Source organism: Brassica rapa, chromosome A06 (assembly GCF_000309985.2).
Source record: "Brassica rapa cultivar Chiifu-401-42 chromosome A06, CAAS_Brap_v3.01, whole genome shotgun sequence".
Classification (NCBI taxonomy): Eukaryota; Viridiplantae; Streptophyta; class Magnoliopsida; order Brassicales; family Brassicaceae; genus Brassica; species Brassica rapa.
The window spans coordinates 20663100-20806298 of NC_024800.2; the positions used below are offsets into that span (position 1 = coordinate 20663100).

At 32.5% G+C, this 143199-nt stretch overlaps 17 protein-coding genes, 3 long non-coding RNA genes, 2 other non-coding genes and 1 pseudogene across 28 annotated transcripts in view; 14 read left to right on the plus strand and 9 right to left on the minus strand.

Annotated features, from left to right (window-relative positions):
• Positions 1–8970: 8970 nt before the first annotated feature.
• On the plus strand, positions 8971–10942 carry LOC103874079 (transcription factor HBI1). Of its 3 annotated transcripts, XM_009152490.3 has the most exons (6): positions 9204–9593; positions 9678–9899; positions 9983–10117; positions 10191–10253; positions 10326–10469; positions 10566–10942. In XM_009152490.3, exons 1-6 carry the CDS (start codon positions 9204–9206, stop codon positions 10632–10634), a joined length of 1023 nt encoding a protein of 340 aa, XP_009150738.2. In that variant the 3' UTR covers positions 10635–10942. The 3 variants fall into 3 exon arrangements, with proteins under 3 accessions (XP_009150737.2, XP_009150739.2, XP_009150738.2); XM_009152489.3 differs by having other exon boundaries at positions 8971–9593; positions 10191–10469; XM_009152491.3 differs by lacking the exon at positions 10191–10253 and having other exon boundaries at positions 8972–9593.
• A 3142-nt stretch (positions 10943–14084) lies between these two features.
• LOC103874080 (anaphase-promoting complex subunit 10) lies at positions 14085–16021 on the plus strand. Its single transcript, XM_009152492.3, has 6 exons — positions 14085–14391; positions 14475–14535; positions 14621–14713; positions 14797–14867; positions 15550–15654; positions 15762–16021. The coding sequence occupies exons 1-6, from the start codon at positions 14213–14215 to the stop codon at positions 15829–15831; spliced, it is 579 nt and encodes a 192-aa protein (XP_009150740.1). The 5' UTR covers positions 14085–14212; the 3' UTR covers positions 15832–16021.
• Positions 15926–18556, minus strand: LOC103874081 (syntaxin-112). 4 transcript variants are annotated; one of them, XM_033273645.1, is made up of 3 exons: positions 18177–18556; positions 18072–18094; positions 15926–17926 (listed from the first exon to the last, which is right to left on the minus strand). In XM_033273645.1, exon 3 carries the CDS (start codon positions 17919–17921, stop codon positions 17061–17063), a length of 861 nt encoding a protein of 286 aa, XP_033129536.1. In that variant the 5' UTR covers positions 17922–17926; positions 18072–18094; positions 18177–18556; the 3' UTR covers positions 15926–17060. The 4 variants fall into 4 exon arrangements, with proteins under 4 accessions (XP_033129536.1, XP_033129535.1, XP_009150744.1 ...); XM_033273644.1 differs by having other exon boundaries at positions 18173–18555; XM_009152496.3 differs by having other exon boundaries at positions 15926–17948; positions 18034–18094; positions 18177–18545.
• Positions 18557–20155: 1599 nt separating this feature from the next.
• Positions 20156–23125, minus strand: LOC103874083. 2 transcript variants are annotated; one of them, XM_033273649.1, is made up of 3 exons: positions 22539–23125; positions 21168–22464; positions 20156–21039 (listed from the first exon to the last, which is right to left on the minus strand). In XM_033273649.1, the coding sequence occupies exons 2-3, from the start codon at positions 21837–21839 to the stop codon at positions 20920–20922; spliced, it is 792 nt and encodes a 263-aa protein (XP_033129540.1). In that variant the 5' UTR covers positions 21840–22464; positions 22539–23125; the 3' UTR covers positions 20156–20919. The 2 variants fall into 2 exon arrangements, with proteins under 2 accessions (XP_033129540.1, XP_033129539.1); XM_033273648.1 differs by having other exon boundaries at positions 21168–23125.
• A 270-nt stretch (positions 23126–23395) lies between these two features.
• Positions 23396–25646, plus strand: LOC103874084 (AAA-ATPase At2g18193). Its single transcript, XM_009152499.2, has one exon. The coding sequence runs from the start codon at positions 23999–24001 to the stop codon at positions 25508–25510; it is 1512 nt and encodes a 503-aa protein (XP_009150747.1). The 5' UTR covers positions 23396–23998; the 3' UTR covers positions 25511–25646.
• A 14655-nt stretch (positions 25647–40301) lies between these two features.
• Positions 40302–41569, plus strand: LOC103874086 (bZIP transcription factor 2). Its single transcript, XM_009152501.3, has one exon. It carries the CDS (start codon positions 40879–40881, stop codon positions 41344–41346), a length of 468 nt encoding a protein of 155 aa, XP_009150749.1. The 5' UTR covers positions 40302–40878; the 3' UTR covers positions 41347–41569.
• A 6342-nt stretch (positions 41570–47911) lies between these two features.
• On the minus strand, positions 47912–49319 carry LOC108872266. Its single transcript, XR_001959006.2, has 2 exons — positions 48545–49319; positions 47912–48444 (listed from the first exon to the last, which is right to left on the minus strand). It is a non-coding gene; the product is annotated as an uncharacterized LOC108872266 (long non-coding RNA).
• A 1244-nt stretch (positions 49320–50563) lies between these two features.
• LOC117126132 lies at positions 50564–54758 on the plus strand. The gene is made up of 7 exons (XM_033273544.1): positions 50564–50588; positions 50671–50784; positions 50873–50998; positions 51141–51189; positions 51391–51514; positions 51627–51828; positions 51936–54758. The coding sequence occupies exons 1-7, from the start codon at positions 50564–50566 to the stop codon at positions 51980–51982; spliced, it is 687 nt and encodes a 228-aa protein (XP_033129435.1). The 3' UTR covers positions 51983–54758.
• A 4598-nt stretch (positions 54759–59356) lies between these two features.
• LOC103874168 (glycine-rich cell wall structural protein 2-like) lies at positions 59357–61453 on the minus strand. The gene is made up of 2 exons (XM_033273646.1): positions 60247–61453; positions 59357–59415 (listed from the first exon to the last, which is right to left on the minus strand). The coding sequence occupies exon 1, from the start codon at positions 61176–61178 to the stop codon at positions 60348–60350; it is 831 nt and encodes a 276-aa protein (XP_033129537.1). The 5' UTR covers positions 61179–61453; the 3' UTR covers positions 59357–59415; positions 60247–60347.
• Positions 61454–61737: 284 nt separating this feature from the next.
• On the plus strand, positions 61738–65791 carry LOC103874087 (cytochrome P450 84A1). The gene is made up of 2 exons (XM_009152502.2): positions 61738–64445; positions 64954–65791. The coding sequence occupies exons 1-2, from the start codon at positions 63528–63530 to the stop codon at positions 65578–65580; spliced, it is 1545 nt and encodes a 514-aa protein (XP_009150750.1). The 5' UTR covers positions 61738–63527; the 3' UTR covers positions 65581–65791.
• A 5960-nt stretch (positions 65792–71751) lies between these two features.
• TRNAK-UUU lies at positions 71752–71823 on the plus strand. The gene has a single exon. It is a non-coding gene; the product is annotated as a tRNA-Lys (tRNA).
• A 411-nt stretch (positions 71824–72234) lies between these two features.
• LOC103874088 (peptidyl-prolyl cis-trans isomerase Pin1) lies at positions 72235–73119 on the minus strand. The gene is made up of 2 exons (XM_009152503.3): positions 72832–73119; positions 72235–72603 (listed from the first exon to the last, which is right to left on the minus strand). The coding sequence occupies exons 1-2, from the start codon at positions 73064–73066 to the stop codon at positions 72479–72481; spliced, it is 360 nt and encodes a 119-aa protein (XP_009150751.1). The 5' UTR covers positions 73067–73119; the 3' UTR covers positions 72235–72478.
• A 544-nt stretch (positions 73120–73663) lies between these two features.
• On the plus strand, positions 73664–73847 carry LOC117126356 (annotated as a pseudogene).
• Positions 73848–78750: 4903 nt separating this feature from the next.
• LOC117126181 lies at positions 78751–80585 on the plus strand. Its single transcript, XR_004448639.1, has 2 exons — positions 78751–80009; positions 80138–80585. It is a non-coding gene; the product is annotated as an uncharacterized LOC117126181 (long non-coding RNA).
• Positions 80586–89236: 8651 nt separating this feature from the next.
• Positions 89237–89432, plus strand: LOC117126355. Its single transcript, XR_004448925.1, has one exon. It is a non-coding gene; the product is annotated as a U2 spliceosomal RNA (small nuclear RNA).
• An 840-nt stretch (positions 89433–90272) lies between these two features.
• Positions 90273–91906, minus strand: LOC103874169 (60S ribosomal protein L8-1). The gene is made up of 3 exons (XM_033273641.1): positions 91807–91906; positions 90841–91250; positions 90273–90764 (listed from the first exon to the last, which is right to left on the minus strand). Exons 1-3 carry the CDS (start codon positions 91834–91836, stop codon positions 90428–90430), a joined length of 777 nt encoding a protein of 258 aa, XP_033129532.1. The 5' UTR covers positions 91837–91906; the 3' UTR covers positions 90273–90427.
• Positions 91907–93794: 1888 nt separating this feature from the next.
• On the minus strand, positions 93795–96581 carry LOC103874091 (protein SMALL AUXIN UP-REGULATED RNA 10). The gene has a single exon (XM_033273675.1). The coding sequence runs from the start codon at positions 94686–94688 to the stop codon at positions 94362–94364; it is 327 nt and encodes a 108-aa protein (XP_033129566.1). The 5' UTR covers positions 94689–96581; the 3' UTR covers positions 93795–94361.
• Positions 96582–105201: 8620 nt separating this feature from the next.
• LOC103874092 (tropomyosin alpha-1 chain) lies at positions 105202–106894 on the minus strand. Its single transcript, XM_009152505.3, has 3 exons — positions 106658–106894; positions 105635–106366; positions 105202–105559 (listed from the first exon to the last, which is right to left on the minus strand). The coding sequence occupies exons 2-3, from the start codon at positions 106348–106350 to the stop codon at positions 105385–105387; spliced, it is 891 nt and encodes a 296-aa protein (XP_009150753.1). The 5' UTR covers positions 106351–106366; positions 106658–106894; the 3' UTR covers positions 105202–105384.
• A 195-nt stretch (positions 106895–107089) lies between these two features.
• Positions 107090–109568, minus strand: LOC103874093 (SEC1 family transport protein SLY1). Its single transcript, XM_009152507.2, has 2 exons — positions 109327–109568; positions 107090–109093 (listed from the first exon to the last, which is right to left on the minus strand). The coding sequence occupies exons 1-2, from the start codon at positions 109355–109357 to the stop codon at positions 107250–107252; spliced, it is 1875 nt and encodes a 624-aa protein (XP_009150755.2). The 5' UTR covers positions 109358–109568; the 3' UTR covers positions 107090–107249.
• Positions 109569–109795: 227 nt separating this feature from the next.
• On the plus strand, positions 109796–119011 carry LOC117126187. The gene is made up of 2 exons (XR_004448646.1): positions 109796–110474; positions 110840–119011. It is a non-coding gene; the product is annotated as an uncharacterized LOC117126187 (long non-coding RNA).
• A 1653-nt stretch (positions 119012–120664) lies between these two features.
• Positions 120665–134505, plus strand: LOC103874095 (protein WUSCHEL). The gene is made up of 3 exons (XM_009152508.3): positions 120665–130616; positions 131301–131389; positions 131493–134505. Exons 1-3 carry the CDS (start codon positions 130142–130144, stop codon positions 131811–131813), a joined length of 885 nt encoding a protein of 294 aa, XP_009150756.2. The 5' UTR covers positions 120665–130141; the 3' UTR covers positions 131814–134505.
• Positions 134506–136041: 1536 nt separating this feature from the next.
• LOC108872236 lies at positions 136042–137375 on the plus strand. Its single transcript, XM_033273636.1, has one exon. The coding sequence runs from the start codon at positions 136073–136075 to the stop codon at positions 137096–137098; it is 1026 nt and encodes a 341-aa protein (XP_033129527.1). The 5' UTR covers positions 136042–136072; the 3' UTR covers positions 137099–137375.
• Positions 137376–141433: 4058 nt separating this feature from the next.
• The window catches only part of LOC103874096 (transformation/transcription domain-associated protein), a 16429-nt gene continuing 14663 nt past the window's right edge, over positions 141434–143199 (plus strand). Inside the window, exons 1-4 of the mRNA XM_009152509.3 lie at positions 141434–141961; positions 142023–142747; positions 142877–143002; positions 143092–143177. Of these exons, the coding sequence (XP_009150757.2) occupies positions 141904–141961; positions 142023–142747; positions 142877–143002; positions 143092–143177 (995 nt within the window). The 5' untranslated portion in view covers positions 141434–141903. The remainder of the gene's footprint in view (positions 141962–142022; positions 142748–142876; positions 143003–143091; positions 143178–143199) is intronic.

The following is a 143199-nucleotide window of genomic DNA, read 5'->3' on the forward strand; positions in this document are numbered from 1 at the left end:
TTGTTTGATCGGCCAGGCTTTAGTGACTGCAATTTCAATAACCAGACGGATTGTAGTAGATTTGATGACAGGGCTGAAGGTTTCTGAGTAGTCAACTCCATACTGTTGTGTGTAACCCTTAGCAACCAATCTACCTTTAGGACGTTCTTCACGGCCATCAGAGAGATATTTGGTCGTAAAAAGCCAGCGACAGCCGATGACGTTCTGTCCTTGTTGTGGCGGTTCTAAGTCCCATGTATGATTAACAATATGCGCATCAAACTCAGCCATTGCAGCAGCTCTCCACTTGTCATCTTTGAGAGCTTGAATGATGGTCGTTGGTTCTTTGTTAAGTTTGTTACCACCTGCAACTGTAAGAGTCAATTTCTGGATGGGTTTTGATATTCTATTTTTGGCTCTAGTTTGCATTTTGTGGACATTTTGAGGTAGTTCAGTATTTGGATTTTCTGGTTCAGTGGGTTGAGTAGGCACGGTAGGTAGGGTAGTGGTTACTGTTTCATTGGTTTGTTGCTGAGTCTGGGGTTGAGACTCATTTTGTGCTTGAGCAGTGGGCTCAGGGGAAGACGGTTGAGGCTGAGTCATTGGAGTTGACTCATTTTGAGAAGGAGCAGTGGGCTCAGAGGTTGCAGAAGAGAGAGAGTTTTGAGAGTTAGAAGGTAATACCTGAGAGGTGGAGTGAAGGTTCATGCTCGGGGATCCCATTGATTGTAGTGGTATAAAGGAGACAGGCGGTTCATTTGGAGGTGCAGCAGGAGATGCATCCGGAGATGACGATGTCTTTTGTTGCGGTTCTGTTTTGAATGGAAACTCTGTCTCAATAAATTGGACATGGCGTGAAGTATAAAGACGACTTGTGTTCATATCAAGACAGAAGTAGGCACTTTGAGTTGACGAATAGCCAAGAAAGGCACATCTTGTGGATCTATCTTGCAACTTGTTTGTGTTATACGGTCTTAACCAGGGAAAACACAAGCATCCAAACACCTTTAGTTTCTCATAGTTGGGGTTGTCGCCAAAGAGCTTGTAGTATGGTGACTGCATTGAGATTGAGATTGTCAGAGCTTTAGCTCCTAAAACCTAAATTTTCTACGCTCTGATACCATATAGGATTATGAAAAGTGTAAATATTATTAGAACATATGAAGAGTATATATACATGTACACGAGAGTATTCTAGGGTAATGTATTTACAAAGTAGTCCATAACTTTATACTATTTATATATGTTCTATAGTAAAGCCGTATGAATCTTTGTCTGAACTTTTTGTAAGCCGTGGGTACTTAATGAATCCAACCTTTTATAAGCCGTGGGTTATTATAAATTGTTTTTCAACTCATAGTCTTTGCCTTGAATGTTTTCTGAGAAGTTGGTCGTTTTTCCATCCAACATAAGTTTTCCAAGCCGTGGTTACTGGTAAAGCTGTGTTCACTCAGTATTTGTCTAAAGACTTTCTTGCAAAGTCGTGGGTACAAATGTGATGAAAGACGTTTTCATTAACAGTCTATGTCTTTTTTGGCAAGCCGTGGGCACTAATGTGACGAAGACGAATTCAAGCACAGTCTTTGTGTAAGAACCTTTTTGAAAGCCGTGGGTACAAATGTGATCAAAACATATTCAATCACAGGCGTTGTCAAAAGACTTTCTTGCAAGCCGTGGGTACTATTAATGTGATGAAAACAGTCACTGTCTAAAGACTTGTTTGTAAGCCGTGGGTATACTTCTCATGACTTGTGATCGTTATTACACGCAACGGGACTTGGGACTAATGTGATGAAAAACTCATTTGCTTCATAGAGACTTCGTTTGAAGACTTCTCTCAAGCAATGAATCCGTTTTCAGTTACCATCCAACTAGCCTTTGTTTGTCTAGAGGATCTTTTTAAGTTGTGGTTGCTTGATCCCACGCAACACATTCAGTCTTAAGACTTTTTTTTCCGAAGCCGTGGGTAGAAATGTGATGAAGATGTTTTCAATCACAGTCTTTTATGTCTGAAGACCTTTCTTGCAAGTCGTGGGTGCAAATGTGATGAATAATAAATTTTCAATCACATTCTTTTATATCTGAAGACCTTTCTTGTAAGCCGCAGATACTAACGCAATCTACGTTTACAATCACAGTCTCTGTCTAAAGACTTGTTTTCCTTTAAGCCGTTGGTACTAAATTTTGTCACACTTTTCATCCTCAAACATCCTTTGCATCATAGAGCTGTGGGTAAGCAAAGGATCTGGTTCAGATTTAGATTCTTTGCCTACACTTTTTATAAGCCGTGAGTACTTAATGAATCCAACCTTTTATAAGCCGTGCACAGTCTCTGTCTGAAGGTTTGTTTGGTAGTAAAGCAATAAAGACTTTTCTGTAAGCCATGGGTACTAGTGTGATGAAGACGTTTTCAATCACAGTCTCTGCCTAAAGACCTTTTTTGGCAAGCCGTGGGTACTAATGTGATGAAGACGTTTTCAATCACAGTTGCAAGCAGTGTGTACTAGTGTGATGCAGACGTGTTCACTCAGTATTTGTCTAAAGACTTCCTTGCAAAGCCGTGGGTACAAATGTGATGAATATGTTTTCAATCACAGTCTTTGTCTAAAGACCCTTTTTGGCAAGTCTTTCTCTTAATACTTTTCATAAGCCGTGGGTACAGATGTGATGAAGATATTTTAATCAAAGTCTCTGTCTGAAGACCTTTTTGCAATGCCGTGGGTACAAATGCGCTGAAAACGTTAATAATCACAGGCTTTGTCTAAAAACCTTTTGCAAGCCGTGAGGTACTAATTTTATGATTCACAGTCCTTGTCTCAGGACTTTATTGCAAGCCGTGGGTACTCACATAGTGAATACTTTTTTTTCAATCACAGTCTCTGTCTAAAGACTTGTTTTTAAGCCGTGGGTACTAAATTTTGTCACACTTTGCATCCTTAAACATAGAGCTGTGGGTAAGCAAGGGATCTGATTTAGATTTAGAGTCTTTGTCTGAAGACTTCTTTCAAACGGTACATACCAATGTTGTCTAAACCCCCTTAATAAAGCCGTGGGTAAAACAAGATTTTCCAATCACTTTGAGGAACTTGTGATCGTTACTTCACACAATGGGACTGGGGACAATTAGTTTTCATGACTTGTGATCGTTATTTCCATTCAACAAGTTCAAAAACAATTCATATCCTTTGTGTTAATGTATCCTTCCAATGATCTTATAGTCTTTAGACATAGTCATTTTCTGTCTAAAGACATTTTGTAAGCCGATGGTTATTTTTGTAAAGCCGTGGGTACTAAAGCATATTTCACTTTACCATCCCCCAAATGTTTCTTGCTTAGACATGCACTACCAACCAATAGTGGTTTAGAGCCATTGGGACGATCTCATAGCCTTTGTCTAATTTTTTTTTGCAAAGCCGTTGGTCTTTTCTAAGTCGTGTAATGCAATGAATACATTTTCATCACAGTCTTTGTCAAAAGACATTCTTGCAAGCCGTGGGTAAAGACTTTTTTTAAGCCTCTGTCTAAAGACTTTTAAAGCCATTGGTAGTTAAAGGTCTTTGTCTAAAGACCTTTTTTGGCAAGCCGTGGGTACTAATGTGATGGAAACATATTCAATCACAGTCTTTGTCAAAAGACTTTCTTGTGAAAGCCGTGGGTACTAATGTGATGAAGACGTTTTCAATCACAGTCTCTGTCTAAAGACTTATTTTTAAGCCGCTGGTACTAAAACCCCTTAGTAAAGCCGTGGGTAGCAAGATTTTCCAATCACTTTGAGTAACTTGTGATTGTTATTTCACGCAACGGGACTGGGACAATTAGTTTTCATGACTTGTGATCGTTATTTCCATTCAACAAGTTCAAAACCAATGCATAGCCTGTGGTAATGAATCCTTCGAATGATATCATAGCCTTAGACATAGTCATTTTCTGTCAAAAGACTTTCTTGTAAGCAGTGGGTAAAGACTTTTTTTAAGCCTCTGTCTAAAGATTTCTTTTTAAGCCGTTGGTACTAAAAGGTCTTTGTCTAAAGACCTTTTTTTGACAAGCCGTGGGTACTACTAATGTGATGAAAACATATTCAATCACAATCTTTGTCAAAAGACTTTCTTGCAAGCCGTGTGTTGTGATGAAGGCGTTTTCAATCACAGTCTCTGTCTAAAGACTTCTTTTTAAGCCGTTGGTACTAAACTTTGTCACCCTTTATCCATCTCTCAATTTCATAGCCTTAGACATAGTCATTTTCTGTCAAAAAGACTATTTTTAAGGCGACGGTTATTTTTGTAAAGCCGTGGGTACTAAAGTGTGTTTTACTTTCCATCCCCCAAACATCTCCTTGCACTACCAACCAATAGTTTCTAGGGTCATGGTGTAAATTTCCTCTGGGTCTATGCTTCACGCAACAGGGACTCGGGACATTGTCTCCAAATAAGATTCTGGCAGAACACTATTAGATTAGTGCCTGCCTATGAACTTTTTGGAGTTTCATAAAACTTAATCAAAAGTAAGAATCGGCAGTAAAAAGACATAAAGAAGTAAAACAACTTACATGTTTTATGTTGCTACTTCTTTAGCCGTTCAAGTCAGAGACTCACACTTATCTTCAATCTGTAAAAAAAAAACAGAGAGAGGCTAAAGTGATCGGTAATTCTACAATATACAAGCAATCGACACAAGAAAGAAACATATGTATATAAGCATCGCTTTATATAACCAATTTCAAGTCAAAGATATTAGATAAACATCCATAACAGAACAGCAAGTAGCACAAATCTAAAGCACGATCAAGTTCTAAGTAAAACTGTAAATCAAAATATAATTGTTCTCATGTTAATTGCTAAAATACATACAGTAATCTCAACGCAAACTGGTCAGATATGTTCGTCTATGAAACTCAAAGATTAGAAGAACAAAAACAATTTGCGTAGACAGAGACGTTACCTCAACAATGATTCCATACGGGTTCAAGCGCTTTCCAGGATCACTACAACAATAAATAAATGAACGATTAAGGAAAAAAAATCGTAAAAACCCAATCGATCGCATCAAATCCCTAATTAAATAAGATATGAACAAAATCCAACAAAACAGATTCACGATCAAGAGAAATCGAAGAGAAAGAACGTACTCTTTCAAGACTCGTGAACTTCTCTGCTTCTTTGAAAAGGAGTTATCTCCAGAAAATTTGAGAAAAAAACTTTTGGGAGAAAACCCTAAGAGAAGTGAAAGAACCGAGGAATCATCTCCTTCTGATATATACGCTTTTATATTTGTGTCGTTGCATCTTTAAAGAGCAACGGATACATTTTTAAACGGACAGTGCTTATTGCTCCACGTGTTATGTTTATAGTGCACCTTCCTCCTCAAGCTTAAGTTGATTTTGCAGATTAAACTGGTTTCAAATGTAGCCTTAACAGACTTTTAAACTAGGCCCAGTAAAACACATTGTTTCAAATACTCCCTCTAGATTCACGTTATAGAAAAAAAATTATTTCAAAAAAATTCATTTTATACTTTTTCAATGTATTATTTAATGAAAAATTGTACAACTAATTATAAGTATATGTTTAAAATAGCTAAACGATATTTATAATACCTAAAATACTTAAAATATCTATTGATTTCATATCCAAATATTTAAGCTAAACCAATTTTTATGTTAAGTTTAAGTATTTTGGCATACATTATTAAAATTTATATGTTATATATTACTTTTATTTTTAGATTTTGAAAAATTTAAAGTATATCGGAACTTTAATTTTTAAAAGAAATTAAAATAGGTTATCCGAACCTAAACCCGAACCAAACCCGCAAAAATCCGAACTGAACCCTCAAGAATCCGAAACGAATCAAATGGTATTCGAATGTCTACCTCTAATCAAATGTAAAAAAGGATACTGATAACAAAATGTATATTGTTTTTATTATTTAAGTACAATTTTTATTTTTAAATTCACTCCGCATAAGGCACAGATTATCATTTAATTTTATATATGTGGATATCATTCAGTAATAAATAAGTTCATGAATAAAATATTTCAAATAGAAAAACACTGAAATATTAATGTCTGCTCGATTTAATTTGATATATCTTAACTCGTGAGGTCTATTTCATCGTTTATTTTCCTAATTAGGCCTACTCTCATCAACTTGAAAGGAAAAAAAAGAAGAAGAAAATAGAAGCCATATTCACATAAGAAAGGTGAAACCACTTTTTTTTACCAAAAAAAGGGGACATTGTTTTTTAGGCCAAAAAATGATAACTATATCATATTAGGCTAATATCCTTTTTGTACCTTCTTTTCTTCTAATACCCTTTAGTATTTTCTAAAATAAATCAAATAAATAGTTTTATAAACAAAAAAATTCAAAAAATAGTAACTACCGATGAAATACCTATATCAACTTATTGATATTTTTTCCAGTTCTAAAAATGTTTAAATCATAATTTCATATTTTGTTCTATAAAAAGTAGAATTGACATTCTATACAATAGAAATTGTAATCCATTTTTTTCATTGAATCTAATAAGTTTAGAATATGTGATCTACGTAAATAATAGTAATCTAAAAATATCTGGAATACACATTACACGCTTAACCTATCGTTTTAAAATCTGTAGAATCCGGAATCTACACATTACTATAAATCTAAAATCTTTAGAAATCAGAATCCACACATTACTATAAATCTAAAACTAGTAGAAATCATTTTCAAACATATTTACTGTGTTATACATATAGTAGAATACATATTCTACGGATAAGGATAGTCAGTTCCAAAAATATGAGAATAAAATATTAAACAATTAATGCTTCTACACTTCAAGTCCTGGAGAAAACGATTTATTAAACAAGTATGAAGCCTACGTAGGAAAGACTTACAAGAGATCTTCAACATGGTGCAAGTAAACTCGGTCATGCATGATCTTCGTAGGACAGCTCAGGTAATGCAGTTAGGCGTAGATCCTTATAAGACAGGTAGTATTGTCGATTGTCGGATCGTCTATGTAATCTTTCTCTTAATTGTAATATCATAATAAATCAGCGTTAAAAAAATATGGGAATAGAATATTTGGAAATATTCAGTTTCCTTATATTTATTAAATCATTTAAATAAATTCGTGATTTATAAAATCAATTTTTAAACTAAAAAAATTAAAACATCTATTTGGAAACTTCTTCTCACACCATCTTCTTCTCCCCTTTGTTCTTCAATGAAAAGAGAAAAATGGGTTTGATTGATTAGAAATCGAGTTTTAAGAGTTCATAGCTCATGTTTGTTCGGTTCAAATCAAGTGAGAATCCAACCAGATTTAACCGTCGAAAACCAGGAAATCAATTTGGAAGATTTACCTGGGCACGGAATCGATCAATCCCGAAGACGCGACCGATCGATGGAAGTGGGATCGAGCTTTTGCGATCCACTGACCTGGGCTTGGTCGATCAGCATATGTTCCGCATATTTTCGTTGTTCTGGATATGTTTATCAGGATCGACCGGTTCAGATCAAATGGTTTTTTAGGGGATCGATTGATCCCTTTGAGGGAAAAAAATTCGAACGCTAATTTGTTTTGGGATTTTTAATATTTTTTAATTATTTTAGTTAAAATTATATTTTAATATTTAATAATTGTTTTATTAATTGTAATTTTGAATTGAAATTAAGGGCAATATTGCCGTTTTGAAAATATTTAGCCTAATAGAACATAAAGTATATGAGATTAGTCTAATATGACATAATTTTCATTTTTTTGGTATAAAAAAACAATTTTCCCAAAAAACAGAAAGGATAAAGAACCTCTAAATTTAGTGTTCATAAGGACATGCCCACATGGTGTGGGTTATGTCACTTATAGACCCTACACCTTCTCCTCCCATCTTCTTTCGTTCGCTACTTTTATCAATCTATGTCCCAATCGCCCTTTGATACGGAATCTTTATTACTATTTTATGCAAATTGTTCTTGAGCCTTTTTTCTTGTAGTCATAGTCGAATACACACTGGACCCGGTTTATCCACCAAACGCTAATTCAAAATATGTTTAACTGCCAGCATTCATTTAAGATAACGACATAGTATATTATAACTATCATCTTAAATTTTGTTTACAAACTTTTCCATCTATTTTCTTTGTTCTTAAAACCATATTTATTTGGACCTCCTCTATCCGAGGCTATAGATTCAGAATATCCTTGCATAACAGACCTTATTTTCTTTGCTTATAATAAGTTTGCGATCTTAATGTAAATTTTGAATATAAAATATCGAAACTTGCATGTGTTTTCATTAAGAGAAATTGATGAGGAAGAAGAGGAAAAAAAGAGAAAAATATACTTGCATGTGTTTTCATTTATATAATTGAAATATTAATTATAGAAACCCTATCGATTGATCCGGTCATTTAAAAGTTTATATCTTTTGATTTTTATAACTTTAAACACGGCGTACTATACTAAACCTGATGCAAATATCATGAATCATATAATATACAATCAGTTAGCAAAATCATTACATTACAAATTTACTGTATTATGTTAAACAACTAAAAAGAATAAAAGTTATTATTTCTCAATATAATTGTATTGTTCGTATTAAAATTGGGGTAACATGCAATACGAACAATACAATTATAGACCAAAGCTTGTCTACTACTAGACCTCCATCCAGTGCCGACTCTTGACCATGGCAGTAGGGGCAATGGCCATGGGTCCTTGGGTCCAATATTTTATTTAGTGTGATTTTAGTAGTAATAAAAAGTCCACATTAATTTGTTAAAGAGCAAATAGCTAGTAACTTTATAAAAAAAAAATGCTCATTTAAAGAACTAATACCTATTTTTATTTGTTGTAAGTTATTGAAATTCTTTAGTTGAACTTAAAAAATACAATGAAAAAAATGTTTAAAATATGACCCATTTTTTTATGTTTGTCCAAGGACCAAGGCTATTAGATTGTCTAAGACGGACCTGCCTCCATCGCATGGCTATCAATGGATTAGTTTCTCCCACATATTTCACCTTTTCTAAGCAACTTGCCCAAACAACATTAAATAAACCTAAATATCCCCTTCATACATTTATAACATCTTCTTTTGCTTTTATCAGCACAAAAAAAATCAGAGCTTTAAAGCTTTAATCCACATTCTCTATTATGTTTGTGCTTTTGGTCTCACTTTAAAAATCATTTACATAAATACCCAAGTTGAGAGTTTTCTCCTGAGAACAATATGTTGGAAGGTCTTGTCTCTCCAGAAAACTTGTCCTTAAGCTCCATGGACATGAGTGTACTTGAAAGGCTTAAATGGCTGCGACAGCAACAACAAAAACAAGTTGTGTCTCAGAGCAGTGACAATTCACCTGAACTTCTTCAGATACTTCAGTTCCATGAAAGTAACAATGATGAGTTGCTGCAGAGTACCTTCAGCCATTTCCAAATGCTTGGATCTGGTTTTGGACCAAACCCTAACATGGGTTTTGGTCCTTCACGTGAAGCTATGGATGGCTGCATTTCAAGAACAAGTAGCCTTCAGATGGATCCAGTGGATACAATGGGGGTTATGTTGAAGAACAGTGAAGAAAACAGAACTATTTCCTCGAAAAACAAGAGAAAATCAGAGGTTTGTTAGATCAAATTTTGGTTTTAAAAAATGTTTTAAGACATGGGTTTTGAGATTTTTTTTATAAATATAATGATGTCTCAGGTTAAGAGAAGGGAGGAGGAAAAGACAGAGAAGAAGATCAAAGTAGCGGCTGAGACAGAGTCAAACATGAAAGGAAAATCAAGCATGAGTAACAACACGGAAGCATCTTCAGACACTTCAAAAGAGACATCAAAGGGAGCTTCAGAGATCCAGAAGTTGGATTATATCCACGTCAGATCTCGTCGAGGCCAAGCCACAGACAGACACAGTTTAGCAGAACGGGTAATAAAAAGTGTTTATAATATGTTTCTTGTGTTACAAGGAAGAAGATACTTCTAGGGTTTTGAATGGATTTGTATCTGCAGGCAAGAAGAGAAAAGATCAGCAAGAAGATGAAATATCTGCAAGATATTGTCCCTGGATGCAAAAAAGTCACTGGACAAGCTGGTATGCTTGATGAGATCATCAATTATGTTCAATCTCTCCAGACCCAAGTTGAGGTAAGTAATGAACCATGATTCACCATTAACCAAAATTACAAGTCAGAATCTTTAAACTGACAAACTTTTGCAGTTCTTGTCAATGAAACTCGCTGTCCTAAACTCAGAACTGGAGCTTGCGGTTGAAGATTTATATGTAAAACAAGATCAAACTGTTATTATTCAAAAACTTCTCATAATATTCTTTTTGTTTTATTATGAATTTCAGTTGCATGCTTACTTTACAAATCTTCCAGTAGTAAATGCTTCAAAGCCATCAATAATGGTGGATGTGCCATTGTTTCCGCTAGATCAACAAGGATCTCTAGATTTATCGGTGATAAACCTGAGCCAAACAACATCTATTGAAGCTGTAAGAATATTTATCTATCTGAAAACTTATTTGATTATTCTGAGTTATTGTTACTTTGTCTGGAAAGTAACTGTGTCGTGTATATCTCTGTTTCAGCCATCGGCAAGCTGGGAAACTCAATCACGGAGTCTCTTCAACACATCTAGCCTCGGATTTCACTACTAAGAAAAGATTCACTGAAGCGACAAAGTTGACATCATCAGAATCAGAATCATATTCTATTATATATGCTGATCAAAGTGATAATTTCGCAATTTGGTTCAGCTTTTACATTATCATTTGATCCTTTTTTCTGATATATAAACCTGAATAACTGGAGAGAGCAATTTAGTGGTCTTGACTCCATCAATCTTTGTATAAATTTTGTTAAATAAAGTAATATATATAGAGAGAAAGTGAGTAAGTAAAAACTTTGACTTCCCGATTGCTGGGTGTTTTTGTTGTGGTTCTTCATTCCCGCAGAGTTTAAGTTATATGTTTAAAAGCATCTCCTTAAAATAAAGGTGGGAAGGTTCGCCTCCAAAATGTTTCTATATAATAAAGAAAATTATAAAATTTCTCTATTGTAAAAGAAAACAGTGAAGTAAAGTCTATATCTTTGTGTTTTGAATTATGCTTGGATTTTCTTCTTGAGTGAATTAGTGGAATAACCACTATAACTGAAAAAAATACAAAATAATCGGGAATTTGAAATCTGTTGCACACATAGACAGACCCTTTTCTCCTTTACCGAATGTGAGTGTGTTTTACATTCGATCTAAGCAAATGGTATAAAAGTCATAGAAGCAAATTATTAATCCTTTTTTTTTGTTTCTTTTCTGCAACTTGTAAAATTCCGATCTTTCCAAGATCGCATGTCAAGTAAATGTATACATCATTCTGTTGTTGGCCATTAGGTGGCCGTCAAGTCAATTGTTATAGAATTCATTGTTGAATAATCAAATTTATATTGGAAAAAAAAATGGATAATCGAGTAAACATTTTTTATCTAAAAACAAAGATAATCGAGTAAACAGTGTCTAGACGGCCAATTATTCAGGTATGTTATATATAATAAACTAATAATTGATATAAACGAATGAAATCGGCGATTAACAAACATTAAATATCAGACAATCAACATAGCGCTAAGCGATTTTGAGTGTGATTAGCTATAGTTGTAGATGCCTTCTGCAGCTACAATTATGCCTACGGTCCTAAATTTACATTAATCTTGATTTGTATATTTTTTTTTCAATTCACAGCTTTTTTTAAAGTTCACAACAATATTTTAAATTCATGTCTTTATAATTACTATGCAGAGACAAATACTTACAGCCTAAATGTAAAAGCTTTAAAAATTAAAAATCTAAAAAATACTTTTACAGCCAAAAAATAAAATCACAGTTCTTACTAATCAAACCCTTTGATTAGGGATCCTTACTTACACATGCAGTGGTAGATCCAAAAAAAGATTTATACCAGACAAAATATGAAAGTCAGATTTAGAGTAGCATACACATACACATCTTAGCTTACCACAAAATAGTTTTCTCATTGCCTTTCCCAACTTCTTCATGAATTCAAGGAGATAAATAGTAATTAACTGGGGCCAATGCATGCACGAAGGTATGGGTCACATGTTCTCTACTAATTTTTGTTTTCTCTCAAAAATATAAGTTAATTCTCTTTAATTAAATATATTTGATTAAGTGAATGAAAATGCAAAAGGCCTCCAGCTTAAATCCGTCATTGGTTATATGTATAGTGCTATACTGATGCTGTCACAATTTCTTCCTATAAATTTTGATAGTGTTAATAAGTAGCTTTCAAGCTTACTAGTGGATCAATGTACTTTTCTCATATCAAAATTTCCAACCAATGATCTAATCCATGAACGGTCTAACTTTGACAAGATCGATGACAAGATATTATCCATAACCAGAGAAGAAATTTGGGGTAGAAATGAGAGTAGTTAAGAGACTTGAGACGGTCGAAGGATGAAGGATGAGAACCACAAAGAGTGGGCATCATTCTGGTTGCTAAGATTTTTAACCAAAGTGGACCATCTTTGTTCTTTCGATTTCAATGGGATTTTATTTTTCAATCATTCTCTTCGTTCATTTATTGAAAATCCCTTACATCTTATCCATGGCATATTAATGTTATCTATAACTCTAAATATTAAATTATTGAGGTGTTCCTATCAGAAGAATTGAAAGGATTTTTTTCTATGCTTTTTAAAATACATAAAAATAATAATAAAGTAATTATTAATTGTACATATAGCCATATTTTACAAAGTTCTTAACTTCTTTGAGATTTTATATAGCAAACATATGTTATACTATTTACATTATATATTTACAGTGAGATTTCTTTTTAATTGTTTATTTGACAATTTATATTACTTGACATGAAGTTTAAAATTTAGTGTTATAAATTATTTATTTGACAATTCTACGTGTTTCATGAAAATTCACATTTGATTGAAATACACTGAACCATTTTATGAAATTCATGTCTGATGTTAGTTCTTAAATCAGGCTAAAGATATCATCTATCTAGTATAGAAAAATTAATGAATTCTATTTGAACCACTGAATTAAAGGATTGATTAGAACGACCTATAGCTTTATATTTTTTTTGTTGTAGAATTAAAAGTATATAATATTTTTTTGCTGTGGCGGTAAATAACTTTGCTGTAAAATTTTGACTGTAGGTGAAAAGATTTAGTGACTTACATATAAAATTTTAATCCAAAAATAAGTACTCTAGGTTGATTGCTTTCTAAAGGAAAAGTAAACAAAAAAGAAAGAAAATATTTAGCTTTAAAAAAAATTACAAATCATGATTGGAAATAATTTATGCTTTAAAATAATTTGGGCTATAGAAAAATCTTATGACATTTTTAAAACACTTTCCAATCGACCTCTAAAACTAGATACAATGGAACTATGGAATAATTTATTCAACAGTTGAACTATTACAATGTATGATGGAGGTCTTAAAAAAGGAAAATATTACATGGTTTAAACTGAAGTAATTTTTTCAACATGTTGAATGAAAATAAGTGGTTGATCAAAAAAAGAATGAAAATAAGTGAGACCACTAATATATGACATTTTACTATTAGTTATGGTAATTTTGGGTATTTTAATTTCTCTTAGTTAATTAAAATCTTTGTCTATAATAACTTAATTTATTTTATATATTTAAAATATTTATTTTTCTAATCTATAAGTAAAGATTTGCTTTATTTGATTTGGGCATATAATGAAATGATATAAAATAGTAGAATAAAGTGTTTTGATTTTTTCCACAAAACTATTATAAAATGTAAAACTTAAATATGTTAAATATGATTTGAAAGAAAGAGAATGACGTGGAATATTAAAAAAAAAAAGAGTAAAAAGTTAGATGTTGAAAACAAAAACTGTTGTACAGAAGGTGTGATTGACAACTGCTTTAGAAGTACCGTAAAGTTTTTCCAATTATCATCCTTTATAATTTTTTTAAAAAATTGCAAATTTTTCATTCCAATCAAACCCAATAGTCTGAGGGCTTACCCAATCTAAATATAAACTCTAATAAATAGATGTTGTTTCCTGTTAACAAACAAGAACTTTATGTCGTTTTAGTGATTATTAACGACACGACGTTTTTCGTTTTTCCTATGAGCGAGGCCACTTGAGCCATAAAGACGAATTCAAACCCTCGGTGGGAGGGTTTTAGCAAAAAAGTGTTGAAATCGGAGATTAGACATGGCGACGGAATCATCGGAATCGGAGGAAGAAGGGAAAATCAGAGGCGGAAACGATAAGCTAATCGTGGACGACGATCTGAGAGAGATGGGCAAAAACGCAGCTTGGAGCGTCAGCTCTTGCAAGCCCGGCAATGGCGTCAACACTCTCCGCGACGACAATCTCGAGACCTATTGGCAGTTAGACCCTAAATGCCCATCTCTTCCTCTAATCATTTCTCTGTCTCGCTGAATCGAAAGTTTCCACCTTTTTTTTTTTGCAGATCAGATGGTTTGCAACCACATTTGATCAACATTCAGTTCCAGAAGAAAGTGAGATTACAGGTATGGTTATGATCTAGTTTTTTTAATGGGGGGGAGAGAGGGATTCAGATCTTGAGGTTTTGACCCTTTTTTGTGATTTGAAAAGTTAGTGGCTTTGTACGTTGACTTTAAGCTTGACGAGAGCTATACGCCTAGTAAGATCTCTGTTCGTGCTGGTGATGGCTTTCATAACTTAAAGGTGATCTTTTTATTCTTAAGAAAGTGTTTTTTTTTTCCTAACTTGTGATGTGGATTGATGTTTTATGTTGTTGTCTCCTTTAGGAGGTAAAAAGTGTTGAGCTTGTAAAGCCATCTGGTTGGGTTAGCATATCTCTCTCTGGGACCGATCCACGGTATGTGCGTGCTGCACTGTCAAAATATGGTTTCTTAGTTACTAGTAGTCTCTTTGGGAAACAGTCTAGCGAGCTGCTGATAAAGATGAACAGAGTGTGGGCTACTTTTTATAATCAGCTTTAAGACTCTTTATTCAGAGAAGCTCTTGCAGCGGTTATTAATATTGCGTAGATATGTGTTTTAGCTAGCGAGTGTCTCCACTGAGATATGTTGAGATTCCTATATCAGTCAGCTTTTGAGCCATTTGCCTTTGGGGCTTTGCTTACTAGATGTCTAAACGAACTTGTTTCGGTAGGTTACTAAGCAATGAACTTGTTTGGGTTTGCCTATCTCTGACTGGAACCGGTCCATGATATGTGCTGCACTGTTGAAACTATGGTTTCTTACTAGTAATCCGTTTCTTTCCGGTTTTGGGAAGCAAGTTAGCAAGCTGTTCTGATAAGATGAACATAATTATGTTAGCGCTATGATAAGCAGCTTTAAGACTGTCTTTCGTCAGAGAAGCTCTTGCAGAAGTTTATTAATGTCGCTTAGACGTTGTCTTTAGCTAGCGAGTTTCCACTCTGAGATGGGTTGAGATTCCAGTGTCAGTAAAATTTTGAGCCGTTTGCCTAAGTTGTTTCGTTGGTTACTAAGGAGTGAGGTGATCAGTTTAACCATTGTGTGTTCTCTTCTTCACAGGGAAACATTTGTGAATACATTCATGTTGCAAATAGCCATGTTGTCAAATCACCTCAACGGGAGAGATACTCATATCCGTCAGATCAAAGTTTATGGCCCTAGACCGTACGTATCTTTATCTATGCTTACACCAGACTTAAACTGCACAATTGTATACTGTTAATTGAAGGTTATGGTTGCCTTTGCTTGACTCTTAATCCATATGATTGCAGGAATCCTATTCCGCGCCAACCATTTCAGTTTACTTCAACGGAGTTTATCACTTATTCCACACTGAGATGAGAGAGCTTTGGGCAGGACAAGTTTGAGACTGTTGAAGGTCACTGCCATTGGATCCCCGGGAAGACACTCTACTGTCACATTAGGTTTTAAAAACTATTATATGTTGTTGTGTTATGGCCTCTGTTGATATATTACGTTGGATATAACTTCATTAAGCTTTTCCACCAAGAGCCCCATCAAGTTTTTTTTTTGTCAGAGTGAATTAGGAGAAGCAGGTTTAAAGTATAGTTCAAAGAGCTACATACGAAAAGCTTCTTCATTGGCTTGATATCTAGAGATGTATTTTACTATGGAGTTAACTTACCCTCCACACGCCTGTTTGGTGTCCAAACTGTAAGATCACTCTATCATGTTCTTGAGGCAGCGCATCTAGAGAAGGGTGAATGTCTGCCACAAGCTGCTGGAAGTTTTTAACTGAAGCAACGGTCACTCTGCTAGTGCCACCTTGGAGATTTGTTCTTGAGAACCAGCGCCTGATCCAACATGCTTGGAGAACGATAGAACTCTGCGTCTGTTGAGCTGGTTTCTTCTTTCGGTGAAGACGAGGAAGAAACTTCCTCTTTAATGCCTTTAACTACTGTTGGCTCAGCGACTCATCGTCCATAACAGAAGAGAGTGGTATAGGGTCCATAACACAGTGCATTCTTCTAGCTCCCCTTGTGCCAAGAACATTTAGGCTATGTTTCCTGCGGTTTAGTTAGTAGCAGGTAACTTAGAGAATGCTTTCTTAGAGTGAAGTCTGCACTTAGGTTGGGCTTGTGCTGTTTGGTTTGTCATATATTGTGAACTTGGTTCCAAGAAAACCAGACCTATCCCACAACATAAGTATAAACTGTTCAGTAAAAGGAGTTCTTGGTGGTCAAATCAAATACAAATGCTTACCTCTGCTTTTGTTCTAAATTGTTTGTATCACATATATCTACCAATTTACCAAATTTTATTTGATTCTTGTTGAATATCTTGTAGTCAATTAAATATAATTATGTCTCCACTCATACAAGTACTATTCGAATAAAAGAAAAGTCATAACACTATAGCATGTTTTCTCTTTCTAAGTTTGGTATATGACATTTCCATTTTAGTAGATTCATCAAACCAAACCTGAAGGTTACTGATACAAAATCATTGGAAGATCTATTACACTTGGGAAAAAAAAGAAGTACCAAGCTAGCTTGACTAATCAAAAGAAGCAACAAATCTCCACCAAAACAAGGAATCAGAAACACAATTCAACGAGAAGCAAGCATGGAGATCAAACACACAAGAAGAATAATCACCCCCAAAACCGAACCCCAAACAACCCATTTCTTGTTCTTCTTCCTCATCTGATTCGCATAGAACAAACTGTTGGTTCCTCCACTCACAAAGCTCCCAGCAACAGCCACGTTAGCTTCAATATCATCAACCCCATCTCCCTGCGTCTCAACAAGAACAGCCATGTCGAGAAACACTTGATGAAGCCTGTTAAGACTCCTCTTAATCTCATTCACAGCTTCATGTCTCTCTCTCGCCTCCAAATCCATCTCTGCTTTCACTTCGAACGTCTTCACAAGCCCTCCAGATATCATCTTCTCCACGTCCTCGTCACTCGGCTCTTCACCTATCGCTAGAAAGTACTTCCTCTTGAGATCTTCTCTGTAGTCAGCAAAGATCATCTCCCTCAGCCGATGAAACTCCCCCATAGTCTCTCTCAGTTTCGCCCTAACACCGTTCGTTATCGCGACACGCGTCCTGTCGGTGCAAGATCCGCTCCTGCGATTCGCGGTCTCGACGGCGTCGATTAGGGCTTTGGCCGTGTTCGCCTTGCGAGACACGGCGACGATGTTGGACTCCATCCTGTCTCTCAAACCGCGGAGGATCTTGGCGCTGTGAGTGGACTTGGTCTCTTCGTTAAGGTTCTGTAGTTCGAGCAAGAGATGAGTGATCTCTTCGATTAGGGTTTTGATAGATTCGATCTCTGCGAAGAAAGCGGAGAGGGCTTCTTCGTTGAGTTCGCCTTTCTCGACGTCGCGGTCTGATTCTGTATCGATCTTGGCTTGTTTCTTGAGTTCCACATAACTTAGAAACGATTTCGTCATCAGATCATTCATCTTTGCAGAGAAGAGAGTGATGAAACCCTAGAAACAAGATTTGGGGTTTAGGATCGTAACCAAGTGAAAGAGAAGGGTTATTTGAAGATCGTAACCGAGTGTAAGAGATTACAGTGTACGGTTTTGTGAAGATCGGAACGAAGATCTTTGTTTCTGTTCTCGGGGAAGAAGAACTACAAAAGAGATGAGAGCGAGTTCAACAATGGTGGAAACTAAAAGAAAGTCTTAAAATTACGAGAAAGAAACATCACCTACAAGTGAATGCTTGCTTCGCAAGAAACGGCTTCTCTCAATGAACTTCGATACTTTCTCTCTCCTCTTTTTCACTCTGCGATTTTTTCTTTCTGATCAGAAATAAGAATGATTCAAATTTTGAAAGAGAAGGAAGTTATAAAGAAGAAGATTTTCTAGAATCCTATCCTATTTTTCAGTTTCATTTTATTCGAACGTCCTTTTGATTTCAAAATCAGCCGTTGCTTCAAACACGTTTCCTAAAAACGCAGTCGTTTACTACTCAAAGTAGCATCAACCATAAAGCGACGCCGTTTCATCCAATTGTTCAGTTTCTTTTATATCACTACTATAAAAGTATTTTGTCATATATTTTGTATGAAATATTATTTTCGAAACTATTCATTTTTATCACTTCTTCTGATTAACTTTTTTTTTTTTGTAAATTGCTTGTTGAAATAGTTTTAATGAAGAGATGTTCCTTTATATCACTACTAGGTCAGCTCGCGTTTCGTGCATAATATTTGTATAATTTGTTAATATTTTAAAAGTATTTTGTCATATATTTTGTATGGAATATAATTTTCGAAATTATTCAATTTTATCACTTCTTATGATTTAAAATGTTTGATGTTGTGATATTAATATTTAGTTAGTTGTGATTAACTAATTTGTTTTACTGTAAATTGCTTGTTGAAATAGTTTTAATAAAGAGATGTTCCTTTCTAGAGTATATATTTTTTAATACGTTTATTTAAGGTCATTTATTTTTATTTTTATTCTTATATATTCATTGTTAGATTGTTTTTATTTTGTCTATTTTTCATATATACTGTTAAAATAAATACTTCTTATTTTCATATTTGGGATAGGTTTGTTATATTTCTTAATTTGAGATGTGATAAACGCTTGATTAGATATAAAAAACCATCTCTATAAACTTATGAAATATCACTCTACGGGAAAGACGTTAACTAATAATAGTAACTTCCGAGATAATGTCAAACTATACACTGAGATAGATGATGGCCTACCGGTTAAAATATGAGAATGGAAATTTGAATGGAAATATGAGAATGGAAATCTCGTAAAGGAATTGTGTTGTAGAAAACATATACAGGGAGAATTTCTAAATCTCTAAAAACAAAAAAAAAAAACTTAGAAACAAAACTGCAGAAGCAAAAGTGTCCACGCGACATTAACATCTGTGTAGTAGAAATGTTATGGTATCTCCGTTTACAGAAAAATCTCAGTAGCTTTGTTTGGTTCTTTGAATCTTAAATATAATCTTTTTGCTATCTCGACTTCCACAATCCTTCAATATATCTGATTTAACTACAATCTCTAAAATGTGTACATTTATAGAAATGTTTTTAACAGCATCTAAGCAGAACCATAAAAGCTTGAAATGTAACATACAGAGGTGAAAGCACTGTAAGCAACCACCACATCAACTTGAGGCTGATGAACTGAAACACTTGCAATCTGGTCCACCACATGCTTGAAATTCAAACGCTCTCGTTTCCCAGTTAGCTAATAGCTTTACCTAGAGCTTTTTGCTTCGTCAGCTTGATTTGAACCTCACAACTTCCACCTCCCCTTCAACAGTTTTCAAACCCTCTCTTTCTTCCAGAGACTTCTCTTTTGGTTCGTGCTCATGATCATCAAGATCGAACCTCACCGGCACTTTTGGCTCGGACATCTTATTATTCTTTAACTGAAACCTCACAACCTTGAATGGGTTTGACTAGAGATGTCAATTGGGCGGGCCGGGCGGGTTTGGGTGTGTCCGAATGGACTTTATTTTTTTACTGGACATTTTTGGTCAAAGTCCAAATAGAACCATGTTCAAATGAGACCATAACCAAATAAGTCCATGATTTGTTGGGTTATACATGGACGGCTCATATACCCACTTAATGTAAACAACATAATTTCAGTTTTAAAGATGTAAAGTATCTTAAATTTTCAGTTTTAAAGATGTTATAGACTTCAACTTTATGTTATCGACTTCAACGATTATAGACTTCAACGATTATAAGTTCACAAGATAGACTTCATAGACTTGAAACAAACGTTTTGGATCTCTTTGAAAACGAAATACACACTGACACAAACCCATAAAAGCAAGAGCAAGTTTGAAACAAACGATTATAAGTTCACAAGTGTATCTCATAGACTTCAACTTCACTTGGTCACCACCTTCTTCTTCTTCTTCTTCCTTCTTCTTCTTCTTCTTCTTCTTCTTCTTCTTCTTCTTCTTCTTGTCCTTCTTCAGTTTCACCTTCATTCTCTTCATCTTCCTCTTCATCCTCAGAATCACCTAGCATATCAAGAACTGATGTTAACAAACAAAATCAGTACATGATGACCATATCAGACTCGATACAAAACAGAGTCAATAAGACTTAATAGAAACAAGCAAAGATCTCATAACCTAGTCATTTCACATAATAGAAACAAGCAAAGATCTCATCACAGAAACAAGCAAAAATCTCATAACCTAGAAATTTCACATAACAGAAACAAGCAAAGATCTCATCACTGAAACAAGCAAAGACAACTTACTCATCGGTTCAAACCCACGAATCCAGTTTCTTGTACAGACGAGAGCTTGTACATTGGATGGTAGTAGTCGGCTTCTGTACCTGGTAAGGACTCGACTTCCAGCACTAAAAGAAGACTCTGAAGATACAGTTGTAATAGGGATACAAAGCACATCAAACGCCATACGAGACAACTCCTTAAACTGGGATTTGTTGTTTTTCTAGTATTTTAAGACATCTAGCTTCGGAAAGGCGGAGTAATCCATGGGCGGTTCAGCCAAGTAGACATCTAAAGCTGATTTCCCTTCTCCTGCATTTTGAGTAATGAATGCATAAAATCCCTGCAGTATAAACATTGAAAAGATGATTAAGCGCAAACCAATTAAGCTTAGAATCTACTCATGACAGAATCAACTAAGCTTAGAACTTTAAGTAATAAGAAACCATTGACTATAGCTTGACTACTTACCCCATAACCAGCAGGAAGACTATTCTCCATTGTGGTTTCTGAAGTGGTTGCAGTAGTGGCCTTAGTATTCTTCTTATACACTCCAAACAGCTTTTCCATCTTCTTACGGATGTGATCCATTTTAGCTTTGCTTGTAGACGGGTTTAAAGCGGTATAGCAGTATTCTAAGCACTTGAACTTCAACCTCGGATCCAAGACCGCCGCAATTGCTAATATTCTCACCCTTCTATACTCAACAAACTGGTACGGCAGATTATGCTCAACTATTGCCATCACCATCATTTCACGGATAACAATCATATCCAACTTCTTATTACTTCCAGGTGTACATCCAGGAGTCTTCGAACACCGTTTCGAATGTCGCAGCATAGTATTAGTTCCATTCCTATTTAGATCTAAGTTGTAGGGTTGATTGCAATGATTGCACTTAACATTATAAGTTCCATCCGGCAACCTATCTCCTACAATACTAAAATTCTTTAAACACATCGAGTGTCTACGTTTGTTACCTTTAGTCTTAGCATGACTGGTTACAGAATCACCTTGAGCATCCTGAATCTCCTGATCATCTTCATTCTCAGCCATCATGTCTTCAACACTCAAGTAGTCATCATCGTTCAGGTTCAAAGTATTTGCTTCCATATACACAAAAGAGAACAAAAGAGAAAACATCAGTTATAAGAAGTGAATGACTTAAGGATGCATTACTCAATTGTTAAAGGCAACAAAGCTCATGACAAATAAGATAAACTTAATACAGCAAAGCAGTACACAAGCAACACAAGAACACTGACAATAAAAGGACTCACAACACTGGCAACTCGTATTCTTTTACATCTCTAATTATACAGCAAAGCAGTACACAAGACAACACAAGAACACTGACAATAAGAGGACTCACAACACAAACTTAATACAAAGTTTTAATACAGAGTTCCTAGCATGATTGGCGAACAACATATCATCTCGTTCATCAACCCAAAAACCCATAAGACTCAAATCAACATAGGAAACGTCTTAAAACTGAGACCAAGCTTAAGACACAGGCCGTCAACATCAACATATCATCTCCTTTGAGACCAAGCTTAAGACATCTAGCTTCGGAAACCCATACTGCAACGCTCAAGTTTTATTCCTCAAGTGAACTAACTTAGGAAACAAACCTTACTAAAGAGAGTCTGAGCTTTAGAGGGTCTGAACTTGAGAGAGCCTGAGCTTGAGAGGGTTTGATCTCAGCAAATGGGCTTGAGAGGGTTTGATCTCAGCAAATGGATCCGAGGTTTCACGAGAAGATCATCTAAACAGCAACAAATAACATTCATGAGCTTTCACCGATCTGTTTTATAATCAAAGGAGAAGGAGAAGACTTACCATGAATCACCAACGTCCGAGAGGACCGAGACTCGACATCAACAATCCCTTTTGGCTTTCACCGATCCATTTGAGTATCTAACACAAAACACAAATCCATCGAATAAGTAGCTAATAATAAAAACCCACAACACAAATCAATGAAATCACACATTAAAAGTCGAAGAAATGAAAAAATCATGACGAAATCAAACCTTCAAAGATGACAAAATCGGAAGAATCGAAGAAGGAAGAGAAGAATCGGAGAAGGATCAACGAAGAATCGGAGAAGGACCCATGAATAATCGAAGAAGGAGGAGAAGAATCGAAGAAGGAGAACCAGAATCGAAGAAGGAAGAGAAGAATCGTGTTTCCCCCAACGAAGAACAAAAAAAATGAAAATCGTGTTTTCCCCCAAATCGCAAAACCTAAAAATTTAAATGTATTGGGCCGTCCATTGTCCAAGTGGTTAAGTCCAACTTTGGCCATTGATCTATTTGGGTTCGTCCGTTTGGACAAAATTTAATTGTGGTCCAATATGGGTCTGTCCATTTAGTTCTATATAGATTTGGACATGGGCCGCCCATTAATAGCTTGCCCAATTGACATTACTAGGTTTGACCTTCTTTCTAAGCCGGAGGGATTTATCAATCTTCTTGGCATTGTGCAAGCAATGGGAACCACAGCCATGTAACTTTCATTACAATCAAACATATACCGCCAGTCTATCATGGGTCCAAGAGTATTGTCAAAGCTTAGCATCTCAACCAATGTAGCTACTATGCCGGCTATCATCTCTATGCTTTTGTGACAGAATCTTGAATGTTTTTTTTCAAAAAAAAAAAAAATATATATATATATATATATAACATAATCTTGTAGCAGGCCTAACTTGATAAAACCAACCCAACTTACTGTATCAGATGGCTTGTTCCAGGATAAAGGCCCATGAGGCCGTTACGGAGCTTTGACTTGCAGTAATAGCCCGTAAAGCCTCTTGTGCGCCAGAGACCGACAACGTCCTTAGTCAAAAAGATCGGATCACTTTTTTTACTTCACATCAAAGCTAAAGAAAAGACCAAGTGGCGATTCATGATTTGTCGCATTAGCATTGCGTCTGACGTGTACACAGAATCGCCTTGCACCGCAAGCTTCTTTCCTCTGCAAGTTTCCTTCTTCTTGCCTCGAGAAGCCTTTTAATTTGCTTTTACTTCCTTTTCCCATTAATTAAAAACAAAAAGAAAAATTAATAAATTAATGAATGTAAAGAGAAGAGAACAATCAGAAAAGTAGAAACATCAACGATATAACTTTATTAAATTAAGGAACGTGCTTGTAAAGTCATTTTTCCTATATAAAAATCATTTAAATTAATTAAAAACAAAACCTTTTGCTCTATAAAAAGCTATACTCTTTATCACAGCTTCAACTCAACCATCGTTCTAAAAAAAATCTTTAAGGTACTTCGCCAGAGAGCAGAGATGTTTCCTTCCTCCGATAACGCTTTCTCGCCGTCGTCGCTGTTCTCAGCGTACGCATCCCTCACCGGATTCTTGATGCTCTTCAGATCGATGCTCCACGACTTCGTCCCGGAGCAGCTCCGAACCTACTTCTCAACACTCCTCGACCGCTTCTTCACTCCCAAATCAAAGACCCTCACTGTCATCATCGACGAGAACTTCGGTTCGAACCGGAACCAAGTCTTCGACGCTGCCGAGCTCTACCTCCGCTCCAAAATCGGACCGGAGACAGAGCGGTTGCGCGTCGGAAAAACCCCAAAGCAGAAACACTTCACTATCTCGATCGAGAAAGGAGAAGAGATCATCGACTCCTTCGAGGAATCCGAGGTGAAATGGAGCTACGTTCAGTCGGAGAAGGAGAAAGGCGAGCAAGTGAAACGCCACTACGAGCTCACCTTCGAGAAGAAGCTGAGAGAGAAAATCACAAGCTCTTACCTAACCCACGTCGTTGCGGAGTCTGAAGAGATCAAGAGGAGCCTGAGAGTGGTGAAGCTATACAGCAAAGACTTGTACGTGACCGAGGACGACGACGGATGCGCCGGCGGGAACTGGGGGTGTATCAGCCTCGAGCATCCTTCCACGTTCGAGACGTTAGCCATGGATCCCAACGCGAAGAAGAAGATCATCGGCGACTTGGATAGGTTCCTCAAGAGGAGAGAGTTTTACAAGAGAGTCGGTAAGGCATGGAAGCGAGGCTACTTGCTGTACGGACCTCCAGGAACAGGGAAATCAAGCTTGATTGCAGCTATGGCTAACTACTTAAAATTCGACGTGTTTGATCTGGAGCTTAGTAGTATCTACGACAACGGTGAACTGAAGAGGATTCTGTTATCCACCACCAATCGTTCGATTTTGGTGTTTGAGGATATCGACTGCAACGCCGAGGTTAGAGACAGGGAAGCTGATGACGATCAAGAAAGCAAAAATAATAATAATGGAAGGGTGACTTTATCAGGGATTCTCAACTTCATCGATGGGTTATGGTCGAGTTTCGGAGACGAGAGGATCATCGTGTTCACGACTAACCACAAAGAAAGGCTAGATCCTGCGCTGCTGCGTCCGGGGAGAATGGATATGCATATCAATATGTCTTATTGTACGGGTTTGGGGTTTAGGACATTGGTTTCTAATTACCTTGGTTTAGATGGTTTAAACCATCCTCTGTGTGAGGAGATCGAGAGGTTGGTTGATTCTACGGAGGTTACTCCTGCTGAGTTAGCTGAAGAGTTGATGCAGGATGATGATTGTGATGTTGTTCTTCGTGGAGTGGTTAGCTTTGTTGAGAAGAGGAAGGTAGAGAGGAGCAAGGCCAAGGAGAGTGTTTCTATTTGTAATGATGATGATGATGATGATGACGAAAAACAGAGTGTTTGTACTAATGGTATGAGGAATAGGAAGAAGCAAGCTGGTAGACGAAAAAGGAGGGGCGCTCGGAATGTAAATGCTAGAACTTACTTGCAAGTAGGAATGTAAATTATGTAATGAATAAACCAGTTAATGGTTCTGTTTTGTTTCTTTCAGTATCCTGTTTGAATCCTAGTAAAAATATTTGTAACTGAGTCTGGTTTTCTATTTATTGGTAATAAATTTTCTCGGAATGATTTTAGCTGTTGTTTTGTTTTACCCAAACAAAAGTTAATTATAATAAAATTTTGACTTAATTTCTATTTATAGAATTCAATGATTCTCATTACCTTGGTCTATAATGGCTTTAACCATCCTGTATCTGAAAAATATTGAGAGGTTGGTAGTACCAAAGCAAGTTGCTTGAAATAATTGATGCTAGGTGAGCTATACAAAACAATTTCTGCTTGAACTCTCAAAGGACTCTTTCTCTGCAGTATGAATATTCATAAAAAATTTGATATATGTTATAGGCTTCTGCTACATGGACTGACCTTTAATATCTCGTTGTACTAGTGAGCTGCCTGAGTTTCTGGGAGGTCCTTGTACCTACGCTGACAATGGAGTCTGCATGCGCTCAGACAAAGGGGCATATGGAACAATCCAGATGTTATGTAGGTGAATGAACGGCTCTTATGTTTGTCCACAACTGTTGTAGCAACAAGACCTTTCTCTCTGAAAATCTAGCTGTTTTCGAGATTGACTTACAGAGGGTGAAAATGCTTGCAGAGAAGACCATCTCCCAGGAAGACATTGTGCACTCCAAGTTCTTGCTTGCGTTGAGCTAATCTCTATCCATGTGCGAATTATTTTTATCCTGACAAACTGATTGCGAAAATTCTGTGTGAGACGCATTGCTTCACTCGTTCATGTTTGATCAAATACAGCTTATATAATTGATCTCCCAGGGAAATGAATTAGCAGCTGCGGCAGCTCTTGAAACTAACCACTGATAGCTCTCTCCTTGTCAAAATGTAAGAATGACCTTACATTTTTTTTTTTAATGGAATGGCATAAGAATGACCTTGCTTCCTTTGGGCTTATATGCGACACTCTATATTCTTGCTGCCAATTGACCAAAAATATTTATAGGTTTTTTATTAGGTCACTAAAGTCTCAAACAGTTATAATTTCACTACTCACTTATGTTAGTTTTTATTTGATTGAATATGATATCTATATATATATATGCATTTCAAAGAAAATTGTAGATTATTAGAAATTGCCCATAAATTGATACACAATTTGTGTCTATAAATTATGGAATCAAATTTAAAAAAGTATACACACAATACAACAAAAATCTATCCATTTTTTAAAAATAAGGTACTATTATTCATGTTTACCACTACTAAAGAGAAATTTTCAAAAATATATTCTTCATTAAGTGGCAAAATATTTGTATACGTTTGTTCTCTATATATAATAAATAATTATTTAAATAAATAAATAACGTAAATTTTTTTTATGATTTTGAATTATACTTTTTCAAATTCGAACTTTTTTATAATTTTTGTTTTGATTTTTTTTCAAAATTTATTTTTGAAAATCGAAAATAATTTTTGAAACTATTTTAAAAATATATATTTTTAAAGTATTTATTTATATATTTATTAGATTCCTAAATTTTGCATTTCAAAAACCTATCTCACCACTCAAGTCTAAGCCCTAAGTCTAGACTAAAAGTATATAGTGTAAACATAAAAATGGTACTATGAATATAGTATTTTTTTTTTGCAATTTCCCTTAATGTAATTCCATTTATGAAATTTTATAGACAACTTAGTTTCAATTAATAAAAATGATATTTTAATATTATTCTGTTATAACAGATCAATATATTTTAACGTGATAAATATAAAATACTAATTTAGTTAATATTTATATTATATAATTATCATATTTTGAAAATATTTTTAGTTTTTGTCCGCATATTTAGTTATGTGTTATATTACTGAATATAATATTGATAATTAATGAAAATATTTGAATTTATTTCTAACATGTTTCCAAAAAATACCCTAATTGAATATGTTTCTAAAAAATTAAAAATATTTGATCCCATCTTTTTAGAAATTTGCTTATTAACCTTAGCACAAGTTATTTTTTGATGAACTTTTATATTGATTAATCAAATAATAAGATGGGATTTACAAAGGGTTTGTAAGGGAGCTAGGAGCTATACACAAAACTACCTGCAACCATTTATTTCTTATCCTATCAAAGTTTCACTTCAAACTCAAAAAATTTACTTCATCCTCCATAAACCTCGAACCAACATCTTAGAAGCCCAGCAAACTTGTGATTTCCTGTGTATTTTAGGGATGAGATCATGTTGCTAATGACTTTATCAATCTGCCTAATCATTCTATCAGTGCTCATCAAGTACGATGATGTCTCTTTGTGTTCCTCTCTTTCCAAACAAAATAGATGGTGGCGTGAAAGACCAACCGCAAGAGGATGCTGTCTATCTTACTTCTGCTGCGTCTCTTCAGTGACAACAACGTGGTGGTGCAATCTGGTGACGCTGCAGACCCCAAGCAAAGTAGAGATGACCTCTGCTTTCATCCCTTTTTCCACAGAACATGCATCATTGGGTATGCAGATAAATAATTAAAACACTCAATTTTTTGGATATGAAGATAAATAATTAAAATACTCAATTTTTTGTGAAGAAAGAAACTAGAAAACAAAGCCCTTTCTCAAAAAAAAAAAAAAAAAAGAAACTAGAAAACATACATATATATATATATAACTAGTTCTTTTTGCACATATTAAAATTATTTTAAATTTTAAAATAAAGTACATTGAATTGATGGATTATCATATTTGTATTTTCATAAATATAAGATTACAATCATTTAGATTAAAATAAATATTTATAGAAAATAAAATATTGTATATAATAGAATTTTAAAATCAGCAGATTGAATGCAAATAATTTTCATAATCAAAAGTTCAACAAAATCATATATAACATAATTTTTAAATAAATTTTTTGATGCAAATAAAAATATATTACTATGTGGAATAAAATAACTTACTTCTTTTTATAAGTAATTATAGAGATTTTATTACAAACATATCAATTTAGAAGTTTGAACATTAAAGTTAAATCATTATATATATATATATATATATATATATATTACATTAAATATAAATTAAAAGTAATACAATTTTTATTTCCACAAATATATTCATGTTTCTAAACAATGTAGAACACATAAATTAAACTATATCAAATACAATTCCCTTTTAGAATAAACTACATATATATATTGTTATCACATCTCAAACTTCTAGAACTGGACTTCTTAGGTTGAGAATGGCGACATGTAGTTTGCATTTTTCAATGCGGAAGTGTCAAAACCGCCAATTGATTACCATTCATCACTATCACTCAAAAACGCACATTAATAAAAACACAAAAAAGTAAATACGCAAATTATTATTTTTGTAAGAATCCAAAAAAACACGCACTTTAAAATTACTCCCACGTAAAAGATAGCGGTTCAGTTGAAAACCGCACCTGAGTAATACTTTTTGTAAAGTCACTTGTGTTATGCATGATAAATATTTTTCTCTTAAATAATAAAATCTACGTTATGAAACATTTCTTACTAAAACATCAACACATATGCATTTTAATATTGTAAACTTTCTCACTGAAATTATAATTAATAATAATTCTAACAAAACAGTATATATTCATTTTATTTTCTAAATTTTAGGTATGTTCTTCAAATTTTAACACATATTTTATTATATTCATGTTTTAAATATATTATTTAAAATTTATATATATTTATATTTATAAACGAATTTGACAATATTATTGAAATAATATGTACTTATTGTGATGTGTTTAACCATTTTGTAATTATCTTTTTTTATTTCTTTTTCATAAATATGTATATGTAAGAAATTTTAATTTTAAAGTACATTTATTATAGAGAAAAAGACTATGATAGCACCAAACTAAATTTTTGTTTCCAAAGTAGCACTCAAGGTTCAAAGTCACAAAAATAGGTGTCATTAAAGAGGTAAATATACACTTATACCATTTGGGTTAATTAATCCAAACCTTAGAGTTTAGAGTTAAGGGGTGGAATTTTGGAATTAGGATTTAAAATTTTATAAAATACAAAATAAATAGTAGAATAAAAAATAAAAATTTTAAAAACAGTTTCAAAAAGTATTTTTAAATTATAAAAAGAAAAATAAAAAAAAATAAAAAAAATTCGAAAAAAAAAGTTTCAAAAATAAATTATAAAAAATTTCGAATCTAAAAACATATAGTCTGAAACTATAAAAAAATTTCTTTTTTTCATTTTTTTATTTTTTTTTTATTTGTTTATTTAATTTTAAACAAAAGATATTAGGGATATTTTACCTTTTAATGAATGTCATTTTGTGACTTTCTTCTTTTAGTGCCATTTTTGAGACATAAACTTCAAAAGGTGCTATTATTGACAATTGACCTTTATTATATTCATATATTATTTATATTCTTTAACTATATTATATACTATTTTATTTTATAACTTAAATAATTATTCAATACCGCAAATACATATTGTCACCAATCAAACAATATTTCGCACTGCTTTTTACATAAAACCGTAGTTGTACCGTACCACACTTTAATTTCGTACTGCTTTTTTTACCAAATCAGCCATCATCATTCGGACCCTTAGTATTAGTGGCCACGATTTAGCTGAAATATTTTTGTAATGTATATTTTTCCAATTTTAAAACAAGTTTGAACAGTCAATAAAAATAATAATTACATTATTAAATATACAAAAATATGTCATTTTTGTTCAAAATTTATTTTGTTAAATTTTAACAATTAAGTGCTATACTAAATAAATAAATTCGAATAAATATAAGGTATGAATTTTTTTTTTAACAAAAGGTATGGAGTTTTTATAGTGGTAAATAAAGAAATTTCAAGTAACATAACAAAATATTTTCTCAGCGTAACAAAATCATTTTCGTCTGCCTACGCGTAATAAAATCTTTAGACGACAACCGTGTGATTTTCCTTTTTTACTTTTAAAGATGCAGAGAATCAAATCACTTTTAACAGAAGCGTATGACCTGTTATCCTTTACCAGATCTTAAACAGAAGTAATTTAAAGCTATTTTTGCCTATTTGAAAGAGGCTTTGCTTAGTGGTGAAGTAGCCTCCTTCGTTTGTGGGGTGTTATGTTTAAGTACACTCATATTATAATAACATGCAACTCAAACAGATATTTCTATTAGAGCTAATTTGCTGAATATACTAAAAATAGTGAGATACCATAGAATGAGGGGAAAATGGTAATGATAGGGGGGAAAAATTGGAAAGATATAGTGTATGGAATGCAAATATGAGATATTTGGTGTGTAGGGAGTACAAATTCTCTTTCTATTATCCTTCAAACTTGGTTTATCTTTTAAAGAAAAGATATCTCATATATATTTATTAGAGATATTAGGATCACACACACGTGACCCGGTCCCGAGAGTTTGGAGGTCCTAGACCATTTAGTAAAGATTTCAAAAATTTATGGACTTAACTTTTTTTTTTTACAAATTTAAAGGCCTATTTACATATACAATTTTAAAAAAAAAATTAGGATATGAGAAGAATGTTTCATTAGGCTTGGCAAAGGACTGACTCCGGTCACACGAGGATTGCACCGAAATTAGATGCATGCCTTTTTCGTTGTGTCGTACACTTAATGTCAATGTTAGGCCTATCGCCATAGCTTATGAACACACATAGGAACCTAAGATTGTGTATCAAAACTGACGAATTGGCACTTTCGTTTTTCTATTAAATGAATTGGTTTATATGAACACTTTATCATCATTTCATAAAATTTATTTTTTTATCACAAAGTTTCCTTCGAAAATTGCTTACCTTCAAAACTTGTTTTTTTCTATTTTTCTTCGGAGTGACAGAGATTATTATTTCTTTTAGTAGAGATTTCTTTCAAATTTAAAGATTTCAGAATTTTTTTTTGATTTTTTTCTCGATCCCTTACAAAGTGAAAAGTATTACATGTTCAAAAAAAAATCCAGCATCCTATCTTATTTGTTAGATTTTGTTTGGTAATAATTTGTCGATTCTAAAGATGGAGTTTCACCAATTGCTTGAACATATGTTTGCAGCCGATGAAAAATCCTCTGGTGAACGAGTTAATCCCTACAAAAGAATATTAAACAAACTGAATCCATACTCGACACCCTCGACCTAAAAGAGATTGAGTATATGTGGAATTCTACATTTGATAAGATCCTGGCGATTGGCGTGAATCCCTCTATCTCTATATAATTCAATCAATTTATTACTGTCAGATTTTTGAAAGTCAATAAGAAGTATGAGATGTGGATCCTCTTTGCTGGGAAGCCCGGTCCGAATGTCACTTAGAGAGTTTGCTATCGTCATGGGTCTTAAATGTTGGAAAGTTGCTAAAGCATCAAAGTGGAAGAGACGCGATCCTTTGAACAAGAAGCTTTACTAGAATGATCTTTTCGGATTATTGAAATGTATGAAGAAGAGTAACGTGCAGAACATAAATAGCAGAATTAAGTATGCATGTCTAACTATTACCCCATCTATTATATTGCCTAAGTCTCAATGTCCCTTATACTTTATCATGAGCATGTGGTGCTGATTCGCAACACTGATGAATTTATGGCTTGTCTTTGGGTCGTGCTGCATACGAAATGTTGGTGTCATTCATGGTTGGATATGATGAAATTTCATTGTCCCAAAGCTTTGTTGCACTGAAAGGATATGTTGATGCAATTCAACTAGTGATGATTTCTGCTGTTCCACCGCTTAAAGAGGTGGTAGTTCAGAATGAACATGCGGTTGTGATTGAATCAGATAGCGAGATTGAAACAACTTCTAAAGATCACATGGATATGTATATCTATAGGTATAGGGGATATACCCTCCGCTGTTGTCAAAGTGGGGGTCATTCATGGGCATCCTAGATATCTAGACTAGGAATGTCAGGTATTAGTAGATATTCCCTTTACATGTTATAATTTGACCAATTCGAATATTTTTTATCTGCAAGTTGGTGGTTATGATTGTTTCGATTGGTGTGAAGTCTAACCGATGGATTACCAAATCATGTAATGGATTTAATGAATATGTAACCGTTATAAAGCACAATTATTGGCAACATTTCAATTATTTTGTTTATGTATTATTAACATTCTATCTATCAGACTAGCAAGTATAATATTATGTTTTAACTAACATTATTAGTGATGGTGTACTGATTTGTTAGCAGTTACGTGTCCGCTAATATTATTTATGATGAGTGTACTGATATGTTAACAGATACGAATGACAATGCAATATAATGTAATAACATTTTGAGTTTTATGCATTATGTAGGTGGATGTGAAATATATATTAGATGACCATGCAGAGGACTGTCCATTGGGTATAGATCTTGGGTGGTCTGATGAAGAGGAAGACGAGGTTATTGATAATTTGGTGCGGTTTGTCGGTGAAGATTATATTTTCCACAATGAAATATTCAAAGGTGGGTTAGACATTGCTGATTTCGTTTGGATAAGGAATGAGAGGAAGCAGAAAAAGAAAGAAGCAAAAAAAATAAAGACAAAAGGCAACGTTAACGAGACAGCTAACGTTGAGGCTTCAGATCCAACACTCACAGAGCAAGTAGAGAGCTTGTTACTACACAACTGAAAGATAAAATCAATGATGTAGCCAATGTTTTGTGGGAGGGCTTCAAAGTCATGGAGCGGAGCCGCAGAAGATGGACAAAGTTGTGGATGATAAATTGGAGAAATTGTTTTTATTGACAAAATGGCAAGGGCAAAATTGGCACTTTGAAGCCAAAATGGTAAGTGGAAATCAGTTTCTAAGCGAACATATGTAGCAACCAAATTATTATCTCTAACTTGAATATTTAACTAATTGTCTCATATTATTATCTAGAGATGCAATTGTAAAACCATCTTCAGGAAAAAGAAATAAAAAATATTCGAATTATAACAAAATTTATATTAAAAATTAAATAAATTGGCACTAATATATAAATAATTTAAGCCAATTCACTTGTTATAAATTAATTTTGAGTTGAAAATTTATTAAATTTAATTTATGATTTTTTAGTTATTCTTTAGAGAAGGACCTTTTAAAATAAATTCAGAAAAATCAAATTGCTAAATTTTACACTAAAATTTGAATAAATCTACATTAGAATATACCAAATTTATGTCAATTTACTCGTTACCAATTAATTTCTAGTTAGAAGTTTATACAACTTAATAGTTATAAGGTTTTGGTTATATTCATTATATCGAAACTGATCATAATAACCCACAGAAGGTTACTAACGATTTTAAAATAGAATTTAGTTTACCTTTATCAGATAAAAAAACATTTCAGTTGAGAATATTAAGATCCTATATTAAAACTTTGAATATACCAACATAATATATGAAAAAATATAAGTCATAACTTATTCTGAACTGGATTTGAACTCCAAACCCAAAAATGTGATATAAATTTGAATTCTAATTTGCTATATTGAGTTTATGGCTAACTTTGTAATATTATCATATTTCATAGTATTTATAATATTTTAAAATATATATATCAACAGTCAATATAAATCGGATTTGATTCATGTAAATAGAGATATACTTACCCTTCTAATCTATTAGTTCATAATCACTATATATAGATAATGATTCTTACTCTTATGTGTGATCTATGATTTATGTCATTGTAAATACTTATATTTTTAGAATTTCATTAAGTATCTTAATGTCATAGACTACTAATTAACCAAACCACAAATTAATGAATTTACAATATTTTTTAATTTAAATTATATCTATATTTTATAACAAATCTTATAGTTTTAATGTATATTTCAAATAATTTATAACATTGTAAGTACTTAAGTAATATTAAATATAATTACAAACTAATATTATGTCAGAGTTTAATTGAAAATAAGAATCTACTGATAGTTTTATATAAGTATATTATATAACAATAATAGTTACTTAAAATAAATATAATTAAACAGTTTTGTATAATATTTTTTGTATAGATTATAAAATCAAATTGAAGTATACATACAAAAACACACAATTTCTTAGAATGATATTGTTTTTTCTAAAAATATAAAATAGTTCAAATCAACTCAATACATACTAAACTTATATCACACAGTTTTACAATGACTGGTTTAATAAGAATAAAATATTATTAAAAAAATTAAAACACTTTTATGCTATAGTACGAGTCAAAACATAATATACCCGTGAACATATATACGTAATTTGTTTTAACAACTGTTTTCTTTAAACCTAGAATGATCATGAGATTTCAAATCCTATTCAAAATTGGGATCAGAAATCCAAAAAAATCTATAAAATGAGGTGCAGATTGATTGTCACTTCGTGGAATAACTTGTAAAATTTCTGATTTTTCGAGACTAAATTACAAAACACCTTGAACATTAAACTGAATAATACTGAGCATTGTACGGATAAAACTCTAGTAACTAAATTATAATTGGGTTGATGTTTGGTAAGATAAATATATATATTGAGCTTTCGAGAGTAGTAATAATTTGCCGAAAGTGCTGACTGACTTATAAGACATTTATAATTTATCAAATTCAATAATCATAAGCTAAGTGATATCATTGATATGTCCATTACATGTTTAAACTTTATTAGAGAGGTTCAATGAATATAAAACAATCGTTGTTTGGGAATATTCCCATCAATTACATCATTGGGATTTTTATATTAATTCCTCAAGTTAGAGTGAAACCAAATATCTATTTGACATCTCTTTCTTACCAATTTTAAACTAATTGAGAAAAATAAAGGAATGGTCCAAGTTAAGGGCTGACCTATGGGTTTTAGTTGCATGCAGTGGCATTATTTTTTAATTTATACACAGTTACTTTTCTCCTCATCTTTCCACTATTCTATTTTCTTGCTCAAAGTTGGAGCCAACCTCTTTATACATTAAGCATATTTTATATTCAACTATATAATAATATGAAGTTTTGTGGTATTTTGGAATAATCCTCTTAATATAAACAATTTGATTTTACATATCTTTCTAAATAAACCTATTAGATAAATACTATTAATATGGATATGTTTGGTTGTACTGACAAATAATAATTAAAAAAAAACATTAGGAAAAGAAAACAAAAAAGCTAAATAAGAGTATGCCATATTTTGATGGCCCCTTCGAACCTAACTTTGCATTTTATTTTCTAACTATCTTTAAGAAATACATTATACATATTCCTGTAGTTAATACTTGATATGTAAACCGGGACGTCATACTTAAGCAATACACTTAGTTCTAAAATTTATATTAAAATGGTGTGAAATGTATAAAATTAATAACAATATATACAGTTTTTGGCAAATAAAGATCATCAATACATGGTGAATAATTAAAGAAAGGACGTTCTGAATGATATTATCTGTATTTTCTCCTATAGATACCACAAAATATTTATACAGCTCTTAAAATATTTCAAAAAAAAATCCTTAATATGGTATCTAGAAAATAATTTCTAAAAAGTGTGCTTGTTTTAGAACATATGTAGTTATGTGACTCTAATTGGTGGTCATAAAAATAAAAATAAGAATAAATAGGAAAAATAATAAAAATGAAAAAATAATAGGAATGGAAAGGAATATATGTTACTTATGGTTCCTTCTCAAATTTGTTAAGGAATGTTTCTGTTATATATACTAGGGCCTATTGTATACTTCTTTAACAAATGAGTATATAATGAAAAGAAATCATATGAAAAATTCTTAATAAATAGTGTAATATTTAAGAAATGAAAGGATTTTGTTATTCTCATTTATTATTTTGGTCACCATTTAAAGCCTTGTAATTGACATATTGAACTAAATAAACTTGTTATATTTATAGAAGACTCCTGATAAGTCTTACTAAATAAACTTATGAGATAACTACTAGTCTACTACTAGTATGTATTTCACATAACCCTAATGCTCTAGTTGGTCGTTATTTGATCTCTGATTAAGGACCGGGTTTTAGTAGATTATTAGTCGTTTATACAAATGAAAAATGAATGAAGTTCCAGAAAAAAATGCGCTATCTCCCCATGTGAATCATGTGATTATGTCCCCTGGCTATGCTTAGAGGTTAAGTGTCAACAACTTTTATATTGTTTTCGAAGTATTACTTTTTCCTGCCAGATAATTATTCGTTTGTTCTTAATTTGAACTTTGATGTATATTAAGAGCCGTCCATTGAGAACATGGCTTGCGCAACGCACGTGGTTTCGTACGGTGCAGATCTATAAAAGAGATTCCCGTTGAAAACGTCGTCGTGAACTGTAGTAGAAGTAGGTGACGTGAATTATTAACGTATAATTACCAACTGTAACTAAAAGCCGCACGAGGTGAACTGATAAAAAGGTAACTGTTGTCAAATTGATTAGCCTCCACCTTTGATTCAATAAAATACAGTATATCAAAATATTCAACACCAAGAATGACGTATGTAGTAACAAATTTATTTAAAAATTACGTAAACTTTTTCTAAGAAGGATGCAAGACATTTGATTGTTTATTTCCTATTTTTATCTTTTAACATCTGGTCAACTTTTACAGACCTATTTGTCTAGCATGCTATACATTATTAATCCTAGTACATTATTAATCAAGCTATTACAAAACATAACAGATATACATTTACCATTTATATATTTTCCTAAAAATAGACAATTAAAATATAGTTTTTCTATAAATTACAAAACAGTTAATTTATATAAATGATGAAACAATAGATGTAGGGAGTGATTGGCTAGTATGCAGTAAGTGCCTCTAGTTTAATTTTTATTTACAACCTTAAAATTTACCATTAATAATTTATCTATTTTATTAAAACTTAATTATAAATATGAACCATCCCTTAGAATATTTTTTAATTACGTCTAATGTTATTTCTTTTACATTATTAACTATAATTACCGTTAATAGATTAACTTACAAAAACATAATAAATATATGTTTCCATAAAAATGTATATGTGTTGCAAAATTGGGTCATATTTAACTACCACATAAATGTAATAGATTCCAATATTTCATTTCGTAAAATAAAATTTAAAATATAAAAGCAAAAATCTGTATATTCATATAATAAAACCAAAACATAAGCGTGTAACATATACATTTAATTATATAATCTATAAATTTAATTATTTATTTCCATATACATTTAATTGCATAAATTCACTCAATTTTTTATTAGTTAATTTCATTTTATTATTAATGGTAAATCATAAATACACACACACACACTATATATATATATGGTAGAACATTCCATTTATTGCATTATATCTCATTATCTATTTCTTTAAATTGTGGAATATCCTTTAATTAAATTGTTAGTAATATTTGTAGTGATATAAAAGCTACAATAAAAACTTAATATTAATATTATTCTGATCAATAATTAATATATCAATACTGTAAATAAATAAATATATATATATATATGATAATATTCAACAATTTAATAATATGTTTTTCACATATATATAATTTTGTCTAACTAATCCAATACATATCTAATAAGATAAATATATAACAAACCCCCACTTACACAATATATAGTTTGAAACAATAACTTAAATTATTGCATTAGAGTTATATAATTATTGTGTGTTTAAAATGTCCATAAAACTGAATATTTAATATGGAAAAATGTTAAAAACAATAAGATATACACATATAAAATAAATATTGATGGATATCTCTATAATATTATTTGAGAAGTCAGTTTATTATGTGTCGCACACACATTAATTCTTATGACGGTTATTTACAGAGGTACCTGTAATGAAATACAAATATTAAATTTAAATACTATTGTTTTTTATTTTTTTAGTTTACTTTTTATTTTTTCCAAAACATATATAAAAAAAGAAACATTCATAAAGTTTAAAAACGAATTTAAAATCGAAAATATTAAGTTCACAAAAAGTAATATTAAGTTTAAAACATATTCTTACATAATAATAATTATTATTGGAATGTTTTTTCATAATTTTTAGCTGACTATAATATCTTACAATTACAGAAAAAAAAAACACTTATTATTAATATGATTCCACAAAATAATCACAATTTTAGTGCTCATTTTAAGAGATATTAAAAATGGAACCTAAAAATAATTGTTTATGATAAGAATATTTTGATCAAATAATTACAGATTGTTTTTTAAAAAGCATATACTTTTAATGAGGTATATATATATTATATTTTATCTTTATTAAAAAAAATCTTAATATTTAGTTCCTTTTTAATTTTATATTTTCTTTATGTTTGTGGAACTTAATATATCCATAATCAAAATACCCAACCAAATCTGAATTCTCATTTTTAAGATTATTTAAAATAATTTTCAGTTTACCTTTCAATAAATCTAAGGCATACAATTATTTAGAATATATAAAATATATAATTATTGTAAATATTGATATTCGTTTATGGTCTTACAAAACTTTATCAGTTATACTATGTATGTAATTTCCTACTGATCATCTCTTTATTTTCTAATATTTTTTTAAAAATCAACATATAATTTTGATAAATATTATGAAAATACATACACATTTAACCGAGAAATAAAACTAATTTGATTTGACTTGATTAGAATAAAAATAATTATACTTGAGTTTGAATTTGAAGAATATATGTAACTTAATATACTCACAGTCCAACTTATATCCAAAATCAAAGATTAAACTACAGTAACAGTTGACAAAAAAAAACTACCTTAACAAATAATTTTATAATAAGGATCTATTTATTTTTATACATATAAATTATAGGATAACTCAAACTCTATTAATATACAATATAATTTTATATATATGCATGAGACTTCAAAATATTATCATTATATTCATTTATGTAATTTTGAATTAAACATTTTAGTTTATTTTATTTAATTTTAAGCACAATATATATTATGTTATACATAATATTACGAAAATATATATGCATATCTAAGAAAATAACCAATCTAAATACAAATAAGAATTTAATCAAAATTAACTATATTTAGAATAAAATATTATAGTTGAATTCGAAGAAATAGATGCAATCCAATATACCAAAGTAATAAATAAATCGATTGTTGATCAAAAACAATCAAACCGACTAGATATAACGTATCCAAATCATATGTCTAATCAAAATAATATAATATTATTAACATAAATTATACATATAAATTATAAATTGATTTTAACTAAAAGTAAATATCAATTAATTATAGTATTTTAATTTTATAAAAATTTATATCCGTGCATGAACACACAAAAATCACCTAATTAAAAGTAAACAAAGATCCAGCCGCATTGATCAAACTCTAGTTTAGTTTTAAAAGTCACCGCTAAAACACTAAAGAAATGAATGTATACAAAACATTATTTAATAAGTTGTAGGAGATATATATTAGCTTTCAAAAAAAGTTGTAGCGAAAATATATTGCTATAAGAATTTTTTTCCATTTAATTCTTACAACTACAATCCTATAAACTAAATTTCCCAACAATATTTCTACCATTACAGCCTATCCAATAAACCTCCTAGTACTCTTAATAAAGACACATCCAAAATATTTTATGAATTGCTCAATACAATAAAATATTAATAATCAATTAATAGATGAGTATTTTAAGATATACATTTTAATTTAGAAAAATTATAGTCTTTGTATTTACAAATTATCATATTAGTATTTTTGTTTACTGTATTTTGAGAATTTACCATGGGGAGCTTACCGTGCTTCTTCCACCCTCCTTTATTTCCTTAAACAAAAGAAGAAAAGAAAAGTCAAGTGGATGCTTGAGATTTTGTTTCTATATAATCTACAACAAACCCTTCATCAAAAACCTCTTTCCCCTTCACTCTATCATCTTCCTAATCTCCGTCATATTCCTCTGTTTTTTGGTTCTTTATATTTATAGATCTCCTCTGTTTCTTCTCTCTCCTCTGTTTTTCTCTTCTATCATCTATAACAAAACCCAGACCGAGGAAAAACACATAAAAACTGAAACTTTGATGGTAGGAAACTAATGACTCCGGTTCTCTGCGAAATCTTGCTCTCTGGGCTCACGGTTAAATCTGCTCTCCGCCGTAGAACCCATCTCGTTCAATCATTCTCCGTCGTCTTCCTCTACTGGTTTTACAACGTTTCATGAATTGCTGAAAACCCTCAAATCTAATCCTTAAACTAAAATTAATTTACATCATATATTAATTATTTTCAGACAATTAAAAACCCCACAAACCATTTGTCTTTTTTTTTGTGTTCTTGTAATTTTCTTTGTTAACCCTTTTTGCGGCGGAGTATAAATGGCGTCATCTAGCAGCACATACCGGAGCTCTAGCTCTCCCGACGGCGGTAATCCGAACGCCGTCGCCGTTGACGAGCGAAAGCGTAAGAGAATGCTATCGAATCGCGAATCTGCTCGTAGATCAAGGATGCGTAAACAAAAACACATCGACGATCTAACGGCTCAGATCAATCAGCTTTCTAGCGACAACCGTCAGATCTTGACGAGCCTCACCGTCACATCTCAGCTTTACATGAAGATCCAAGCCGAGAACTCTATCCTAACGGCTCAGATGGCAGAGCTGAGCTCTAGACTCGAGTCTTTAAACGAGATCGTCGATCTGATCGACGGCTGTGGATTCGATGATCGTACGGTTGGGATTAACAGCGACGGATTTTACGATGATATGATGAGCGGCGTTAATCACTGGGGTGGTTCGGTTTATTCTAACCAGCCCATCATGGCTAATGATATCAACATGTATTAAATTAAAATTAATTATAAAACTAGTATTATTGCCCCCTTTTATTTAAAGTTTAGCTTTTTATCTTCTTGTGTTGGTGTGGAAATGTAATATTATTACATATGCATCCTGATTGGTTGGAAGGATAAATAAACATATATATGGGCATATATAGGCTGTCCTTTGTCATGTATTGTTGTGTGCTTTTTTTGTTAATTAATAATAAAAATTTCTAAAACTTTTTGTTTGGTATGATTATGTTATCATCATTTTGTTTTCTCCTTGTAAACCTATACATTTTTGTTGTTTGAACAACACTATACATCTTCTATTTGACGAAAAAATATTGTAATCTTTTTTTTTAAATCAACATGAATTATTCTTTCTTACTTCTTATAATACGATTTTTCAAACTGATTAGTGAGACTATGAAAATCTTTCCTCTAAAGTATATCATTTTGAAAGAAAAAACAAAGGATATGAATAATAGTACACTAAATTTGAAAGACTATTATTCACAGCCTCACTTTGATATTGAACTTTGTTTTCTAAATTGATCTTTCGATTTTTACATAATTTGTTTATATCTAAACATATTAATCTATGTGTTTTATATTTTAATAAAAGTTTTAATACTTTCATTAACTCAATTATAAATTCATATAAATCATTGTATATTCTATTTGAACTAAATTTATATATATAATAAAAATTAATTTAAAATACAATTAATTTTTGGTAAAATATGTAAATTTTCAAAATAAAAGTATTGTTTAAATATAATAATAAGTATTAATAAAAAAATATACTTAAAATATTTTTTTGAGGATAAAAATGAGGAGAACTATTGGAATAAAATTCAACTCATTTTAAATTGGGTTTTTATCAAATATGACTCAAAACAAAAAGTTAAACACAAAACTAATCCATGATTTTTTTTTGGAATTTTCATTTGCCCTATCCACCCTAAAAGTTTGGATTATTCATCAAAATGCTATTATTATTTTTTTCGAAAATGAATGTTTTACACTCTCATTTTCATCAAGTATTTACAATATTATCATTGTCATCAATACACCAACCCTCACAGATCTTAAGACTTTATTCTGTGGTATACAAAGATGAAGACTCTCTTATCAGGGTTAAAGATAGAAATAGAAGTGGAATGAAGCAATTTAACCTTCAATTATTATTATAGATGTAAAAATACCAATGGGTTAAAGATACCGGCTCCGATTTCTGTATTGCGTCATATAGTACATTATGTCATATTTACCCATAGTGCATTGAGTAATGACAGATTGTAACAAAATAGAAAACAAATTTATTAACAATCCAGTCATGTGATTCCATCATGATCATGTACAAAGTAAAAAAGTTTCAGTAAATAGATGTAAAATATAATGCACTATAGGTATATAGGACATAAGCTACTTACTTGATCTGTCATAATCATGACATGTAGGAAACGCTATGATAAACTGTTTGTGTACTCTTTTCCACATTCGAGTTTTAGAACTTTTATAATATCTTGAATGGTCGTGTTCTTTCAGATGTGAGCCTTATTGGTTATCCTAACATTCAATACTTTTCCAGTAATTGGATATACGGCATACTAATCATGTTTTTCACCACTGAAAGGCAGCCCAGACATCTGAAAAGTAAGTATTAGGAGACTTAGTATAAAAAACAAGAGACAATTGAACTACAAATGAAAACCACCACTTACAAATATAGCTTTTGAAGAATCCATTACTATCGTCAAAATACATACATATTTCATTTCTCCCCTCCAACTTCTCTCTTATCTTCAAGTTCTTCAATTAGAACTTTTGATGAACCTCTTTCTGTTGAATCGAGTTATACGTAAGTTCTTTGCTCTTGTTAACATCCATGGTTATGAATAGAAACTAGTGTAGCTTGCGTGAGAGAATAATGCAATCTATATTATATAAAAAAAATTGTAACTTAGAAAAAAAAATTCCCTATTTTTTTAATATAAATAGACCTATTAGTCAATTTTATGTTAATTTTCCAAAATTAGTATCTATATCAAATTAATTTTTATTTTTAACAAATTTCCTTTTGTTATCTTACATTATTTTTATATGGATTTCTATTTTTTTATTAAATAAACATTTTTGGAAATATTATCATTTTAAAAATAATAAATTAAAATAATGATTTACGATATTTTGATTGAAAATTTTAAAACATACGTGGATACTTTCAGTGACTTATAAACTAAAATTTAATCGGTCATATAACCTTTTTTTTTCAGCTCTGTCATATAACCTATAATTTGAAAATCACGTGTTTTAAATTTATATAGTTATAATTTTAAAAATCTTACATTTTAAAAAAATCTTACATTATGTTAACTTATATATAATGTTTTTATTTTGTAAGTTTGTCTTATTTAAAATTGATTTCTATTTTATTTTTAAATAAATAATTTTTTAAAATATTGACATTTTAGAAATAGCAAAACTGATTTGTCATATTTTGATTAGTTGTTTTAAATTATATTTGAAAATTTTCAATGACTCAAAGCATCTCTCAAAATACACTCTATTTTGAAGTTTACAAAACTTTATATTTGAAGTTTAAATGTGTTATTCTCCAAAATCAAAACTTCAAACTTAACTTCAATAATATTTATATTTTATACCATGGTCATTATATTTGTCATAATTAATTTAAATCAATTAAATTTTATATATAACTAACACATATATAAAAGGATATAAATACCTATATTTTATAAATAACTAGCACATATATTAAAGGACTGTGTATTTTGGAGATGTTTTTGTATCCTTAACTTTTATATAGTATAAATTAGTCAGTATGTTAGTTTTCTTTGAGCTTTGTTGTTTGATACCCTGCATCTCCATTTTTCTTGATTATTGGCTAATTTTTCAACTATGCGTCAGTTGTCAGGTGGCACAAAACGTTATGTGGATTTTCAAAAGACCCGAGTTCGAATCTGCTGCCAACGAGCTTTTCACATTCTCTCTCCGGAGAAAGATTCACCTTTTTTTTTTCTTTGAGCTTTGGTATGTTTTTTAGTCTCTCTCAGAATTTATTGAGAATACAATTTAAAATTTAGCGAAACAAAACCTGAACCCAAGAAGGACAAGGCCAAAGATTTCTACAACAAACTGAGCCTGATGAAGCTAAGCTCGTAGGCGTTCCGCTTATTTTTTTTTTTTGTTTTGAACTTCGTTCCACTTATTTTGACGACGACTTGATCGGTTTGAATCCATATCTGGTAGTCCGGATTTCTAGTTTGAGTCATAGACTCATTGGATCAATGTAACAGAAACAGTGAGGGTAGGCAGAGGTTAGGCTGTCACGCAGGTAACAAAAAGCCAAGAACCCTTGTCCGGAGAAAAAGGCTTTGAACGTTGAATTCCAAAGCATGTATAATTTTGTTGAATTGTTTAACAGTACTTATTTTTTTATGTTTAAAGAGTTTCATGCACTTTTTATCCATGGTTCTATCATTCTATGCCATAGACCTAAAAATAATACTTTAAGAAGAATGAAGAAGATGGTGGGAAGCTGAAAGACATTTTTGCAAATCACTTGAAGCTTTGATTTAAAGTAGACATGTATTTATACATGTGGATACTGGATAGATTAACTAGATTTTTACCAAAAGCGCGGGGTTATCAAATTTTAAATATAAATTAAGATATTTTTTATTTTTTTATATTGGTAATCAAACATTTTCATTTTAAGTTGAAGTTTATGAATTTTAAAAATGAAACACTCTCAATTTATTAAATCATATATTTTGTTACAATATTTAGTTGTTAAATTTAATAAAATGAATGTGTATATCTCATTTTAGAAAATCTTAATAAGTAATTTTACTGAATAGAGACTGGAGATTATTATTTTTCATAAATGTGTGATTTTTATTAAGAGCTATTTGGTTGGAAATACATAGAATAAAAGTTATTTAGGTAACTATACAAAGAACTTTTTAATTGGGTATGAGGATAAATCGGTGAATGAGTGACTTACCATTTTGTCCCCTATATAGATTATACATCAGTACATGTGTCAGAGATATCAGACGAAAGAGACATTTTTTCTTCAAATCTTCCCACTTGTAGTGATATATAAAACATGAGAGAAGGCGTGTGAGGAACGTGATTGAAGCAGCAATAATATATAAATAAGACAAAATCATTATTTGTACTTGTTGTTTACTAACGTACTAGGATAAGATCTGCGCCTTGCGCGGAATTAAGTTATTATTTTTATTATATTTTGGAGAATGAAACAATAGTTTGGCTTCATTTGGATTACGGGTGTTCAACCCGGATATCGGGTTGGTTGCGGTTCGGTTCGGTTTTTTTCGGTATTTAGTTAGTAAAATATAACTACTATTCTAAATCTATATTTACTTTGACTTTAGTCTTTCACATACTTTTGAAAGATTTCAACTGGACGACTAAATTGATCAGCCAATCTTGTTGCTTTAAATCATTAGTGTTTATATATATATATATATTATTTAGTTTGAATATTTATTAAATAAAAATTCATATGCGTTATATTTTATGATCATTTGTAACTTATTATAACAAAAAAATAATCTATTGATCACAAAATTTTCAGAGTGGGAATATTCAAATTTCTAATAATATATAGACGTTCTGAAAAATTCAAATATAACATATAAGAAAAAATATAAATGTTTTTATTATATATTTAATGTAATTTTTTAATATCTTTCAATAATATAAAATTAAAAAAAAGAACTAAGATACCAAAATTGTTATCAAATATTTATTATTCATAATAATTAATTTTCATATATACGTTAATCATATTAGGTAATTTCGTAGCTTCTAATTAAGGAAAGTGCAAAAAAAATTTTGGTAGATTATTTATCAATTCGATAGTTAGTTTAATAAAAAATATAATGTAAGTCAAGATGGACCAACCTATTTTTCTAAGAATAGTATATTTTATATAGTCATTTATTAAATGAGAATTTATAATCATACAGTTCTATGATCATTCATATCATTTTATAACTGAATATTTAAATCATCGATAACAAAATTTTCAATGTGAAATCTTTAATAAGTTTATAATTTATAAATGTTTTTGAAAATTCATTGAAAGTTTTAATATTAAAATATTTATGTAATCTTATGGTATATAGTATAATCTATATATATATATATATATCTTTTATTATTAAATGATATTTTTACTCATATGGTTTTAAAATAATGTGTATCTTCTTATAATATTAAATAAAAGTTCATATTAATACAATTTTATGATCATTTGTAACTTATTATGACAAAAAAAATAATCTATTGATCACAAAATTTTTAGAGTGGGGATCTTCAAATTTCTAATAATTTATAGACGTTTTGAAAAATTCAAAATATAACATATAAGAAAAATTATAAATATTTATATTATATATTTAATGTGATTTTTAAATATATTTTAATAATATAAAATTAAAAAAAGAACTAAGATACAAAAATTGTTATCAAATATTTATTATTCATTATAATTAATTTTCACATACACGTTAATCATATTAGGTAATTTCGTAGCTTTTATTTAAGGAAAGTGCAAAACATTTTTTGGTACGTTATTTATCAATTCGATAGTTAGTTTAATAAAAAGTGTAATATAAGTTAAGATGAACTAACCTATTTTTCTAGGAATAGTATATTTTGTATAGTTATTTATTAAATAAGAATTTATAATCATACGGTTCTATGATCGTTCATATCGTTTTATAACAAAATATTTAAATCATCGATAACAAAATTTTCAATCTGAAATTTTTAATAAGTTTATAATTTATAAATGTTCTTGAAAATTCATTGAAAGTTTTAATATTAAAATATTTATGTAATCTTATGGTATATAGTGTTTAATATATATATATATATATATATATATATATATTTTATTATTAAATGATATTTTTTACTCATATGGTTTTAAAATCATGTGTATCTTCTTATAATAAAAATGTTAAACCGTTGATCATTAATTTTTAACATAATAATTTTAATAGTTTTAGTCATTTATTGTCGTTTTTAAAAATTCAAAATATAACATATACGAAAAAATCTAAATTTTATTTTTATAGCTAATTTGATTGTTTAATTTATTTTAATAATATAAAATTAAACAAAAAATGATGGAGGAGATATACATTGTTATCAAATCTTTATTATTAAACTCATTAATTGTCATATATATATTAGTCATTTATGGTAATTCCGTAAGTTTTATTTAAGGAAAAAAAATATCATATCATATCATTATATCATATAGTTTGACCAACTTATGTATCTAACAACATATAAAAATCGAATGTGGACCTACTTATTTTTCAATTGAATGTAATTGACTACCTAATTGAGTGCCACCTATGCATTGGGGCCTCTTTTAATTAATACAAAATTGAGGTTACATCTTTTCAAATGTTCCTCAATTAATATATAACGGATCTGAACAAACAGTGTAAGCTACATGTGTACCACAGTCGAATAGAATAAGCATGAGTAAGCAATTAACTTGGTCATTTAAATGAATTCATAAAAATGAAACATAACATTACGATTGATATATTACAACGAACAGAGGGGGGTCATTTTAATAAAGGTAGCAAATAATAGAAGAACTTAATACAAACAAAGAACAGCAGATTAAGTAAGAGAAAGGAGTAGACATGATAGTTAACATAAAGACGAACACATAATAAACATGAGTTAAGAACAATAAAGCTTCCGAAAACATCTACTTTTTCAGACAATAGACGAACGACCGTAGCTAAGGCAAACCCCCACCAGAATAAACTACAACTTTACGGACCATCCTCTGTGTCTCATTGATATGTGCTGTAACGTGATCTTCAATAGACTTCAAAGTTTCATTAATTAAACCAGAAGACCGAGAAACCTCTAATGCAGCAATCTGAGCATTTGCTTGACGGAGAGCAGCACGCAAAGCTTCTGATTTCTTCTCTCTGGGTAAGGATCTTTTCCCTTGCCTCCAATAGATTTTTCTTCTGCCACAAAAATGATGGTGAAGAGAAATCCAAACTGAAGAAGGTAGAATGGTCTGAAGAGAATCAAAATATTCAGAGATAAAATTAGGAATTAGAAAGAGAGAGAGAGAGAGGAAGTGAATACTAGAACTTAAAGAAAAATACAAACTTTACACTTTTTCAGATCTGTTTTCAAGAAAAGTGAATCTGAGAGAGAACATGAGGAGCAAACATGAGAGGAGTTTAAGCAGCATCGGGGCTTTGAGGAGGAGATTGACCCATGACCTCAAGAGGAGGTGCGAAGAAAGAAGAAGACATGGGTTGTTGACGAGTTTTAATCTCAGCACCGTTATAATCTTCGAGGAGAGATGGGTTGTTGATAGCGGTGAGGATGTGGCAATTATGGAGGTGGGACTTGATGGTCTCTACGGTTCGGTTGATGCAGAGAGGAGACAAGGAGGAAGAAAATGAGAAAGGCAGTGAATAATGGTGATAGGCATTTTTGCCTTTTCGAAGGAAAAAAAATTCATCGTAGCTTTCAATTCGATAATTATAGTTGACTCCTCACAGCTGTTGCCTCTCGATGTGTCAGATCTAAGAGCATCCGCAATGGTGAGGCTCACAGTGGAATCCTTAGACTTATTTTACTATTTTTTTTTTTCTTAATAGTTAAGGACCCTAAACCAATATGTAAAATCCTTATTAATAAAAAAATTATATATTTTTTAAAAAGAGAAATTAATTTTTTTTATTTATACCATGATTTAATAGAAATTTTAAAAGTGGTTTCTATAAGTTTTTTTTTAATTTTTTTTCAATATTCTATAACAATTCTAATCTTTTAATGAGTTTTAAAAGTGGTTTCTATAAGTTATTTTTTTTTTCAAGTTTCTATAGCAATTCTAATCTTTTAATGAGTTTTAAAAGTGGTTTCTATAAGTTATTTTTTTGTTAATTTTTTTCAAGTTTCTATAGAAATTCTAATTTTTTAATCAATTTTAAAAGTGGTTTCTATAAGTTATTTTTTTTAGTTTTTTTCAAGTTTATATAGCAGTATTTCTAATTTTTTAATGAGTTTTAAAAGTGGTTTCTATAAGTTATTTTTTTTTAATTTTTTTTCAAGTTTCTATAGCAATTCTAATCTTTTAATCAATTTTAAAAGTGGTTTCTATAAGTTTTTTTTTATTTATTTTTCAAGTTTCTATAGCAATTCTAATCTTTTAATGAGTTTTAAAAGTGGTTTCTATAAGTGATCGGAAGACGTTAGCTCCGATGATGATCGGAAAAAAGCTTGCCACGCCACTAAGGATTTGCTCCTTAAAACCTCTTAATTTAGGACTGCTCCTTACCAAACTGAGCTTTGTTAATATTATTTTATTCTAATTAGTCTAGGATTATGTGCTAAGGACCCTCAAGATATACCATTGCGGGTGGTCTAATGCACATAGCTAAATGTAGGGGTAATGTCGGATTTACACATTAAGCACAGTGTTAAAAAACTTTGTTTTTCATATAGCTAAATAACTTTTGTTTCATAGTTATACACTGCTATTACTCTTTTATTAATTAGTTGCTATAAATATGGAATGTTGTTATTAATTAATGTAATTTTAAAAATGCTGATTGAGAATTTCATGTTTCCCTTTAAAGTTGCAAAAAATCTCATCGCATATTTTGTGGAGAATTTGAACATATGATATTTAATTAGTAATCTATAGCTGAAACATATCTTGTAGTATATTATAATAATCGTATAGTTATAATTAAATAAAGTTTATAGTCTATGCATATTTGACCTACGATCCACAATATCACATATATAGTAGGTTTGTAAGTATAAGTTATATTGTTATAATCCCACTATATAAAAGGGGCTAAATCCCTGGTTCCTAAGCCTTGTCACATGGGCAAAAAAATTGTGAGCCAATCAATATGCCATGTCACTAACGTTTTGGGCCCCATTTTCGTCCCGGTTTTGGTTTGGTCTAATATTTCGGAATTTGGTATGATTCTCTGGTTTTGTACTTAATTTGATTAGGGATTCATCGTTATTATTCTTCCACAGTTCAACCTAGCGTCACCGTTTTTCTAATCTGTAAACTAAAGTTCTTCCTCTCATCTCTTCACCTCTCCTGTCATTCAATGTATTCTTTAAATTTGGGATAATTGTTATTCATACTAAACCCAGTAACGATGTCGACCTCTCCGTTTGCTTCACGTTAAATCTATAAATAGGAGAGGGTTGAGAGTAGAATGGATCTTCATAACCTCTGTCAGTTTGTCTTCTTTATCAAGCGTAGATTCTCAAAATGTCTTCCTCCGATGCCGTTGTTGCGTAATCCGCCGTACGGATTGTTTCTGCCGGAGGAGTAAGGTGGCTGACGAGGTGGCGGTTGATTTGCACCACCGTTACTGTAACTTTTGCTCGTCTGAGGGTAGCCTGACATAGCTGGAAATGAAAAGGTAAGACACTTTGCAAAAGAGATGGAAGAAGAGAATGAGTTGACCTTAAAGATCTGTTTCTTTTAGTTTTTGATATACTTTTTTGTTTCTACATAAATCAGGAGAAAGAAGCCAATAAAAAAGCTTTGAGGAAGTATTTAGAGTTAGTGGAGTTCTTCACCAAAGGTAATGTTTCTTTTTTTTTTTATATTACACCATCACTAAAACCTATCGCAACAGTTTCTGTATCAAATAGTTTGATCGGACATAATAATTTGATTTGTACTCCTTTGTATGTTCTGGAACGCAATGTGGGTTTCGAATGTAGTTCTGGTTGCTTTGTATGAGCAGAATGACAAGCCTTCCTCTGCTTTAGAGTAAGTTCATGGACACCTACTTTGTTTCTAACCGGTGAATATTAGTTTTTAAGAGAGTACCATAACTTACTGACTTATCATCTTCTACACAGGTGATAGCTTTTATGAACTTTATCCTAATATGAGTTAGGTCAAAGAGTATAATTTCATAATTTGTTTATGCTCCCCTACTATTATATCCTTCTTTGGTTTTGCTTTCAGATTCATCCAGCAAAAGCTAGGAGGTCCTTCAGTTTCTGATTACAAGAAGCTTCAATCTGAGAAGTCTGACCTTCAAATAAAGGACAATGAGGTTTTTGCTAAACATCAAGGAACGTTGAGAGAGGTATCCCGTCCTAACTTGAATATAAAAGTTTATCAGTAAACCATATATAATTGATTAGCACATGATTACATGCTTATGTAGTTTCTTATCCATTCTTTTTAGTTGTCTTCAGAATTTCTATATGATTGGTTGGAATGGTAATGGAGTATATAGAGTACTAAAGATAGACCAGCTTGATGCGTCTGAGCTTAACCTCAGTGAGGATTTCACTGCCTATACCAAAAAAGAATGCTACGAGCTGCTTAAACGGATACACAAAGAAAACAAGGCCACAGGCGGCCTCAAATTTGTCACTCTCTGTTATGGCATCATTGGTTTGTGTTCTTTTGTTTCAAGTTATGGTCGCTGAAACATACATTATTTTACTTTTACAGCGTGTTCTCACAATTTGTTTTTTTTCTTCCCATTTTTGTGGTCTCAGGATTCATTAAGTTTTTGGGACCATACTACATGCTGGTTATCACTTAGAGAAGAGAGATAGGCCAAATTTGTGGTCACAGGGTGTATGAAGTCTCCAAGAGTGAGATCATTTCTTTGCGAAATTCTAGCGTAATTTGCAACATTTCAAATTCAAGAGATGAGAACAGGTGTTTTTATATATCTTTTACTATTTTTTTCCCTTTTTTTGTCTGTCCCAAGCTTATTGTCGAAGAAAGTTTCTGTTTTTCTTTTCTGTTTGGTGAAAAGAGAGTGAGTTACATGTGTTCATTTATTATACCCTTCCACCTTTTTATGAACTCAAGTCATTTAACCCTTGCGTTTCTTTATCTGGTGTTGATAAACAGGTACAAGAGGTTCCTGTGTAGCTCCTGTGTATGGTGGACCTTACAAAAGACTTCTTTTTCAGCTATTCTTTCAATATAATGTGTAGTTTCCAAAAGAATATATGTGTGTGATGTGACCATGAAAGTGGTGGTGCTCTCTATAAGAAAATGTTTGCTTGGAACGAGTTCTTGACTCGGGGAATTCGAAATCATCTCCGGAATACCGTGTGAACTGTAGAGCATTGATGTATGGTTTCTTTAACCAGTTAAGAATCGTATGTTTTTTCTACCCCCCACTGCCAAAGAAAAGAAAGTCTTCCCTGAATCAAATGCATATCCCTTTTCTTTTCTCACAGCAGTAGTTTTGTTATTTGTATACCATTTTCTTCTGGGCTACAATATTGCTTCCCTATATCATGTTTTGTCCACTGAAACCTGCAACCCGACCATTTTCACAAAACAGTGCAGCTGTTTTACAGATTTTGAGTGTTTTTAACTTGAGGTTTGATGTTGTTTTGATGGTAGGATGATACATCCTGGAAAAGGACTTCCTTCAGAGATACTAAGTGATATGTTTGAGACACGAGATTGATGGGTCACACCTGATGGCTTAGGACTTAAGCTTTCACGGAAACTGCTGGAGCAGATGAATGGTAGTGTGAGTTTTGTTAGAGAAGACGAACGTTGTTTCTTTCAAGTGGATCTTCAAGTTAAGACAAGGTTAGGTGTTGAGACCAGAGGAACAGAGGCTGATTCAAGCATACAATAGAGATTATGAGTCCCAAAGGCATATAGATAATAAAATTTGATGAATTGTGCTCCTTTTATGGTCTGAATGTGTTGTCATTCAAAGTTTCCATTATTTATTTATCAATAAGATGTATCTTAGTCATTTATATAGTAGGATGATTAAGTAAACCAAGAAAAAGAAAAAACAAACCATAACCCAATTTACAGTACTTTGAGTCACTGACCATCATTATCAATTTATCTATCATCATCATATCTTCCTAAACTGAATATTTACGTTTGAACAAAAGGCAGTAAAGGGTTCGTTTGCATGTCAGCTTCAATGTGTGCTTTCACCGGTAAGAGGATGAGCAACTTGTGAATGCTCCATGACCAAACCCGCTTTCCTTCATCAAAGAACATGGAACATGCCCATTTTAATTTTATTTAAAACTATGGATTTAAGTTTTACATATTTTAACGTTAAGTCCATTACAGCCAAACAAAATATTGAACATAAACTTTGTTTTTCTTTTTCCAAACAGAGTAGAATTTTATTGATCTTTAAAACACACAAATTCATGTGCCTTTTGCTGAAGTCGATAGTACAAGAAAAGTGAATTTGACAATTCTTCACAAAATGAAAATTTATTATAAACAACTCCAACAAAACAAACAAATCACTCCACAATACTTCCTATTACTTTATCAAAGTATTTCAAACACGTCTAATTGTCAATGACCCCGCGAAAGTATTACAAACACGTCTATTGTCAATAAAAGCAGCTAAATTGGAGCTTTTTTAGAGGTGTTATATAGGCAAAAAAATTGAGAACCAACTAATCTGCCATGTCATTCTGGACTGGTTTGAAAGACAAACCTTCGCAGCCCATTATTACTAAATTTCGGAGCCTATTTACACCATTCTCAGCATTTCATTTTAACAGCTTATTATTACTCAGATACTAAAGGCCCTAACCCATTATTACTCATATACTAAAGACCCTAAAACATAATCCCTAACCCATTAATACTAAAAGCCCTAAAACATATAATTCTCTAAAAACTAAAGATCACTCATCCTCACCCTAGCCCTAATCACCGACTCCATCTCATCGTGATTCTCTTCCTCTTCATCTCATCTTCAACTTAAATATTATCATTTTTGAATGAAAACATTATTATTATTGAAATATTAATTATTTATCCAAAACTCTAATAAACAAAATATACAAGTTGTTAATGCACTCTATTGTTTGCAAAGAAGCTTTTCATATTATTTCCCTTTTTCATTTAATGCACAAATACAAGTGTAGATTTTTCTTTTCTCTAGAAGATGTTTTTTAATTTAACATACAAATTATGAACCGTTTGACCATGTTTATCATAAATTTGGTTTTATATATATTTTTAGTTTTAATATATTCTTCATTATTTACATCTTATTAGTTTTAAACCATACAAAAAAACATATATTAATTGCATATTTTAAAACTTACTTTATATTTTAAAACGATTAAAGTCACAATGACCAATTATTTTCCAGCACCACCAAAAACTCAAAAAACCCTATACAACCGAAATTTTATTTTCATATATTATTAAATTTTATTTGTTTATAATATGTTTTAAAAAGAAACCAAAAAAAAATTGTGATAAAGAAGGAAAGTTTTGATAGAATAACCAAAATTTTTCATTTAATAGGTAAAATGATCCTTATACCCTAGATATATAAAATTTAATGAAAAATATTAAAAAACATTAAAAAAAAAAATAATTAAGTAATAGTCTTAGATTATACGTTTTCAAAATACAATTTTTTTAAATAAATTTTTTAGTTGATTTTTTAATTGCAATTTTTCTCTATTTTTGTTTTCAATTTATCTTTTTGTAATTCTAGCCGAAGTTCACAACAAGTGGAGCGACAACCTAGGACCGCAACCAATTATCGCTAGGATCATTAGGATGTGGCCCATCACAAATCACGCAAATAAAAATGCTTTTCTAGGAACAACTTTCATTTATCTTGACATCTAGGTTTGTCTTAAAAATACTTACTTTTAATTATTCCAACAACATTTCAAATAATTGCTTTTAACCACTCAACAGGACAAAAAATGGAAGGGCGGGTGCCTATTTTCTGACACAATGTACCAACGGTTCGAGGAAGGAAAAATTTATCACATTAGATATTTTAATCTTCTTCCCAATAACCGACGGTACATGCTTACCGTTCAACCATACTTAATCAATATTAATGAGACAACAATTATAACACTGATTCAAGAAAACATTTCACTGATTCCTTCATACATTTTCCGGCCCCAACGCTATCCCCAGTTGATCAGCTTAGCAAGTGCAACCAACTTCCTCCCAAATCAAAAAAAAAAAACCATACCTATCACACATACAAATAAATTCTCTATTTTTGTCGCTAAAAACAAATTATTCCCACAGATGTTGTTGGCCGCATATGCCTCATCCAAGGAAGTGATTTATATAACCACAACACATATACAAAAATCATCATTGGATTGCGTTAAGCAATAAATATATAATACAATAATTTTTTGTAGATCCAAATTGGTCCGTCTAACTATATGGGACAATGAGACGGCTAATTTTAGGGAATTAAATCGCATATCTACCAAGAAAAATCAAATCATAATTATCACAAGTATCATTCCAAGGTTACATGAAGGTAATCAACTAAACATAAAGTTTATGTCTAACTAAATGCTTATAAATATTTCACTTTTCAGGGAAACTATCACTCACAACCACACCAGGATCGCGCTTTTACTTTGACAACGACATAGATATCATACAACGCTTTCAAAAGAGAAATAAACTGTTATCCTAAGCCTGATGGCATACCTCCAAATGGGATCAAACCACAAGACGGAAACCGACACCAGTCAACTGTTTTAAAATTTACACTTCAATGCAAACAACCATATATTTTTCAAACTTACTATTGTTTAGAAAACAGAAACTGATCACCGCATCGCATTCAAACAAAAACTCTATGGTTAATTCTACAACGAACAAAACTTAACTTCCAATATCTGATACTTAAAACTACAAAAATATAAAAATTTACTTTAATAAAACATATTATCCGCGCGAAGCACGGACTCCGGCTCTAGTATTAGTAAAAGGTATAAGTTATTCTATCATTGGGTTTGATTATTAAGTCCAAATCATCAAATGAAATTATCTTTAATGAAATATGTTTTAAATAAATCCAAAAAGTGTAATATCCAAAAATTCCAAATCATGAAAGATCCTTCTTTCTAATGAAATGTGAATAGGTCTAAATCTTAGATGATAATTTTTTTTAATAGATAAAAACAGGATTTTAAATTAATAGAGTAGATGCCACTACGCACAATATTCTTAAATTGCAAAATATATATATTGTTTTTGCCATATATATGAAATCCCATAAAAAGGAAAAGTGTTTGTGACATTTTACAAAATTTTAAACAAACTAAGATTTACCTTGGCAAATAGAGATTTTGAGACTGTGTCACTCAACTCTCTCAATCCTACTAAACTAGGATGAGATCCACACTTTGCGTGGGGTAAGACATGCATAAAAATCATATATTCAAAGTAGAGTTGTTCAATCAAGACGATATTTTGGTTTACAAAAAAATTGGATACTGTATTAAAATCATATTTGTTTTGGTTTGGTTCAGTTTATATAATATCGGTTTTTGGCTTATTCAATTTTAGTCTAGTCTCGGTTTGGTTTTCTGATATTTTGATTTATAAAAATTAGACACCATATTAAAATCATATTTAATTTGGTTTGGTTTATATATTGTCGGTTTATGGTTTATTCAACTTTATACAAAAAAAAAACTTAAACTGTATTTATCTTTTATTACATTTTGTTAAGTTATTTTATATGATTAAAAATCAAATTTATTAAATACTACTCTAATTTTTAAATAGAATGTTTTTTTCTATTATATTTAACTATTAAAAATAATTGTTAAATAAATTATAGTTATTATATATTCATAAGATGAAAAAATGATTAATAATATATTAAATTTAAGACACATATATGTCAATTATTCAAATTAACGTCTTAAATATCAAGATCATATAAATAAAATAAACTACATGTATATAATCATATTATGTAATTTACATAAGACTATACAACTATATTTTAATTAATCAGTTTATTTGGTTTATATGGTTTGATCGGTTTATATACTGAATCATATTTACATACCACGGTTTCTAGAAATAACATCTATTCGGTTTACAGTGTTACCAAATTAAACTAATTTTTTATTTCGATTTGGTTCAGTTTTAGTTGGTCTGGTTTTTACCGAGCTGAACACCCTTAATTCAAATTATTAAATCATAGATAGTTTGCAAACGTGTACTACAATGAAAATCCTCGCTATCAAAATCAGATAATTGGTCTTATTTTTGCATCTTAAATATAATACGAAATATCATAGATAGTTGGTCCGGTTTTTGAATCTTAAATATAATTTTTTCGCATTTACCTCATACTAAAATGTGTATCAAGCAATTATATTAGATATTTATGCATACAATATTAAGTTAATCATATTTAATTCTTTCTTTTAATAAGGAAACTATCATTTATACATAACTGTCTCCATGCCCAACGAATATGGTCTCGAGTTTGGTTTATTAAAACTTCTTATCATATATTTTTATGTTTAGGTGCAAATTCCAAATTAAATTACATGGAACATTTTGCGCGGGATGAACATTTTATATACAAATAGTTTTTACGTCTTATCATATATTTTTTATCTTTGGGTGCAAATCTCAAAATTTTCAATGTGGTATTTTTGATGCAAATTTCAAAATTAACATATTTATTTATTTTAAATGGTACATAGTTTAATTTAAATGATATTAAATATATATATATATATATATATTATTTAATATGAATATCTATTAAATAAAAATTCATGTTAATACGATTTTATGATCATTTGTATCTTGCTATAACAAAAAAAAAAATTAAGTCATTGATCACAAAATTTTCAAAGGAATTTTTAACATTTTTGTAATTTAAAATCGTTTAAAAATTCAAAATATAACATATAAAAAAATCTAAATTTTTATTATATGGTTAATGTGATTGTTTAATTTTTTTTAATAATATAAAATTGAACAAAAATGAGGAAAAATCCAAAAATTTATTATCAAATCTTTATTATTCATAATCATTAATTGTCATTTATATGTTAATATATTAGATAATTTTATAGCTTTTATTTAAGGAAAATATACATGCTTCTTATATTTTGGGTTAATATAATATTTTTTTAGTAATTGGATTTTGGACCAACTTTTTTTTTCAATTGATTTTTAAGCTGTCATGTAAGCTAAATTATCATTCTAATTAAGTGACACCTAAGCAATATCTCTTTTTAATTAGTACAAACCGAAGATTACAATTTTTTAAATGATTATTAATGTATAAGGGATATTAGGACTAGATCTTAGTTTATTATAAAAAGTATGATTAACCTCTAATTAAATTGTTCCAACCAGTTTCCAACTTCTCTTTAACTTAACACAACACCAACTACTGGTTCAACCGCAGCGGTTGCGGTTGCGGTTGCGAAAGTTTGCGGATGCGGGTGGTTGCGGTTTCTAGCGGTTTTAAGAGATTTGTACGACTGGTTCTGCGGTTAGAAATTGGTGCGTTTGCGGGATACTGATGACTGGTTAACTACCAAATGCAGCAGCGGTTAAATAATAAATTAACAATATTTACATTTTATACAATTATAAAAATATCAAAATAATAATATTATAATAAATATAAAAGTTATATTTAGAAAGTTATAGTTTAAGTTTTTTTAAAATTATAGAAAATATTTTTATTTAAAAGTTTTATAATATTAATTAAAATATAATAGATATATTTTAGCATTTTTATAATTCTAATTTAATTTTTTTATTGAATATTTTTATTTTTGTATTTATATTGTTTTGGAAAAAAAAGAAATTTTTTTTATCCTCCCGCAACCGCCTGCAACCGCAAACGCTAGCTGGAACCAGCTTTTGAATTTATGAGGTTCAAAGCGATTTGGAGCGGTTTGGAGCGGTTTGAGCGATTGTTGCAAAATGCCAACAACCGCTACCAACCGCAAAAGCTGCGTTTGCGGGTGGTAGCGGGAAAACCAGTCATATCCTTAATTAACGCTACGATCGTCTCCACTCACCCTAATACGAAAATAAATAAACATCTCTTCGGTCATATAAATCAAAACATTTGATTACATATTAAAACTAAACATTGAATTTGAGGGTATATCTTTCATAACCTTTGAAGCAAATGAAAATAGTGTTATTATTCATTTATTTTGTTGAATATCCATTTATAAGCACCCAGCAGTAGGGCTGGGCAAATAAACCGAACCCGAAAATCCGAACCGAACCCGATCCGATAAAAATGAATCCGAACCAATCCGAACCCGACATAAATACCGAATGGATCCTGTTTTTTGGTATTTTGGGTTATGGGTATTATCCGAATCGAACCCGGACCTAAATGGATATCCGATAGAACCCGAAACATTTAAAATCACAAAAAGAACTTCTACCAAATATGATCTTAATTCTTAATATGTATCCAAAATACTTTAAGATATTATTGAACTTCTAAAATAATTATATGTTACATGAAGGTTGATGGTGGAATATGGCGGTTGATGCCTGAAGTTTTTAGATTTTGGTTTTGTTTTTATTGAATAATGTTTCTCATTTAATGAGAACTTATTTTTTGTTTTATGATTTCATTTATCTGGTTTTCTTTCTATCACTAACTATGTTTATCTTTCGCTTGATTTTGAATGATCACGTTTGATGTTTTTTCTTATTTTTGAATCGATTTTACTTATGTTTTGGCTATTAAAATATGTACAAATCATGTATTTTAAATCCGAAGAACCGATTTCATTTATGTTTTAGTTACAAAATAAGTACAAATCATGTATTTTTAAACCGAAAAACCGATTGGGACCCGAACCCGAAAGTACAATGGGTTATACCGGTTCTTTGAAGATTTACTAACCCCGATCCGAACCCGATAGAACCCGAACCGGTCCCGAACCGAACTTTTATATAACCCGAATGGGGTTGATTTTGATAAACCCGAAAAACCGAAACCCGAATGGATAAAACCGAAATCCGATTGGGATCCCGAATGCCCATGCCTACCCAGCAGCATCGAAGAAACTAAATAAAGAAGAATCACATATTGAAATTCAATAGTTATGTAACCCCATGACATGTAAAATATATAGTCTTAGCATGTTTAATTAGTTTTGACCTTTCGTTGACTTTTTATTACAACCGGGAAACCAACAACCACCGCTATTTCCAGGACCCCACACTCCTGCGTTCCCTCCCCATCCCCATCCTCCTCCGCCTCCCCCACCATATCCACCGCCCCATCCACGTCCTGAGCCATCTCCAACACCTCCGTCACCTCCGTCACCTCCGTCACCTCCGTCACTTCCGTCACTTCCGTCACTTCCACCACCACCTCCTCCACCTCCACCACCACCGCCACCACCACCACCGCCACCACCTCCATTTCCACCACCACCACCACCGCCACCACCTCCACTTCCACCTACTGAGGGTCCATTGCTAGGGCCATCTCCTACGCCAATGCCAATACCAATACCAACGCCAACATTGTCGTCATTTCTATCATCTCTTTTCTTCCTTTTGTGGTCATTGCATTCTTCATTTCCACCACTGCCATCTCTTTCACCTTTTCCATTTCCTTTGCCGCCGCCTCGTCCTCCACCTTTGCCTCCACGACCTCCTCTTCCCCCATTTCCTGGACTCCCATCTCTTCCGTTGCAACCACCGCAGTCTCTTTCTTTCCCTCTACAGCTTTCGCAGCCTCCTCCTTCTCCATCACTTTCTTGGACTCTTCTCTCTTTGATATGTGCACTCACCATACCATTTTTAAACGCTTTTCCGGATCCCAAATCGGAAGATTGATCAGTACCATTAAAGAATCTTCTCGGGGGTCCATAACGTAGCCCTTGAACGGAACTTAAGCTCAAAAGAAACAACACAGCACTAGAAACTAACAAGCACACCACAATGCTTGACATTCTCACCAATATCTCCATATTTCTCTCAATCAAAATCCTTCTCCATTCCCTTCGTTTTTATACTCTTCTAAACCTAAGCAAATTAGTCTATGTAATTAAAATGAGCAGCCACATGCCATGAACATGCATTACCCAAATGAAACCTACCATCTTTTATATATATTGAAGGAGCTAAACCACAAAGAGGAGATGACGTTGTAGAAAACTACATAAATATTGGTTCACGCACGCCCCAAGTCCTCGTTATAGAGAGGTCCATTTCAATATTATTGTGACCCCAAGCACCACTGTATTTTCTAGGCCTGGACGATTTATATTCGAGTCGGTTGCAATTGAATTTGGGTTCTTCTATTGAGTCTCAGAGATTTGGATCAATATAGGTTGTATTCTTTTGGATTGAATTTGGGTCCACTCTTTTCGGTTCCAAATATATTATACCTATAAAATACCCAGAAATTTTGGGTATCATTTGGTTCAGGTTTCAGTAGGTTACTTTTATCAAAATCCGTCTAAATTACCAGAAACCCATCATTTTTTGGAACACAACACATTTCATTCATGTTTTTAATTGATTACAGAGACAAAAAACAATATTGTTTTGGTTCGAACATTTTTGAATCAGTTTCGGTTTGGTTTTCCAGGACGAGTATGTTCATTTTGCCGCAAATGAATTTGCCAAAAAAAATATGTTTTATTTTCATTAAAATTTTACCCAAAAGAAAAAGAACAAAAAGAGATTAATTCAGGCGCAAACAAATAGAGAAATGCATGAAAAAACCTTGATAAACAAGTAAATGACTTCTTTTTTTGTAACATCAAGTAAATGACTATATTTCCATCAGCTGATTAGCTTGCTTAAGCCTTTCCGGCCTCTTATTTACTTAAGTTTTTTGGTGCAGATGTTAAGAGTCAATCAGTTGTTTACAATCTCAGGTTCGCTCAAGTTACGTATGTACATCTTTGTTCGAGATCTATTCAAGAAACAAGAAAAATGTGGAGTATATTTTGTTGTTGTCAATTTCTCATAATATGCTTTCTTTTGCGAAATGTCATTTTCTGTCACAAATTTCGGTAAACGTGTAGATATTATCTTCATAATCAAAGTTGGTATCACGAGAGAGAAATGTAAACAACTTTTTGGAGGAAATGAGTCATGCTCTTTGTTTAGGATCATTTTGTTAACAATTATAACCTTTTTATTACAAAAAAAATTAGCTCTTTTAAATCTTTATGTTAACCTCTACTTGTATTTAGCTCTAAAAAAACTCTTCTTGTATTCGTAGAGATTTATATAAAGAAAAATCTAAAGATTACTGTCTCTTAATTTTCGAGCAAATTCAAAGGCTTAAATCCTATGTTTGTTTAATGTGATATAGTACCAACTAATTCTTTTACAATCAGGGGCGGATCCAGGATTACATGTAGATGGGGGGCACATGAAAATTATACATTATATTGTTTTAATTGGGGGAATTCCTTATGTTTTATACTAATAATAACTATAGAAAATTAAAAGACCCTATACCCGGCCTTGGCTTTGCGTCCACCACTGTTTACAACATAGTAGAAGAGAAGAGAATGTAGTTAATCAATATTATATAAAGGAGATAACTAGATCTCTTGGTGGTTGAAAGCCAACAACAAATCATCATCATACGTACATAAAAGGGGCCTAAATCATGCCAAGGAAGTTGGTCACTCTGCCATGATATAATATATAATACTACTAAAAATTAATTATTTCATTTATAGAGCTTGTGGAATCCATATGTATGCACCCTCTTTACACTAGTCTTCTCTGTGCTTAGTTATGCCATCAATTTTTGAATGACGAATTGGATTATAGAAGCAAAATATGATGAGATAGCGCTGTACTTTCTTAAGTAACATGTATTTTCAATTTGGTACATCCTTTCAAAACGTTATTAAGTACGTAAATCGGTAAATGCACAAGTAGATAACCTTTTCACTTGTAAGATCACCTTTAGATATGGGAAATGGTAGTTATATCAATGATTATTGGCATGTCACATGAATAATAAAATAACAGTATATCATAATTAAAATTTAAACGCTAAAACTTAATAGTAATATGCCGAATAATAACAAAATGTTTCACATATGACCACAAAACAATGTCTATACATAATTTAGTGCCGTATTATTTTTGTATATATGATCTACCACAAAAAAAGTTGTTCATATTGCAAAAGTCAACTCATTCTTTTATATGAAAAGTCCACTCTTTGAAAGTTTTATATTGTTAAGATGATAAAAATTTACTCATAAATGGGGCCAAGTTATGGTTATAAAAGCTAGCGTTGGCCTTAATAATCACATCATCTCAAATTAGTTGACAAACTAACAATGGAGTCTCTGTTATCACAAACACTAAACCAAGTAATAGATCCCACACCGTCAGTTCTTCTTATCACCATCTCTCTTCTAGTTGTAGTCTACCTCATCTCACAATGGTTTAAACCGCTCTTCCCTCCCGGTCCCAAAGGCCTACCCGTAATTGGAAATATGCTAATGATGGACCAACTCACACACCATGGTCTAGCCAAGCTAGCCCATAAATACGGTGGTTTGTTCCATTTACGAATGGGATTTCGTCACGTGTTTGCCATCACATCACCTGACGTCGCCCGACAAGTCCTCCAAGTCCAAGACGTCAGCTTCTCGAACCGGCCCGTGACTGTAGCCATAAACTACTTAACCTACGATCTAGCCGACATGGCCTTCGCTCCTTACGGACCCTTTTGGAGACAAATGAGGAAAGTGTGCGTCATGAAGGTGTTCAGCCGGAAACGGACCGAGTCATGGGCCTCCGTCCGTGAAGAAGTAAACAATATGGTCCGGTCTTTGTCTAGCAACGTCGGTAAGCCCGTAAACGTTGGAGAGCTCATTTTCACATTGACACGGAACATAACGTACCGAGCGGCGTTTGGTGCGGCCTGCGAGACAGAACAAGACGAGTTCATAAGGATCTTGCAAGAGTTCTCAAAGCTATTTGGAGCATTCAACATCGCGGATTATATACCTTTCCTAGGGTGGTTTGATCTTCAAGGGATAAACAAGAGGCTTGTTAAGGCTCGTAACGATCTTGACGGGTTCATCGATGAAGTTATCGATGAGCATATGAAGAAGACGGAGACTGTAAACGTTGATGAAGATACAGATATGGTGGATGTTCTACTTGCGTTTTATAGCGAGGATTCATCAACTAATCGTAATAAGAACACCGTAAAACTCACACGTGATAATATCAAAGCCCTCGTCATGGTAAGCCAAAACGTTACCTTTTTTATTTATTGATTTTCATCTTAGTAATCATTTAATCCTTGTTCACATTTTCTATAAATGTATAAGATAATTTAGTCGTAATAATGTTTAAGCCAAATTAAAATTATTTCGACCAATTTACTAAAAAAATATTTGAAGTTGATAGTTTATAGTATATTGGGATGACTGATAGTTTCGATAATATTAATTAGTAGCAATTATGTATTACTTTTCTTGTTTGTATACAAAATACCATTTTGGTTTTGGAAGTGATATATATCTTTGTGTTACACTGTTCGGAATCATACATTTGATTTGAGATGGAATATAAAGTAGTACAGAATATAAATTATTATATTTCAGTTGATTATGAATTTGACATTCGTGATTTTTAACGGTTTTGATAACTAAAATGGTAGCTCGATTTGGTCAAAAAAAAAAATGGTAGCTCGATATATTAATTTTTTTTTTTTTTTTTTGAACTATTAATTCACTTTATTACTGGAAGGATGTTATGTTTGGAGGAACGGAGACAATGGCGTCAGGGATCGAATGGGCTTTGACAGAGCTTCTACGTAACCCAGCTGAACTCAAACGGCTCCAACAAGAACTCACCGAGGTCGTGGGTCTTGACCGGCGCGTGGATGATACTCACCTCGAGCAACTAACGTTCCTAAAATGCACACTCAAAGAAACCATGAGACTCCACCCACCGATCCCACTCATCCTCCACGAGGCTATTGAGGACACAAAGCTCCAAGGCTTCTCTGTTCCCAAAGGCTCACGCTTGATGATCAACGCCTTCGCTATCGCACGTGACCCCAAGTTGTGGGTTGACCCGGAAGCGTTTCGACCTTCTAGGTTTATGGAACCGGGTATGCCTGATTTCATGGGGACTAACTTTGAGTTTATACCCTTCGGGGCAGGTCGGAGATCGTGTCCGGGAATGCAACTTGGGCTTTATGCGATGGAGGTGGCTGTGGCTAACATCATTCACTGTTTCACGTGGAAGTTGCCTGACGGGATGAAACCTAGTGAGCTCGACATGAGCGACGTCATGGGTCTTACCGCTCCCAGAGCCACGCGATTGATCGCAGTGCCTGACACGCGCCTCATCGGTCCGGTGTATCCTTGACCATGGAGAGAGTTTCACTGTTCTATTCAGGATTAATGGTTCAAAAGTTTTGTCTTCTCTCTTAAGATCTTGCTATCTTTTCAAAAAAAAAATTAAATTATGTTTTTCCACATTGGGTATGCTTTGTTTTTCGTTCACAGGGGCTTTTTCTTCCTCAAAATGTAACTGTAAATAAATAATAAATAAAATAAATTTGACAATGGAAGGATTATAAGTACCTTGCATGGAAAGCAACCACCGAGTTGCTGAATTTGAAGCTTTAGGCCTCTACACCATTTGGCTCAGTTTCCGATCTTTTTTGTTTCGGTCCAATGTTGAGAAGCTTCTTCTCTGGTTGAGTCTTTGGCTATATAGACTACCTTTGTTCTTCACAATTGGAGCCATGATGCTTGCCTTGGATAGCTTTTGTATCGTTAACATTAAGATTCTCTACATGGTTTACAATGGTGTAAACACGGTAATTCCAATTCCTAAAAGCTTCTATAAACCGAAAGTGCGTAGCGGCTATCAACGAGAGTTTATTAACCCTACAAAGTGTAGACATATTTCTGACCATTTATGTTTCTCATACATCCTCTAGAATCTAAATATGCAACTCAAAGAACATCAGCATTAACGTACTTCTAATAAATCACACATAATGTATTCTTATAGCAAATGAATCGAGTAAACCTATCATGAAACATTATAAGTTTAAACTTGAATTTCTCAGACCTAAATCAAAGCAAACTATCACAAAGAGCTTGGATCCCTTTCTGTAAGTGATACAAACCCCCATTAGTTAATGATCTTGCTTGATATACAACTTTGGGGATGAAAGAATTCTCTTTTGCCTTTAGAATAAACGTGCCTTATAGTTATAGGCCAAGACCCAAGAGTTTCAGAGTATTCAAAGTTCTGAGATGGAAGAAGACTGACTGTGAACGTATTGTATATGCATTATTTTAGCTTAATTCATAGACTATAAAACAACTTCATCACCTCTACCATTGTTTTAATTAATGCTATCCAAACCCATATACCAAAGACTTGAAAAGAACACCGTGTCCGTACATAGTGCTTGTAGTCGGAGCTTTATGATTTATCGATGACATGTTAAACTTTTTTTTTTTGTAAAAGAAAACGAAACATGTTAAACTTTTTCGTCGCTTTCGTACATATTATGGCCCACTCTCTGATCATATATCATGATTAATTATCGTCTCTTTCTCTTCACGACATCATTTTCATTTGTTCATTTTACTAATGATTTCACACCACAATTTGGTGAAATATGTCAACCGTGTCCGTGTGCGTGTATTCGATTTGATTATTATTAACAATCTCATGCTGAAACCTAGATTAAATTCTAATGTTTGACTTCTAATGTTTGAAATGTTAAAAATATGAAAGTTTTTTCCATTTGAGAAGCTTGTGTCTCACGGCTATTACATATAAAATAATTACTAGATTTTGATCCGCGCTTTCAATTGACAAATATTTAGTAAATGTCACATTTTCATATATTTGTGCTTTATTTTATAAAAGACTTAAAATTTTTATTTTTATTTATCGTATTTTATTTTAAATGACTATTTATGTTAAAAAAAATTAAACTTTATTTTTTTAATGAATTAAGTTGGTATAACTCTGATAAATTAATTTTATTATGGGGTTAATATTTTAATTAAAAAATTATATACTTTTAATAAAGATTTATACTTTTCAATAAAAAAATTCAATTATTTTTATGAATGCTTAAATTATATTAAGAAAAGAAAAAATAATAATTAAGAATAGTTAAAAAAAAATTATTTTAATTTGGACTCAATGGCCCAAAAGAAAAAAAAATGAGTATTGAATCTGATTTTTTAATAGGCCCAAATGACCTAAGAGAGATTTGATTTGGGCTGGATCCAAAAATAATGATTCAATATAGATTTGTTATTAATATTACTTAATTGCCCTTAATGAAACATGCAATGTTAGTGAAGGAAACATGCCCCTAAGGTAATTATGACAATAGGATCCTGCTTTAATAGTATAGATTTGATGGACAACGCATTATGTTAGTGGAGGACAATAAAAAAGGAAAGAGTAAAACACAAGATTAATTGTTGTTTGATTCTAAAATACATATATAAGGTCCACATGTAAACATGTAGCATATTATTTCTAGGTAGGCTATAGGTGTAATATAAGTTTCAAAAAATTCATTTTTCTTTCTTATAACCGTCTGTAACTAACCTTACTGAGTAAGTATAGAGATGGCAAAATTTGAACCTGCCCACGGGTCCAGCCCGTTTGGACCTGTTGCGGGGCGGGATTGGTTACTAAGATCCAGGCTCGAATTTTTAGCGGGCCTCGCGGGATGAGCTTGTGCGGGATTGGGCCAGAAGCGGGATGGGTTAGGTGTATCCCGCGGGACGTGCGGGATTCCGCAAAGACTGGTCTCTATCTCCATCGATCATCTTATGATCATCATACGAGAAGCCAATTGATCTTCTGTGAGTTTCATGTTACCCTACAGCAGCACCATGTCATTGAACATTAAGCAACTTAGTGACAGTAAAAGAGAGTAAGAGATATAGAGTTAAAACGCTTGCCTGAATCTCTAGAAGCCTAACTCCATAAAACTGTCTTCCTTGTTCCTCAAATAAAGATTGGGGAATCTTTACTTCAACCATCTAAACAATAAATAAGAAGCAAATGACAATTTTTTCAATCACACAGATCAACATTGTTAATTGTGAACAGAAGCTCGTATGAACTAGGGTTGCCGGTTATCAAGAAGGCTGGTGTTGAAAACAAGATTGATTTCAGAAAGTTTGAACCTCTTCCAGTCCTCGACGAGCTTTTAAACCATGTATAGCTTCTATCTTCTTTCCTCTGTGTACATTTCTTGTTACTCACGTTTGGTTTAGCATCTTGACTATGGTCTTTTGTGTGTTTGATGTTTGTGATGGCAGAAAGAGAAGGTTACGCACAAGTTTGTGAAAATTACTCTGTTCAGGGTGTTCTGTAACTTATGTTGTTGACTTGTTGTAAACGACAAAACCCCAAATTTGGAAAATTGTTATATCAATGCTCAAAAATTGTTATTTTTCGCAACAGTTGAATATGAATCTGTATTATACAACTTTTAGTCTACTTGCCAAAATCCCATTAAAGAAATAGTTGATTGAGTATTTTCTCCTGCAACAGTTCTGTTACCTCCACGTTAAAGCTATGATAAACTTAAGTGTGATTACAGATAATCATGGAAGTTATACAGTTTAAAGAAATAAACAATCTCTAAGCGAACTTATACACATACACATTCAATTCAATTCTCTTGGCTCGGGTAAGACAAAGATCGGAATCCCGCGGGTCTGTACCGCCAAGGCTTGTGCAAGTAGCGGGTCGGGATTGGGCAGCACTTCTATGAACCGCATCCCGCGCGGGCATGTACCGCCAAGACCCGCTTTGACAGTATACCGCGACGGGGCGGGACAAAGCGGGTCGGTACAACTCAATTGCCATCTCTAAGTAAGTACTAGAATAACCGTTATATGAAAAAAAAAACTAACCTTACTGAAAATATAAATTAATATACTTTTAACTATAAAACCAAGTGATAGCTGGTGCTTGTACTGAACGAGCCAAACTATATTATTTTTGAATATAGCGGAAATTCTAATTTTACCACAAATCTAATATCACATATTTACTTGTAGCGGTGGTGCATAAGGAAAAATCGATGAGTCATTACACTATTTTGTATCATTAAAGGATTTCCAATTGTTAACATCATTTTTTCCTCAAAATAAAGTAAACTCAAAATATGAGTTTATATTATACTCCATTGGTTTCCTTTATTTTTCCATTTAAAAATATTGTAAGTATATTCCATAATACTTATGATTAATTCTAACAATGATTGTTATTTAATAATATTACAAATTTATCCTAAAAGAATATATTTTAACTATATCTTTTTCATATACATAATTTAATTTATAAAAGAAATAAAATTATTTATAAGAACTCAGAATTGTATTATGAAAATATTAATAATTTTGTTAAAGCATAAAACACAAATATTAAATCTTTTTAGATACAAAAAGTATAAAATTGAAAGTTCAATTTATAAATGAAAAATATAACACTAAAATGAGTTTGCGAGTAGTATTCTTTCAAATTTGAATAAAACAAACCTATTTTTTCCTCAAAATGATGCATTATTGAAGAATGTTTTTCTTCAATACGAGGAACTGTTAAAAATGGTCTTAGATTATCTCTAATATATAATTATATATTTTTATTAAACTACATAAAATTAAATAAAATCAAATAAAGAAATAAGATAATATAAAAACACAGAAATTGAATAAAATTCAGAAAATAAAATAAAAATCACAAAATAAAAAAAATTCATAATATTTTTTTAATTACAAGATATTTAATAAAAAAACAAACATATCATTGTTGAAAATAACAGTTTCAAGCAAACGATGTGTTTCTCACATAACCATTTACAATGACGTTTTGACATATCTATCGTTTTGAATGATGGTTATCGAAAACATCATTATTGATTTATCAACCATCATTTTAACGATGATATCGTAAATTATCGTTAGAGATATATCAAAAACGTCATTGTTAATGGTTATATGAGAAACCACCATCTTCATCAGTGATATGTTTGAATTTTTTATTGTCAACAACGATAGGTTTGTTTTTTATTAAAAAAACTTGTAATTAAGAAAAAAACTATTTTTGGTTTTTTTTTAATTTTGTGGGTTTTCTTTAATTTTGGTTCAGTTTTCTGAATTTTCATTTAATTTTATGTATTTCAATTTAATCTTATTTGTTTATTGAATTTTTATTTAATTTTCTGTATTTTAATTTAATATAACTTATTTTGAAACTTATTAATTTTATGAATTTTATTCAATTTTCTGATTTTTTTTCTAATTTTCTGAATTTTTTTTAGTTATCTGATTTCTTATTTAATTTTTCTGATTTTTTAAATATTTATTTTATTAATTAAAAAAATATTTTTTTTCCAAAAAACCGACACATCATCACAGTTACCTGTTGTACAGGTCAGTTTATAGCTTGATGAACAAGTAAGCCAAGTTGAAGGTTTTTTGTGATACATACGCCACTTTGAAGATTTAAAGTACTAGTGAAAAAAATTTAATGTTTAAAGTGTCACTACGTGCCACTCTCAAGGTTTTTTATGCGATTTTGCCTATTAAAATGCATAGAATATAGTACATGCTATAAGTTTTCAGTCATAACGTAGGCATAGACCGATAAATCGAGAATTAAAAACCAAACCTAAAAAACTTAATTGAAAACCGAACCAATGTTCACAAATATCTAAATGCTTTATATATCCATGGAACAAAAAAAAACTGAGAACCAAATAAGTATCCGAATATCCAAAATACAAATTATATGCCTAAAATATTATTTATACTTAGTTACGTTTAAAAATTATAAAATATACTTAAATACTATTTTATAAAGAAAAATACACAAAAAATCGGATAACCCAAATATTTTATCTGAAATATTTAAAATTAACATATTTATCCAAAAACCCGAACTACCCAAATATTTTTTATCCGAAATATATAAATTTATCAGACTTATTCAACTTTTTATCCAAAAAAATCTGATCTCTTACTCAAATTATCTGCAATTTTCTGAAAAAATCAGAACCAAACTGAAACTTAATTGGATCCAAAATTTATTGGATAGTACTTGGCTCTTAATATTGTATCTAAACTAGACTGAAAACAAAAAATAAACTAAAATGTAACCAAAATGTATAAATAACCGAACAGTTCTATATTTTATAACCGAAAACCAAAAAGTGAACTGGAACGAAACTGAAAACCAAAAAATATGCCTACGTATGAGTTGAAAAAGATTAATTTTAAATAGAAACTAGACACCATATTAAAATCATATTTATTTTCTTTGTTAGTGTAAAAGTCAAAATTGAGGGAACAAACTGATTAAGCAACGAAAGAAAAAAAAAGTAGATTACCCATAACTCTTATTTTCTGCATTCAAACATAAAGTACTTTCAAATACAATATGAAAAGATGCATCCAAGTATTAAAATGGTTCCATGCGGAAGTAACGTGAGAGGTGTTCTAAATCATTATGTATCATAATATATGTAACGAAGTTGCCGTCTTAGCTCAGTGGTAGAGCGCGTGACTTTTAATCCCGTGGCCGTGGGTTCGATCCCTACAGACGGCGACCATGTTTTTTTTTTCATTCCTGTCGATGCCAAGTCTCAGTTTTCAAGTTGTTCTTGACTTGTAAATGTTGGATATCTTCAAAAGTGAAGCAAGTAGAAAGGATTCAAAATGTTTCAACTTGGGATAGAATCAAAATGTTTCAACTTGGGAAAGAATCAAAATGGTTCAACTTGGCTAAATGGATGGTTAATCTAACTAAGTCATATTATAGAAGCAGAGAAGTGAGATCAGAGCACACAGGAAGAGACACGGTACAAACAAACACAGTCCGACAGTGGATTCCAAACACGTACACTGATGCAAAACATGTATAGAGACGATGCAGAATATATTGGACGCTAAAGAATAGGAACACGAAATCTTTTCATACAAGGCCAGCATAGCAGCTAGCAAAGCGTTGACACCACAATAGCAATAGGGATGTGTTATTATGAAGTTATAAAAAAGAAATCGAGATACAATATCTTGTTTTATTATTCAAATATGTTTTGCTTGTATCAAATCCATGCAGAATTAAAACCACAATAACAAAGCTTTATCTTATTATTCTTCTTCTTTATCTTTGGTCAAGAAGACAAGGAAAATAAAAACTGGTCACTTCTGATACATCATGATAGGGCTTTGGAGGAGAGGAGAGGAGAGGAGAGGAGGGATCACGCTGTTCTCTTAATGATATGGACTCCACTGTCTGTATCCACGATATCACTTATATCACCAACCCTGAGTGCGTATGTTGCTTCCTCAAACGGTTTCTGCATTTGACCTCGCCCAAACGGACCTGAACACACGTTCACAATCAACATCCCAACATTTTCACCATAAGATCTATATACGAAATTCATCAAGAAATAATATCACTATGAGCAATTTCACTATACAGAGATCCAGTATAATCCAATTTTCAATTAAACTTGAAATCAATTAATCTTAATCACTCGCTGTATCTTCACTACGCAGTTGAAATCGCATGACAACGAAATAGAGATTCGAGAAGGGAACAACAGACCTAGATCGCCGCCGCGTTTGGCGGAGCTACAGTCGGAAACGCGAGTGGCCACATCCTCGAAGTTAGCTTTGCCAGAGAGGATGTCTTCGCGGATCGATCTAAGCTGTTCGACGGCTGCTTCTCTGGTAGTAGTCATAATGATCTTTCCTTCGGGATCCTTCCACGACGCCTTCCTACGAGATCCTTGGTGCTTGATCAGAATGTGCGACGCCTTAACTTGGTCTCTCGACGCCATCTTCTTCCCGGTGATTGTGCTGCTTGTGGTTAAAGTGTGCGGCTCTCTTTTCCTTTGAGAAGCATCTTTTATAAGGTAATTCGGTTCGATTCGGTTTAGTTCTGATTGGTTTGATTCGGTTTAAATTATGTCTTTATAAAAGTTTTTTGAGTTGTACAATTTATTCTACAACGCCTCAAGCCTGTTAGTTGTCTTCATGAACTTTCGAAGCTCTTTTGCTTTCAACGGAAGAAGGGTCCCATTTTCGATCCAAGCTCTCAAATTAACAAATTCTTGTTCTCTTTTTCTTTTTCTTAGCAAGAAAACGCAGAGTTTGCATTATAAATTCGATATATCTGATCCTCCTCTGTGGACATAGATCCCTGAGATTCAATTAACACACCCCTCAAAGGTGTCTTCTTCATCTTCTGGATTTGCAAAATTCCCTAAGTTTAACGTATTTTGTTTGGTTGGAGAGTAGAGGAGAGGAGAGGAGAGGAGAGATGCGTTAATAAAAGTAAGGAGGCTATTTCATAAAACGTCCCACATCGGCAAGCTAAAGAAAGTTGGTCATAAGGTTGGCACTATAAGAAGGAAGCCAAGCCTCACTTCCAAATCATACCTTTCTCGGCCTTTTGGCTAAGATCAAGTGTAGTATCTGTTCTTATCAGTTTAATATCTGATATGTGGTCTATCGGATCACTCGATATTAACTCTACTAGGGATTAACCCGGGCTACGCCCGGGATTTTTATTTTTTTCTAATTTAAGTTGTTAAATTATTTATATTTAGGGTATGATATATATTTATATAAATGTTAAAATGCATGTCATAATTAAAATTTATTTTTAAATTTTTACACGTTAAATTAACATATTTTTTACTATTTAAATATTTTTTTTTGTAATTTATTGGCTATCTAGTTATCATATTTACCAAAACTATCTTTTGAGTGTTGGAATAAATGTTTTAGAGATTTTATTAAACTGCAGAGTATTTTCGGATCGACCACATGCTCAACATTCGATCGATCCGTAAAAAGATGGTCGATCTCCTTGGCCAGGTAAGTACAATTTTAGCAAAAATATATTTTATTTTCAAATATTAAGTATATAACTATTCTTTTTAATATTTTTTTAATTGTATTTTTGATTAAATTATTGTATTATAATGGCTATGTAAATATTTTTTGTGATGTTTGAATTTGTGTTGTTCGTATATTTAACATAGATGATATTGATGTTTAACAATTTATTGTTTTCTGGAAATAGAAAATAATGATATATCAAAACGTATCTAATACTTGTTAAATGATAGTATAATGTAAATTACATCCATTATTTGAAAATAACCATTTGTTGTTTTTATTTTTATTTTAAATCAGAAATTATTTTTATTTAAAAACATTATTCATATATAATATAATAGTTTAAGTTTGGAAGATTAATCTATATATATAAATTATGTATACTTTTTAAAAAATAATTTAAGATATTATATATTGAGTATATGAATAAAAGCTGAATTTCTTATCTTGAAAATCAGATATTTATATTTTTGTCTTCATGTTATACTCACCAATCCATCATTGATATTTATAACTCAGTATGTTTTTTAAAAAACTTAGTTTTAAGTAATAAACGAATTTAGTAAATTAAATTCATCACCTATAATGTTCTGTAAACTATATTTGAAAACTCTCTAAAATTATATTTTAAGCATAATATTATTATTATTTAATTTAAGTTATTTTAAACATAATATATGCTAAACCAACTTAAATTATATTTACAATAGGACCATCCTAAACCGGTTAGTAAACCAAAAACAATACTAAACCAACATGAACCAATACCTGATTCGGCGAGGAAGGAAGTGTTTCGGGATAAACTTTTGAATGGTTATTAACTGAAATGGTTTGATCATGAAAGAGTTAGTATGAATATTAACAATAAAATTATGGATTAGATTAATTTACATTTGTAAGAATACCTTTGAGTCTATGAAAAGCAATTCAATTCCCATGAATAAGTTTAGATTTTGGAAGTTGCGAGTTTCCCAACAATGAATCCACCTAACAAAAAGTTTGTTGTTATAAAAAAATCTCATTCAAGGTCATTAAAGGTTTCTGGGACGACAAGAGTTGATGGTGATACCATTTTTTTGCTCGAGTGCTTTGAAATTTTCCTTCATAGTGTGAGGTTGATGTGGATGGAATAATGAGTTTTATAGGGACTTTCTTGATGTAAAACTATACATTTTTATTTTTTTTGTTTAATGTGGTATTTCCATTTTTATATAATTTACTACCATTTTAAGATAGAAGTACATTTTAAGATAGATGCTTAAATCTTAATGTATTTTTTCTATTTTTTAAAATGTTTATTTCCGTTTCTTATATTTTTATTTATGTAATATCTATATTTTATATTTTAAAATAGATATTTAAATATTAATGTACTTTTTCCATTTTTTAAATTGTGTATTTACTTATATTATATATTTTACATGAACTTTTTCCATTTTTAAAAAAATTGTGTATTTACTTATTATTACATATGTAATTCATATATTATATATTTACATTAATTACTTATTGTTATTTTCCTGTATATGTATTTCCATTTCTTGTACTTTTCATTTACTTAATATCTCTATTTTACATTTTAAGATAGATGTTTAAATCTTAATGTACGTTTTCCATTTTTTAAAATTGTATATTTCCATTTGTTATACTTTTTATTTACGTAATATCTATATTTTAAATTTTAATATATATTTTTAAATCTTAATGTAATTTCCCATTTTTTAAATTTGGTATTTACTTATATTATATATTTACTTATTATTTATTTTTCTTTATATTGTGTATTTCTATTTCTTATACTTTCTATTTGCTAATAATTTTATATTTTAAGATTGATTTACATTTTATGATAGATGTTTAAATACTAATGTACTTTTTCCATTTTTTTTAATTGTGTATTTCCTTTTCTTATACTTTCTATTTACTTAATATCTATATTTTACATTTTAAGATAGATGTTTAATATTTAATGTACTCTTTCCATTTTTTAAAAAATGTGCATTTACTTGTTATTGTATATATAATTCGTATATTTATATATTTATAATATTTACTTATTATTTATTTTTCTATATATTGAGTATTTCTCTTTTTTATACTTTATATTTAATTAATGTCTATATTTTATATTTTAAGATAGATGTTTAAATCTTTACGTATTTTTCCATTTTTAATGTAAAACGGTAATGTTTAATAGAAGAACTTGGACAAATAGTCAAATAGTTATATTTATGTTTTTTTTCTTTTTTTTATAAAATGGTAATGTTACATTATGAAGATAACCCGTTTTTTTAGTGAACAATGGTAATCTTCCATATGTTTAATGTAGTTTTTCTATTTTTTTATGTTGTGTTTTTACATATTATTGTTATTTTTAAATGTAAAATGGTAATTTTACATATGTTTAATGTAGTATTTCCATTTTTTATGTTGTATGTTTACATATTATTTATTATTTTCGAAATTATATATAATATCTTTTTTACAAAATTGTAATGTTACATTATGCAGATAACTCGTCTTTTTTTTAGTGAAAAATGGTAATCTTACATATGTTTAATGTAGTTTTTCCATTTTTTATGTTGTATGTTTACATATTATTTACGTAAAATAAAAATGTAAAATGGTAATCTTACATATGTTTAATGTAGTATTTTCATTTTTATGTTGTATGTTTTACATATATTTATTATTTTCGAAATTATATATAATGTTTTTTGTTTTTTTATAAAACGGTAATGTTACATTATGAAGATAAGCCGTCTTTTTTTAAGTGAAAAATAGTAATCTTACATATGTTTAATGTAGTTTTTCCATTTTTTATGCTGTATGTTTACATATTTTTATAAATTTTCGAAAATAAGTAATATTAAAATGTAAAACTATATTTTATGCCACGTGTCATCTTTCGGGATTATATTATATATTTACTTATTATTTATTTTTCTTTATATTGTGTATTTCTATTTCTTATACTTTCTATTTACTAATAATTTTATATTTTAAGATTGATTTTCATTTTAAGATAGATGTTTAAATACTAATGTATTTTTTCCATTTTTTTAAATTGTGTATTTCCTTTTCTTATACTTTCTATTTGCGTAATATCTATATTTTACATTTTAAGATAGATGTTTAAATCTTAATATACTTTTTCCATTGTTTTTAAGTTGTGTATTTCTTTTTCTTATACTTTATATTTACTTAATATCTATATTTTACATTTTAATATAGATGTTTAATATTTAATGTACTCTTTCCATTTTTTTTAAAATTGTGCATTTACTTACTATTGTATATATAATTCGTATATTTATATATTTATAATATTTACTTATTATATATTTTTATATATTGAGTATTTCTCTTTCTTATACTTTATATCTAGTTAATGTCTATATTTTATATTTTAAGATAGATGTTTAAATCTTTACATATTTTTCCATTTTTAATGTAAAACGGCAATGTTTAATAGAAGAACTTGGACAAATAGTCAAATAGTTATATTTATGTTTTTTTTCTTTCTTTTATAAAATGGTAATGTTACATTATGAAGATAAACCGTTTTTTTAGTGAACAATGGTAATCTTACATATGTTTAATGTAAAGTTTCCATTTTTTTATGTTGTATGTTTACATATTATTGTTATTTTTAAATGTAAAATGGTAATCTTACATATGTTTAATGTAGTATTTCCATTTTTATGTTGTATGTTTTACATATATTTATTATTTTTGAAATTATATATAATTTTTTTTGTTTTTTTTATAAAACAGTAATGTTACATTATGGAGATAAGCCGTCTTTTTTTTAAGTGAAAAATAATAATCTTACATATGTTTAATGTAGTTTTTCTATTTTTTATGCTGTATGTTTACATAGTTTTTACAATTTTCGAAAATAAGTAATATTAAAATGTAAAACTATATTTTATGCCACGTGTCATCTTTCGGGAGAAATTTTTTCCGCTGATGTGGACACCCTATGGAGCCTCATATGTTTAATGTAGTATTTCCATGTTTATGTTGTATGTTTTACATATATTTATTATTTTTGAAATTATATATAATGTTTTTTGTTTTTTTTTTATAAAACGGTAATGTTACATTATGGAGATAAGCCGTTTTTTTTTAAGTGAAAAATAGTAATGTTACATATGTTTAATGTAGTTTTTCCATTTTTTATGCTGTATGTTTACATATTTTTCCCTATGGAGCCTCATATGTTTAATGTAGTATTTCTATTTTTATGTTGCATGTTTTACATATATTTATTATTTTTGAAATTATATATAATGTTTTTTGTTTTTTTTTTATAAAACGGTAATGTTACATTATGGAGATAAGCCATCTTTTTTTAAGTGAAAAATAGTAATCATACATATGTTTAATGTAGTTTTTTCCATTTTTTTATGCTGTATGTTTACATATTTTTTACAATTTTTCAAAAATAAGTAATATTAAAAGGGCAAATCTTCAAAATAGCACCTTTTTAAGTTTATATCACAAAATAGCACTCAAAAACTAAAATGACCAAAATAGCATTTTATCTTTTGAAAAATTTAAATTTTTTTTTTTTCAAAATTTGAAATCTTATCCCCAAAACCTCACTTCTCAACTCTAAACCCTAAAACCTAAACTCTAAACCCTAAATTCTAAACCCTAAACCCCACCCCTTGAGTGCTATTTTTGTGACTTTTGGCCTTGAGTGCTAGTTTGGGAACAAAAACTTGAGTTAGTGCTATTTTGGTATTTTTCTCATATTAAAATGTAAAACTATATTTAATGCCACGTGTCATCTTTCGGGAGAAATTTTTTCCGGTGATGTGGACACCCTATAGAGCCTCAAAAGCTCCCTTTTATTAGTAGAGATTTTTTAAAGGAGGAAACTTGTCAAGATAGCTTGCTATCTGAGTTTCCAAGAGTTGTCCATGTGTTGCACTACTGCATGGGATTAGGCTCAACCCGCCAATTCACTAGTTCAACTCGGATGTCTTGGCCTATGTGGTCACAAATGGTTTTGCTAATGAATGCAAGACTATTTGACAGAATTTCATAAATCGTCGATGTAAATAAGCATGTCATTAATAGCTCCACTCCTTTGATTTTATCTCCGTGATTATTTCCATCCTAGAAATCTAGGATATAGATATAGCTTACATGAATGCTCTAAAGCTGTATGTATCGGTCTTTGTATTCGAAATAAAACCATACTTCTCCCAGAAAGTGTAGCCTGTTTTTCATTACCAGCCATTGTAGGAAGGAGAACTTAGGAATTGCATGAGCAAACCAAGAGGTTATTGGATAGAATGATCTGATTTGGTTCCTATTGTCTTTTGAGGAGAAATTGTCCTTTGAATTTGTCTCCATGCTTTTTCCTAAGTGAAATGTCTGGTTCTCCTTGCAATGCTCTGCTTTTCACCCTTTTGATCTCATCCTCTATCTCAGTTAATACCGCAACTCGATGTCGTCTTCGACGACGCCTCTCAGAAACCTCAGCCACAGTCATTGCATCACCAATTCCCAAATCAACCACGCCCCGATCACCCAAAAGTTTTATAGGCAGCCATATTTCGACCAAGAGTCTTACCAGAAGGACATCCCTCTGCCGCTTCTCATCTCTACCCGATTGTCTTTTACTCAATTCTTTTAAGTTAGATAGTTAGAGTGTTGATTTGAGTAGTAACGCATGCTTGTTATATAGCTCAAGTCGTATAAACTATAGACAGCTTCTTTTGAATAGCAAATGGAACAAAAAAAATATAATTAACGGTTGAGGATAAGTAGCAGATGGTACAGGTAAAGTTTCTTCCATTGTGTTCTTATTTTCAACTAAACAAGATTCAGCGAGAAGAGATAAGAAAATAAAATGCTTAGGTATAATCAAAATTTGTGAAATGAATATTTGAAAATGCATAATGTAAGGCTTTTTAATCAATAGAAAGACAGGAGATTCTATACTGACAAGAGAAAATTATAACAAAATCTTTTTGAGATTACACAAGGTCAAAAGGAAATGCAACAACGCTCCAATGAAAGAAACATTTATAACTTGTGAGACCTACTTGGCATTGGCGGCGAAAGTAGCAGCCTGACAATGGAGGATGCAGGGTTATACTGTTTATTTTGCAACAAGTCTATTTGATCTCAAACTATACCTGAAAGTCTGAAACTGCTTTGATGTATGAATCTTGACACAAGCGGGAAATGTTGGTTTTTGTTCCATATATACATTTAGATGTTAGTATGATGATTGCTATGAGAGGTACGTTGTTACACCTCTAAACATATAACTTGAAGACAAATTTAGCTTGTGTTGTGACTGCTTCTGAGAAAATGTCTTATTGATGCATAGAAAGTCTACGGTTCTCTTTACGCTCATGAGAATAACGTGAAAATGGTGTAGTCAAGGGATTCTAATGGAATACAAGAAAATAACAACATCTTTAGAGATTTCACAATTTCGAAATGAAACGCATCAAAATAACTTCAAGAAAACAAACAAACCGTAGACTGCCACTGTAATAACCCTCAGGAGCAGATATAATTTTGGTCGAGAAAATTCTTTAAGATCAGTTTGAAAATTGATCGATGAGAATTTAAATAAAAATCGACACGGTGAATTAATCTCGACGAGGCTGTCTTTTGGTCGAAAAACCATCTATTGATGGTTCTGGTCGAGTGTTAATTATTATTGTCGATTTTTATTCATGCTGGGCGCGTTTATTCAGAGCAGGACGAGATTCGAATGATGAAAAATATTTAGTCGAAACAGTCCGAAAAATATCGACAAAACTTTTAAAATTATTTCTGAACAGTCACATGCTTTGCACCTTCTAGCCTACTTGCTTCCTCAGTAATTAGGTCACATGAGCTGCACCTACCTGCTTGCTTGCTTCACTAAGTCACATGAAAGTCACAAGCTGGTTGCTTGTTTAATAAAAACAAAATAATCTTTCTTCAAAGGAGGGAAAGGACAGCAACTTGCTTTGGTTTAAGTAAACCCTCACCTGAAGCAACTTCTTATGTTATAAAACACCATCTTCTCTCCTCTGGACGTTCATAACCTGCAAGAAAAACCAGAGAAAAATTCAGAGAGAAAGAGAGAAAGAAGAGAGAAAAATTTGTGAGAAAAACTAGTTGAAAAATTCAGAAAAAAAATCAGAGAAGAGAATTGAGCATGGACAAACCTTTCTCACCATCCTGTGACTTTATCCAGTGTGTTCTGGTGTGGTTAAGAGCTGAAGGTTTGGTGTCCAAGAGTTTAGAATCACCCATATTCTTCAGCCTTTGATTTTGATCGGTAAGATGGTTGTGGATCAGTTTCTGTGAGAAGTTTTGTTGGTTTGCCTACACTGGAGATAAAGTCTGAATAAATCCAACCATGGATTCTTGTGGTGTTGATCAGGTTAATTCGTGGTTAGCTTGAAGAGAGACAACCAGTCAAGTTTAATGAGTTGAGTAAAACCGGTAAGCTTCAGCTTCTTGATTCAGCTATGTTTTGATGATAACCAATTGTTGTATGTTGGTTAACTTGTCAGGATCAGTTGTCTAAGGTCTTGTTCTCTTCAGTCTTGGTTGGTTTATGATTTAATCAGTCTCATAGAACCAGTAGACGAACTGATAAGATTTATGGGAATTAAACCGACCTGATTTTATCTTGTTTAGAACTGAATTGAGCTGAGTATCAACTGATCTGATCTGAGCCGAGCTGTCTATGGTCTGAAATTGTCTTGAACTGATGTCGTCTGAGTATAACCGAGTTAAGCTGTTCGAAACTGATTAGAACCGGAGTTAGCTGAGCATGAACTAAGCTGATATGAACCGAGTTAAATTGTTAAAGCTTGAACCGAGCTGAACATGGTATCAATATGTCTTGAACCAAACTGATATGAGAGAACTGAACTGAAATGTTATGAACTGAGTTGAGTTTCTTCTTGAACCAGAATAGTGAACCTTATGTTCCAACTGTTATGTTTTGAATTCAGATGGCCAAGGAGAGTATTCGGATCAGCCGGATCCTTGTGATGGTTCTGAACCGAGAGTGATCCAGAAGTGAGGTGTGATTAGCTTGAGCTCGAGTCTAGTCTTCCTTAGCCAATCTCATGGATTTAAAGGTGAGTCTAGATAGATGATGAATGAATTATGAATGAGTATGCATGATTGCATATTGAATATGATTGATTAATTAAGAATTAATCATGAATTAATTAAGAGATAATCATTGATTAATTAATGATTAATCATGGATTAATTAAGGAGTAATTATGGTTATTGATTAAGTATTATCACTTGATCTATATTTATATATGAAGTATTTATCTTGTTTAAATACTTAAGAATTAATAAGAATAATTTTTTGAGGTAATCCCGAGCCTTAGTACTTGAGAACAAGTACTAATCTATAAGTATTCTATTAATAAGTGTGAATCATGTGAAGTCTTATTGTATACTCACTCTCCCGAAAGTTCCGCATTACCGTGAATTGGTCCTGCGATATGGATCAAGGTCACGAAGACACGATGATGGGGTAGCACCCTGGAGGCCGTGTAACTGCATGCAGCGTTGGATGTTCTATCTTGGAATATCTGATGGAGATGATGGTTATATTTATTTCCCGTTAGGCTCGGTTAGCCTTGGTGGTTTTCCGGGTTTAGCATATATATATATTAAGAGTATGAGTGATTGGCGGGTATCGTGGAGGTGATGTTTAAGATAGATTCACATGGATGGATTGAGAGGCCTTATAATTATATTAATTATGGAATATAATTCCACTGCATTCAAATGGTGTCGCTTGCTCGGGATACTATTGATATGTGTTTGGGTGTGGGATTAGACTCACTGAGTAAACTAGTTACTCATGACTCATTTGTGATGCAGGTAACCAATAGGTGGGAGACCTTACTCTAGGACGGGAAGGAACAGCATTAGCCAGCGGTAGTTTTATTATCCTTGCAAAGTCATTTTGATATATCTTATGTATAAGATTTGTTGACCGAAAACCTCGAAGTTAATTTATAACAAATTTGTAAGATACTTTTGATTGATCTATAAAGAATGTTTTTTTTTAAAGTACCGGTTCCATATGATATTAGTCCTTGTCCGGACGAACTAACTATCGGGTATTGCTTTGTCGGGTTGAAAAGCCTAGAGTTATATCCAATAGGAGCGTTGGTGTTCTTTGGTTGTTGGTCTTAGGCGATCGGAAGTATTCTGAGAACCTCAGATCGACAATTGAGGAACATTGACCGTGTCATTTTCGGTCATCTATGATCGGGGGTGTCACAAAGGTGGTATCAGAGCATGGTTATACGATGCTTGAATGGGACTTGTTTCAAACGTTTTTCGAGTCAAAATGAGTCGCAAGGATAATTATAATATGCTGGCTGGTTCCTTCATCTTAGGATAGATAGTCATGGGTAGTTACCTTACTGTTATCTTTCATACGAGATGCATCAAGACAAGCTCGACGGAGTGGAGTGTACTTACCAATTTTGATCCTGTCAAGATCGGGATTCCTACAGTCATGATTGAGCTTTCTACCGTCATGATTCGGTTTGTTATCGTCATGTTTTGGTTCAATCCGGTCATGCTTCAATCCATTATCATCATGCTCGGGTGAGCTAACGACGTGCTCGGGTTTGCTACCATCATGCTCGGAGTTGGTATCATCATGCTTTCCTGCGGTTCCTACAATTTCTAGTGTGGATATTGATATTCAAAGATATATGAGACAGAGTTGACACATCAATTACATCTTCGGCCCGTGTTTTATTTAAGTCAAAGTTGACGTTGTTGGTGATGATCCGGTTCAGAATATCCGACTTCATATGACTTATTCTTTCGGCTGCTCATTTCAATCCAGCTTATGCCCAAACGTACCAGAACCAGAGACGTACAAGCCTGATTGATTCAGCACTTGTTTCAAGCTTAACTTTGGTGGCGGAGATAGTTCAGCAGTAGTACAACATGATGGACGCACCAGCACCATTCCGTTGCAACAAGACATCTCGAAGTTTGTGAAAAAGATAAAGAAGTTGGGACAACACCGACAAATACTAAACCATTCGATGTAGATTTTGTATAGAGGAAGATTTTGAATGCAACGCTAGGAGCAGAACAACTAACATGGCCCATTGTTCACAAGATTGCAAGAAGGATATGGAACCATACATCATCAAGAATGATACAGTAAGTTGGTGATTAAGCGTCAAGCATCATTTGGGATATTTTAGTCCAAGTTAGGCGGATTTCTTTCAAGAGTTCAAGATGGAGTGTTTTCTACCCAAAACATGGGACCGATATGGAGTTCGCACAGTGAGATGTTTCCGCCAAGATTTCAAAGTCAAGTTAATCTGATTTATCAATTATGGTTTGGAGGATGAGCTAAAGATCATGAAGATGTACTATTGTGACTTAGCCATTAAACTCAGAGTAACCCAAACTATAAAGCTTAAGAGCTATGAGGAGTTGGTGGAGGATCACATGAATTCTATAGAAGCCGTTTTTACTGAAGAGGTTTACCAAGTCATGCAGATTATTTAACTATCAACCTATTCAGATAGAAGGTCAGTTTCAAGTAATGAATCAAGAAAGTCGATGGAGATAATTTTTGTTGGACGTTTCATCATATCAAGACCGAGGACCCTGAGTTGTTTTGGTTTTGGCTAGCAAGGAGAGTAAGGTGATGATTGTTCAAGTATATAAAATCCTCGTTCGCTTACGTCATTCACGCTTCGGTGGTGCCAGTAATGAGCACATAGGTTATCCTACCATGGCCCATGAAGTTACCCGATCTTTTTACCTATACCTAGGGTACCGCTTGTTAAACTTGTTCGCTTTCCTTACCATTAGTCACTAACTAAGTGTTTGGCTATTTGGGTAGAGCCTACACTTTATAGTTGCCTGGACCGTCAAAACCTCTGAAAAGGTCCAATCACAGGTTTGCTTCTTATCCCATTGTGTGTTGTGTGCATTTTAAAAATTTATGAATGATTAAATAAATAAGTGAAGGAGTGATCAAGGTGTCGTATGAGACCTTGTCTATGGATGGAATTTTCTGCCCATATTGTGTTTGATGCGGGAACAACACATAGATGTAGTTCTCGGGTAGTGTCATTGTTTTAGGAAGGATTCACTTTAGTGAATTCAGGTACACTGTTCTTATTCGTGGAAGTACTGGCTGCCATTTAGAGTTATGGTATGTATGCCTTCGTATCCCATCCCCATTCCTTAGTACTTCCATTAGAGCGGTTTGTTTCTATCTAGAGTGAGATTGGCTATCTAGTTACCGATCTCAATTAGGATATTAAGGAAAGAAGTCTTTTGAAGAGGACCAGTTATTGTTGACCTACAATGGTATTCTACCATGTATTGGAGCATCGTTCGTATCAGTCTGGCAAGTTAAAAACCTTTTGGGAAAAAAAGGTGAAAGTAACTTGATTGTTTAAAAAGTAAAAGATGAAAAGGTGCAGAGTAGAAGACAGTTTGATAATCAGGAAAGATGAAGATGTGGTTAAGGCATTGAAATGATGGTTGACATCTAAAAGTAACATGTTCACTATTCTTGTTGAACCTGGATTCGCTGCAATAGCCTAGGGATTTCACCAAGTGATTCTTGTCGAGTTCTAGTAGTAGTTAAAAGATTATGAAGAGCATCTCAGATAGATCAGAAGTATAAAGAATACTGTAAGTGAAATCATTCTTGGAATGGGTGAGTGTGTTTATTTGAGAGTAGCACCCCTGGTCCGAATCATGTTGGCGTGATTGATTGTGCATGTTCTTGTTTGATTGTTGCACGGTTAATCAAGTTAACATTGACCAGACTGGAGATGTTACATTCACGTATGGCACATCACCTCACGCTCCAAATTTCATGTTGCTGTTATGGGAGAAAGTCAGATAGAAAAGGTTGAGAAGTGATAGTCTACAGATACAAGATTGTTAGAAAAAGTATGCAGACTGCAGTTGACAAGAGTTGTGCAGAGTAAAGAATTTGGTTATCTTGAAATTGGCTGCTAAGAGAAGAACGGATCGGTTGGGGGAATCAAGGAATCGACCATGAGTTGTTTTGATGTGGGAAGATTAAGATAAGGTAAGAGCTAATATCCAGAACTCCTTTCAGAGATTGTTCAGTAAAGAGTGTACAGTTACGTTTTCAGAATTCGGGGACGAATTCTTTTGAGGGGGGAAGAATGTAATAACCCTCAGGAACAGATATAATTTTGGTCGAGAAAATTCTTTAAGATCAGTTTGAAGATTGATCGATCAGAATTTAAATAAAAATCGACACGGTGAATTAATCTCGACGGGGCTGTCTTTTGGTCGAAAAACCATCTATTGATGGTTCTGGTCGAGTGTTAATTATTATTGTCGATTTTTATTCATGTTGGGCGCGTTTATTCAGAGCAGGACGAGATTCGAATGATGAAAAATATTTAGTCGAAACAGTCCGAAAAATATCGACAAAACTCTTAAAATTATTTCTGAACAGTCACATGCTTTGCACCTTCTAGCCTACTTGCTTCCTCAGTAATTAGGTCACATGAGCTGCACCTACCTGCTTGCTTGCTTCACTAAGTCACATGAAAGTCACAAGCTGGTTGCTTGTTTAATAAAAACAAAATAATCTTTCTTCAAAGGAGGAAAAGGACAGCAACTTGCTTTGGTTTAAGTAAACCCTCACCTGAAGCAACTTCTTATGTTATAAAACACCATCTTCTCTCCTCTGGACGTTCATAACCTGCAAGAAAAACCAGAGAAAAATTCAGAGAGAAAGAGAGAAAGAAGAGAGAAAAACTAGTTGAAAAATTCAGAAAAAAAATCAGAGAAGAGAATTGAGCATGGACAAACCTTTCTCACCATCCTGTGACTTTATCCAGTGTGTTCTGGTGTGGTTAAGAGCTGAAGGTTTGGTGTCCAAGAGTTTAGAATCACCCATATTCTTCAGCCTTTGATTTTGATCGGTAAGATGGTTGTGGATCAGTTTCTGTGAGAAGTTTTGTTGGTTTGCCTACACTGGAGATAAAGTCTGAATAAATCCAACCATGGATTCTTGTGGTGTTGATCAGGTTAATTCGTGGTTAACTTGAAGAGAGACAACCAGTCAAGTTTAATTAGTTGAGTAAAACCGGTAAACTTCAGCTTCTTGATTCAGCCATGTTTTGATGATAACCAATTGTTGTATGTTGGTTAACTTGTCAGGATCAGTTGTCTAAGGTCTTGTTCTCTTCAGTCTTGGTTGGTTTATGATTTAATCAGTCTCATAGAACCAGTAGACAAACTGATAAGATTTATGGGAATTAAACCGACCTGATTTTATCTTGTTTAGAACTGAATTGAGCTGAGTATGTTCTGATCTGATCTGAGCCGAGCTGTCTAAGGTCTGAAATTGTCTTGAACTGATGTCGTCTGAGTATAACCGAGTTAAGCTGTTCGGAACTGATTAGAACCGGAGTTAGCTGAGCATGAACTAAGCTGATATGAACCGAGTTAAATTGTTAAAGCTTGAACCGAGCTGAACATGGTATCAATATGTCTTGAACCGAACTGATATGAGAGAACTGAACTGAAATGTTATGAACTGAGTTGAGTTTCTTCTTGAACCAGAATAGTGAACCTTATGTTCCAACTGTTATATTTTGAATTCAGATGGCCAAGGAGAGTATTCGGATCAGTCGGATCCTTGTGATGGTTCTGAACCGAGAGTGATCCAGAAGTGAGGTGTGATTAGCTTGAGCTCGAGTCTAGTCTTCCTTAGCCAATCTCATGGATTTAAAGGTGAGTCTAGATAGATGATGAGTGAATTATGAATGAGTATGCATGATTGCATATTGAATATGATTGATTAATTAAGAATTAATCATGAATTAATTAAAGGATAATCATTGATTAATTAATGATTAATCATGGATTAATTAAGGAGTAATTATGGTTATTGATTAAGTATTATCACTTGATCTATATTTATATATGAAGTATTTATCTTGTTTAAATACTTAAGAATTAATAAGAATAATTCTTTGAGGTTATCCCGAGCCTTAGTACTTGAGAACAAGTACTAATCTATAAGTATTCTATTAATAAGTGTGAATCATGTGAAGTCTTATTGTATACTCACTCTCCCGAAAGTCCCGCATTACCGTGAATTGGTCCTGCGATATGGATCAAGGTCACGAAGACACGATGATGGGGTAGCACCCTGGAGGCCGTGTAACTGCATGCAGCGTTGGATGTTCTATCTTGGAATATCTGATGGAGATGATGGTTATATTTATTCCCCGTTAGGCTCGGTTAGCCTTGGTGGTTTTCCGGGTTTAGCATATATATATATTAAGAGTATGAGTGATTGGCGGGTATCGTGGAGGTGATGTTTAAGATAGATTCACATGGATGGATTGAGAGGCCTTATAATTATATTAATTATGGAATATAATTCCACTGCATTCAAATGGTGTCGCTTGCTCGGGATACTATTGATATGTGTTTGGGTGTGGGATTAGACTCACTGAGTAAACTAGTTACTCATGACTCATTTGTGATGCAGGTAACCAATAGGTGGGAGACCTTACTCTAGGACGGGAAGGAACAGCATTAGCCAGCGGTAGTTTTATTATCCTTGCAAAGTCATTTTGATATATCTTATGTATAAGATTTGTTGACCGAAAACCTCGAGGTTAATTTATAACAAATTTTGTAAGATACTTTTGATTGATATATAAAGAATGTTTTTTTTTTTAGTACGGGTTCCATATGATATTAGTCCTTGTCCGGACGAACTAACTATCGGGTATTGCTTTGTCGGGTTGAAAAGCCTAGAGTTATATCCAATAGGAGTGTTGGTGTTCTTTGGTTGTTGGTCTTAGGCGATCGGAAGTATTCTGAGAACCTCAGATCGACAATTGAGGAACATTGACCGTGTCATTTTCGGTCATCTATGATCGGGGATGTCACAACCACACCACGAGCCATAAGGCCATGAGTTTCTCTTCACACGGTTTTAAAACTAAAGTGGCTATTTCTAGAATCCCACATCGTTAAAGCGAAGGCGTTTGTCCTAAGGTAAGCATTATAAAAAGGCAGCCGGCCCTTACATTCAAATCATACTTTTCTCGGCCGTTTGGTTAAGATCAAGTGTAGTATCTGTTCTTATCAGTTTAGTATTTAATATATGGGTCCTCGGCCCACACGATATTAACTTTATTTTTTAAGGGAAGAAAGCCGTTAAGATAGTTTGCTATCTGGATTTCCACGAGTCGTCCATGCGCTGCACTGCTGCACGGGCCTGGCTCATCCCGCCAACTCACTAGTCCAACCCTTACGCAGAAGTCGTACCCCATATTGAAAGGTCTTGCAAATTATCATCCGTGCAAATAGGCATGTCGTTAGGTAGTTCTCCTCCTTTGATCTTATCTGTGTAATTATCACCCTCCTAAGATTAGAGATAGGTCATCAACTTCCGCAATGAGCTTCCATGCACGTACCAGTCTATGTATTCGACATAAAACCAGAGTTCTCAAAACTTAAAAAAAAAAAAAAATTTATTTTCATTTGGTGTATTTGGGATATGAAAGAATCCCTGTGGTTGATCTTCCTAGCGTTTATTCGATATGGGGACATGGACGTGAGAGCTTTCTATCAAACATTTACTTTTTTTGGTACTTGTCTGTCACGCATCGATCTGATGTCTCCCTACGATCTAATCACAGATTGATGGAAGAGATGAATTTGTGTAAGACACAATTACACCAGATGTGTCTTCCTGGTTTTCCCTAGATCCTCCCCAACGCTAAGTATGTTATGATTACATATCTCAGACACAACTCATGCAAAACACTCCATTTCAGGAGATTCTATCTACCACACAAGTTTAGATAATCCAGTTATCAAATCAATATTCTACTTGTCTCCTTGGAAATCTCAGCTTCTCAAGTTGTAATAGAGAAAACAGAAAGGTAATTATCAGACAGTTCAAACTACAATAGGGAGGGGATGGATTTTGCTGACATACTTAATAACTGTGGGATACATATTCTTGAACATGAACGGTTTTGATTGTACGTGTCTTTTAGTTTAAGTGTTATCTTTGCTTTTGTAATGTGTAATTTAGATATATGTATATATATAACAAAACCTCACTTGGGCAAACAGTACAACTTAGGTTTGCTATTCTTGAGAAGTGTACTCGCAAGATTATAACAAAAACGAGATTTCAGAACACAAGGAGGGACTGGAGGGTTCACAAGGAAACAAAGCAAAACTCAAACAAAACAAATATATATATCTTATGAAACCTAATCAGCCTTGGCGGCAGAAGCAGCAGCTTGACCTCTGAGACGACCAGTCCTCCTAGCAGCAATAAGACCAACCTTTTGCCCTGGTGGTGCATCACGCCTAACCGTACTCGCGTGACCAATGTGCTGATGGTTACCTCCTCCGTGAGGATGCTCCACTGGATTCATAGCCACACCACGAACCTTAGGCCACGAGTTTCTCTTCACACGGTACTTGTGGTACGCGTTTCCCGCCTTGAGCATCGGCTTCTCCGTTCTTCCACCACCAGCGACTTGACCAATCATGGCCCTGCATCCACTCGGAACAATCTTCTTCGAACCAGATGGCAACTTGATCCTATCAACGAATGTGTCCAAAAATCAATCAAGAACCCGACAGATCTAAACAGTTGTGTCTAAATCAAGAAACAAACCTAGTAGTATCATTGTCAGGGTTGTGCGAAATCACGATAGCGTAATCACCAGAAGCTCTAGCGAGCACGCCGCGATCACCGACATGATGCTCGACGTTACAGACAACAGCTCCTTCAGGGATAGCTCTAAGCGGGAGAACATTTCCGACAACGAGCGTCGCTTTCTTACCGCAGTACAAGAACTGTCCGGTGTACATGCCTTCGGCGGCGACGAAGAGCTCCTTCTGCTTCTTGTAACGGAAAGGATGACGGAAGGCGACGCGAGCGAGCGGCGCGCCACGGCCGGGATCGTGGATGATCTCCGTCACGACGTCCTTGAGGTATCCATTTCTCTCGCCGTAGTCGAGGCTGCGGAACTTGGCGGGGCCTTTGCGGTGGTGGGTGTGGGATTTGAAGACGGAACCAGCTCCCTTAGGCCATCTCCAACCCAACTGCAAAACACTATTTTAGTGTGAATTTTACACTAAAATCTTCTCCAACCCAATACTAAAAATCACACCATTTTAATATAGCACTATAATTTTACACCAAATTTGGTGTGACACTATTCACCACACTAAAACATTATTCACTCCACTAAAATACTATTCACTTATTTTATTAATATATTATATTATTAAAAACGTAAATTTAAATAAATTAAATAAATATAATATTATAAAATAGCTTTTAGTGTGAAATTTAATGTTGTGGTTGGAGATGAATTTGTTTTTAGTGTTGAAACTACACTAAAATAGTGTAATTTTGACACTAAAATAGTGTTATGGGTTGGAAATGCTCTTAGGGCAACATTATCAATAGGTCCCCAGATGAAAGTCCCCAAATGAATAGTACAAGGATTCGCAAGGACTCACCTCATTTGTCCCTTATTTAAGGACTTTTTCTCTTCTTTTTTCCTCGGTCCTGATGTTTTGTGGCCCCTCCCCCTCCTTAGGGACCCTTAAGGGACTAACTGATAATGTTGGCCTTAGGTTGAGCTCTGATGACACGACCCATTGTGGATGATGATGATGCTTGACGGCGAAGATTGAAATTAGGGTTTATATTGTCCTGACCATAACTAAAGCCCATTAAACCCATCCAAAAGCCTGTTACTACCATTTCTTAGACAGGTTTACGCTAACCGGAACACTTTGGAAAATCATAATAAATCTGTAACTAACTTCTTTAAATTCATGCAAGTTTAGATAAACTATTTATAAGTTGAATTCAGATGGAAACTATATATATCACCTACTCACCTGAATCAAACAGGATCTAGTATCAGTTTGGTTCATATATGGATTAAAAATGTGTTATGAGAAAATCGAAACAAACGGAATAAATTTGAAAATGGCATTGTGCCAATGACATTGTATGATGCATCATGCATCATGTGTAGTTTGAGTTGTATGAAGACATATACACAATCTTTTTTTTCTAGACTACTTTTTTTCTTTGAGATATTTGATCCCAACCGGTCTTGAACATAGAAAAATGTTTGATCCAAAAACACACATTTTAAGAAACAGTGTACATAAAATATAACTCCCAAAAAGAATATAATCTCCAAAATAATTTAATTTTTATTATCTTTTTTTACAAAATTTCTGTAACCTCCAAAATCTCAAAACAGGCTCTCTGTATTTTATTGATATATCCATCATTGATATATAATAAAAGATAATTTATCATGCAAGCAACAATACATCACATCTGGCGTGAGCGTATCAGCGTAAACCTATCAACAAAAGCACAAAGAGCTAAAGTTTCAACATCAAGATTCAAGACTCATCAGCCGGTATTTAACAAACCTCAATCTGCCCATTTGTAATAACTCCTCCAAATTATATTTTGAAACTAAAAGGTTATAGTCGAAGGTGGATCAAATAGACATGACGAGGTGGATTTGAAGATTGAATATAAGGTTGATGCTCCATTAGAGTGGATGAGGACATATATAGTTTCAGTTTGGCTCATATAAAAATAAGTTTAAGAAGTTATGTTCCTCTCTGTCTTAAAATTTCTCTATAATAAGTGGCTAGTCCACAACTCTTTAAAAGAAAACCTTGGTTGAATCTTAACATTTTTCACCAAAAAAAAAAAAGTTTAAGAAAATCGTAACAAACAGAACAAAAGAGTATTTTGAGTTGTGAAGACTTGAAAGGAATCTTTGTTTTCCTTCGACTACCTGCTTTGAGATATTTGATCAGTATATCAATCAATTGATATATAATAAAAGATAATGCATCATTGAAGCAACCATATACACATCTGACGTGAACATATCAGCAGAAGACAAGGAGAGCTAAAGTTTCAACATAAGAAATCATCAAGCTTATAAATACAAACGTTTGGTACAAGTTTTTATATATAAAAAATATGGGGGATCGAAAACACTTAGACAAACTGCAAGAGTGGTTCACCACCCGACCTCCCTAAGAAAGTCCTTGAATGCAGCTAGAAGCTCGTCATCTCGTATTTTTAACAATCCTCAATCAGCCTATTCATTTTCACTCCAAATTCTATTTTGGAACTACTAGGTTTATGGTCGAAGGCAGATATAAAGGACGGTGTAGATTTGAAGATTGAATATAAGGTTGAGCAGAAAAACTTCATTAGCTTAAATGAGAACATATAAATGTTTGTGTGGATTACGGTATGATTTTCATATTGCCGACTATCAGTATCATAACAAATATATGTCTACTAGATGATGTTTTTGTTCATTATTCGTATAATTTTCAGTATTACCGACTAACATGCTAAATGCATGTGTAACTTATAATTTATAACCACAAAAATTAACCGATGTTATTAACATTCTTTGACATTTAATAACATAATAACATGTAAAAAAAACTTGATATTCATCTTTTGAAACACAATATATAACAAATTCAAAATGCAAATACAGCAAAAGCAAATGATATGCTAATTAGTGTTTTATCTGATCAATACAATAGTTTGTAAAATAACATTAGAAAAAATATTTATTTCTCTGACAAGAATATATGTTTCATTCAGAATTTTCAGAATGTATATAAATTTAGGCTACTTCCACAAATGATACTCCTTGAAAAAAAAACTTCGGCAAATGATGGTAAAGAGGAAATGTGACTAAAGCTGGGGAACACGTTGTAAATTCTGAAAATTCGAATTGAATTCAATAAATAGTGTTCAATGTTTACATTCTACTTCCACATGTCACGTTGGCCGTTAACGTTGGGGAAAAAATCTCCCAGCCCACCCACTACAAAACATTATAAGAAAAAGAAACTAGAAACTGTAATTTTAGGAAAAGGAAAAAAGAAGTTGACCAAAAAAAAGGAAAAGGAAAAAAAAGAGAGTTGATGCCTAACACGACGCCTGTAACCCCCTTCGTCTTTGTTTCTTGTTTTTTGGATTTACCCTCCACTTCAAATTCGAATTTTTTTATGATATAGAGATATCCTCTTGTAACCATCACAAAAAAATAACCAATCATCTTGTAACTACTACTATAAGTCATCCTTCTTTGATTCTTGAGTCCCCGATTGAATTTATCTGAACATAGAGATTAGAGACTTGAAGAACACTTCATCACAGGGTATGATTACACCCATATTATGGTCAAAACCATACTCTTCCTCGGCTAGTCGGAGTAACGTTTGAAACTCGGAGTATTCGAGCCACGAGATGGGAATGATGTACCGACTTCGGTTTGGTCCAACGTAAACCGGAAAATGACCTTTCGGCACGTCTTGAGGAAGACCATCTTCTTGTTTATAGTAGCAATCGGTGACGTTCTTATTCTTCCCTAGGCTCGACGAGCATCTCTTTAAAATTTTCTTGATTGATGCTGCTTGAGATGACTTCTTTATCGCCATTATTTTACTTTAAAACTTTTTTTTCTTCTGAAATTTGGGTTTTGTTTGAAGAATGTTATGGATGTTAGAGATACATGTGGAGAAGGATTTATATGGAGTATGGACAGTTTGGAAGGCTAATAAATTAATAGAGAAAATTATATATATATATATATATATATACAGTATGTTTTTGTAATTTGGTGAGTATATAACTATAGAATGATTGTGTTAAAAAAAAACGATATAATGATTAATTGGGTTTGACCAAATGATGACTATATTGTCTGTATTATTAAATGTAGGTTAAAACATTTACATTTATATTTACATGTACATATAGTCATATATATATATATGGTATTAGAATAAATGCACAAGACTATACTTTTCTAATTTGTTAATTCACTTATTGATCATAATTAGGTTGACTATTTATGCATTGAAAAATCTAGTGAGTAGATTATGTATAAATTCAACGTAATTAAAAAAGAAATTATACAGTAATATACTAATATATTTTCCCTAATCTGATCATAACCTTATTTTTTGAGATCATATAAAGCCAAATTTCTTGGTTGGATTCAAACTAGGACATCTTAAAAGATTTATGTTCTTGTGAAAGCAAAATCATGTGCGTTGTTGGAGGCAAGGGCTAACAAACATTGAGGACAGAGCCACAAGAACGAGAGAGAGAAATGAAATTAAAATTCTGAAAGAATGTATACAAACTTTAGTTGGGTAGGACTATAACATTGCCCTACAGTGTCTCCCTTTTGACTTTACATAATTAGACACAATTTTACAAACAAATGTCCACGTTGTCTCTCTTACCTCTAATATATATACATCATATAAACGAGACCATGGTCTGGTATATATCTTTATAGTATAGTATGTTATTTATGTACATGCTTACGGACGAAATAATAGTTTTTGTAAGTTGTAGCCAACGTACGTATACTGGCGGTGATACATATATTATAAAGGAGTCGTCACAATACATATCGCAAAACCTTTTGTCTTTATTTCTCATACATTAACTAACACATGTATGCAGAGAAAAATTTGAAGTTGTTTTGCTACAACTGGCCATTACTGAATCATACATTAACGCCCATTTCGCTCATAACAAAAGATAACATGTTGTTTTCTTCTAACAATTAATGTCGTCTAGATCTAAGACAAAACTAATAGATTTGAAGTTTCCGTTTTTTACATTTGAAAAATTGACCAATAATATGTTTGTTCTAGAAGTTTTTGAACAAACTACTGAACTGTTTGGTTAAACATCACTTGAAGACCCGAACTTTTAAAAATATAAGAATCAACGGATTTATTATGTAGGTCACTTTTGGATTATATCAAATAGAGTAATTTGTTAGGCACTTTTTAATTTAACAAATACTGCTATCAATCATCGGCAGTAACTGTTGACTATGTTTTAGAAAAAAAAAAGATGAATTTGTTGATCTTTAACATGTGGGTTCCATTTCATTCCTCATTCTTTCTAATATATAATTGAAATAATGAAGAAATATTTTTCTCCTCTAATTTTGATATCGAATGTTTGTTCCTCTCTTTTAAATTTTTTTAAATTTATTTCTTCAAATGAATTTTTTTCCAACATCTTTTCCATATTTTTCATTCAATAAGTGGCTATCAATTAAAGCCATCATTAGTCGAGGATTGCAATTACAAATCAAATTATTCAAACAGTATTGCAGATATTACCATTTTCCTACACATATTCATCAATTTTTTATTCTGTAATATTTTGGTTGTCTTGTCTATTTTAAGAAATTAGATATATATATATATATATATATAACTACTATTTTAAATATATAATAGCATGACGTTGAGAATATATAACACATAAAATGATTTGATCTTTGTGTTATTTGAATTTAACAAATACTGCTATCAATCATCGGCAGTAACTGTTGACTATGTTTTAGAAAAAAAAAAGATGAATTTGTTGATCTTTAACATGTGGGTTCCATTTCATTCCTCATTCTTTCTAATACAAATTCTAAATTAATGACAGTCAGTTAATTAATCAATTTAAATTTGTTTTCAGCATACATATAATACGTACCCTTTGTTTTGGACAAATATAATACGTTTCTAAACCTAAGATGGTAAGCATAAAGGATTTAAGTCCCCATGTGAAAATTAGAACAATGCTTTAGGCTCAAACCTAATCTTTTGTTTTATTATGATTACATCCTCAAAGTTAAAGTTTTGTGTTTACGTACTTCCTTTTCACGTACCTCTTGCCGTCCTTCCCATTTTCTTACTTGTCAATGCATGTGGTCATAATCAACATATCATATCTTAGTTTCCATTCGATTTATTGTAGTCTGTTCAGTCCATATGATAAAAAGAGTCAGTCTATAATGAACAATGAAAACTAAAATTCCTTTGACTAATAATACTAATTCTTGGTGCGACATATGAAGGAGACAAATACATAAATATTTTCCAGAAATTAGAATTTATGGCCCCAGAAATTGCGATAATAAGCATGAGTCTTTGTCCAGAATTTCTTGATTAACAGATTTTACCATTCTTTCTTGGGGTTTTTGCCAAAACTAACCCATAACTTGATTTTAATCCCAAACCTATACCCAAACTTGAATCAAATGCAAAACTAACCTAAAAGCCTAGTGAAATTACAGCTCAGCCCCTTGTGACCAAACAAAAAAACAGAAGCTATTTTTACGAATATAGCCCCAGTAAATCGTCTGAGTCGTCTGAGATGTTGGAAGTCGTCTGGACGACTGAAGTGTAAGTCGTCTGGTACCAGTTTATTTTAAAAATAATTTATAAATCTTGTAAAAAAATATTTTGATGCGTAAAAAATAAAAATCAAGTAATTATAAACAGTTTTAACTAATATAAATTAAGATATGATAAAATTGATTTGTTTTGAAGATAGATGAGTGAAAGTGAAATACTTTGATTTAGGAGTTTGGCAAACATATGTTGTAGTATTGTATGTATTGTTAGGGTTAGATTTTGGAAAACTAAAATATTTTTTTCAAAAATTAGTTTTCACCTATATGTGTTTATTTTTGTGTATAGTAAACACTTTTCAAGTTTGATTTGGTTTTATGAAGCGTTTAATTAGATAATTAAGTTTAGGGGTTATGTTTAGGGTGTGGACGACTTATATTTCAGTCGTCTGTTGAATAATTTACCCGGACGACGTATATTTCAGTCGTCCAGACGACTTACTTGTAAGTCGTCCAGACGACTTACTTGTAAGTCGTCTGGGAAGTCTTCTATTTTAGTTTCCCGCTAAAAATATTTAATTTCCCGCTAAAAATATTAAACTCTTCTAGACGACTTACATGTAAGTCGTCTGTTTTAATTTCTTCACCAGACGACTGAAATGTAAGTCGTCCAGGAAGTCGTCTGAGTCAAAAATATTTAATCTAATTGGATTTTTTGTCTCCCTATAAAAAGAAAAATTTACACATTCTTTCTCCTCCTCTCAAATGGCTGCAACAAAAATGTAATGTTCATCATTCTAAAACTCTCCAACCTCTCTCTAATCTCTTTGACTTGAAAACACCAAACTTTATATGAATTTTTCAGTTTTGTCTCATCTATTTCTTACTAATCTATCTCTTTTGCAGGTTTTTAATCAAATGGTACTCATCTTCCACTAATTTAGAGGTAGATCTATTAATTTTAGATATGTATTTTTGTGTGTTCTATAAATGTAGATTTATCTAATCTTCCACTCATTTTCTCTATTTTTAAGTCATTTGAACGTTTTTGGATATGCAGGTTTTTCAGATCTGGATTTGATGTGCAGGTTTTTCAGATCTGGAAGATTTCTGGGACTACTTACCTGTTAGTCGTCTGGAAGTCGTCTGGAAGTCGTCTGGACTTCTTGGAAGTCTTCTGACAAAGTCGTCTGGACTTCCAGGAAGTCGTCTGGACTTCCAGGAAGTCGTCTGGACTTCTAGGAAGTCGTCTGGACTTCTAGGAAGTCGTTTGGACTTCTAAGAAGTCGTCTGGATTTTTCTGAGCGTTTTGGTAAGTTCTTATGTCTGATTTTTCTTCATTTGATAACTTCTTGTTGTATAAAGTTCTTACTTTTTTCCCAAACTAAAACTCTCCAAACCCACTCTAATCTCTTTGACTTGAAAACACCAAATTTTATATGAATTTTTCAATTTTGTCTCATGTCTTTGTTACTAATCTATTTTTTTTTTTTGCAGGTTTTTAATTAGATGGTACTCATCTTCCACTAATTTAAAGGTAGATCTTTTATTTTTAGATATATATTTTTGTGTGTTCTGTAAAGGTAGATTTATCTAATCTTCCATTCATTTTTTCTGTTTTTAAGCCATTTGAACGTTTTTGAATATGCAGGTTTTCCAGATCTGGATTTAATATGCAGGTTTTTCAGATCTGGAAGACTTCTGGGACGACTTACTTGTTAGTCGTCTGGAAGTCGTCTGGAAGTCGTCTGGAAGTCGTCTGGACTTCCTAAAAGTCGTCTGGACTTCCTGTAAAGTCGTCTGGAAGTCGTCTGAACTTCCTAAAAGTCTTCTGGCAAAGTCGTCTGAACTTCCTGGAAGTCGTCTGGACTTCTTAGAAGTCGTCTGGACTTCTTAAAAGTTGTCTGGTCTTGTCTACTCAAGTGGAATCCAAGCTTGTCTTTGTAGATGAATGATCTATAATAGTTTTGTTTGTGGTCTGTTTTGTGAATTGCATGTATACTCTTTTAGTTGTGAATTTTTTGTAAAATCAGTAATAATGTTTTCCAAGATGTATTAAATGTGCTAACAATGTGTTTACACATTTACAAATCAATGAAATAATAGACTTCAGTAGCCTTTTTCTTATCTTTGGATCTCTCATATGCAATAATAAACTCCAATGGCCTTTTTCTCATCTTAATAAACAAGAATGTTGGTAAGAGATGGAAACAAATAATAGTAACTAGTCAAAGCATATCATATTTTCTATAAGTTTGCATTGAAAAACTTAGTCAAATTTAGTAAAGCTAAGGGAGAGAACATATTTTGTAAATATGAGTTTTACATATCTTGAAGTTACTTATCACTCTTAAAAATACAAGTTATTCAAAAACTAACGTAGAAGACTTAAAAACTAGTGGAGAAGACGCGGACGACTTCAATCTAAGTTGTCTAGACGACTAAACTATATGTCGTCTGGTCAACGCAGAGGTTATTTTTGCAATTGACTTTGAAATCTGTTATTTCGGACGACTAAAAGTTAAGTCGTCTACTATTGTTTGGTTAAAAAAAAAACTCCAAAAAAGCTAGACGACTTACATTTCAGTCGTCAGAGGTTAGTTTTGCATTTGACTGGATTATTTCAGAAGTTTGACTTTTTGGACGACTTACATTTCAGTCGTCTAGTGAAAATTAAAATAATAATATTTTTTTAAAAGTAGACGACTTACAGTTAAGTCGTCATAGGTTAGTTTTGCAATTGAAAAAAAAACTTCAAGATTTAATTATATACAGACGACTTATAATTCAGTCGTCTACGAGACGACTGAAATGTAAGTCGTCCAGGATTTACGAGGTTTGACCAGAATCTTGGAAAAAAGTCCTGGACGACTTACAATTAAGTCGTCTGGTGGACGACTGAATTATAAGTCGTCTGTGTATAATTAAATCTTGAATTTTTTTTTTCAATTGCAAAACTAACCTATGACTACTTAATTGTAAGTCGTTTACTTTAAAAAAATATTATTATTTTAATTTTTGCAAGACGACTGAAATGTAAGTCGTCTGGGGAAGTCAAACTTCTGAAATTATCCAGTCAAATGCAAAACTAACCTATGACGACTGAAATGTAAGTCGTCTAGGTTCTTTGGAATTTTTTTTGAAACCAAACAATAGTAGACGACTTAACTTTCAGTCGTCTCAGGTTACAGATTTCAAAGTCAATTGCAAAAATAACCTCTGCGTTGACCAGACGACTTCCAGGTAAGTCGTCTACAGCCAGATGACTGAAAGGTAAGTCGTCTACAGCGAGACGACTTCCCAAGTAAGTCGTCTGACGAACAGATCTGGAAAAAAACTCGATGTCATACCTTAAATTGGTGAGATAAGTTCCTTAGCATACATAAGGCTTCTCCAAGCACACAAAATCACAAACGAAAGTCACCCACCCATAATCGTTAGCTTCTATGACTTTATGAACCATAAAAATTTTAGAATCAAAATCTTGGGTTTTTTTATCTCATTGTGGAGAGAAAGTGAGAGATATGTTGTGTTTAGTTCACAAGAATGGAAAAAGAAGAAGGGTAAATCGATTTTGTGAGCATTAAGAGCTTCAAATTGGTTGTTCATGGTGGTTGTGGTATTGATGACAATGGCAATCTTGTAATTACTTGAAGATGATGAGGGTGAGAGAGTAAAAATGTCATTTTCGAAAAAAAAAAAAAAGTTGATGGCGTTTTCGTAAATTATATGAACTTGTGGGGTGAATAGGGCAAAACCAATTTTCAAAAAAAAAGAAGGTTAGTTTTGTGTTTGACTTTAAGTTGTAGGTCAATTTTGCAAAAATCCCTTCTTTCTTATCACTTATATTATTTTTTGTGCACTATCACTTATATTTTCAAAAATAAATCTACCAATGCATATGCGTTGAACATGTTAAAAATATAATTAAGACAAGAGACTACAATACTAGTTACTAAAACTAGATTTATACGATATTCTTTTCCACTAGAGTTTTCAGCTTTGCATGATGAAGTTGATCAGTATGGTTACATTTCTCAGTTTGAATCAAAGATCGATAGCAAATTACTCACTATTTTGTCAGATATTAAGTACTAAAAACCAATAAAAATGTAGACAAATCTTGAGAAGAAAACAAAACAAAACAATAACAACAAAATAATAAACTTTAAGCAAAATAATAATAAACAAATAAAGAAAATGTCAAAATGATGGGTGGTGTAGGATCCAAGGGTGGACAGTGGAATGATGGTGGAACAATGACACTTGGTTGACTATATAATCGGGGCACTTGTTGTGGTTCTAACTCGGAGACATTATCGATTCATTCTTCCTTGACATCAACCGAAAGTACCAACACCTTCTTCTGCTTAAGATAATCCTTTATGCGTATCATTGCGTATCTCACTCAATGATTTATAATATATAACACTTCTTTTACATTTTACCAAAAATAAAAACACTTCAGTTACTAGTTTTGTAAATAAAACTCATCATTAGCACTCTTAGGACTCAAATAGGTCTAGTGTATATGTGGGGGAGATAAGCGAATATATTTCTAAGCAACTGAAATCAGTTTACAAACTCATCAAACCGACCATAGTATGAGAGTCTAAGCACACACTAACCAACTCAAGCTAAAATCAATCTAAACCAATATTGGTTAGGTCGATCTAAAACTAACGATATTTTATCGAGGGTAAAAAATAATTATCTCAAATAAACATATAATATAATGGAAATAAAATGAGATTTTTTTTACGTATCAACAGAAAATGAGTATTTGTATATAGAAAATGAAATAGTCCTTAAGTGAATTGTATTTTGTTGAAAACTATAACTGTTTTTGTTACTGGTTGAAAACTATAAATTTTAATATCAACATTATGTATATTAAAATATCAATAATGAAAAATAATATTATAAACAAATGCATACATAAATGAGTTAGTACATTATTGTGTCCCTGGTGAATGACATGTATCATCAATATTTCATTGGAAATCCAATTATATTTGATCAATCTTATCCTGACTTTGAACTTAACAGTAAGATGTTATATAGAGAATTAAGATTAATTTCGGAAACAAATACTGTTATAAGAATTTTTAAATTATAAAAAATTTAAAAGGGGAAAGTCAGACGTGTTATGTTCATCAATCAGCATATACCTCTGGAAAATATTAATTAAATATTTGTTTGGCAGAAACAAAAAGAAATAAGAGAGTACTACAGAACTAATAAAAAGAAGAGTTAATTGGTGTTTGTATATTTATAAGACATCTATATTGACAAAGTACGTAAGCTTTCTGATTAATAATTTCAAGACCATAATATCTTTAGATTCTACTCTGCGCAGCTAAAAGCATTGTCAGTCTCGTGGACATGAAACGAATATTAACTCGAATTGAAACAAGTTTCTGCATTGATGGTGTCTGTTCGACAAGAGATAATCATATAATTTATATTGTTCCTAGCTTATGTTCCCTAACCCCTTCTCATTAATAATTTCAGATTATGAGTTTAATTAACTTTTGGGAAAATTATGGATATTTTCAAATTCGATTAATACTTTTCAAATTATGAGTTTAATTAACTTTTGGGAATATCATGGGTATTTTTTAGAAGTAAATAAGATGTTATCAAATATTTGTTATTAATTGCTCCTTAATTTAGTAGCTGATAAATGTTTTGGTAAATAGTTTGTCGACTTATACATTGTTTCATACATGGTTTGTTACTTGATAAATTGGTAGATACATGGTTTGCGAATTGATACATTTTTTGATAAATTGTTTATTATCTGATAAATTAGTTTGTTACATGTTACATGTTATTTTAGCTTATACATAGTTTGATATCAAATTATTAATAAATGGCTGGTATGCTACATAGACTTGTTGTTATCTGATACAATTTTTGTTACCTGGTACATGTTCTTTTACATGATATATAATTTGATATAAAAAATTGATAGATGATTTTGTTACGTGGTACATGTTATGCTAGCTGATATATAATTTGTTATCAGGTACATGCTATGTTAGACCATATAAAACACTATATGTCTTAGCGGTTACAAATTATATTAGCCGAAACCCTTACATGTTGTTAGACGGATTGGAAGATCCCCAAATATATTCCTTTTCATATGCTCGTAGTTTTTCTAAATTGAGACTAATGAAGAGAAATTTGTAGGACATATCTTTTTGGCGAAATTATAAATATCATATAGAAATGAGTTAGTCATATTGTTATATCGTAGTGGAGAGATAGTTTGTTTGGTCGTTGTGCAGAGATATTAGTTTATCATAGTAATTCTTTTTATATTGTTATAATCATATTGTTAATTATTTTTCTCCATTAGTTTCTCTTCATAAGTTACATTTATCTAAATAATATACTTGTAAATATGAATAGAAATCATGTGGTTAAAAACGCTCCAGCTGTAAATTTATGACTTCAAATACCACTTTATTCAGCTGACACAGTTTTGCTTTCTGCCGCGTCAGAATTGACAGCAAAAGCTTTCATCATTACAGAGGGGTAAAATTGTCTACTCAGCTTAAATACTATATACCATACCATTAACATCAATCAGTGTGTAGTTAGCAAATATAGACTTCCGTTGGATATATTTAACTAATTGTCTCTAAAAAGAAACAAGAAGAAGACAAGGTACAATACAAGAAAAAGAAAGAGCCAAGAGAAATAAGAAGAGGCTTAAGTGTGAAAGGTCCATTGTCTTGAAATCATAAGACTCACCCATGTGGCTACTATCCAAACACCACCAGCAACACCAACTAAGCTAAGAGTGCCATAACATATAAGCAGACATATATTCTCCACCATGAAATATGAGCCACCGATTTGATTTTTATTTCTTTGGATAACCCTAAAGTGGGGAAGTTAATTCCCCATGTTCTAAGGCCACAAAGAACAAGAATGATTTCGACATCTTTGTCTCTCTTTCTTTCGGTTTCCAAGTCACATGTGACTATTTTGATTTTCTTGAGCTTCACTAAACAAGAGCCTGATAAATGTCATTGTCATAAGTCCCTACCCACAAGAAGTGAATGTATGCTCCTTCTAACATACATAAAATAAACTAAACAAATCTGTAAGAGCCTAAAATCGACGCATCCCCACATGGTCTGTTGATTGAAAATGACAATAGACGATCAAGAAGATGACTTACATATAGAAGAGAAGGTAACTGCCGGTTCTTAAGTCATGTTTCTGGAAGAATTCATTTTTCTTGTTACAACCATTCATCACAAAGTTCAAAGTTAGTTTAAGTTGTGTTTTTATACACTCACAAAGTGCTTATGTTTCAGAAAAAAACTTGTAACAACAAAAAGATTGCAGCGAATGTATGAAAACAGAAGTTCTGAGGGAGATGCAGATAAAATGAGCTAAAGCATATGCATGTTGACAAAAGATGGTGATTTTTTTCACATGTTCTAACCAATAGAAAATTTGTCCAATCAATATATTAAAGATATCTCATGTTTTTGCACCCAATGACATGACATATACCAAGTACTTTTTCACAAAAAACTTTCGAGGTAAACTTCTCTGTTGTTAACATAAAGTTCCTCAGGTTGCCCATCTACCATGCTCATCAGCTGTCTTTGTAGCTCGGCGACATCAGCTTGTATTACATAGTCAACACTGTCAGAATAAGCAATTCCTGGATGGAAGTGGAAGATGAACTTCCTTATAACCACACCAAGATCCATATATAGACAGTCCAGTTATGTGTTCGAAAACTAGTTGATGAAAGATAAAAGAGTCAAAAGAAAGTTCAAACTCTGGGGGCTTATCTTTGCTTTTGCATAAGCCTTAATAAATTTACAGATAAAAGTCACAAGAATGTTCTCTCTGAAACAAAGGCCAAATAGAGTAAGAAGCTTTGCAACAATCTGACGAGCCAAAAACAAGAGATGAGCCAAAAAAAGATATAAGCAAACTGTTCAGATGTTGGATCCACTTAAAGCCATAACTTTGCATTGTTCATTCAAAGCTAGAAGCTGAGCCTCTTTCTTATCAAGAAGTGCCGCCAGCTTCACATTCTCTTCCATCAGTTTCTGAACTTCAACCTCCTTCTGCGCCTTCTCCCCCTCTAGTTGTGTCGTCTTTGTCACCAACCTGTTTCACCATCACAAGCTAATGATGTTTTTAGCTACACACAAAGGCTGTAATAAATAAGATGACGAAACAAACCGTTCAAAAAGCTCCTCGATGGTTTTGAATTGCCTCTCAGAAGAAAGAAGCGTTTCTCTGACATTAGTAAAAGTACTGACATAGTTTTTAAGAGACTCGAACTCTCTCTTCACACGACACAGCTCCTCTTCATTCTCAACAGCCTTTTCCCTCTGTCTCATCGTCTCTTCAACCAGCTCCTCAATTCTTTCCCTCATTTCGCTCAGGACACCATTAGTCCCGTGAGCAAATCTCTCCATCTCCTGTAGCTTCACAGACAGATTCTCGATCTGAACCGTCTTCCTGCTAAGTTCCTCCTCTCCCAAAAGCGCCATCTCCTTCTGCACAGCCGTCTCGGACTCCGCTTCTGTGACTCTCCTAACGAGAGACTCAAGCACCCCAGTAACCATCTCTATGGACTGGAGCATCTCATCCTCTATACACGAGGATGAACCACCGTCTTTCTCATATTCCATCTGAGGTAGATCAGGAATGGACAAGACTCTAGCTTTTGATCTCAAGTACCGCAACATTGTTGCAGTTGCTCTCACCCTACTTGAAAGAACGCCTAACTCTTTTCTGGCGTCTTCTTCTGAACCAAAGTCAAGGTAAGCCTTGACATCCAAAAGCTCAGCTTCTAAACTATCTACCTGAAACCGACGAGATTCCAATTCAGTCTTACATATCTCAGTGGCTTCATCTTGTGCAGATGCGTTAGTATCTTCTTTACAAGCCATCACCAGCCTCTTTAAACTGTAATAAGTCAGAAAAAAAAACAGCTTTATAACCAAAACCAAAAACAAATAGCCTTGCAGATTCCTAAAAAAATGTCTTAACTCTATCCTAGACCGATCATTTGCCTGTCTGAAACAAAAGGATATATAGGCAATGGCTACGTTTCAGAAAATGATGATTGGCTATCAACACAACGAGGATCAAGAAAACGTATAAGCAATGGTTAAATCGAATCCATCCTACAGAAATTTAAATCGATCTAAAAGATTATGAAATGATTATACGAAAAGTAAAAAAAAGGATCCTCACAATTCGAGATCATAAGGTTGGAGACTGGCTCCAGGTGATTGATTGATTGATTCGAGGAACGAATCAGAGGCAAAGAGGAAGTTGATGATTTTCCGAAGAGAGCGGGTGAGATGGAAGGCAGAGACGAAGACAATCTTACAAAAAGGACACCACCTGCTTTTGCTTTTGCTTTTGTTTGGTTTCCTCCTCCCTACTTTATTTTATTTTGATTTTCTTTTTTTAATAATGGATTCTTTGCTTTTTTGGGAAAACTATCATTGATTGGTTTCTGCAAAAATCATTGAAAAATCTTTAACTAATTAAATAAAATTTCAAATTTATAAACAAGAAATAATGTGAATTTAGTTTTTATTTTATTTTACTAATTTACTGTAATGTCTTCTTTGTTTTTTTTTCCTTCGTATAATGTTTTCTTTTTTTTTCATGATAACATTGATTGAAAAAATAATTGAAAATTCTAAAATTTAGTCTGATATAGCAAGTTTTTATAATGAATCTAAATCCGGATTAAAAGACTATTAAAATATAAAAGCATTCAAGAGATTTGTTTAACAAAACAGAAAAACTCTCACAAGAAGAAAAACTCTCAAGCTCAGTGACCAGACGAAGAGGACGAAGCGACCGGACCTCCCAAACCCATCTTTTTACCCAAAAGCCCAAGCTGTTCCACCAACTCACTCCCAGTAAGAATCTCTGTTGCTCCGTAAATAACGTTTTTCACCGTTAACTGTCTCTGTGTCAGCTCCTGCAAACTCCCATACTCAACGTAGTTCCCTCCACCGATCATGAACACCATTGCTTCTCTAAACGGTCCCTTCACATGGCTACCACCACCTGAGCTAGGCTTTGGAGCTCTCGGGTCAAGCAGAAGGTAAGAATCGAACTCTGGGTTCGGTTTCCCTTCAGTTAAAGCTTCAACGGTTCGAGTCACCGCCAATTGTTGATCACTGGATAAAAGATTCTTGACTCCTGCAGTGACCGCGCTTATGGATTGCCCGTAAAGCTTCTCAGCCCAGTCTACAATGTTGCTTCTGCTTGCTGAGTTCGCTGAAGCTGCAAGAGACACGTTCAAGGATTTGATCTTCTTCACGTACTGAAACGCGCTTGTGTCAGCTCCAGCTTCGTTCAGTGCGGCTTCCACGGACTCAACTTCTGATTGGTTTATGGTTTCCGTGGAGATCAAGTACATGATTGCGAACCTGAGCTTGTCCATCTTTGTACCTTTGCCTTTAAGAGCAGCCATAAGTTCAGCTCTGTCGATTCCGCCTCTCATCATCATGTCACTCTCTTTCTTCGTGAAAGCATCGATAGATCTCTCCTTGATCTGTCCTAAGAGCGCGGTTGCGATGTTGGTGTGCTTGTCAATCACCTGCTTCCTCTCGGTTAACTCCGGGAGAGAGTTCACAGCGTTCATGAGATGCTTTGTGTTCCCAATCAAATCCGTCCCATCAAACTCAGCACCACTCCCACCACCGGTTCTCTTGTTAACCTCTTCAACATCTCTCTTGTACTTGTTCAACTGAGTCTCAATCTCCACAGCCACTTCTGGAAACTCCAGAGAGCTGTTAGCCGACCAGAACGGGTCAGAACTGTCGAGCTCAAACGACTTCATCCCTCCTTTCTCTCCCTGCACGTTCAACCTGTTGAGCTTCAACCCAAGAACGTCGTGAACAAGAGGCCTGTACCTAAAATCATGCTGAATCCCAACCGAAAGCTCAAAGTTCCTGTCGAAAATACACAAGAGAGGACGCTGAAAGGAGCTCATGAAACCACCTCCTTCAGCAAACATATTGTTCTTAGACAAAAGATGATCCCTCAGCTTCTGATCCAACAAAGAGGCCACCATCTCCGCAGGCCCACCACCACTAGGACACCTAATAACAGGCACAACACCAAGCGTCACCAACACACAAAACAACCCATTAACAACCCTCTCGATAATGGCCTCGATATCCTTCTCCACAGCCTTGGGATCATTCAACTGAACATAAGTATTCTGCTGAGCCAAGGAGAACAAGTTATCCTCCAAAGTCACAAACTCCAGATACTGATCATACACTTTAGAGACTTTCTCAACGGAACCCGACTTGAGGGTCCCCGAAGCGAGGTCCTCGAGAAGCGGACGAGGGATGGAGGAGGAGAAGTTGAGATGGAAGGTGTCGTAGAGAGCCTGGGAAGCGTCGGATATGATCCTGTGGATGTTGGAGTGAGTGGGCTGAACGAAGTAGACGGCGGGGACGTCGCGGACGGTTTTGCGGTCTTTGTCAATGAGGAAGTAGAGGGTGACTCCGTGTTTACGGAGATCCTTGACGTGGATCAAAGGGGATAGGATGTTTTGGCAGAACTTGTCGTAGATCAAGATCTTGTAGACTTCCTCGTTTGCGGTTCCGCTTTGTTTCAGAGGTTGGTTCAGATTCAGCATCCGGATTATACATTCTGTAACAAACCACACAGATCAAAGATCCATAAGTATCTTCACTTCTAGATTCCTATACACAAAGTTTTAGCCTAATCTAATTTTACAGTGATGATGAGATCATATTAAGAGATAGACAACTAATCGCCGAAACTGAGATCGTTCAAAGAGATTCAAAATAAAATCATTAGCTTCTTCATTTCCAGATTCATCAGCCTAATCTATTCAATAGTGATAAGAAAGAGAGAGTTACCTGTTTGTTTCTGGCGGAGATTGAGAGCCATGGAAGCTTGAGATCTGGTGGATTGGAAGAAGAAGAAACTTGTGTATCGTATTAATCTACCTTTGCGAAACTCAGATCGAGATACATGTGATTCGACGATTTGGATCTTAGTAGAAACTTATTAGGTGATGGAAGCAGAAGAAACGCGTCTCTCGACAGAGAAGGAAAAAAAAAGCAAAACGGTAGAGAGGAGAACGACGAAAGAACATTTGGGTCTAATGGGCCTGATATACTTTATAGGCCCAGACAGTTAAGATTGCGGTATAATGATCGGTTACTACAGCGGTTAGCGAGGCAACCATACAGTCAATGTCTGCGAGATCAAAGCATGGCATACGAGAACAAAAACAAATCCTTTCTCTTCTCATTCAGAACACATTCTCCAGTACCAAAAGGCCATCCATATATATCAGCCCTTGAAGATCCTTTTTGGATTGCTTCCATGTTTGATGAGTACGATGCTATAGTCATAAGTGGTACTTTCGATATTAAACCAAGACCTGAGAATTCTAACATACTAAAGGAGATTTCTCTCCCTTCTCAGACCTCCACGTCATCATTATGCCGAAATTTTCAGAAACTAGATCGACTTTCATCTCCCTGTAATGTAATTGAGATGCTTAACTCAACCGAGCTTTTATGTGATTATTCAATCGACCTCTTCTTCGCATCCCACAGTACGTGAACTTAACCGACTATTTTTTCATTGTCAAACTCTAGGCGTTTCGCTTCTTCTCCTTCTAGATTCGTCTGAGAAACAAACATATCCAGTTATGTCATTCAATCCACCACGCCTAATACTTAAGCTTCAATTCCTAGAAGATTCAGTGAATTAGTATATATACGATGGTGATGAAGAAGGCGTATGCGGCTCGCTTGCAATCCCGGTAGATTAAAAATATCATCCATTACAGAAAGAAGGATGATGAATTCTAGAGCTGCGGAATCACTGTTCTTTTTACGCTCAGAGGCGGTGACACCAATGACCGCCACAATCAGGAACCTCTAGCAAGAGGTTAAGAGCTTCCATGGTAGCTTTTCCTCTAGTCTCAAAACCGCCGTAAATGGACCGCGCCGATTGTATCTTAAGTGGTTCTTTTATATGCATAAACCAAAAGGTAACAGTAACACTACCAGTATTTCCTTATAACTCATATGGATTTTTAATCTGCAATATTCTGCTCTAGATTTAATTTCTTATAATTGTCTATATTGATATTGGATTAGAGTTCAGTCACAGCAAAACAGATTTGCTGGTTTAGTTGCTTATCTTGCTGAGAAACTTTTGGTAGTTCAGTTTATAGACATGAAGATCTCTGGAAACATTAGTGCAAACCTTAAAGCTTGCAAATGGTAGATGTCATATAGAGGAGCTCTCCCATAAAATTAGCAGAATAATAACTGATCAATAAACATAAATCTGACTCTAAAGAAAAATGGAAGAAGAAGAAGCTTACTAATAATTGATTCATTTTTTATGCAGCATTGATACTGACTTCACAAGAGAAGACATGAAGAACTGTTACCATCATCTCCAGAGGATCCAAGACTCTGTTACCATCATCTCTAACAGTCTCATAATGCATTCAAACTAGAGTAAGCTCCAGTGAAGCCACCAATGTGCTAAAATGCTTCTTAAAATAGTGAGGTACACTCTTGAAAAATTGCAAGCGTGTCTAGATATTAAAGTCCATTGTTATGTGAGTGAGGACACTGATTTCTTTTCTTTTTTCTAATGGTCCAGGAACATCATTGAGCAACCAAGTGAAGGGAAATACAAAACACATAGAAACTGACTTCAACATATTTACTGTAAATCTAAAACAAGTAGAAATCAAAATCTACACATTACTATAATTCTAAAAACTTGTAGAAACTGATTTCTACAGATTAACTGTATTCTACGGATAAGAAATCAATTCCTAAAAGTATGGAAACAAAATATTTTTGGAATATTCACTTTCATATTTTTGAAACAATCGATTTTAAGAAAAAAAAACAAAAAAAAAAACAAAAACAAAACGTGGTAACCTTCTTCTCACGCTGTTTTCTATATTCCATTGATTGTTCATAAAAATTTCACGAAATTTTACATTATTTCTACTAAATCAGTGTGAAATTGAGTGATTTAGGGTTTATGAACTTGAGACTTTGATTTTCTCCCCCTTTGTTTGTGAAGGAGATGAGAAATTATGGGTTTCATCCCAAAGAAATCAAGTTTAAAGAGTTGAAATCGTGTTTGATCGGTTCAAATCAAGTGGGAATCAAACCGGATATAACCGAAGAAAATCAGGAAATCGATTTGGAATACTTACTTGGGCACGAGATCGATCGGTCTATAATTCGAGATTGATCGATCTGTATGAAATCGATATTTGCCGATCGAGTGAAATGGACCAGGTCGATCAGTATATGCTCCGCGTTTTTTTGTTATGCATAATGATCATGATCGATCGATCTGTTTGACCTTGTAATTTCGGATAGATCGATCCCGCTTGATCGAACCAATTATTTATTATATTTAAAAATTACAATTTTAAGGGTATTATTGCCATTTTGAAAATAATTAGCCTAATGAGACATAAAGTATATGAGATTAATTTAAAAGGACATAATTATCCTTTTTTTGCTCTAAAAAATAATTTTCCCAATAAATTTTAGTTAGGTTTTATATCAATTTTGATTAGGATTTTCCAGGTATGTACTTATCACTCTTATTACAAGAACTCTCAAATATCAATATCTTAATTCAGCCTAGTTCACCGCAATTTACACAAAATCTGTATGCTTATGAACTCAATGCGTACAACTGTGTTCATAATTTTACTTGTTTTTAATACGTGAACTCGAGTTTTATAGTTACAAAAAAAATTAGAGTGAAGATTTGTTATTATTATTATTGTTATTATTATTATTATTATTATAGGTTGGGTTGATACTTGATAGTTGATAGGGACAGCGAGAAGGGAAAATGAGAAATGATTGATTACCGTAAGAAAAAAAAATTAAAGCAGCTTTGATGTGGTGTTGATTTGGATAAAAGGGAAGTTTGTTTGTGTACGTGTATGTGTATGTGCACACAACATAAAAAACACTAGGCGGTTGCAAAAAAAAAAAAAAAAAAAAAAAAAAACACTAGGCATGGTACGGATCGGATATCCGGGTTTTTGAAAATATTTGTGATTTGTTTTGTATGTCACAGATATCTAATTTTTCGATTTGCTTTGCTTCAGAAAAATATGGATATTCGGGAAAACGGATATCCGGAAAATAAATATATATTTGCGGATATTTACGAATATTTACGGATATCTCATATGTTTTGATTAATACAGATAATCTTAAAAGCTTATACAAATTTGTTTTGTAAAATCTTTTTTTTTGCATGATATATATGATAAAAATTAAAAGAAGTAGTAAATCTACATATTTTGTAAATTTTTTGAACTTAGTTAACAATTATAATAACACAAAACTTAAAAAAAACATTATAATTGTCATAAATGTGTTTTTTCCTTTTATGTAATACTTTTATATAAGTAATAATGTGAATAGAATTTATCAAATCATATGTTAGAATAATAATTATATAATTTTATACAATAAAAACTTTAAATATAATCAAGATATACTTGTATTTATATATTGTCGGATCGGATCGAATATCCGCTTCCCAAAATTTTAATATTTGTAGTTTGCTTCAATTTTGACGGATATTAATTTTTAATATTTGCTTTGATTCGAAAGTTTATGGATATCCAGAATTTTCAGATCGAATCGAATCAAATTTAACGGATAAAATGTCCAACCCTACAAAACCCCTTTTCATATTATCCCATCGCAAAGCATTGATCTGTCTTCTGTTATATTATTGATGTTGACCATTTATCATTCCAAATAAAGACCCCTGATTTTGAAATATGTTACTGATTTTAGTTGGAAAGTATAAAACTGGCGGATTTTTGTAATATTTTCTGAACCTTACATATGCTTTTGTGGAAATATTCAATAAATAAACTTTGAACTTTTATGTTTTTCAGTTTGTCACCAACTTTTAATTTTTTCTAAAGGATCCCTTAAAAATTTTAAAACCACTAAATATGTTTTTTTTAATTAAAGATATTTTTGACAGATATTTTTAAAAGATATTTTTTGGTCACCAACTTTTATATTTTCAGCTTGCTCATATTGGTGTTTTTACTGGTATTAGTTAAAGATTTATTGGTTAGAAAATACAATAATGCAGTTTAAACATTTTTAACAATCTATTCTATTAAAAGGGAAGCAGTCTTAATAAATCTACTTATAAAGGTTGTTTGGACCCTTTCATTTAACTAATAGTATTAAATATAGATGGTTTACCTTATATTTTGCCTACCAATATCTTACCATATTTTACTCGGTCAAAATGTATTGTCCTTTTACTCATTAGACTAGGTAAAGACCTGCGCCTTGCGCAGGATGATACTTTTAGGTATATAATTAAATTTGCCATACATTTTCGGAAGCTTTGAGTTATGAATTATATTTTAGTATCACATTGTGGGACTATACATTGATATAGACCATGATTTGTGCGAAATTAATTAGGTTCAGAAGAAATAATAAGATGATAAGCTGAAAAACTAATGGTCTGGTTTTATCTATGTCAAAAATAAATAAATAGTGACTCTATTTTATCTAACTCATTTGTCGACAGTATCAACAAACTTGTTTCATCTTCAATATTGAGTTGAAAAGAGTTAAAAAAATTTCGGCTAAACGAAACATGCTCCCTTTAGACAAATTCTCGAGATTCTTATCCAACCAATAATTTTTCCTTTCTATCTCCTCCTCTGAGATTTTTATCCAATTCAGATTCCTATCAAACCAATTTATGTTTTAAATTATCTGTGCATGTCCTTCTCTTCACTTCGTGATCCATATAGAATAGTTGTAATCTGTAGTTTCAATAATAGACGATTTCAAAACATCGTGATCTGGAAGCAGAACTGATTTCTTTCAATGAAACGTAACAGAAGAGAAAACGTATGAGTGCACTGAGATTGTTAGAAGTTTGAACTAATAGCTTCTCCAAACAATATTCAAAATCAGTTAAGGTAATATTTGATTTTCTTTCACATTATTTTCTCCTAATAAACTAAATTATCTCATACTCCTTAAAATAAAAACCAGTAAATATAATATTATAGTTATGGGTAAAATATTTACATTGTATTCGAAATTGCCCTAGGTGTGAATTAGATGGTAAATCTACGCCTAGCGAGTTACGAAATAATCAGAAATAAATTAAAGAGTTTTCGGATAATAATTTATGAATGAATTGATGTATTTTCATATATTTATAAATAAAAGATCAAAAATAAAACTATTGAACCAATTTTACTGTAATTTAAATAATATAATATTCCATTATAAGAATAATACATGCAAATGACATTAACATATTAATAAATGTATGAAAAACTATTAGTACAGTTTAATTATTTAATTGGGCCGCTAACAATTGCTCAGTTGGGCTTATAGAAAAGAACTGAAAAAAGTTTTTAGTAGCACGTGATCTTCTTCTTCCTTGCTGATTAAACATCATTACATATTCTCTTTTGCTTTTTTATCTGCAAATCGAATCTCAGAAACTGAAATTAGCACATTGAAGAGGAAAAGTTTCGAAATTAAACTCAGGCTTTGAATAATGAACACTTACATAGGAGATCAGTTGACATACTCAAGGTCCCTTAGTTCATACACCTAATTTTCTCTGATTCATGAAGCTCAAAATTTCCAGAATTGCTTGGGGATTGAGGAAAATCAAACCTGGGTTTCAAAAGACGACAATGAACAGCAACATCAATCCGCCGGAGACATAAACATTAGTTCTTGGATCGAGAAAAAACATAGAAAATCTACTTTTTCCAGGAAATAATTAAGAGTGAAAATTTTATTTTCTCTTCTCCACTAAATGACAACCTCGTGTGAAAAGTTGATACTCTACCTAAACAGATAGCGAAGACTTGTGCACATAAACAGATAGCGAAGACTTGTGCACATTGTTTTGCGATCATGTTTTTCAAAAGAACGATCTTATGTTATAAGTTTATAACACACTAACAAAAATATGTAATTATGAGTCTCAATGGCAATTGTTGTAAATTCTCTAGTAATTAAAGGTGTTTTAATTAAGATTGCTCAGGAGAGCTGTGGTGTTGCCACGTATGCAAAATGGCAAATTTGTTATTAATTTACTAAATCAAGGTTACTCATTAAAAATGTTTCTTGATTAATAAGAAAGGGATGTCGCATATGTTTTAATATTCTCTAATTACATCGCATGTGGTTTAAAGTGGTTTAATGTCGGTCCTATAATTTAATGGTTAAACAATTTGAAAATCCTTAACGTGGTGTACCTACCGGACTTATATATTAATGGTTTAACAATATGAAAATCCTCTTTCAATGTTTTCACTCATTCATATTAGAACCATGACAGTATTCTTGAGGTAGACCACTATAATTTTCACCCGATCATACCACCTTATTCATCTCAAAAATGTAATATACAAACTATGAGATATCATAACATCATAACATCATAACATATTATTAAAACTATTTTCTATACTATCCTCGCATCTCCCTCAAAAAATTAAAGACCAAAATTTTCCTTAACCTACTTTAATTGGATTAAATATTATTAATTTTAAAAGTAAATTGTAATTGCTGTATACCCCCATAATATTCCTTATTCCACAAACTAACATATCTAATTAAATCTGATCTTGCCTAAATCGTAACCAACAATCTGAAAAAAAAATTATTTCGAATATGCTAATTTCATATATTGTTCAAATCTTTTTCTTAATAATATATTGTAGATACGATTTTAAGTTCCTAAATCTACAAATATTTAAATTGCTTCGTCTACAAGTTTATCTAATACCACAATTAATTATTATTTTCCTTATACATATATAATTTTCGCTAACCTATTTTAATTGGATTAACATTAACTCTTTTAAATTTAAAAGTTAGATTCTAATTGCTTGATACTCGCATAATATTCCTTATCATATAACGAGCTTTTAAATCTAAAATAAATAAAAAAATAAACTTACAATAGGTGAGTAATAAAAAATAATATTGTCATATCAATTGATTTTTTTTTATTACTATTTTTTTTTATTTTCTTCGAATGACATGATAAAAAAAGTTCATCAAACTCTAAGGAATCACATGTTTATTCAATTTTATGTAATATTAATAAGTATATAAGTAATTTAATCAAATATTTTTAAAAATGTTATCATATTTTTAAGGATTTATCAGATGACCATGTATAGCGCGTTAATAGCAAAGTTTTTGGATTTTTACCGTATTTTTACCATACTTTGTTTCATTAATACAAACCGGACTATATACGGGTCAATGGATCTATCGGTTCGACCACAAGTCTGGATCCGATATGAAAACACTATTTGAAACTCAAAAATTATAATATAACAACTTTTAAATTATTTTTTTTTACTAAAAAGTTCTAAATTCATTCACAATTTATCAAATGGTCAATAATAAATACCCGCGTTTTCCAAGCGCGTGTCAAAATCTAGGGTTCTTATCAACAAAATCCCAGTACAATCACAAAAGAACAAAGCTTTTATCTTTCGATTCACAAAAAAGATGCTTAAATAGTTTTTACGTTTTTACCGACTTTTATCAGATTTTTATATATAAGGCTTTAACAAAATTCAGACCAGATTTATATGAATCACCTGATTTACTTCTGAGACTGTAGGTTTGGTTCGGGTATGAAAACACTGGTATAACTATTAAATTTTTTACAATATATATACTATTAGATTAGCCCAAAATCTGCCAAGTAAAATTTTTGTCTCATCAACTCAACAAATATAACTCCTACAAAATACACACAAAATGCAACGATGACGTTGTAACATAAGAATACACATATAAAATCTAAAATAAACTATTTGATAAATTATATAATTTTAAACTAAAATTCTTTTACTTTTTCGATATAATAACACTTTATAACTTAATAATATACTTCAAAACATCAAAACCAAAATAATAATTCATATCAAACAGTATTCTTAATCGAAAAAAATCCGCGCTTTTGAAGCGCGGGTCAAAATCTAGTTAGTGTTAAAGGTTTGTTTATTTTCAAAATTTTAATTTTGATATATATATATATCCTTTTCGGAAATAGTACTTGTAAACTAAAACGTTTATCAATTTCAAATTCATAAATAAAATATATGAACCATATATTTTATTTTCTTGATCCTTCAAACCACCATTTCATTTGAATCTCCATGTGCATAACTATCTTCCACTCCTAGCAAGCAGAAGATAGGCTGACAAAAAAAAAGCAAAGAGAAGATATATATATATATATATATATATATATGACAAAGTAATATCAAAATGCTTGAAAAGAGGAATGATCAAGTGACAGGATGGTGAGGTAGAGAACTCGTTAATTTCTAGCTATTTGTAATAGTCTTCGGCGTATTTGTGATTTACTTCGTATTTTACGGATCCGATTTGCTTTGCTTCACAAAAATATAAATATTCAGTTTTTCTGATATCCGAATATTCACGGATATTTATGGATACTTCATCGACTATGTTCAATACAAGTAAATTAAAAAAAAACACCCATTTATTTTTTAGAAATACCTTTTAACATAATAAAAATATAAATTAAAAAATTAATGAACTATATGTTTTATAAATTTTTAAAATTAATAATTTTCTTCAAAACAAATATTTTTATAAAATTTGTAGTTTTGTATAAAGATTTTATATTTTTTTTTTAATTTAAAACTTTTATAAGCAACTTTAAAAATAAAATTTAATAAATTATATGTTAAATAATAATTATATGATATTATATATTTAATCCTTTATATTTAATTGTAGATATATATCTATTTGTATAAAAGTTGGAGCAGATCGGATATCTGTCTCTAAATGTTTTAGTATTTGCCTTGCTTCGAAGACTTACGGATATCTGGATTTTTCGGATAGAATCAAGGTGAATAACTAATAGAATCAAATTTAACAGATAAAATGCTCACCCTTAATTTGTAATATAAAATATAATATATGTATACCCTCCGTTTCGATTTAGTTGTCGTTGTAGGAAAAAAAAGTTGTTTCAAAATAAGTGTCGTTTTAGAGTTTCAATTTAAAATTTGTTCATAAGATTCTCCAATTTATTTTTCTATTGGTTAAAATATATGATACGCTCTAAATTAGGGAAAGATCACTCAGCCAGACTAAGGGGATATAAACTCACTAAAAGGGAGAACTGGTGGATTGAATGGTGACACAAGAGGTGCGGAAAGTCTCTTGATACTACCAGACTTCTGTTGTTGCTTGATGTGACGCACAAGTTCAACAAAATAAGGGTTTCTAAAAGTTGCTTGATATGACGCACAAGTCCAACAAAATAGAGAATGTTTACTTAGAGAAAACTCAACAAGAAACAAGAAGTGTTCTACAAAGAACAAAGAGAAAAACTCATAAAAGGGGAAAAATCATTGTCTTATTCATCGAATGAGATTACATATTTATAGTAGAAATGATCAAAGAAAGACATAAAGAAATTATGGAAAACTAGAAACTTAGAAAACATAAACAAAGACTAAGACTAAAGACTTTTGTAGAACCGAGATATTGAATTTTGACTTGACTTTGAAGAAACCAATGCAACCCACGACCAGGACTTCTTTGTTGACTCTGTTCAGATATTTCTTGATAAGAATGAGTTTGAAATGGACTGAAGAAAGGGCTGGTCGAATTTGGCAAAAAACAAACTCGTATTGCACTTTTTATGAACTTTTCCTTGGGCTGAACAAGACCCATTTCGCTCAGCAGCTAAACCAGCTCCATCTTCAGTGTCACTTAGCTTACTCAGCTCTAAAATAGTGTTACTTAGCTCATCCAGTTCCAAAGTAGTGTCACTTAGCTCATCCAGCTCATCTACTCTCACTTCAGCTGGTTCCAGCTCGTCCACACTCTGTTTCAGCTGGTCCTCAGTCTCATCAGTTAGTTTTAGATCAGTATGCTCACCATTAATCCATCATGGTTTGTCTTTTGTTGAAGAATCATCTGGCTCAGCCATGGTCGCATCATCCTGGCCCAGGTCTATGGTCCGAGGTGCATCATTCCCTCATTCCTGAAAAAAATTTGACCTCAAATCCAATTTACCTGTATCAAAAGAAAATAAATCAGACAAAAAATTTTTAAAAAACATGTAAAATTTAGGGAAGGAAAATTGTAGACAGCAACTTCTTTGGAGTTTTGAAGCCATTTTTCTTGAGTACATGCATCTCCAAATCTCAGGTTGATAAGTATGGTCTATGCTTTTGTTCTTTACATTTATTTGAGACTAGACATGTTTATCCTGGACACTCAAAACATAAACTAGAATACCATGATCATATGTGCAAGACATGTACTTGCTCAAATAAGAAATCAAAGTTTCTTTCCCTAGAACATGTAGCACACGTTTCAGCCTTTCAAAATTCACATCAAAATAAGCATTACAGACCAAAATGGTATCAAGGCACAACATAATACTAAACATTTTTAAAACGTGTCTATCCTTCTCAAAATTAGAACACAAAAGAGTAAGTTTGGATTGAGAATCACTTATCAAAAGTTCAATATGTTTTTCAAAGAATGTGTTGTAAACCACAATATCATCAAAGCTCAAAAGAACACAATTATTAAGCAATGATCTCAACACATGCCAAGGTCTATCAGTTTCAAAACACAAAATATCGAGCTTTAAAACAGACTCACAAAAATCGGTTTCAACTCTAGGTGATTTCTTTTCTAGCGAAGTCTTAAATATCATTAGTTTGTCCAAGGCACAAGTGGATGCAAACAAATCACCAGTTATCAGTTCATGTTTATGAAAACTCAGATCAAAGCCATTTTCTTTGAAGACAAATGAATCAAACGATTTTCTAGCACAGAAAACAGGTTGTTGCAAACCAAGCTCTAATGACTTTTCAAGATGATCAAAACCCTTGCTATGTTTCAGAAACTGATCAAAACTCAAAACAAGATTAGAATTGATGTCATTGCCAATTTGAATACGTTTTTGATCAGAAAGTTTATCAGGTTCAAATACATGAAAATAGTTAACCATGTTTTCAAAAATAGAGTTTGAAACACGAAATTCTTTAACTTTGTCAAAACCAAAACGTTTCACATTTTCAGAACTTATCTTAACAAACATTTCAGGCAGAGAATTAATCAAATCAAGTTTCTCACAGTGCTCTTGAATGTCTGTGGACAAAGGCGTAGGAGTTGTGTCGGGATCAAAGCAAAGTTGGTTCTTCATGATGATGGATGTTACACTTGGTGCTTCCACTTCAAAGGTTGGACCAGGTTCGTCTTCCTCATCAAATATGAGACCTTCTAGATCATCGTCCATGGGTCTCCCGGTGCTAAGAAGCGGTCCTTGATGTTAGTAGTCGAATGGCTCTTCCTCAAAATCATGTAAAAATAAAACAAGATTACTCGGATTCTCCGGTTCAAAACAGGTTAGTCCATTAGTCTCTTCCTCATCAAACATAAAATCAGATTTTAGAGAAGGAAGATCACATTCATCCTCACAAATGATCAAACTTTCAATCAGATCTTCATCATATTCATCAAAAATTGGTAAAGAATCTAATTTTTTTTTTAGATCTTCAAGGTTGTTTTCAGACTTAACTTTGGGTTTTTCACTGATGAATAAGGATGGTTCAGCTACAGGTGCACGTGTGGTTGTGCTTTTTTTTTGGATCTTGCTGACGTCCTTGAGGGCTTTCACCACTCCCTCCACAAGGTTGTCACAAAACTCTCGGCCTTCAAATTGACTGAAAAGCCTTCTTTGATCAACTTCAAACATCTTAACCTGAAAATTCTCAACACAAAAGGTTAACAAATACAAATAATCCTCACACTCTCAAGTGTTTATCCTCACCCACACACGTGTTTCTCTCGGATTTTAGTGATCACACAAGAATTTCCTCTCAAAGTTCTAAGAGAACAAATCAAGTAACCCAATGGAATCTCCAAGCAAACAAGAGATGAACACAAGATAGGAAGATAAGAGAATTGAATTTTGAAATCCGTATTAACCACTCCAAGACTGGATTTCGCCTCAGCCAGCATGATTTCTCTTCCACCATCTAGCCAAATAAATCAAAACTTTTTTTTTTTTCTTTTTTTTTTCTTTTCTGTTTTTTTTTTCAATATAGAAGAATGGGGATAGGTAAGGTAGTGGTCCGGATTTGAGATAGAAAGAAAAAGAAGAAGTGTTTAGAAATGGAAGATGAGAAAGATGGATAGATAGTACCGGTTGAGTGGCTCTGATACCACTTGATACACCCTAAATTAGGGAAAGATCACTCGGCCGAACTAAGAGGATATGAACTCGCCAAAAGGGAGAACTGGTGGATTGAATGGTGACACAAGAGGGGCGGAAAGCCTCTTGATACTACAAGACTTCAGTTGTTGCTTGATATGACGCACAAGTCCAACAAAAGAAGGGTTTCTAAACGTTGCTTGATATGACGCACAAGTCCAACGAAATAGAGAATGTTTAGTTGGAGAAAACTCAACAAGAAACAAGAAGTATTCTACAAAGAACAAAGAGAGAAACTCATAAAAGGGGAAAAATCATTGTCTTATTCATGGAATGAGATTACATATTTATAGTATAAATGGTCAAAGAAAAACATAAAGAAATTGTGGAAAACTAGAAACTTAGAAAACATAAACAAAGACTAAGACTAAAGACTTTTGTAGAACCGAGATGTTGAATTTTGACTTGACTTTGAAGAAATCAATGCAACCTATGACCATGACTTTTTTGTTGACTCTGTTCAGATATTTTTTGATAAGAATGAGTTTGAAATAGACCGAAGAAAGGGCTGGTCGAATTTGGCAAGAAACAAACCCGTATTGCACTTTTTTTATGAACTTTTTCTTGGACTGAATAAGGCCCATTTCGCCCAGCAGCTAAACCATCTCCATTTTCAGTGTCACTTAGCTCACTCAGCTCCAAAGTAGTGTCACTTAGCTCATCCAGCTCCAAAGTGGTGTCACTTAGCTCACTTAGCTCATCCAGCTCATCTACTCTCACTTCAGCTGGATCTCATGCATACTCTCTTCAGCTGCTTCCAGCTCGTCCACACTCTGTTTCAGCTCTTCCTCAGTCTCATCAGTTGACTTTAGCTCAGTATGCTCACTATTAATCCATCATGGTTTGTCCTTTGTTGAATAATCATTTGGCTCAACCATGGTCGCATTATCCTGGCCCAGGTCTATGATCTGAGGTGCATCAAAATAGGTTATGAATAGTAAAAATAGTTCAAGCATGACGGATCAAACGGATCATGCAAATCAAACATGACAAATGCAGATCAAGCAGATTATGCATGAGAGATGCAGATCAAGCAGAACAAGTTACTTTTGAAATTATGAATGGCAAAAGCAGTTAAAAATGTAGATCATATATTTAAACAATAAAACTAACACCAAAATATCAACATATAATATAAATAATACATAACAAAGATAAACTAATTTATTGAAAATATTTAGATTTTCCCTTAACATATCTGCAATATTAAACTAGTGTTTTGAAAACCGGACCGACCGATCAAACCGGTCCAACCGTGACTCAGTGAAAAAGCTGAGTCTGGTTCGGTTTAAAACGCGGATTTCAGAAAAAAATAGTAAAACCGATAAAACCAGTGAACATGTTCAATTTCAAAACCCGGTTTTAAAAAATCAACATAGAATTAATGTGTTTTCAATTATTATTTAATATAATATTTAATAGGTAACACTATTTAACTAATTTTCTCTTTAATTTTATTTTCTTAAGAAATAATGTACAAATTTCCTTTTTGGTTCTCATATACTATTCTTATTTTGTTATATTTATAAAATTTAAGACTTCAATGGTAAGAATAAATAAATATGGTAATTTGAACCGTTAATTATTTGGTTTTTAACAATTTCAATTTACATAATATTTTCTTGTTTATTATATAGCTAGATTTATACTTATTGTATATATATATATATATAATTTTAAAAAACCTTGTTGATGATTATATATTTAAAAATATCTAATACATATATTCCATGTAATGTATGTGGTTTCTATGAAAGCTTCGTTGTTATTAAACTCTGTGGTTCTAAATTTTGAAGCCTCATAAGTATTAGTCATTTTTTACATGCATATATTATAGATAAAACAATAAAAACATTAAATCTACTATATGTTGACAAAAAAGAAAAAGAATTAAATCTATTGTATTTGTATTTGATAAGTGAAGTTACCTAATAATGAGAAATAAGAGAGAAGAGTATAATAGTTTTTTTAAATTTAATTTGTAGAAAAATCTAATAAGAGAGAAGAGTATAATATTTTTTTAAAATTTAATTTGTAGAAAAATCTTTTATTGGTTAGAAGAGAGATATAATGAGTGAACCTCTTTAAAAAGTGGGTGTTTAGAACATGAAGCCGGAGAACTGTTTTTTGCACAAAAAACAAAAAATTAATCAAATATACAGTTATTTTGTCTTTTACTTTTAGAAACAGAAAAATAATGAATAGTGATTTAAAAGTAGTTCTCCTGCAACACATATGATATATTCTTGTCCTATTCCTCTTTTTCATAACCATAGTTAGGTGTATAGATAATTGTGTCTTTATTTTAGAAATATACAAAATTATATATATTTTTAATCTATGTGCATTAATCTAAAACGATAATTAAAATGAAACGGAAGGAGTACTAAACGAGAAAGTTAGGCTTCAGAGATATTTTATTAAGAAACCCTTTTCCAATCAAATTAATCATCAATACAGTGAAAATATCTCTCTCTCCTTAGATTCTTCGTCTTTTACGCAGTAGAAGGCAATGATTACTCTTTTCTAACTTTCTAGGAAACTAACACTGTGTTTTTTCTTCCATTCTTTTATCCTATTCTTTCTATGAAAAAAAAGGTGCATGCATTACAATATAACTAATCATAATTATAGCCCTTTTCATAATATATGTTAAACAAAATCTGACTTTCAAGCAATTTCAAATTTTTATTCTTTTTCATCAAAATAAAGGTTTTAAAGTAAAGTTTTGTTTTATCCAGTGTTAAGTCACCAGTGTTGTGGGTATCAGATGCAGAAAATCACAAGTGTTAATGGTGGAAATATATTTCTTATAAGTTAAATTTTTTTTGTGGAATTGACAGGAAACGCAATTCTGTTATTATGCAAAATTATAAACCATTAAAGTTCAAAAATCGATTATGCATTAATATATGAGATACATCATGAGGTACAATAAAAACTCTATAAATTAATAATATCAGAATTGTAATATTTTATTATTAATGAGTTATTAACTTAAAGAAATGTTTTAAAAATATGTGTATATATATAGATATATAGATTAGAACAAAAATAATTTTATCTTCACAGATAAATAGATTAAACTTTATAGATTTGGGTTTTATCTTTTTGTTAGACTATTTGATGTATTTTATGTATAAAAATACATATTATAGGATATAATTTTACTTTTAGATAATTTAGTTCACTAAAATAATATCAAAGTAACAAAATTAAAAGAAAAATAAAAAACTAGAATCTATTTTGAAGAAAAAATAAACAATATAATATTTTTTACATTTATAAATTTTTATCTAAAATTTATATAATTATATTTTAACTTAGGATTATAATGGGATCATATATTTATCTAATTAAGAATTTTTAATTATTATGCCATATTTGATAGTGGTTTAACTTTATACTGTAAATTTCTATTAATATGGTATGTTATTAATTAAACAAATATTCATTTATAAAGCTATCTCAGTCAAAGGAAAAAGAGAGTATTATCTTATAACGTCGTCTGTTGAATATTCTGTACAATTCTCTCAGACTGTATAATCAATAATGCGATAAGAGAGACAGGGAGAGAGAGATAATAAATAGTTTCAACCACCAATGTTAACTGGTGCAGTTTTAAGTGAAAGCTATTCCACCCCCAAAATAATAAGCTTAAAACGAGACATACCATCTTGTAAATATACGCAGTGCCTTCAAAACATAGCTGATATGTAAAAGCATACCATCATTGATTCATCCATATGTAGTACGGTGTGTGTGTTTGATTGAAGATAGATGATGATGAATATGTTGATGATGATGAACTAATTCTCATGAATCCACTTCATTTATTGCTTGCATTGTATTTACGTTATCGAAGAGCGTGCTCTTTCGTCGACAGTGAAATTCTTTTACAACACTTTGAATCTTTCTTTTAAATGTGTTTTTTAATATAAGGCACGGAACGTGATAAATGCCATCCAAATTTTCATATATGTTTATAATTTATTAAGTTCATAAGCATAAATTTAATCAGTTGTATTTAAAAAAATAATTTTATAAATTTAGACGAGTAATATACATCTGGTTATGTTTATTGTTTGTTTGCCAACAGTTATGTTTATCTTAGGCTGTAAATAAAATAATTTTTAAACATTTAGCGAAACATAATAAAATACATAATGTGATATTGATAAGGAAGTTATGTGTACTTCTACTTTTCAAAAAAAAAAAAGAGTTATATGTACTTCTATTTTTCAAAAAAACAAGTCATGTGTACTTCTAACTAAAATGATTTTATATCAAAAATGAATTATAAATTCAATAAATGCACTTTATTGAATTATAACTAGTGTAAGACCAACTCCAATAGAACACCAAAACACTAAATTTAATGTAATTTTAACTCGAGACCCCAAAAATGACATCATCCCACCAAATTTGGTGTAGAGTAGATAATGTTACATCAAATTTACTTCATTATTTATATTTTAAATTATTTTTACGTAATTAAATTTTTTATTTTATTTTCAACTAAAAAATTCGTAAATTATTATTATTTACTTTATATTGTAAGAAGAAAATATCATAGCACTTTTATATTTTATTTTTAGTGATATAAAATATAATTGGTATTTCATAAAATATAGAAGTTAATAACATAAGCTGGATAAGATTAAAATGCATATTAAATTTGAATTAAACATATCATTAGGTTATGTGCTTTTCATAATTAATACTTTTGTAATTTTATATATAATAAATACATAAAAGGTATAATATTGTTAAACCAAAAATATCAATGTAAATAAATTTTATAAACATAAAATTACAAAAAAATAACAAACATAATATCTAAGTGTGATAAAATAATTATTTACCAATTAAAAATGATAAAAATAGAAAAAATATTTAAATTGAAAACATCAAATAATATGTAATACTCCCTCCGTTTCGATTTAATTGTCGTTTTAGAGAAAAAAATTTTGTTTCAAAATAAATGTCGTTTTAGAGTTTCAATGCAAAATTTATTAATAAGATTCTCCATTTTATTTTTATATTGGTTGAAATATAGTTATGTGTATAGGTAATTGTGTTTTTATTTTAGAAATATACAAAATTATATATTTTCTTAATCTGTGTGCATAAACCTAGAACGCCAATTAAAATGAAACGAAAAGAGTATTTTTTTTTGAGTAAATTTGATGTTATGGTTGGAGATGATAAAAAAAAAACTGACAACAAAACATTAAATTTGGTGTACTTTCAGCATCAAATTTAGTGTGTAAATAACTAATTACATATGACAAGAGAGAAAAACATATGACAAGATGAATATAAAGCTCAGCATTGTAGAGAGGACTGCATGTTCCAAACCTTATATTTCTTCCCATTGATTTCCGGGAATCAAATACTTACAATAGTTTCTTAACAAAAACTATTATAAATGTTTTCATGAAATTAGGGCAAAAGTAAAAACAAAAACTACGATGCCCTAGGGAAAATGAAATCTCTGCAAGTGGGTTTTAGGGGGCACCTAGACATTAGTTACAAAAGATCTCTGAGTTTTTAGCCCTCCTGCCTCTTCAACCGCACTTCACGACAATGACAACGATCGTGATGCGTTATTTAACATCCTCTGTTTCTCACTGCATGCTCGTTGCCGTACGCACTCATAGTCATAGGTGATGAGAAATCGAAGGCCTTATATAGAGAGAGCATACGACTATATATCACTAAAAGAAAAGCATACGACCATCATATAGCTTGCTTCTGTATACTGCATATGTACTGAATATCATGTAGCTCACTTGTGTACATAACATTGCATATGCATGTATAAGATATAATGGTATGATTAGTCATGACCCACACTCGAGGTATATATTTTTCCTATAAATAAGTTCTATGATAAATATTATTGAATACAGTCCAAAACTTTTTCAGAGTTGCTAAAGCCTAAAACTAGGTATTTCATTAGTTCAATGAAAAGTGTAATTAATACATAAACAAAAAAGAAGTCAAATTTTGGATAGGTTTATGAACAATGGGTTACATAAACCTATCCAGTCCTTAAAAGATTCCAGACTTCAATATACAATCTGATTTTCAAACTAGTAGTTACAAAACTGGTATTTCTTTGCATGTTTTGCATTACTATTATTATTATTACTCACGAATTCGATAAATCATGGGAGTCTATACTATGTAACAGCCTAGCAACTTTTGTGATCAGATTTCTTAATTTAAATTTTATTCGAGCAAATTATAATCGATCGAATCTTTAGACTTCATATATACCTGTTTCTCAGATACCTTTTAGCTCCTACAAACATTGAAAATTACTCTTATTACAAATCTCAATTTTTTTTTATTTGTTCAAAATTACAAAACTCTTTTTATGTATTATAAATGGCTATTGCGTAGAACAGTAAGATTGTTTGAAAGTTGGGTATTGTTATTTAACATTTACACCCAAAAAAAAAAGTTGGGTATTGTTCCTTTTCAACTGAATGTGTCATGGTCATCAACCAAGCAACATACTAAAACAAAGAATTTCAAACCTTTGGAAGAAAAAAACAAATGGTTTAAGAGAATGTTGTAGTATGCATATGCTTGAATTGATATGGGGAATTGGAATGCCTCAACATTCTCATAACTAGCTACACTTGTTCGACACACTATACAATATTTGATATATAATATTTAAAATATGAAAACTACATATACACACAGCCATATTGTAATATAGTATAGCTGTTGTCTAGTGATATCATCTTACATTTCTTTTACATAATGTACAAAGCAACAATTTCCATACCGGGAATTTGGTTAAAATTATTCACAATAAATTGATTCATTCATCTTTTTTAAGTCGAAGATTTGGGATTAAACCTGAGAAACAAAACTCTTCTTCAAACATAGTAAGAAAATTAAAGCTCGAAATGTTGACTGTTAACCAAGATTAATTCACTGGACCGTCCCCATGTAATAAATAAAATATGTATGTATCATGACCTGGTCATACATGTACTTATATGAAAGGAATAATTATAAAATGGTGAGACATGATCAGACTTAAACAGTGGATAGAAACAACTGCCTTAACGAATTATCATCTTTATCACTCATACTCCAAAAAGAAAAAAAAATCATTCATATGATGAATTTTCTTTATGTAATATATTTCAACGTAGACAGATGCAAAACAATAAAATCTGATGAAGTAATAATTAGAAGAGAGAAAAATTGAAAAAGAATGGAGTTTGTTTTCGTCCAAGCAAAATACCAATGATGCCCTAACCTTTCTAATTCCCTCATTTGTCCCTTTCCTTTTTCATGAATATTTCTAACTTCTCCGTCCCTTTCAATCCTTCTCGACCAGATATCCTCTGATTCGATCTCCCCACACTATTTTAAATACAAATCTTTTTTTCACTGATAACTCAATAAAATTCCCCAAGAAGAGTAGTTCTAGTTTAAACATAATTAATTCTTAGCAAAAATATAATAACTAAAAGTTATATAATTCTATAACCACATCCTTAGCGTAGCCTGCTTAATTAGGTTAACCATACTAATGATGGTCAAAATTAACACATCTTTAAGTAAATCAAATAAAACTTGTTTCTTCTTTTCGTATATTGAAAAAACAATATGGAACAATATACCTTTTACATAAGAATTTCCTTCCTAATTTTAACATTTTACTCGAATATTAATCCAATGGAATTTATGTGTCAATTATACTCACGCGTGTATCACAGTTTTTTTTTCTCATATACTACAAATTTTTCTACGTCATATATTATATATATAGTCATAGATTTTTCTTGTATAGTCATGATCTACATTTTCGTTACCATAGTTTTACTTAGGCTCCGATTGGTAATCCGATTGGTAATTACGGTTTGAGCGGTGCGGAACAAGCGATTTAACTGCAGTGCAGTTTTAACAATTATAAAAACGTGTAGATATATGGTATACGTAGAGATTTTTGTTACTGTTAAGTGCGGTGCGGGGTAAGACGGTTCGTAACATTCGAAGCCTTAGTAAACATTTTATAATTCGTTTCCTTATATATAAATATGAAATAGACTTTAATTTGTATCTGCGAAATAAAATTTACGTACACATGCATAAAAGAATAATATTGAATAGCTGATCTTTGAGATATTGAGAACTCTTATTGGGTCCCCCATCTCTGTGTTATATAACTCAACACTCTCTCTATATCTCCTACACACAAAACCTAAAATATCTTTTGCTTTATAGTTCTTTTCTTGGTAAAATAAAATTTCTTATCATTGTCTTCTTCTTCTTCCGATCTACTCTTCATTTTGATCTTCAAATATGGAGCCAGCGCAACATCACCATCAAGCCGACCAAGAAAGCGGCAACAACAACAAGTCCGTCTCTGGTGGTTACACGTGTCGTCAAACGAGTACAAGATGGACACCAACGACCGATCAAATCAGAATACTCAAAGATCTTTACTACAACAACGGAGTCCGGTCACCAACAGCCGACCAGATCCAGAAGATCTCTGCAAGGCTGAGACAGTACGGAAAGATCGAGGGAAAAAATGTCTTTTACTGGTTTCAAAACCATAAGGCTCGTGAGCGACAGAAGAAGAGATTCAACAGCACAACCATGACCATACCAACGTCTTCATCGCCCAACTCGGTTATGATGGCTAGTGATCACTATCACCATAACCATCATCATCATGGCGTTACCATCCAGAGACCTGCTTTGGTTAACGCTAAGCTCGACCAAGAAAATCATATGTTTCATCAGAGCAGATCATATCCCAGCTTCAATAACGGTGATTTTTCTTAAGCTAATAAAAGACTAATTTCTTATGTGTTATTTTTATGAATATTTAGATTTTGATGAAAACAAGTTTAATATATTACTAGGAACCATTTAAACCCCGAGGTATTACATGAATAAGCAAAAAAACTAAGAAGATTTACATATACATATTGACTAATTAATTTCATATGTATGTATCTGTTTTCATATATATGTATATGTATATATGAGTTTGATAGGTAGATGTATATGTAATGAAGTACACAATTAAAAGATTTTTAAAATGTTGTGTTTCAATGACTTTGGTAAAAGGTCCTTTTCCGAATGCTAATTTTATGTTACTAGGAACCATTTACACGACTAGCTTTTACATGGAGGGAAAAAACGAAACCTAGACCAAGAAGATTTTCGTGTATATATATGATTATGATAGATATATGTGTATGTAATGACGTATATTGGAGAAGTTGTGATCTTGATATAGGGCAAACCATATTTGCATCTAGAAAACGTTGTATTTGTTGTGTAATGGAAACTAGCCTCTCGTGTTGATTTATATATAACAAAACTAGGGATTTGGGTTAGTGAAAAAGAGCTTATTATGTGTTTCTTTTTTCGCCAATTTCGCTAAAATTATGGTGTGTAAACATATACATGCATATATACTCACAAATCCGTATATATCTGTTTGAAGGGAATACAAATCATGCAAGTTCAGGCACGGAATATGGTGTTTTCAGTGCTTCTAATGGCTACATTAGTAGCCATATCTATGAACCTATGGTACGCTTAAAACTATATATGTCATTTATTTCAAACAATATCCTGCATGTATGAATACAAAAATTTCATTTACTTTTAATGAAATTGGATTTTTTGGATGAAGGAACAAGACTGTTCAATGAGCTACAACAACGTAGGTGGAGGATGGACAAACATAGATCATAATCACCATTACTCAACTCCAGCCTACAACTTCTTCGATAGACCAATGCTTCTGTCTGGACTAGAAGGTCATCATCAAGAAGAAAAAGAATATGGTGGCGATGCTTATCTGGAACATAGACGCACACTTCCTCTCTTCCCTTTGCACGGTGAGGATCACATCAACGGCGGTGGTGGTTCCATCTTGAAGTACGGACAATCGGACGGTTGTGATCGTTATGGTAGAGGCCCTTGTGCTTCTCTTAAGCTGTGTCTGAACTGAACTCCTAGACCAGCGTCGTACCGGATTAAAGTTGTCTTTCGCTATCTCTCTCGCATGTTTCGCTAGTGATTAATGATGCAGTAAGCATAAAAGTAGTATCTCGAGTACTTATAGTTTATAGTTGCATTTACTACTTCTAGGTTGAACTTTCAATGAGTGTGTTTTTCTCTCTTTTCTTTTATAATCTAAGACGTTAAAATCTTATTACTACGAAAATGGAATCTATTTCAATAATTTACAAATAGTAATTTCAAAAAGATTTCAGAGGCATGAACACAAATGGCGGAAAATGCTATCAAGAAGATCATGCATCATATCATATATATGATTTAATTCAATATAGGCAAATTACAATCTTATGATTTTGTTAAGCCATGTGCGATGCTTATTAGGGCTTGTTCTCTAAGTCAGAGTCTTGTGTCTTATAGTCCTCCTGAATTCCTAATCAACGTAAATGGAGCATTTTTATTATTTCATATGAAAATAATAGCTTTTTGTTTTCCCTTTAGTAACTATAGCATTTGTTCTTTCAAAATCTCTCTTACCTTGGAATATTTTTCTTGTGTTTGTCAAGCATACTTAACATGGATTACCAAAAGAAAAGTTTGTCAAGCGTACTAGCTATTTTTTTTCTTTTCACGTATACTATTTTTCTTGTGTATTTGTCATTGTCGTAAAAATGACAAGTTAATGATGATAATGAATGATCATTGGTTAGTATACCTGATTAGTTCTATTGTGCAAATCCTCGAGCAGCGTGACATGAGTAAGGATAATGATTTGGTTAGTTGCTTTTTGTCATAAATCTTGTTTAAGTCATCTTGGCTTGGTTTTTGGAATTCTAAAGGATATACAGTTTCGACGTATGTGCAGCCATTTTGTAGTTTGAACCCTCTCTTCATCGTAAACCATGCGAAATTATTATTACATTATTTATATTCATTGATCTCTTGTTGTCTGGAATGTGTCGTTATAAGCTCCTTCTATTATATTCACAAGATTAACCAAAAAGTAATACTACTACAGAATGATCGCATTAGTGGACTATTTTTATATCTGGACGAAAAGAAAACACACACGGTTCCTTTGTTATAATTCTAGATTTCTAATCCTTTCAACAGATTAACTATTCTTCTATATATTTGGTAACCAATGCCATGCTTTAGCTTTATAGTATTTTGGACCAGAGATCATATACAATATAATGAATCTTCACTTCGAACTCTATGCTATGACTAATTTTCTTTATAACTTTTTCTACAAATAAAAACTTTGGAGATTCAACCGGTTGAGAAACTGACAATAATAACTTACTAATTCTTTATTTATCATGTCAACTTGACATCAAGCGTTTATTTTTATTTTGTATAAGCTCAGGTGAGCAATCCCTCTTTTAATGTATACATAAAACCGTACCCTTAAGAAGAAAAAGGAGTCTACATCAATGAGATCTCAAATCCAGTAGGCTTTTAAATTCTTCAAACACAATCTCAATTGCATACATCTATATCTTGACGAAATTACCCATTTTCATTTTGAATTTGGAAAGAAATAAAGAGAGGATTCAAGTTGAATAGTTGATAATACAATAATATGTATATATATTTGGTTAGTTTTTGTAAGGTTAACTTCTTGTTGGATGTAAATTTTGTGTTTTAGACATTTGAAGATGATGATACATGGGTAAAAATCTAGATTTTCGTATTTTATATTTTTAATTTATTTTTAGTGATCGTAAGTTTTTTTTTGCAGTTTTTCTTTGTTTCAGTTCTCTTCGATCCCTTCGTGTCTGCATCTGAAATAAAATGGACTGGTCATGAAAAAATACAAATACAAAGTAGGATCAAATATGCTGAGTTAATTTTGTCCCAGAAAAAGCTTTAGCAAATTTGTGTTAAAACTATATGGATGTTAAATGAAAATTAATGTCAACCAAAATTAATTTGTCTTAGTCAAGAGATGTTGATATATTTTTTGGAATAACGAAGTGTCCATACTTTATTTGGTGAAATGTGTAACTTCAGTATTTTTGACCTTTTAGATTTGTTATTTTTATTATATCTTATGTTTTTGAAACAACATCGTTTTAATCTTTGCTAGAATTAAACGACCATTAATTGAAAACTAATGTTGACTGATTTGGCTTGATCAACATAAATTTATATGTTTTTAGAACAATGAAATGTTCATCATTTTTTTGTAATAGTGTAAGTTCAATAGTTTTTATTGATAATTTTATCTTAGGTTTTCCATTAAAAAAATTGGGTTTTATTTTCCGATTTATCAGACGTTATTTAATTTGTATTTTATGATTAATATAAATACTCTTTAGAAGATAACCTTTTGTTCAATTGATTACCCAAAAAAAAACCTTCTGTTCAATCCTTTATCAGAAAAAAAAAGAAGATAACTTTTTGTTCCATTCATAAAGCATAGACACTGACATATGTAGTTATGTGTCTCTGAGGAGTTACTTACTTGTCATGTATAAATGAATTTTTCTGCCGATCCGAGAAGATCTTTAAATGCTTCTTAGGGATTCAAAGTACGTTATTTCTATAAGAGGCAAAGATGTGAGGCTCGTGTAGCATCATGGTCTGTGATTCCCTTTATGTGAAAGTCTTCCTAAAAGACTTACTTGGATCAGTTTGGTCTTTTTCCTATTCTCTGTTGACTGAAATCTATTTTTTTTGAAAAAGTTGATACGCACCGTTTTGGCTCTGGAGAAAAAATTGGCGATTAGGGATTTGCGCGACTTCGGTTCGGTAGGATTTTGGCGGTGCCGTCTACGGTGGCTCCGATGACTGAGGATGGGGGTCCGGTGGCTCAGGGGGAAACTCTGGGGTCAGGTTCTGAGTTGGTGGTGACAGTTCCAAGTTCGGGTCCAGGAGGGCCTAAAGGTTCGTGGGTGGGTGCGGTTCAGGGGAAAAAAGTTTTGCAGAAATACGAAGTTGAGGTTACAATGAAGGATGGTATCGGTTCAGTCATTGTTCCAGAAGAGATTAGGAAGGATGTGGCTCCGCTTTGGGATGATTTCTTGGTGGGGAAATTTCTCGAGGCCGCTCCTCACATTGCAAAAGTTCACGCTATTGTAAACAAGATATGGGCTCTAAATGACAAAACTCAACAGATTCAAGTGTTTGAGGTAAACTCGTCTACAATGAAGTTTAGGGTTCCAAATCAGGCTGACAGAAACAGGATTACTCGAAGAGGTATGCGGAATCTCGCAGGCATCCCGGTGGTGATGACAAAATGGTCTCCAGTGATAGAGAAAGAGAAGCCGCAATCACAGTCTATTCCGATGTGGGTTCATCTCAAAAATGTTCCTCTCAACATGTTCTCGTGGCAAGGTCTGAGCTTTATCACTAGCCCGGTGGGTAGCCCGGTTAGACTACATCCAGAAACTGCTCAGTGTCTGAACATTGATGTGGCGAAGATATTTGTGAAAGTTGATCTAACTAAAGATTTGCCGTCGAAGATGAACTTCAACATCCAGGGGCAAGAGGTGTTGGTGGAGTACTCTTATCCTTGGCTGCCAACCAAATGTCCTAAGTGTGATAAGTGGGGTCATTCTCCTAAAATTTGCCCATCTCACAAAGGGAAACAAAGTGAAACAAAGGAGATGGAGGGGAATGAGGGAGTAAAGGAAATACAGGATAAGGAGGAAAGTTTGAAACTGGGAAAAATGTCAGCTGATGATGATTCCATTAAAGATCAGAATCAGGGAAAATATCAGGATGTGGAGGAGAAACAGAAGGAGATTTTGGAAGAAGAACAGAGTGAGTCACTAGACCAGGATGGTTTGTCTAAAGAGGTGATTGAGATAAATCAGGAAGCTGTGCAAGGTGGGGAGAACGAGGGGATAGGTTTGGAAGCTAGCTCAAAACTGGCAATGAAAGAGAAGGAGAATGAGTGGTTGGATGTTTCTCCCGGGAAATCGAGTCGATCTCCCACGTTAAAAACAAAAGATTTAAAGTTTGGTCAGGTTTCTATCCTCACCAACTCAAGATTCTCAGTGTTGAGCTCTGCAGAGGAGGGAGAAATCACTGACACTGAAAAGGAGGAGATAGAGTATCCAGTGACAGAAGAACCTTTAAAATCACAGGAGGGGACAAAGGAGAAGGAAGTGGTAGTTCCACGACAGTCACTTCCTAGAGACTCCAAGATCAAACACAAAGTTTTGGGAGATAAGTCTGTTCAGAAGGCGCAGGATGCTTGTCCTAGCGAGCTGAATAAAAAGAAACCCCGCCATTGATTTTATGTCTGGTTTCTATTGGAATATAAGAGGGTTTAACAAACCATCTAAACATTCTATAGTAAAGGACTGGGTTCGGAGGAGTGGTTTTCAGTTTGGTTGTATAATTGAGACGCGGGTGAAGGAGAACAAAGCTAAGAGGATTATTGAAGAGGTTTTTCCTGGCTGGTCCTCTATCACTAATTATGAGCATCATCGACTGGGTAGAATCTGGGTGTTATGGAGTCCAAAAGTGAGGGTCACGCCTTGTTTCCAGAGCGCGCAGATGATTACTTGTTCGATTCTACTAGAAGATATGGCAGAGGAGATATTCTGTTCCTTTGTATATGGTTTCAATTTGGCTGAAGAGAGGAAAGAACTCTGGAGAGATATTAAGTCTCACCAAGACTCACCTCTAATTCAGAAGTCGCCGTGGTTGGTTTTTGGTGACTTCAACGAGATTCTGGATAGTGTGGAGCATTCAGATGTTGATTCAAGTCACGATTCTTCAGGTATGAGGGATTTTCAGGAGGTGGTTAACTACTGCTCTCTTGTGGATATGTCATATCAGGGGCCGAGATTCACTTGGAGTAATAAGCGAGACAATGGAGTTATTTGCAAGAAGCTAGATCGCACCTTAATGAACGAAGTTTGGATGAGGTTGTTCCCACAATCTTATTGTGTGTTTGATGCTGGAGGGTGTTCAGATCACCAGAGATGTAGAATTTCAATCAGATTGGAGGAAATGAAGCCGATGAAGCCGTTTAAATTTGTAAACGCTGTGGTGGACATGCCAGAGTTTCTTCCTTTGGTTGGGGATTTCTGGTTAGGAACAGAGCCATTGTTCAACTCAACGTCAGCCTTATTCAGACTTGCCAAGAAACTGAAGGCTTTAAAGCCAGCTCTTCGGAAACTGAGTAAAGAGAAAGTGGGGGATATAGTAAAGAAGACAAAGGAGGCGTATATAAAGCTTTGTGAGCTACAGACTAAGACGCTAGAGGACCCTTCTCAGATAAATATGGAGGCTGAGTCTGCTGCTTTGGACAGGTAGTCACTCCTGTCACGGATAGAGGAAAAAGTCCTCAGTCAAAGAGCTAAGATTCATTGGCTAGATGTTGGGGATGGTAATAACAAAAACTTTCACAGAGCAGCGAGAGTTCGAGAGATCCGTAACTCTATTCGGGAGATCAAGCGAGTCGATGGAACTATCGCTGACAACCAAGAGGACATAAAAAAAGAAGCAGTGGACTATTTTCAGGAGTTTTTAACCCATACTCCTCCGGAATACAGTGGAGTGAGCACCGAGGAGCTTACTGCTCTCCTAAATTATGAATGCACGGAAGAAGACAGGAAGATGCTGGTGGGAGAGGTATCTGGAGAAATGATCCGAAAGGTTTTATTTGGTATGGCTGCTGACAAGTCTCCGGGGCCAGATGGTTATACGAGCGAGTTTTTTAAAGCCACTTGGGCTATTACTGGAGGGGATTTTGTTCATGCTGTTCAGTCTTTCTTTGACAAAGAGTTTCTCCCGAAAGGGATCAACTCCACAATTTTGGCCCTCATTCCCAAGAAAGACGATGCAGTGTTTATGAAAGATTACAGACCGATTTCGTGCTGTAATGTCATTTACAAGGTTATATCAAAGATTTTGGCAAAGAGGCTGAAGAGATTGCTTCCATCTTTTATATCCTTGAATCAGTCAGCTTTTGTGGAGGATAGACTCCTTATGGAGAACGTCATGTTGGCTTCTGAGCTAGTCAAGAGCTATCACAAAACTTCGGTGACGACTAGGTGTGCAATGAAGATTGACATCTCAAAGACCTTTGATTCTGTTCAGTGGCCGTTTTTGGTTTCAGCCCTTGAAGCAATGAACCTGCCAGCAAAGTTCATCTTATGGATTCAAAAATGTGTTGAGCTTGCGTCCTTTTCAGTTCAGATAAATGGAGAGTTAGCTGGGTATTTCAACAGCAAGAGAGGTCTTCGACAGGGCTGCTCTCTCTCTCCATATCTATTTGTAATTTGCATGCAAGTGTTGTCTAAGTTACTAAACAAAGCTGCACTTGAGAAGCGCATAGATTACCATCCTTACTGCAAGGAAATAAATCTCACTCACATCTGTTTTGCTGATGATGTGCTTGTCTTCTCGGATGGGAAAAAGAAGTCTATAGAAGGGATATTGGGAGTTTTCCATGAGTTTGCAAGAATGTCAAGGTTGAATATTAGCTTGGAGAAGTTGACGTTGTTCTTGGCTGGAGTAAAGGAAGCTGACAGTGCTGCAATTCTGGAACAATTCCCTTTTGAAGCAGGGGCTCTTCCGGTCAGATACCTAGGTCTCCCCTTGCTTTCAAAAAAGATGGCGGTTGATGATTATGCACCTTTGCTATCGAGAATTAGATCTCGAATAAGTTCCTGGACAGCACGTCATCTCTCTTTCGCGGGTCGTCTGCAGCTGATTGGCTCGGTTATTTACAGCTTGACTAATTTCTGGATGTCTGCCTATAGATTGCCAAATCAGTGTATTCAGGAGATTAACAGTCTCTGCTCTGCATTTCTCTGGTCCGGGCCAGTGTTGTCTACTCAGAAGGCAAAGATAGCATGGGTGGATGTTTGTAAACCAAAGGATGAGGGGGGTGTAGGGCTGAGGTCTCTGTCTGAAGCAAACCGAGTGTCGTGCTTGAAGCTTATATGGCGCATTCTCTCCTCCCGAAGCTCCTTATGGGTGCAATGGATCCATAGATACCTCATACGGGAAGGTTCGTTTTGGAGTGTTAAAGATACTAGTTCCTTGGGTTATTGGATGTGGAAGAAGCTTTTAAAGCTTCGACCCATTGCTTTGCAACTTACTCGGGTGGAACTGAATAATGGGTCGACGACATCCTTTTGGTATGATAAGTGGTCTCAGTTAGGAGTCTTGATCAACCTAACGGGAGAAAGGGGATGCATCGATCTTGGAATCCCAATCAACACCACTGTTGAAAGAGCAGTCCAGTCTTACAGAAGTCGCAGACATAGAACTTCAGTATTAGTCCAAATAGAGCAAGAGATATTGAAGGTTCGAGATCAGGGACTGAGACCAGAAGAGGATATCTGTCTCTGGAAAAGGGAAAATGATGAGTTCAGGCCTGGGTTCATCACCTCGCAGACTCTGAACTTAACTAGATCACAGTCTCTAAAAGTCCCATGGTTTAAAGCAATATGGTTCCCAGGGGCAACACCTAAGTTCTCCTTTTTGACGTGGCTTGCTGCTCACAACAGATTAGCGACAGGAGACAGGATCCTAAGGTGGAATCCTCAAGCTGCTGCTGGTTGTTGGCTGTGTAATTCTGGTATGGAGTCGAGAGACCATTTATTTTTCGAATGTGCTTTCTCAGCGGAGGTTCTGCAGGGTACGATCAAAGGTCTGGTAATAGGAGTAACAGTTCAATGGTCGCCTTTGTTGCAATGTCTGGTCAATGGGTTCCAAGACAGAACCACAACCTTCCTAGTTCGATATTGCTTTCAAGCAGTTGCGTATGCCATATGGTATGAAAGAAACAAACGTCGGGTTGGAGAGCCTCCTCAAACTTCTTCTCGACTAACCACTCTTTTGGATAAGCAAATTCGGAACAGGATCTCTTCATTGAGGAAGAAACCTGGAAGTAAATATGAGAAGGCAATGGAGTTGTGGTTTGGGAGTCGTTGACTCTATCAAATTCTTCTCTTTTCAAATTCTAGGTTTTTATTTTCTTTGTCAATAGAAAATAGCATAGCTTGTACAAAGGTTTTTTGAAGTGAATAAATTTAAAATTCTTTCAAAAAAAAAAAGAAATCTATTTTTTTTTTTAGATCCGTATGTGAACTATAGATAAACTGAAAAATCAATCAATATAAAAACAGTTTCAAAAGTTCCTGGTTTTGAGTTTTGCTTTCATAAACGTTGCTAAATAATCTCATGTTCCAAGTAACAACAGACTCAAAAACAATATACACGTTCATGATCAGGTCAAAGCATGCAAGGTCGAGCAAAACATGACCTATGTATGGTATAATTGGCAGTGTGGCACATGTGGTTGAGCTCGATTGGAGTTATAATATTAATTTCAATTCGTTGATTTAGTTCTACTAAACTTCTACTTATACTAGGCAAAGAGCCCGTGCGATATCGCACGGAAACTCATTTTATAAAGAATATATTATAATCTACATTTATAATTTTATATGCCTGATAAAAAACTTAAATCATATAAATAATTAAATTTAATTTTGATGATTAAAATATAATTTACAAAATATTCAAATATATATATATATATATATATATATATATATTTTATAAACCTTAATGTTCCCTTTAATTTTTTATCAAAACACATATTGCATACAATTGTGTCTTCATCTTTTTTAAGTTTTTTCATACATTTTTCACATGATAGTTATCTTCAACCACTTTTTGAACAAAATGCAAAATTGTTTTTGCATGATATATAATTTTTTTTCCTATTTAAGACATAATATTAAAATTATTAGTTTATAATTTTAAACAATTATAATTTATATGTTGGTAATTGTTATTTTGTATATTTATCTACCTGCTTTATTTATTGAAAATGAATATTCAAAAAATTGAATATTGTAATAAATATATGTTGATTTACGTTAATATGACCCGTCTCATTTATAATATTTTTTAAAATTTTTGGAAGAGTTCTTATAAAATACCAACACTTATTATATAAACTAACACATTATTTAAATAAAACTAATATTTTTTAAAGCAATCCCACTTTGAGATGAAAAAAACACCTTGTTTAGATGAAAAGTTACAACTTTGACATTATTTTTTTCACCATTTTATTATTAGTAGATTAGTGAAAATTTGATTTGAAAAATGCATGGAAGAAACTATTTATAGATTTTTTAAAGCCTATTTGAATAGTCACAACCTCTTCAATATGAATAGTCGCATTCTTCTAATACTCACAACTTCTCACTTTTTAAAAGATACTAGTGAATAGTCACAACTTAGACTATTTTTAGAAGGACACAACCTTACAACATATAACTTTTAGAAAAGACACAACCCTCTACACATATTTTTCAAAAGACACAACCTTTCAACATAATTGAAGTTCACAACCTTAGGAATTATTGGAAAAGACACAACCTTACAACATATAACTTTTAGAAAAGACACAACCCTTTACACTACTTTTTCAAAAGACACAACCTTTCAACATAAGTGGATTCACAACCTTAGAAATTAATTGGAAAATACACAACCTTCCAACATAGAACTTTTAGAAAAGACACAACCCTTTACACTTCTTTTTCAAAAGACACAACCTTTCAACATAAGTGGACTCACAACCTTTGGAATTAATTGAGATTGCTATTATTAGTAGATAAAAAACATTTCGCTAAATCTTATACAGTTACAAAATCTCTCTCTAGCTCTAGCTGCTACAGTCTTTGATAAAACAACACCTCTCCCTCTTTTCTTAACCCAAGAAGGTATTGTGGGCTTCAAAAATTAACTTGGGCTTATGTTTATAGGCCCATTAAGATTAAAACAGAAAAATATCAAACAGGTCCCGTACAAACAAGTCGGCGATCTCACGAATGTGACGGAGTTCTCCGACTCACTATTCAAAAGGAGTCACCGAGAACGAAGAAGAAGACGAATAACAAAAAAAAAAAAAAATGAGAGGGAAAATTGCTTAGAGAATCATCATTCATCATCCTCCTCCTCGAAGTCGCTTCTCCTCAGAAATCTCCAGAATTGTTCTCTAATTTAGCAGCTTCCACTCGCTTAGACCTAGCCCGTCACTTCCTCGTCGGAGACGGCGGAGTAAATCATTTCTCTTTGTGTACTTCACCATGAGTCCAATTCAGAATTTCGAGCAACACTCCCGTCGTCTCGTGGATCCTGACCTACGTAAGCTCTTTGTCTCACTTTCTATTAATGTCAAAAACACTAATCAGTTTCTCTCTTTTAGCTATTCAAACACGTCTTGAGATGGTGGTGGAGGTCAGAGACAGTCTCGAGATAGCTCACACCGCCGAGTACCTAAACTTCTTGAAATGCTACTTCCCTGCATTCTCCGTCATCCTCCTACAGATCACCAAGCCTCAGTTCGTTGATAACCCCGAGCACAAGCTCCGGAACATCGTCGTTGAGATCCTTAACCGTCTTCCTCACAGTGAGGTTCTTCGTCCCTTTGTTCAGGACCTCTTGAAAGTCGCGATGCAGGTGCTCACCACGGATAACGAAGAGAACGGGTTGATTTGCATTCGTATCATCTTCGACCTTCTTAGGAACTTTAGGCCGACGCTGGAGAACGAGGTTCAGCCGTTTTTGGATTTTGTCTGCAAGATCTATCAGGTGTTCAGGTTCACTGTGAGTCATTTCTTCGATAATGTTAAGATGGAGGAGGTGAAGGTGAAGCCTGTGGAGACGTCTGCTTCTTCTGATCAGTCGTCACTTACTCCTGTTGCACCTGTTGGGAACGGGGAGCTTAACCCGAGTACACGGTCGTTTAAGATAATCACGGAGAGTCCTCTTGTTGTTATGTTCCTTTTCCAGCTGTATAGTCGACTGGTTCAGACCAATATTCCTCATTTGCTTCCCCTGATGGTTGCTGCCATATCTGTCCCTGGACCTGAGAATGTCCCTTCTCATTTGAAGCCTCAGTTTATAGAGTTGAAGGGTGCACAGGTTAAGGTGAGACAATGGTTCTGCTTCATAAAGGAAATCAAACCTTTATGATTATAATTTTTTATTTGAATTATTTTGTTAGTAAGGGGGTATGGCGTGGTAGATTGACTTTTGTTCTTTTTGGTTTATTTGCAGACGGTTTCTTTTCTGACTTATTTGTTAAAAAGCTGCGCCGAATATATCAGGCCGCATGAAGAAAGCATATGTAAAAGCATTGTGAATTTGCTTGTCACCTGTTCAGATTCTGCATCTATCAGAAAGGTGGGAAATGTTTTGTTATTTTTTATTTTGATTCACGCCATCAATGGATTGATGTTAATTTTATTTTGTTTTTATGACATGAAATGCAGGAACTCTTAGTCTCACTGAAGCATGTACTTGGGACAGATTTCAAGAGAGGTTTATTTCCTCTTATTGACACTCTTTTAGATGAGAGGTATGTGGCTTATGAACCATCT

Bases quoted from the DNA above. Each gene is read 5' to 3' on its own strand.
- LOC103874080 (XM_009152492.3), top strand. From the start codon at position 14,213: ATGGCGACGGAATCATCGGAATCGGAGGAAGAAGGGAAAATCAGAGGC. The intron at 14,392-14,474 runs GTTAGACCCTAA...TTTTTTTTGCAG, and splicing joins AATCTCGAGACCTATTGGCA to ATCAGATGGTTTGCAACCAC. The intron at 14,868-15,549 runs GTATGTGCGTGC...TCTTCTTCACAG, and splicing joins CTCTCTGGGACCGATCCACG to GGAAACATTTGTGAATACAT.
- LOC103874093 (XM_009152507.2), bottom strand. From the start codon at position 109,357: ATGGCTCTCAATCTCCGCCAGAAACAAACAG. The intron at 109,094-109,326 runs GTAACTCTCTCT...GGTTTGTTACAG, and splicing joins TCTCCGCCAGAAACAAACAG to AATGTATAATCCGGATGCTG.
- LOC103874087 (XM_009152502.2), top strand. From the start codon at position 63,528: ATGGAGTCTCTGTTATCACAAACACTAAACCAAGTAATAGATCCCACA. The intron at 64,446-64,953 runs GTAAGCCAAAAC...TATTACTGGAAG, and splicing joins ATATCAAAGCCCTCGTCATG to GATGTTATGTTTGGAGGAAC.
- LOC103874086 (XM_009152501.3), top strand. From the start codon at position 40,879: ATGGCGTCATCTAGCAGCACATACCGGAGCTCTAGCTCTCCCGACGGC.
- LOC103874168 (XM_033273646.1), bottom strand. From the start codon at position 61,178: ATGGAGATATTGGTGAGAATGTCAAGCATTGTGGTGTGCTTGTTAGTT.
- LOC103874092 (XM_009152505.3), bottom strand. From the start codon at position 106,350: ATGGCTTGTAAAGAAGATACTAACGCATCTGCACAAGATGAAGCCACT. The intron at 105,560-105,634 runs GTTTGTTTCGTC...ATGGTGAAACAG, and splicing joins ATCGAGGAGCTTTTTGAACG to GTTGGTGACAAAGACGACAC.
- LOC103874081 (XM_033273645.1), bottom strand. From the start codon at position 17,921: ATGAATGATCTGATGACGAAATCGTTTCTAAGTTATGTGGAACTCAAG.
- LOC103874083 (XM_033273649.1), bottom strand. From the start codon at position 21,839: ATGTTTTCTCTTTTGTTCTCTTTTGTGTATATGGAAGCAAATACTTTG. The intron at 21,040-21,167 runs GTAAGTAGTCAA...TTTATACTGCAG, and splicing joins GTCTTCCTGCTGGTTATGGG to GGATTTTATGCATTCATTAC.
- LOC103874095 (XM_009152508.3), top strand. From the start codon at position 130,142: ATGGAGCCAGCGCAACATCACCATCAAGCCGACCAAGAAAGCGGCAAC. The intron at 130,617-131,300 runs GTGATTTTTCTT...ATCTGTTTGAAG, and splicing joins ATATCCCAGCTTCAATAACG to GGAATACAAATCATGCAAGT. The intron at 131,390-131,492 runs GTACGCTTAAAA...TTTTGGATGAAG, and splicing joins GCCATATCTATGAACCTATG to GAACAAGACTGTTCAATGAG.
- LOC103874084 (XM_009152499.2), top strand. From the start codon at position 23,999: ATGTTTCCTTCCTCCGATAACGCTTTCTCGCCGTCGTCGCTGTTCTCA.
- LOC103874091 (XM_033273675.1), bottom strand. From the start codon at position 94,688: ATGGCGATAAAGAAGTCATCTCAAGCAGCATCAATCAAGAAAATTTTA.
- LOC103874079 (XM_009152489.3), top strand. From the start codon at position 9,204: ATGTTGGAAGGTCTTGTCTCTCCAGAAAACTTGTCCTTAAGCTCCATG. The intron at 9,900-9,982 runs GTAATAAAAAGT...TTGTATCTGCAG, and splicing joins GACACAGTTTAGCAGAACGG to GCAAGAAGAGAAAAGATCAG. The intron at 10,118-10,190 runs GTAAGTAATGAA...AAACTTTTGCAG, and splicing joins CTCTCCAGACCCAAGTTGAG to TTCTTGTCAATGAAACTCGC.
- LOC103874169 (XM_033273641.1), bottom strand. From the start codon at position 91,836: ATGGGTCGTGTCATCAGAGCTCAACCTAAG. The intron at 91,251-91,806 runs GCCAACATTATC...AGATGGCCTAAG, and splicing joins TCATCAGAGCTCAACCTAAG to GGAGCTGGTTCCGTCTTCAA. The intron at 90,765-90,840 runs GTTTGTTTCTTG...ATTCGTTGATAG, and splicing joins CCTGACAATGATACTACTAG to GATCAAGTTGCCATCTGGTT.
- LOC117126132 (XM_033273544.1), top strand. From the start codon at position 50,564: ATGTCGACCTCTCCGTTTGCTTCAC. The intron at 50,589-50,670 runs GTTAAATCTATA...TATCAAGCGTAG, and splicing joins GACCTCTCCGTTTGCTTCAC to ATTCTCAAAATGTCTTCCTC. The intron at 51,829-51,935 runs GTTTGTGTTCTT...TTGTGGTCTCAG, and splicing joins TCTCTGTTATGGCATCATTG to GATTCATTAAGTTTTTGGGA.
- LOC103874088 (XM_009152503.3), bottom strand. From the start codon at position 73,066: ATGGCGTCGAGAGACCAAGTTAAGGCGTCGCACATTCTGATCAAGCAC. The intron at 72,604-72,831 runs GTCTGTTGTTCC...ACGTGTGTTCAG, and splicing joins CAAACGCGGCGGCGATCTAG to GTCCGTTTGGGCGAGGTCAA.
- LOC108872236 (XM_033273636.1), top strand. From the start codon at position 136,073: ATGTCTGGTTTCTATTGGAATATAAGAGGGTTTAACAAACCATCTAAA.